The 144,179-nt window shown below is 44.7% G+C and overlaps 2 protein-coding genes and 1 long non-coding RNA gene across 3 annotated transcripts in view; 1 reads left to right on the top strand and 2 right to left on the bottom strand.

Moving 5' to 3' along the window:
- The window catches only part of LOC115113283 (melanopsin-A-like), a 99,020-nt gene extending 87,511 nt beyond the window's left edge, over positions 1-11,509 (bottom strand). The window contains 1 exon segment of the mRNA XM_065012834.1: positions 11,237-11,509. Within this exon segment, the coding sequence (XP_064868906.1) occupies positions 11,237-11,425 (189 nt within the window). The 5' untranslated portion in view covers positions 11,426-11,509.
- Positions 11,510-35,023: 23,514 nt separating this feature from the next.
- LOC115113282 (inactive ubiquitin carboxyl-terminal hydrolase 54-like) lies at positions 35,024-121,685 on the bottom strand. The gene is given in 25 exon segments (XM_065012832.1): positions 35,024-37,827; positions 37,830-38,315; positions 38,652-38,810; positions 38,813-38,888; positions 39,707-39,838; positions 47,526-47,647; positions 47,789-48,768; positions 49,613-49,808; positions 51,758-51,877; positions 52,511-52,672; positions 54,240-54,373; positions 54,517-55,111; positions 55,545-55,721; positions 57,507-57,692; positions 57,974-58,142; positions 60,227-60,376; positions 60,821-60,954; positions 60,957-60,966; positions 62,747-62,852; positions 69,424-69,506; positions 69,690-69,803; positions 71,086-71,220; positions 75,177-75,269; positions 98,642-99,284; positions 121,530-121,685. Coding segments are annotated over 24 exon segments (4,806 nt in total). The 5' UTR covers positions 98,789-99,284; positions 121,530-121,685; the 3' UTR covers positions 35,024-37,687.
- On the top strand, positions 97,591-104,273 carry LOC135565570 (uncharacterized). Its single transcript, XR_010461694.1, has 2 exons — positions 97,591-97,697; positions 103,357-104,273. It is a non-coding gene; the product is annotated as an uncharacterized LOC135565570 (long non-coding RNA).
- Positions 121,686-144,179: the final 22,494 nt, after the last annotated feature.

Genomic DNA, 144,179 nt, shown 5'->3' with positions numbered 1-144,179 from the left:
AGGCTGAAAAAAGATAAAAGATAATAATAATTATTATTAAGTGATTATCCAGCCTTAAAACACTAAGCAGACTAACTCTGCATATAATCATCTGGATTCGTTTTCCTCCACTGTGAATAATTACTGTCACATTCACTGGCCATCTGAGAAATGAACTTCGCTGAGCTTCAATACGAATGAAGAGCCGTTTGGATTCAAAAACTTGAAGGACGGTTTCCTTATTCACTCTCACAAATTAAAATCAATACGCAAACATCACCGTTTTTTAATCCTTCTCCATCTGGAGTGTCTCCGGAATGGTTTTAATGAAGAGAGCATTTGGTTGAGTTTGTAGCGCAGGGTACGCAGGGTCAACTTCCTGCTCGACTGCTCTGAAGCCGCCGCGAGAGGACACAAATCAACAGGGATAAATGTCCCCACCAACACAGGCGTGATGGAATAAATAAGACCAGGCGAAATCTCCCTGTCATTTCAAGTCTCAGTCACTTCAGACTGAGTGGAATGCACGCATATGTATGGTGGTCTCACACTGCCCCACTCTCACAGAGTCTAACAGGTAAGAACATTGTGAAATAAAATGATGAGGAGGAGAAAGAGAAAGAGGAAGAGGAAGGGGAAGAACAGGAGGAGAAGGGGAGGAGGGGTAGCAGAGGAAATGGAGGTCAATTATGAGGAGGAATGGGAGGAGATGGAAGAAGAGGAAGAGGACAATCATTATGACGAGGAGGAGTAGGACAATTATGAGGACAACAATGATGATAATGGCCCACACACAAATACACCCGAACAAATAGTCCAAGGCCACTAGCTCTGTAGACAAAGACCTTGAATTCCTTTGATAACTTCAGATGAACCACACCCGTCTGCGATGCATCCCCCAGGTGGCAGTGTTTGACAACCACTAAGAGAAGTGTTTGAACTGGGTTTAGATAAAAAGCCCCCAAACTTTGCCTGTCCACAGATCAAACAGGAAGAAGAGTCAGAGGTGCTACATCAGACAGTCAGACAGGGTGGTATAATGGAAAAGATATGTCCTGGACAGAATACCAGCATATGTCAGGGGTTATAAGGGAGACATGTCTGGGATAGTGTGGGCTTCTCCAGCGAACTTACACAACTTGCAAAGAAAACAATGGGTTCCACATTGAACTCTCAGAGCCAATGTTAAGCTGAAGATCTCAACTTTTATGGCAGTCAATAATCTTACTTACTCTGTCATCATCACACCACTATTTTGATCCACTGACACCTTGGATATGTCCACTGGAATGATTTTACCAGGAGTGATTACTAGGGGTATTACAACATGTTTTCTATTGTGACTATGCACTGTAAAAAACTAATAGCTGTTTCAACTAAATATTATTAAGCAATTGGTTTCACAGACTTTTTTTTGTTTATTCAACTTTTTGGTCAAAGTGTTACCTGAAGTTAGAATGTTTAGTTCTCCCAAACTTAGCTCCAACATGAGAAAACTTGTGCAAAAATTATCTCAACTTAAAATGATGTGTTTTCTCAAATTGTCTCATATGTTCATTCAACAAAACATTTTTATTTGGGCATCTTACCTATAACTAGTTACACAGTGAGTGCTTTTAACATACAATGTTTTCAACTTACATATTTGACACACTTGATGAATGTTCATTTATACAGTAATTAATCTTCAACATCCTCCCCTAGGGATTGGAACTCCAAACCTGTAAGTTCACAACACTTCAATCTTCCTGCTGCGCCACCATGTCTGTGTTGAAATTGAGTTAATCTGTATTGCCACACCTTGCACTTCAACGTAAACCTCAACTCTGTTAACAGTACACTCAAGAAAAACTATTTTATTTATCATAGTGATTAAGGAGTAACATTAAAATAGAGTAATATGCCCCACTAACATTAGAAAATAAAATAAACAAAAAAATGCTTAAATAAGTAAATCAAATCAATTATGAGAGAATATTCAAATTAACTGATAACTGACATAGACATGGTGGCGTAGCAAGAATATCAGAATGCCATGCGTCAAGAGGTAGAGTTAAAATCACAGGTGAGGACATGTTGAATAATAATTACTGTATAAATGAATATAAACAATGTGTTGAAAACATTGTATGTGAAAAACACTGTGTGTGTAACCAGTTGCACACATGAAAACCAGGTGTGTGGGAAAACAAGACAAAACAAATGGAAAATGAAAAATGGATCGACGATGGCTAGAAGACCGGTGACGTCGACTGCCGAAGACCGCCCGAACAAGGAGAGGAACCGACATCGGCAGAAGTCGTGACAGTACCCCCCCCCACCCCCCCTTGATGCACGGCTCCAGCAGCGCGCCGTCACCAGCCTCGGGGACGACCCGGAGGGTGAGGCGCAGGGCGATCCGGACGGAGACGGTGGAACTCCCACAGTATTGAAAGGTCCAATACATCCTCCACCGGAACACAGCATCTGTCCTCCGTACCATACCTCTCCCAGTCCAGGAGGTACTGAAGGCCTCTCGCCCGACGCCTCGAATCCAGTATGGAACGAACGGAGCCCGCCGGGGCCCCTCGATGTCCAGAGGGGGTGAAGGAACCTCCCGCACCTCAGACTCATGGAGCGGGCCAGCAACCACCGGCCTGAGGAGAGACACATGGAACGAGGGGTTAATACGGTAATCGGGGGGAAGCTGTAACCTGTAACTTACCTCGTTCAGTCTCCTCAGGACTTTAAATGGCCCCACAAACCGCGGACCCAGCTTTCAGCAGGGCAGGCGGATGGGCAGGTTTCGGGTCGAGAGCCAGACCCGGTCCCCCGGTGTGAACACCGGGTCCTCAGTACAGTGACGGTCTGCGCCGGCTTTCTGGCGCAGCATGGCGCGCTGAAGATGAACATGTTTCCTCCACGCGCCGGAACCAGTTGTCCACCGCAGGAGCCTCGGTCTGACTCTGATGCCAAGGAGACAGAACTGGCTGATACAGTACGCACTGGAAGGGGGAGTGGTTAGTGGAGGAGTGGCGGAGCGAGTTCTGGGCCATCTCTGCCCAGGGCACGAACACTGCCCACTCCCCCCGGCCGGTCCTGGCAATAAGACCTCGAAAACCTACCCACATCCTGGTTTACTCTCTCCACCTGCCCATTACTCAGGTGAAAACCCGAGGTAAGGCTGATCGAGACCCCCAGACGTTCCATGAACGCCCTCCAGACCCTCGAAGTGAACTGGGGACCCAGAACAGACACTATGTCCTCAGGCACCCCGTAGTGCCGGAAGACGTGAGTAAACAAGGCCTCCACAGTCTGTAGGGCCGTAGGGAGACTGGGCAGAGGGAGGAGACGGCAGGACTTAGAGAAACTATCCACAACAGCCAAGATTGTGGTGTTTCCCTGTGATGGCAGGAGATCGGTCAGGAAATCGATCGACAAGTGTGACCATGGCCACTGTGGATCGGGTAAGGGGTGTAGCTTACCTCTGGGCAGGTGCCTAGGAGCCTTACACTGGGCGCACACAGAGCAGGAGGAAACATAAACCCTCACTTAGCCAAAGTGGGCCACCAGTACTTCCCGCTCAGACAGCGCACCATCCGAACGATGCCTGGATGACCAGAGGAGGGTGAAGTGTGGGCCCAATAGATCAGCCGGTCTCGGACAGCAGATGGAACATACAGACGCCCAGCCGGACACTGGAGGGGAGCGGGCTCTGCACGCAACGCCTGCTCAATGTCCGCGTCCAGCTCCCACACTACCGGCACCACCAGGCAGGAGGCCCGGGAGTGTGGGGGTAGGATCCATGAGCCGCTCCTCTGTGTCATGCAGCCGGGACAGTGCGTCTGCCTTCACGTTCTGGGAACCTGGTCTGTAAGAAAGGGTGAAAACACAACGGGTGAAAAACATGGCACACCTTGCCTGGCGAGGGTTCAGTCTCCTCGCTGCCCGGATGTGGTCAGTCCAGATGAGAAAAGGGTGTTTAGCCCCCTCAAGCCAATGTCTCCACGCCTTCAAAGCCTTGACGACAGCCAACAGCTCCCGGTCCCCCACGTCATAGTTTTGCTCCGCCGGGCTGAGTCATAGTTTTGCTCCGAGCGCTGAGAGAGCACGGCTGAGCTTCCCTCGAGAGGGAGAAGGCACACGGGGGTAAACAGAGCCCTCAGGGAGCCCTGTCCATCTCAGGAGTCGGGAGCGGAGTCGGGAGTCCGAGTGCTGAGAGTGCAGCCAATAAGATACTCCCAAAAATATATTTCAACCCAGCCTCAAAAGCAGCTCAAACATAGAACGTCCACCTCCACTATTATTAATCGTTATGCCCCAGCTGTTTCAACAATGCCATGGTATAAATAGGAAATATATATATTTTTAAATGCATATCTGTCTCTGATTGGGTACCATATTTAGGTAGCCATTTTGTCTAGGTTATTTGTGGGTTCTTATTCTATGTTTAGTTACCTGTCTGCACTACTCATATTTGCGTCACGGTTTGTTTGTTTGTTTGTTTGTTTGTTTGTTTGTTTGTTTGTTTGTTTGTTTGTTCAGTATTCTTTCTTTATTAAAGAAGAATGTACGCTTAACACGCTGCACCTTGGTCTCCTCCATACAACGAACGTGACAATTATATGCGACAGATGACTCATGATATTAACTGTCTCTGGCTACACATGTCTTCTGTGGAAGACAACCTGATTCAACAAAAAATGTATTTGGGCCAGCCAGGAGGTTCAGTCAATGTGGGTATTCTTCCGCATGATCTCAAAGTGCGCTGGATCACAGGAAGGGCTGAACAAAAAAACATAAAAGCTTTGCCCTTTCAATGAACAGATAAGCAGTGATGCATCAAGGGTGAAAAAAATAAACTTTGAAGAAAATACCCAACATGGTTTTTGAAAAGGCACCTGTTTAGATCTTTGCTTTCTGAGCTGTAAAATTCTCTCTGCCCATATTTAGGTGCATGCAGGTCAGCTATGAGACCATTAGGTACTAATAAACAGTGCAATACTGATCATAATCTGATGCTAATGGTTTGAAAAGAGATCCTGAGCACTGGTCATTATCCCCAACACCGGGCTGCCATTTCCGAACAAAAAGGTACAGCACTCAAATGACAGTAAGACATCTCAAAAGCTTTTTAAATGTTCTGGCTAATGAACATGCTTCAGATTGCTTGCTTACTACATATAGCCCAGGAGGAGGACTTCTGTCATAGTGCCACTAAAGACCAACTGAGATCTGTCTGGCTGACTTCCTGGCACCACTATTCTGCAGAGGTTCATTAAAATGTTTTGTTGAGTTTGATCATATCTGAATAGTTTTGCTTATTAAAAAGCATCCCTCTATAAGGGGATGAAAATACTCCTGTTGTAACGTTGAGATCCTCGGGGATTCTTTTCTCTTTTCATTAGTGAAGCAGCAGCCGTGGTTTCTTCCCACACGAGATCAGACTACACTGCTGCCTCACACACAGAGTAACGGGAGTTTTTGTTGTGTGATTGTGTGTGCCTGCGTGCGCACGCGCGTGTGTGTGTGCGTGCTAAAGGCAGTCAACCCTTGAGTCTTACAAAATACATCAGGGTATACAGTATTTAGGTCATTGTGTCTCTAGTTGAATCTTTTCTAACAGCATCAATTACATCATGGAATCATTCTCGTTTCATCCTTTAATGCACCTGTACAGTCTAATTGTCAGTTCTAATGTGCAATACTGTCATCAAGGCAAAGGGTGGCTACTTTGAAGAATCTAAAATCTAAAATATATTTTGATTTGTTTAACCCTTTTTTTCTACAATGTCATAGTCATAATAAATAAAAAAACATTGAATGAGTAGGTGTGTCCAAACTCTCTTTCTGTCTAGCTTGTGGGGGATATAGTTGTGCTCTTGTGCTCTCTGACTTAATAATTGTCCCTGAGGGAAATAATAAAGCATTATCGATTTTAACTGATTCAGCACTGACTCTAATGCTACGTTCGAAAACCTGCTGATGCCAACAATATCTGATGACCATTTGCATGAATTGACAGCTTGAACGCTACTGAAGCCCTGCCATCCTCATACACGAGGTCAATTCATTTAATTCGGCATGAATTAGGAGCAGAGACAGTTCGGGTCTCCCTCTTTAGAATAGTAATTACAAGTTGTGGCTATCAGAGCCAGCGGTCAGTGCCGTGGTGGGTGGTAATGAGTGGGAGAGGCATGTGAGAGTCAGTGGGAGGCCACCTATTCCAGAAAGGAAACAGATTGTTTAATAGCGGTCCAATCTTCCCCCAACTCCTCCTCCTCCACTCGTGAATTCCAAGTCTTACTACAGTAGTCAGCTCAAAATCATGAGGGAGGTATGGGAACAATTCTCTATCACATCTCTCTTCTTGTTTTTCTGAAGACCTAATTATTATCAACGTAAATCAAGTGAGTGATTTGTAATGACCAAGGCATGGCAGTAATTGTTTTCTCTTTAGTTGAGTTTTGCCTCTTGCGTGATAAAACAGTGGCCCTAACCCATCAGACAGTCTAACCCAGTTCTTATTACACAGCTATTAAACAGTTATTACATCATCATTACACAGCTACCGTGGTACAGTCCCACTGAGAGGCACTCCGCACAGCGTGATTAGGATTTATATCAGCTTCAAAAAGCACCTTCAAAAAGCAATTTCTAAACACTGAGATACATACAGAAGGATGACCGTTGCTGTAGAGTCACGATGCATTTATGTGTGGACTCGTTTGCTTGTCTGCCTCACTGTCCGACCAGCATCTGAGCCTCTATCCTCTCTCCTCTTTCAGTGCTGTACAAACACACTCTGATAGAGATAAGACATACAGGTATACAATTTCATTTGGAAGTTTACATACACTTAGGTTGGTGTCATTAAAACTCATTTTTCAACCACTCCACAAATTTCTTGTTAACAAACTATAGTTTTGGCAAGTTGGTTAGGACATCTACTTTGTGCATGACACAAGTCATTTTTCCAACAATTGTTTACAGACAGATTATTTCACTTAAAATTCACTGTATCACATTTCCAGTGGGTCAGAAGTTCACATACACTAAGTTGACTGTGCCTTTAAACAGCTTAGAAAATTCCAGAAAATTATGTCATGCCTTTAGAAGCTTCTGATAGGCTAATTGACATCATTTGAGTCAAATGGAGGTTTACCTGTGGATGTACTTCAAGGCCTACCTTCAAACCCAGTGCCTCTTTGCTTGACATCATGGTGGGAAAATAAAAATAAATTAGCTAAGACCTCAGAAAAAAAGATAGACCTCCACAAGTCTGGTTCATCCTTGGGAGCTATTTACAAACACCTGAAAGTACCATGTTCGTCTGTACAAACAATAGTATGCAAGTATAAACACCATGGGACCACGCAGCCATCATACCACTCAGGAAGGAGACGCGTTCAGTCTCCTAGAGATGAACGTACTTTGGTGCGAAAAGTGCAAATCAATCCCAGAACAACAGCAAAGGACCTTGTGAAGATGCTGGAGGAAACATGTACAAAAGTATCTATATCCACAGTAAAACGAGTCCTATATCGCTCTGCAAGGAAGAAGCCACTGCTCCAAACAAGCCATAAAAAAGACAGACTATGGTTTGCAACTGCACATGGGGACAAAGATTCATACTTTTTGGAGAAATGTCTGATGAAACAGGAAATGTCTGGTCTGATGAAACAGAAATAGAACAGTTTGGCCATAATGACCATCATTATGTTTGGAGGAAAAAGGGGGAGACTTGCAAGCCGAAGAACACCATCCCAACCGTGAAGCACAGGGGTGGTAGCATCATGTTGTGGGGTGCTTTGCTGCGGGAGGGACTGGTGCACTTCACAAAATAGATGGCATCATGAGGGAAGGAAAATTATGTGCATATATTGAAGCAACATCTCAAGACATCAGTCAGGAAGTTAAAGGTTGGTTGCAAATGGGTTTTCCAAATGGACAATGACCCCAAGCATAATTCCAAAGTTGTGGCAAAATGGCTTAAGGACAACAAAGTCAAGGTTTTGGAGTGGCCATCACAAAGCCCTGACCTCAATCCTATAGAAAATGTGTGGGCAGAAGCTTGTGGAAGGCTATCAGAAACATTTGACCCAAGTTAAACAATTTAAAGGCAAAGCTACCAAATGCTAATTGAGTGTATGTATACTTCTGACCCACTAGGAATATGATGAAAGAAATGAAAGCTTAAATAAATAATTCTCTCTACTATTATTCTGACATTTCACATTCTGACAGGCTAATCATCTGTTATAGGAGGAGGATACTTTGTGGACACCGTGTCCGTATATAGAGCTCCACAATCCCATTTCTCGATGGATCTCCATGCTTCTAATCAGGGAGATTTGAATTGGAAAGCCACCATTTGAAGTGGTTTTGCGTGGTGTAGAAATAAGAATCTCAGTGAGCCAGAGCCTGTCTAGCTTTGCTTGCCAGGCTTATAGTATAACAGGCTACAACATGGCTGTGGATGAGATGAACATTACTTTTGTGAACTTTTTTCCCTTTGTTTCTGAATTGATCTTTCACCTCCGATACATATTTCATGATTGATGGTTCAACGTGGGGTTTTCTGAATTGATCTCTTTCCCCCCCACCACCCTCTGTTGTGTTGAAGGACCCTGGTTGGATTACCTGGGCAATTGGTTTTTCTGTCATGTGCGTGTACAGCTCAGTGGAGGAGAATCGATTGAGACAGTTTGCCTGCATGTAAACACAACGCCCCCGCCCCCCGAGTTATTGATGTGCTGGAGACAGTCACGGTGTCTCCTCTGTGGGAACATCTGTTGATATGGGGATTTAATTAAGGCCGTTTTTTGGACCGCTCCTCGCGTCATCATGGTCTTTCAAATGTAAAGGCTTAAATACCACACAACAACCGGGCGGGGTTTTGGGTCATGCTTCAATTAATTACTAAATGGAACAGATAACTGAGTATTTAGAGTGTGAAGAAGGCACGTGAGGCTGATATTAAGAGCCAATACCGGTATAGCGTTACAAGGACAATGTCGGCCGATAATATCGGTAAACCAATATATCGGTTGGGTATAGTAATCACCTGTCAACTCTTCAGATAGATATGATATTGGGGATTAAGAGAGGAGTTTTGGGGAAAGGCCACAGGACTACATGTCAAGTGGCGCAGCGGTCTAAGGCACTTCTTGGCTGTGATCGGGAGTCCCATAGGGCGGCTCGCAATTGTCCTAGCATCGTCCAGGTTTGGCCGGGGTATAAATGAGAATTGGTTCATAACTGACTTGCCTAGTTAAATAAATAAAAAACATATCTGAAGGTCAGTGACCATCAGCCATTAGCAGGAGGCAGTGTGCCACCTGCTGCTCCAGCTGTGTCATTACAGCGCTGTAACACAAGGTGACTAAAAGGATTGGGGTGATTGCATTCCAGAGGTTGGCATTACACTGGCTTAATTTCATCTCTGGAAGGCCTGTTTTATGAATCAACAACCCTAGTCACTCTGGTGTAAGTGGATTCAGATTTTTTAAATTTATATGAATCACACACACAATAGACAGTGCCACTAACCCATTTTCCAACAGCCTTTGGCAATCTCATTATGTCTGGCTACAGATGCAGAAGTGCCACGAGAAATCAGACATGTCAAGTGCCTATGGGACATACGGAATGCATTTCTGTCTATTAATATACATTTCATGTTTTTTTGTACTGCATAAATTGTCAACCTTCTGCAGTGCCTCGTTTCCTTCAGGAATGAAGATGGATGGGTGCATTTTAATCACAAACTGACAGTCCTGCTATTGTTCCACAATATCAATGAAGTGCTCTTTCTATGCAAAAACCCAGCAACGTATTGCAATGCTCGAGCCACTCGGCGTCTGTCTGTGTATGCCGTGGAGACTTCTGTCTCGAAAGTTGACGGCGGTGGTTTGAGTGCGTGTGGAAAAACCCCAAAATTAACAGACCAACAAACAATATCTGGAAATGCAGGGGTGTGCATTTTTTTAAATTTTGTGAAGGGATTTGATGCAATTCTGTATGTTGAGCTAAGATAGGGATAGGGGAGGGAAAGCAGGAGGGAGCAGCTAAAATGAGTCAGCTATCACTGAATGAAAACATTCACATCAAAATCCAGCATGAAAGTAGAACAAAAATGCAGGATTTTTAAATTATTATTTTGAATTAGACTCCGTTTGTTTCAAACCTTTCTATACTGACAGGATGGTTGTGATTGAAGTTGTGCGGTCTAATTGTGATACTCAGACACCCCTTATCTGAATGCAATCCCTCACAGCTGTGTCAACTCATGGACAGACACAGACACAGGGAAATGCCATCAGAATGTACAGAAAGACATCTTGATATTTAATCAAAGGTGGCAGGTGATATTTACCCACCAAAAGGGCTCTGCACCTCATTCACCCGTTGATTAAAAAAAAGCTCAGCATTAGTATTTACACTGTGAGTAACATTCTTTAAGAACAATTTAGTAAGACAGACGAGAATGCAAGCTAGACAGTTACATTAAATACCTCACAAATAACTATGAAACACACAAACACAGAGACAGACCGACAGACAGAAAGAGAGAGAGCAAAAGCTAGGAACAGGGACATGGGCCATCAATAAAGGTTTTCAAATAGGTGACAAATCGATAGCCTTGGGGAGGCACGATACAGTACAGACAAAGAGTGAGGCTGAAGTATGCGAGTCCATTCTGAATCATTGCTGTAAGTTATTATTGATCGACAGTCTAACCAAACCATGAATGTTTGATGCACATGATCCTATTTGACTATACGTGTAATGAACATCTTGCTTACTTTTCATTCTCGAGTCAGATCTGCTCTGTAGAACATAACACTTAATTACAGTGTTGAATGGATAAGCATTTTTTTATGTCAAATCTGCACCCAGAGAAGAATGGTATTCATGCGTTTCATAACAGCTGTCAAGATAGCTTTTTTTTGCTGAGAGTAGATTTCTAGGCCTAATGTGCCTATCATGCAAAACATATCCGTTATTTTTTTTTTAAATCTATGTCCATCTGAATTGTTGATCTACTTAGATAAAGATTTCTGAACAAGACAAGGCAATAACATTCAGAAATTATAGCTGCATCAGTCATTTAAATAAATGATTTGACATGAGGAACATGTACAATCATAGCAAATTCTTACAACCATACTCAAAGCAAACCACTCTGCTCAAACCTATGTCCTGCATGAATGATCAGGCTACTTCGACTATTTATTCCATTTCCCCGGGACAGAATACACAGGAAAACACTTACAGAGGTGACAGAAGGCAGATCCACCAGCCGGTACTCATTGACCACGGTGTCATTCAAGGAGGAAAGCGTCTCCACGATGCGCGTGCAGTTTGGGTCCTGGAACCGACATGAGATGCCCTTCCGAACCGAGCGCAGGGTGCCGTTCATAGCTCCTCCCGTGCCCTCCAGGACAGACCGGTCACTCGACATGGGTTGTAGGTGGGAAAATAGAAAATAGCCCGGAGTACTGACACAATCCGACAGCTGTCCGGTCCGTGTTCCAGCAATAGGCAAATACACTCAGGAAATTAGAACTTCTCTTTGGCTCCACAGTGGGAATCTATTTTGGGAAGTTATCAATTCCGGGTGTGAGTGTGAATGTTGACTAACAGTTTAGGTTGGTTATGGTCTTGATATTGGTAGTCGTTGAGACACAGTGGTATAAAACAGTTTTGACAGTCGCAGAAGAGGATGGAGCGGCATACGCGGTTGCGCGCGAGTCACGCAAACCCAATAGCACATTTCTGTACATGGATATATTTACGTAAGTGAGAAAGCCGCACATGCTCTCTCTTTTATCCATGTGCTCGCTCTGAGTTGCCACTCTCCACCCCTGTACTGTAATGATGGCACGCGTTCTCATAATGTAGGGCAATAGAGCACTCTGCACTAACATTAGTCATTATGTTGAAAGCTGCTTTTAAAGCTAGTGATCGGTGTGCCAGACCAGTTGGGAGAGTTAATAGGCTACACATTGGAGAGTACATGTACAAAAGCTGAAGAACATATTCACATCTAGGTACTTTTTTTTGCAGGTGCTGGACACTGGCGAACTCCCGAAAAAGAAAAATGGAGCACACTGCTGTTCATGCTCCTAGGTGATTTTATTGATACATTTTGACCTTTTAGTCTTCGCTGCCTGACGAATCAAATCAAAAGTTTATTTGTCACGTGCGCCGAATACAACAACCTTACAGTGAAATGCTTACTTACAGGCTCTAACCAATAGTGCGAAAATAAGGTATGTGGGTGTGTGTGTAGGTAAGTAAATAAATAAAACAGTAAAAATTTGAAAGGTAAAAGCAACCCTCACCACCTGGCCAAGATACCCAAGCATAGCGGGTACAGAACACATGGGTTAGTCAGGCAATGTGTTATTGAGGTAGTAAATGTCAGATGATCAAGATATAGTTGAATTAAAAACTGTGGGGATGACGGTAGCAAGGCTATATAACAGACACCGATATACACAGAGAAAAGATCTAACTGATTTGAACACTGAACTCTGTTTGCAAAGTAATTGGTGAACCAAAACTACTGCCGACATAAGAATGATAAGCAGTGGGCAGCTGGGAGCAGAGAGTACTGCTCTTGTTGGCTCCATGGACTCAAATCACAGTGTCCCAGAACAAGTGTTTTTTGAGTCAGGGCTTAGTACAGGTATTGAGATACATGTATTACATAAGGATGTAGTTGCATTATATATGATTTTCCCAGACCAATTCCCAGGGCAAAGTGGCTGGAGTTGTCAGTGTCAATGACAGTGTGTTGGCCACCAGATATAGTTAAAGTGATGATCTTTAGACTGTAACATGCAGGTACAGATGCATATATCTGATAAGGACAGAGCCCGGGGGGCCAGGATGCTTGTTGTGCATCGAGGTAGAAGTTTGTGAGTAGCCAGGCAGCCTCCTGAGGTTGAGAACTGCAGTGGATGGAGTTTGTCAATGTCCTGTTCCAGGATTTGTTTCCATGGACTCCACAATCATCTCCAGTTTTGTCGATTTTGCACACCACCTGAAGAAGGCCCTCAAGGCCTGCGTTGTTGGTAATCTACCAGAGGTGTTTTAGGGAGCGTTTGAACAGTGATGATCCCTATGGTGGGGGGTTGGTCGGGGGAGGAGATGTTTGCCAGGATACCCTCACCACCTGGGGAAAGGCCTGCGAAGTACCCAGTTGCAGTGATGACGCATTGAGTTGTTCGATACAGGCACTGACGCTTATGAGGCAGTGGTCGCTGAGATCCTGGTTGAAGACAGCGGAGGTGTATTTGGAGGGCCAGTTGGTCAGGATGACTAGTCTCTCGTCTATGAGTTGGTGCCCTTGCTTACAGAGTTAGGGTTGTTGGTGGGTTCCTTGATGATTTGTGTGAGATTGAGGGCATCTAGCTTAGATTGTAGGACTGCGCAGTGGTGGGTAGGGTGTTAAGCATATCCCAGTTTAGGTCTCAGAAGCTAGATGGGGGCAAATGGTGTGGCACAGTGGGAGCTGAAAAACAGTGAGAGACTTATTTCTGAGAATTAGTAGCGAACTGTTTGGGTCATGGACCTGGAAAGTCCTTTGCAGGATCTCTGGCAGTAGACTGCAGATTGCTCCTCCCCCGCAGTTCTATCTTGAGGGTGTCTCCCCCTTTGGAAGATGTTATAGTTGGGTATGGAAATCTCTGAATTTTTGGTGGCCTTCGGGTCCGAGCCAGGATTCAGACACGGCAAGGACATCAGGGTTAGCAGAGTGTGCTAAAGCAGTGAGTAAAACAAACTTAGGGAGGAGGCTTCTAATGTTGACATGCATGAAACCAAGGCTTTTTGATCACAGAAGTCAACAAATGAGGGTGCCTGGGGACATGCAGGGCCCGGGTTTGGACTGCCGGGGTGGAACAGAGAGTAGTATGAGGGTGCGGCTAAGGGCTTTCAAAACTGGTCGCCTAGAGCGTTGGGGACAGAGAATAAGAGGAGCAGGTTTCTGGGCATGGTAGAATATATTCAGGGCATAATGCACAGACAGGGGTATGGTGGGGTGCGGGTTTGCCTCCACATCACCCGGCGGAGGTAAGCCCAGGCACTGGGTGATGATAAGAGGTTTCTGGAGAGGTTTTATCTCTGGACATGCTGGTTGTAATGGGTGAAGTCATCTCTGGACATATGTGGGAGGTGGGACAAAGGAGGTATCAGGGGGTGTGAGGAATAGGACTAGGGGCTCCATTGTGAACTAAAACAATGATAACTAACCTGAGCAATAGTATACAAGGCATATTGACATTTGAGAGAGACATACAGCGATGCATACAGTGAACACAGGTGTTGAATTGGGAAAGCTAGCTAAAACAGTGGGTGAGACAACAGCTAATCAGCTAGCATAACAACAGCAGGTGAGATGGCATTGACTAGGCAACTCGGCCGACAGATAAAACAAACAAGCAGAATGGAGTACCGTGATTTATGGACAGTCCAGCGTGCATCAGCTATGTAGCCAAGTGATCAGAGTCCAGGGGGCTGCGGTGGATGGGGCAGGGGGGCTGGGCTGGCGAGTGTTATCCAGGTTAAGAAAACTAACAATGACTAAATAGCTTGTAGCTAGCTAGCTGGTTAGCTTCTGGAGGTTCTTGAGTGTGTTCTAAAAATAAAGATAATAGCGATTCCGTATCACATTGGGTGAGGCAAGTTTCCGGAAGGTATAAACAAAAATTTTGTTTTAATCGGGAAGAGATAGAGTACATATGGGCCACTGCGTTTTTGGGACGCGGCGGGACGGTTAGCAGGCCTGTGCTAACAAGCTAATAGATTAGCAGGCCGGGGTAAACAAGGTAGTAGTTAGCGGACCTGGGCTAAACAAACTAGCAGTTAGCGTGCCGAACTAGCAAGCAAGGAGATAGCGAGGGCTAGAGAGTTAGCCTTTGGAGGACGTCGCGATGGGGTGAGTCTGTTTATTCCTCTTCATGCAGTGATATCGATAGACCGGTCGTAGTCAAGGTATTGTAGCCCAGGAGTATGCTAGGAGCTCTGGCCGGGCTAGCTTCAAGCTACGTGGGTGGAAACGCTAGCCAGGAGTAATCAACCAGGGTTGCTGTTTCGCTCGATAGCTAGTTGCGAGGATCCAGCTGAAGAATGTTCCGTTTGTGGTGGGAATCCGGGGGTAAAAAAATTAATTAGGTCCGTTATGCTCTGGTTAGTTGATGACCGCTAGCATAGCTGGTAGTTAGCTGGCTAGCTTCAGTTGAGAGGGTCCGGTTCCGAAGTAAATATAACTACTTTAGGAAAGTAGCTACATTGGCGGGTTGCAGAAGAGTATTTGGAAGCTTAGGTTTAGCAAAATGTTTTTAAGGATATGCGAAGAAAAAAACACCTAAAAAATATCTAAAACGAAAAAGAGACGATATTTACAGAGAGACGATACGACAGGACAACTACTGCTATGCCATCTTGGATTCTACAGACTATGCATATATGATAAACAGAGAGTAGCAGCAGCATAAAAGAGGGGTTGGGGAGGGAGGGGCACACAATGCAAATAGTCTGGGTAACCATTTGGTTACCTGTTCGGGAGTCTTATGGCTTGTGGGTAAAAACTGTTGAGAAGCCTTTTTGTCCTAGACTTGGCACTCCGGTACTGCTTGCCATGCCGAAGACCTAAGGGCCAACAGGTATCAATAAAATCACCTGGGAGCATGAACAGCAGAGTACAGAGAGTATTCACACCTGCAGTCTCTTCTCGCTGCCTGGGGAGAAAATTGGTCCTCACCTGGCCTGATCCTCTGATAGCTGCAGACCAGGAAAGTGGCCAGAGGCACTCAAACACACATCCCGTGTCAACAACTGTACCTGTCACACTGCAACAGCTAGGTTCTATCAGGTTTAAGTTAAGACCCAAGTACAGACTGTTGAAGTAACAATGTTTATTGCAACAGGAGCAGGTAAACGACAGGTCAGGGCAGGCAGGGGGTGGATAATCCAGAGTAGTAGCAAAGGCACAAGATGGCAGGCTCAGAGTCAGGACAGGCAAGGGTCAAAACCAGGAGGGCAAGAAAGAGACTGGGGAAAAGCAGGAGCTGAGAGAAAACTCGAATCGACTTGAACAAACAGGACGAACTGGCACAGTGTCAAATCAAATCAAATCAAATTTTATTTGTCACATACACATGGTTAGCAGATGTTAATGCGAGTGTAGCGAAATGCTTGTGCTTCTAGTTCCGACAATGCAGTGATAACCAACAAGTAATCTAACTAACAATTCTAAAACTACTGTCTTATACACAGTGTAAGGGGATAAAGAATATGTACATAAGGATATATGAGTGAGTGATGGTACAGAGCAGCATACAGTAGATGGTATCGAGTACAGTATATACATATGAGATGAGTATGTAGACAAAGTAAACAAAGTGGCATAGTTAAAGTGGCTAGTGATACATGTATTACATAAGGATGCAGTCGATGATGTAGAGTACAGTATATACGTATGCATATGAGATGAATAATGTAGGGTAAGTAACATTATATAAGGTAGCATTGTTTAAAGTGGCTAGTGATATATTTACATCATTTTCCCATCAATTCCCATTATTAAAGTGGCTGGAGTTGGGTCAGTGTCAATGACAGTGTGTTGGCAGCAGCCACTCAATGGTGGCTGTTTAACAGTCTGATAGCCTTGAGATAGAAGCTGTTTTTCAGTCTCTCAGTCCCAGCTTTGATGCACCTGTACTGACCTCGCCTTCTGGATGATAGCGGGGTGAACAGGCAGTGGCTCGGGTGGTTGATGTCCTTGATGATCTTTATGGCCTTCCTGTAACATCGGGTGGTGTAGGTGTCCTGGAGGGCAGGTAGTTTGCCCCCGGTGATGCGTTGTGCAGACCTCACTACCCTCTGAGAGCCTTACGGTTGAGGGCGGAGCAGTTGCCGTACCAGGCGGTGATACAGCCCGCCAGGATGCTCTCGATTGTGCATCTGTAGAAGTTTGTGAGTGCTTTTGGTGACAAAATTTCTTCAGCCTCCTGAGGTTGAAGAGGCGCTGCTGCGCCTTCTTCACGACGCTGTCAGTGTGAGTGGACAATTCAGTTTGTCTGTGATGTGTAACCCTCTCCACTACTGTTCTAGTGTCCACTAGTGTCAAGCCCTGACCATAGAGAGCCCTGGTGTGTTAGGTCAGGGCGTGACCCTGCGCAAGACGTGAAAAGTAGCATGGTTTGTTATCTTCCTGTATTGAACACAGACTCGTCTACAATATGATCAATTTATTAACATTTAAAAAATACCTAAAGTTGTATTACAAAAGTAGTTCGTTTTTTGGAAGCTCTTTATTTCTGGATCAAACGCATCAAATAAATGGACATTTGGATATATATGGACAGAATTAATCGAACAAAATTCTGATGTTTATGGGACATATTGGAGGGCCAACAAAAGAAGCTCGTCAAAGGTAATGCATGTTTTATACACTGCTCAAAAAAATAAAGGGAACACTTAAACAACACAATGTAACTCCAAGTCAATCACACTTCTGTGAAACCAAACTGTCCACTTGGGCAGCAACACTGATTGACAATAAATTTCACATGCTGTTGTGCAAATGGAATAGACAACAGGTGGAAATTATAGGCAATTAGCAAGACACCCCCAATAAAGGAGTGGTTCTGCAGGTGGTACCACAGACCACTTCTCAGTTCCTATGCTTCCTGGCTGATGTTTTGGTCACTTTTGAATGCTGGCGGTGCTTTCACTCTAGTGGCGGCATGAGACGGAGTCTACAACCCACACAAGTGGCTCAGGTAGTGCAGCTCATTCAGGATGGCACATCAATGCGAGATATGGCAAGAAGGTTTGCTGTGTCTGTCAGCGTAGTGTCCAGAGCATGGAGGCGCTACCAGGAGACAGGCCAGTACATCAGGAGACATGGAGGAGGCCGTAGGAGGGCAACAACCCAGCAGCAGGACCGCTACCTCCGACTTTGTGCAAGGAGGAGCATTGCCAGAGCCCTGCAAAATGACCTCCAGCAGGCCACAAATGCGCATGTGTCTGCTCAAACGGTCAGAAACAGACTCCATGAGGGTGGTATGAGGGCCTGACGTCCACAAGTGGGGGTTGTGCTTACAGCCCAACACCGTGCAGGACGTTTGGCATTTGCCAGAGAACACCAAGATTGGTAAATTTGCCACTGGTGCCCTGTGCTCTTCACAGATGAAAGCAGGTTCACACTGAGCACATGTGACAGACGTGACAGAGTCTGGAGACGCCGTGGAGAACGTTCTGCTGCTTGCAACATCCTCCAGCATGACCGGTTTGGCGGCGGGTCAGTCATGGTGTGGGGTGGCATTTCTTTGGGGGGCTGCACAGCCCTCCATGTGCTCGCCAGAGGTAGCCTGACTGCCATTAGGTACTAAGATGAGATTCTCAGACCCCTTGTGAGACCATATACTGGTGCGGTTGGCCCTGGGTTCCTCCTAATGCAAGACAATGCTAGACCTCATGTGGCTGGAGTGTGTCAGCAGTTCCTGCAAGAGGAAGGCATTGATGCTATGTACTGACCCGCCCGTTCTCCAGACCTGAATCCAATTGAGGACATCTGGGACATCATGTCTCGCTCCATCCACCAACGCCACGTTGCACCACAGACTGTCCAGGAGTTGGCGGATGCTTTAGTCCAGCTCTCAGGAGAAAATCTGCCACCTCATCAGGAGCATGCCCAGGCATTGTATGGAGGTCATACAGGCACGTGGAGGCCACACACACACACGACTGAGCCTCATTTTGACTTGTTGGATCAGCCTGTAGTGTGGTTTTCCACTTTAATTTTGAGTGTGACTACAAATCCAGACCTCCATGGGTTGATAAATTTGATTTCCATTGGTAATTTTTGTGATTTTGTTGTCAGCACATTCAACTATGTAAAGAAAAAAGTATTTAATAAGAATATTTCATTCATTCAGATCTAGGATGTGTTATTTTAGTGTTCCCTTTATTTTTCTGAGCAGTGTATTTTATTTCTGCATTTTGTGTAGCGCCTGCAGGGTTGAAATATGCTACCCTCTTTGTTTACTATTGGGCTATCATCAGATAATGGCTTCTTATGCTTTTGCCGAAAAGCCTTTTTAAAATCTGACATGTTGGCTGGATTCACAACGAGTGTAGCTTTAATTGAGTATCTTACATGTGTGATTTAATGAAAGTTTGATTTTTTTTGTAAATTTTCCATGCTGTATTTTCCGTTTTCTGCCCAAGTGGGACGCAACCGTCCCCTATACCATAAGAAGTTAATAAAAGGATGTGGAACTCAAATCACGCTGCGCCTTGGTCCGTCCATTATCACGACCGTGACAGAATATCCCACCAATCAAGAACCAAGCAGCGTGCTCGGGAGGATAAAGTGAGTTGGACCTGGGAGGAAATCCGGGGAGGATGCAAGACCCTTCCTTGGAGAGAATCGCAGAAAGATCAAGGACAGTGTCGACGTTGGGGTCCGCGGCAACAGAAACCCCAAGATTTTTTTGGGGGGGAGGCACATGGGGTGGTCGACTGAGCAGCAGGGACTGCCAGATCCTATTTGGAAGTTGGTGGAGGAATTCAATGAAAGATACCGGAGAGAGGTGGTAGCAAGGAGTATGCTGCAGTGCAGGCATGCTGAAGAGCGTGACGTCAGTCTGGTGCCATCTGTGCCTGCTCCACACACCAGGTCTCCAGTGCACCTCCCCAGTCCAGTGCCACCTGTGCCGGTTCCTCGCACTCACCCTGAAGAGCCAGAGACCGTCAGGGAGGAGATGGAGAAGTTGGGGGAGAGAGAGGAGAGAGGTTGGCCAGGTGTGTTCTGCACGGCATTCGTCCTGAAGAGCGTGTCATCAGTCCGGTGCAATCTGTGCCGGCTCAATGCACCAGGCCTCCACTTCGCTTCCCCAGTCCGGTACATCCTGTGCCGGCTCCTCGCACTTGCCCTGAAGAGCGTGTCATCAGTCCGGTGACATCTGTGCCAGCTCCATGCACCAGGCCTCCAGTGCGCCACCCCAGTCCGGTACGTCCTGTGCCGGTTCCTCGCATTCGCCCTAAAGAGCTTGTCATCAGTCTGGTGCCACCTGTGCCGGCTCCACGCACCAGGCCTCCAGTGCGCCTCCCCAGCCCGGTATGTCCTGTGCCGGTTCCACATGCTTCACCTCTAGTGGGCAATTTTGGGGCTTCACCATGTTTCATTGAAATGTACAGCTGTGTGTCATCCGCTTAGCAGTGAAAGTTAACATTATGTTTTCGAATGACATCCCCAAGAGGTAAAATATATAGTGAAAACAATAGTGGTCCTAAAACGGAACCTTGAGGAACACCGAAATTTACAGTTGATTTGTCAGAGGACAAACCATTCACAGAGACCAACTGATATCTTTCCGACAGATAAGATCTAAACCAGGCCAGAACTTGTCAGTTTCCAATCTCTCCAAAAGAATGTGGTGATCGATGGTATCAAAAGCAACACTAAGGTCTAGGAGCACGAGGACAGATGCAGAGCCTCTGTCTGATGCCATTAAAAGGTCATTTACCACCTTCACAAGTGCAGTCTCAGTGCTATGATGGGGTCTAAAACCAGACTGAAGCATTTTGTATAGATTTTTGTCTTCAGGAAGGCAGTGAGTTGCTGCGCAACAGCCTTTTCTAAAATTTGAGAGGAATGGAAGATAGTTTTTTATATTTTCTGGGTCAAGGTTTGGCTTTATTACTGCCACTTTTAGTGAGTTTGTTACACATCCGGTGGATAGAGCCGTTTTATTATGTTCAACATAGGCGGGCCAAGCACAGGAAGCAGCTCTTTCAGTAGTTTAGTTGGAATAGGGTCCAGTATGCAGCTTGAAGGTTTAGAGGCCATGATTATTTTCATCATTGTGTCAAGAGTTATAGTACTAAAACACTTGAGTGTCTCTCTTGGTCCTGGCAGAGTTGTGCAGACTCAGGACAACTGAGCTTTGAAGGAATACGCAGATTTAAAGAGGAGTCCGTAATTTGCTTTCTAATAATCATGATCTTTTCCTCAAAGAAGTTCATGAATTTATTACTGCTGAAGTGAAAGCCATCCTCTCTTTGGGAATGCTGCTTTTTATTTAGCTTTGCAACAGTATCAAAAAGGAATTTCGGATTGTTCTTATTTTCCTCAGTTAAGTTGGAAAAGTAGGATGATCGAGCAGCAGTGAGGGCTCTTCGATACTGTACGGTACTGTCTTTCCAAGCTAGTCAGAACACTTCCAGTTTGGTGTGGCGCCATTTCCGTTCCAATTTTCTGGAAGCTTGCTTCAGAGCTCGGGTATTTTCTGTATACCAGGGAGCTAGTTTCTTATGAGAAATGTTTTTAGGGGTGCAACTGCATTTAGGGTATTGCGCAAGGTTAAATTGAGTTCCTCAGTTAGGTGGTTAACTGATTTTTGTCCTCTGGTGTCCTTGGGTAGACAGAGGGAGTCTGGAAGGACATCAAGGAATCTTTGTGTTGTCTGTGAATTTATAGCACGACTTTTGATGTTCCTTGGTTGCGGTCTGAGCAGATTATTTGTTGCAAATGTAATAAAATGGTGGTCCGATAGTCCAGGATTATGAGGAAAAATCTCCTTCCAGAGGTAGGAGCTGGAGTTCCGCCTGGTGTCCAAGCAAACTATCGATGCCCAAGCCCAATGGGCTTTTGGAGGAGAGACTCTCCATTGGCAGCAGGTGATGCAGAGACTCATGGCCCTGATACACGTAATGGCCACCCAGAACATTGTGGGACTACTGACAGGCTGAATGACCCAAATAATGGGAACTTTCTCACGTTTGTGGAAATGCTGGGTATCTTTGCTTTGATTTCACGACCATAGACAGCTACTGAGAGAACATCGCTGACTGCAATGCAGCGCCAAAGCAGAGGAAAGAGGCCACTCTAGGCCTCTAGCCACAAAATGAAGAAATGCTGTAACTGATGGACAATCAAATTCGATATGTAAATTAACAACATTCGTTAAGACTGCGTCATTGACAGAAAGTCTATTTTACACTGCTCCAGCAAAACAAGGCCCGCCATGCATTTATGAAAGCACTTGTTTCCAAAGCTCAAATGATCTCACTCTTTTTACAGTTCTACGGGAATATTAAATGATATGTTAAATAAACGTGTATTTTTATTCTAATTGTAACAATTGTGGGGCCGTGTGTGATAACAGGTGGCATATTATTAGCAAAACTCGGTTTTCTACTATAGGCTGTTGGTTGCATAGTGATTGCGACATTGTAACTCGCTGGTGTTAAAGTGAAATTCATTTCTGCCCGGTAAGGGACCTTCTATATGTGCACGCATGCACCAACATTTATGGGCCTACTCATAGGCTCCAATTATTATATATGTAATTCTAGTTAATCTTGTTCAAAAACGTGGTAGGCCTACCTGTTTGACAAACACAATTATGCTATCCATAGATGTCGGTATAGCCAAATCCTCCAATACTGTCACATGCGCTTCTTAAATACCTCTGTCTGAGAAGGGCTTGGTGTGTTTGGGTGTTTGGGCTCAAATCGAGTGAGGGTATGCCATGCCCTTTGTTAAATAAAAGGGCAAAAAGGATATCTATTGTTAGCTTTATATTTAGAAATAAATACATAAAAAGTATCCAGATTATATATCCAGGTCGTATAACAATGCTTAACTCTGATGCCTTATGGTAGAAACACGCATTAAAATGCCTGCGAAAGACATGACTCCTTGGCATATGGGGATATATTGATACCTCCCTATGCCATTCTGAAGCTGAGCTGCGGCCTATAATATTCAAGGAGACCCATTGACAATGCTATTCTGTCCCTATTGAGCTTTTCACTGTCTGAAAAGAGATGTTTGTAATTCCCAAGCAGCTTTTAGGGAAGCACTTCTGTTTTTGGATTATGCAATGGACGAGTTGTTACATCTGCTCCTGCCTTGTCCTCTACTTCTCATCCTGCCACTCCCCCAGTACTCTCTCCCTCTTCCTCTCTGTGGGTGGAGACAGGTGTGCTGGAGGCAGAGCAGATCCCCACCAGCTGCAACCTGTTCCATAATCAAACCTCTACAAATACTCAGCCCTGCCACTTCCACACTGCCAGATCGTAACCTCTGCTCAGTCAGTCTGCATTTTTTAACAGTTTGTTCTGGCTTAGATCCTGTTTTCATGTTATGCCTGGTTTCCCTTGCCTGACACTGTTTTCCTCTCCGGCACAGTTCTGCTCGCTCTGACTTTGTCCCCTGTCTCCAGTTCCACGTTTCATCTGTCCTGGACCCCCCACTCCACTGCGTTCTTGGATTCCTCTCCGGACCTGCTTACCCAGTCCCAACTCCCCTCGCTCCAGCCTCAACCTCAGCACTGGGCTTCCTGTAACCCACCCAAGCTTCCCCTGGCCTGCACCCCATCCTCCACCTGTGTTTCAATAAATACCTTGGTTACCTCATCCCAGTCTCATTGTCTGCATCTGCTCTTGGGTTTACCTGTTCCACTCCGCATAACATGAGTAGCCAGCAGTTGAAGCTTACATTTTTCTGCATCGGTAGAGCATCTATCTGGGTGGAAAGGTAACTTTTGAAAGTGCCATGCTTAGATAAGGATGTCTAAGATTGCAAATAATTAAAACTGTGGTTTGACATTGAAGAAATAGGGTAAGAATGCCTATTTCTCTATACATTCTTCCCTGAAACTTCTATTTTCATTATCCTCCTTTTTCAGCCCAACAATTTATTTTGATTGCAAAATTTCTTTCCCCAATCAAAGCACACAGAAATATAAAATGAATTTAATAGAGACATTAATGATTTTAGCAATGTAATCATATTAGGCTATGTTATTGACATTGAACTGATTATATAGCCTACTAACCAGATGTGTTTCATTTGTAGTGTAGGCCTATGAATTGGACTGCTATTATGTCCTGTTCTTCTGACTTTCAGGGGATAATTATTTTTTGCCCAAGGCCAAACCTATTGCGACCCCTGCTGTACATAGTTTAGGAGGGGGGGGGGGGGGAGCATATACAGTGTGGATAGGCTCTGCGGGTAGGTTAGTTTACATGAAGATAATTAAAATCGTTAAGAGTGAGAATACTTTTATTTGTCAAGCATCAGTCGGTCACCAGAATAAGACCCTTAACATTTATTGGGACCTCCCGAGTGGCACAGCGTTCTAAGGCACTGCATCGCAGTGCTTGAAGCGTCACTACAGACCTGGGTTGGATCCCAGGCTGTGTCACAGCCGGCCGTGACCGGGAGATCCATGAGGCGGCGCACCATTGGCCCGGCGTCGCCTGGATTAGGGCAGGGTTTGGCCGGCAGGGATTTCCTTGTCCCATTGTGCTCTAGCGACTCCTTGTGGCAGGCTGGGCACCTCCAAGCTGACTTTGGTCGCCAGCTGGTCGGTGTTTCCTCCAACACATTGGTGCAGCTGCGTGCGGCTGGGTTAAGTGAGCAGTGTGTCAAGAAGCAGTGTGGCTTGGCAGTGTTTTTTTTTTCCTGAGGACGCATGGCTCTCGACCGTCACCTCTCCCGAGTCCGTAGGGGAGTTGCATCGATGGGACAAGACCTAACAATTGGATATCATGAAATTGGGGATAAAAAAGGGGTAAAAAAAATAACACAAATAAAAAAGATATTGGAAAGGAGCATCAAGCTCATACTGTGCACTTTCACCACCGTGAAGTTGATCATAACTTATTTCATCTGTAGCCTATTAAACTGCATGGTTTCCCAAGTCGTAGTGGGAGGAGCAAATCAAATCCAAGTTTATTTGTCATGTGCGCCGAATACAACAGGTGTAGTAGACCTTACAGTGAAATGCTTACTTACAGGCTCTAACCAATAGTGCGTGAAAAAGGTGTGTGTGTGTGTAGGTAAGTAAAGAAATAAAACAGTAGCAAGGCTATATGCAGACACCGGTTAGTCAGGCTGATTGAGGTAGTATGTACATGTAGGTATGGTTAAAGTGACTATGCATATATGCTGAACAGAGAGTAGCAGTAGCGTAAAAAGAGGGGTTGGTGGGTGGTGGGACACAATGCAGATAGCCCGGTTAGCCAATGTGCGGGAGCACTGGTTGTTTGGGCCAATTGAGGTAGTATGTACATGAATGTATAGTTAAAGTGATTATGCATATATGATAAACAGAGAGTAGCAGCATAAAAGAGGGGTATTGTATTAAACTGAAACGTGTTCTTCTACTTGTTTGTAAGTGTTTATTTTTAATAAACCTTGTTTGATTGATATGTATCAAGTCTGGTAAGACTTTTACCATTACTCATAAGTTTTGTTATTATTTTATTGGTACAATTTAAGTTTTAAGATATCCTAATTCTGTTTATTTTGATATGCAAGACAAACATTTGACTACTTGTATTCCATATTTTAGCAATATCAGAGCTTGCAATTTTGGATTACATGAGTTTATGGCCCACCCCCCATCCAGTCATGCATTATTCTGAACTATTTGAGTTAATTAACAGTTTATTGATGTGTCAAATCAAAGTAATAAAACACAAAATCCCCCCAAAATGTGTTGTTTAAGCTAGAGATATATATATTTTTTTACATGTCTCAATCAACCACCTTACAGACATGGCTATGCGTTGTTATACCTCGGGTAGGGGTATCCCAAAAACGAAAGCACTTTTACGCAAACCAGATGGGATTGCGCATCACTGCATAATGCTGTGATAGTCATGCTGGTTAAGTGTGCCTTAATAAATCAAATAAATGAATTGGACTGCTATTATGTCCTGTTCCAAATAAATCACTGACAGTGTCACCAGCAAAGCACCCCACACCATCACACCTCCTCCTCCTCCATGCTTCACGGTGGGAACCACTCATGAAGAAATCCTCCGTTCACCTACTCTGCGTCTCACAAAGACACGGCGATTGGAACCAAAAATCTTACATTTGGATTCATCAGACCAAAGGACAATGTCCATTGCTCGTGTTTCTTGGCCCAAGCAAGTCTCTTCTTATTATTGGTGTCCTTTAGAAGTGGTTTCTTTGCAGGAATTTGATCATGAACGTCTAATTCACGCAGTCTCCTCTGAACTGTTGATGTTGAGATGTGTCTGTTACTTGAACTCTGTGAAGCATTTATTTGGGCTGCAATTTTTGAGGCTGGCAACTCTAATGAACTTATCCTCTGCAGCAGAGGTAACTCTGGGTCTTCCTTTCCTGTGGTGGGCCTCATGAGAGCCAGTTTCATCATAGCGCTTAATGGTTTTTGCAACTGCACTTGAGGAAACTAAACGTTCCTGAAATGTTCTGGCTTTAGATGCTTCTGATAGGCTAATTGACATCATTTGAGTCAATCGGAGGTGTACCTGTGGATGTATTTCAAGGCCTACCTTCAAACTCACTGCCTCTTTGCTTGACATCATGGGAAAATCAAAAGAAATCAGCCAGGACCTCATAAAAAAATAGTGGACCTCCACAAGTCTGGTTCATCCTTGGGAGCCATTTCCAAACGCCTGAAGGTACCATGTTCAGCTGTACAAACAATAGTACGCAAGCATAAACACCATGGGATCATGCAGCCGTCATATCGCTTAGGAAGGAGACTTGTTTTGTCTCCTAGAGATGAACGTACTTTGGTGCAAATAGTGCAAATCAATCCCAGGACAACAGCAAAGGACCTTGTGAAGATGCTGGAGGAAACAGGAACAAAAGTATCTATATCCACAGTAAAACGAGTCCTATATCGACATAACCTGAAAGGCCGCTCAGCAAGGAAGAAGCCACTGCTCCAAACCCGCCATAAAAAAGCCAGACTACGGTTTGCAACTGCACATGGGAACAAAGATTGTACTTTTTGGAGAAATGTCCCTGGTCTGATGAAACAAAAATAGAACTGTTTGACCATCGTTATGTTTGGAGGAAAAAGGGGGATGGATGTTTGCAAGCCGAAGGACACCATCCCAACCGTGAAGTACGGGGGTGGCAGCATCATGTTGTGAGGGTGCTTTGCTGCAGGAGGGACTGGTGCACTTCACAAAATAGATGGCTTCATGAGGAAGGAATATAATGTGTATATATTGAAGCATCATCTGAAGACATCAGTCAGGAAGTTAAAGCTTGGTCGCAAATGGGTCTTCCAAATGGACAATGACCCCAAGCATACTTCCAAAATTGTGGCAAAATGGCTTAAGGACAACAAAGTCAAAGTATTGGAGTGGCCATCACAAAGCCCTGACCTCATTCCTATAGAAAATGTGTGGGCTGTCACGTCCATTGTTTGGAGACCAAAGTGCAGCATGGTAGGCGCACATTTTCCTTTATTAAATGAACACCGAACAAAAACAACAAAATACCAAATGAACCGTGAAGCTAAATGATAGTGCTGACATGCAACTATCCATAGACAAGATCCACAAATCACAATGGGGAAATGGCTACCTGAATATGATCGCCAATCAGAGACAACGATAAACAGCTGCCTCTGATTGTGAACCAGATCAGGCCACCATAGAAATACAATTCACCTAGATGACCCACCCAAGTCACTTTCAAGCCCCAACCAACATAGATAATTAACAGCTGACTATGGTCAGGGCTTGACATGGGCAGAACATGAAATTTCTTTTGTGAGCATGGAGGGTAATCCACCTGACTGTTCACTAGCTCTGTCAGGAGGAATGGGCCAAAATTCACCCAACTTATTGTGGGAAGCTTGTGAAAGGCTACACGAAACGTTTGACCAAGTTAAACAATTGAAAGGCAATGCTACCAAATACTAATTGAGTGTATGTAAACTTCTGACCCACTGGGAATGTGATGAAAGAAATAAAAGCTGAAATAAATCACTCTCTCTACTATTATCTGACATTTCACATTCTTAAAATAAAGTGGTGATCCTAACTGACCTAAAACAGTTTTTTTTTTACTAGGATTAAATGTCAGAAATTGTGAAAAACTGAGTTTAAATGTATTTGGCTAAGGTGTATGTAAACTTCCGACTTCAACTCTCTATATATATTCAACTATATATATTAGAATATATATATATACAGTTGAAGTCGTTTACATACATATATATACAGTTGAAGTCGGAAGTTTAAATACACCTTAGCCAAATACATTTAAACTATATATATATTTGCTGAAATAAAAAATCCCGGAAATGTCCCAGAAAACATCCCATCTAGTTTCTCTCAAATTTTGTGCTCAATTTTGTTTACATCCCTGTTAGTGAGCGATTTTCCTTTGCCAAGATATTCCATCCACCTGACAGGTGTGGCATATCAAGAAGCTGATTAAACTGCATGATCATCACAAAGGTGCACCTTGTGCTGGGGACAATAAAAGGCCTCCTTAAAATGTGCAGTTTTGTCACACAACACAATGCCACAGATGTCTCAAGTTTTGAGGGAGCATGCAATTGGCATGCTGACTGCAGGATTGTCCACCAGAGCTGTTGCCAGAGCATTGAATGTTCATTTCTCTACCATAACTGCCTCCAATGTCGTTTTAGAACATTTGGCAGTACGCCCAACCAGCCTCACAACTGCAGACCACATGTTACCACGCCAGCCTGGCGCCTGGCTCCCCAGTGGGTGCGCCTGGCTGCTAAGTCGGTGGGCCTATTCCCTCCAAGGCCCACCCATGACTGCACCCCTGCCCAGTCATGTGAAATCCGTAGATTAAAGCCTCATTTATTTATTTATGTCGACTGATTTCCCTATATGGACTGGAACTCAGTAAAATCTTTGAAAATGTTGCATGTTGCATTTACATTTTTGCAGTTCAGTATAAAAAAAACAAGACCAAACATGACTACACAATTTTAATTAAAGCCACTGAACAACTGCTGATTACCTTGGATTAGTTATATTTACCTTTGAAGAGGAGTGTGCAGGCTTACAGTCCCTGGGGCCACAGGCAGGATGTGCTTACCATAAGATATTTCATTATGTGATGTAACAGTGGTGTAATAGGGTGAGGTTAGAAAGAGGTGTAGCCACAATTATTGTCAGCACATCAAATAATAAGTGCTGTACATCACTAATGACAGCATCATAATCATGCATTAATAACAGCATCATCATCATCATGCACTAATAACAGCATCATCATCATGCATTAATAACAGCAGCAGCCTCCAACCCTGGACTCAGCAAAAAGGATGCAGTCTATCACAGTGCCATCCGTTGTGTCACCAAAGCCCCATATACCACCCACCACTGCGACCTGTATGCTCTCATCAGTTGGCCCTCGCTACATATTCATCGCCAGGCCCACTGGCTCCAGGTCATCTATAAGTCTTTGCTAGGTAAAGCTCTGCTTTATCTCAGCTCACTGGTCACCATAACAACACCCACCCGTAGCACACGCTCCAGCAGGTATATCTCACTGGTCATCCCCAAAGCAAACACCTCGTTTGGCCACCTTTCCTTCCAGTTCTCTGCTGCCAGTGACCGCAACAAATTGCAAAAATCGCTGAAGTTGGAGACTTATATATCCCTCACTAACTTTAAGCATCAGCTATCTGAGCAGCTCACTGATTGCTGCCCATCCAACTACCTACCTCGTCCCCATATTGTTTTTATTTTCTTTTTTGCTCTTTTGCACACCAGTATTTCTACTTGCACATCATCCTCTGCACATCTATCACTCCAGTGTTAATTTGCTAAATTCTAATTACTTTGCTACTTTGGCCTATTTATTGCCTTACCTCCTTACTCCATTTGCAAACACTGAATATAGATTTTTCTGTTGTTATTGACTGTACTTTTGTTTATCACATGTGTAACTCTGTGATGTTGTTTTGTGGTCGCACTGCTTTGCTTTATCTTGGCCAGGTCGCAGTTGTAAATGAGAACTTGTTCTCAACTATTTTTATTTCACTTTGCACATTCTTGTTCCGGTGTTTGCAATCACTGATCCATTTGTCATTTTCCGTTGGTTTTGTCTTGTCTTCCTTCACACCTGGTTCCAATCCCATCAATTACATGTTGTGTATTTAACCCTCTGTTTCCTATCATGTCCTTGTCAGAGATTGTTTTTTAAAAATGTTTTTTTATGTATTATTGACTGTATGTTTGTTTTATTTATTATGTAACTTTGGTTTTGGAGTTTTGTTAAGTCTATTGAACTACTCCATGTATACTAAGTTTGATTCTCCTGCGCCTGACTTCCCTGCCACCTACACACACGACATTACATACCTGGTTAAATTAAGGCTGAAAAAATCATTAAAATATAATAAAAATCATCATCATGCATTAATAACATCATCATCATCATCATGCACTAATAACAGCATCATCATCATCATCATCATGCATTAATAACAGCAGCAGCATCATCATGCACTAATAAAATCATCATCATCATCATGCACTAATAACAGCATCATCATCATCATCATGCACAAATAACAGCATAATCATCATCAAGCACTAATAACAGCATCATCATCATGCACTAATAACAGCACCATTATCATCATCATGCACTAATAACAGCATAATCATCATTATCACTATTTTCTCTAACTTTATATCAGCTGATCTGAGCAGCTCACTGATTGCTGCCCATCCAACTACCAGACGTCCCCATATTGTTTTATTTTCTTTTGACACTTTTGCAAACCTCCAAACAAGCTTCAATCATACAACACTCACATCTATCACTCCAACTGCTCTTAAACGCTAGTAAAACTAAACGCATGCTCTTCAACCGATCGCTTTGCCTTACCCAACTCTCATCACTGGACGGTTCTGACTTAGAATTTGCATGTCATCATGCACTAATAACATCATCATCATCATCATAATCATGCACTAATAACAGCGGCAGCATCATCAGCATGCACTTAACAGCATTCATCATGCACTAATAACAGCAGCATCATCATCATCATGCACTAATAACAGAGGCAACATCATGCATGATAATTCATCATCATCATCATCATGCACTAATAACTTTGCATAATCATCATTGGCCAATAACAGCATCATTGTAAATGAGAACTTGCACCATCATCATCATCATGCACTAATAACAGCATCATCATCATTATCACTATTTTTCAGATCATATCCATTTGTCATTTTCCGTTGGTTTTGTCTTGATCCACCACTATGCACCTGGTTCCATTCTGTATACATCTGGCCCTTATTTAACACTCTGTTTAACAAACCTCAAACAAGCTTCAATGCCATAGATCCTTTTTACCCCAACTGCTTTGTGTAGTAAAACTAAACGCATACTCTTCAACCGACGGGCTCCTGCACCCGCCCACCCAACTCTCATCACTTTGGTTTTGGAGTTTTGACTTAGAATATTGAACATGTCATCATGCACTAATAACATCATCATCATCATAATCATGCACTAATAACCTGCCACATCATCAGCATGCACTAATAACAGCATCATCCTGGTTAAATAACAGAAAGCATCATTAATCATATAATAAAATCATCATCAGCATGCACTAATAACAGCATCATCATCATGCACTAATAACAGCAGGATCATCATCATCATGCACTAATAACAGAGGCAGCATCATCAGCATGCACTAATAACATCATCATCATCATCATCATGCACTAATAACAGCATAATCATCATCAAGCACTAATAACAGCATCATCATCATGCACTAATAACAGCACCATCATCATCATCATGCACTAATAACAGCATCATCATCATTATCACTATTTTCTCTGTATATATAAATGATGTCGCTCTTGCTGCGGGTGATTCCTTGATCCACCACTATGCAGACGACACCATTCTGTATACATCTGGCCCTTCTTTGGACACTGTGTTAACAAACCTCCAAACAAGCTTCAATGCCATACAACACTCCTTCCGTGGACCCCAACTGCTCTTAAACGCTAGTAAAACTAAACACATGCTCTTCAACCGATCGCTGCCTGCACCCGCCCACCCAACTCTCATCACTGGATGGTTCTGACTTAGAATATGTGCATGTCATCATGCACTAATAATCATCATCATCATAATCATGCACTAATAACAGCAGCAGCATCATCAGCATGCACTAATAACAGCATCATCATCATGCACTAATAACAGCAGCATCATCATCATCATGCACTAATAACAGAGGCAGCATCATCAGCATGCACTAATAACATCATCATCATCATGCACTAATAACAGCATCATCATCAGCATGCACTAATAACAGCATCATCATCATCATCATCATGCACTGATAGATAACAGCATCATCATCATCATCATGCACTGATAACGGCATCATCATCATCATGCACTAATAACAACATCATCATCATGCACTAATAACAGCAGCATCATCATCATCATCATGCACTAATAACAACATCATCATCATGCACTAATAACAGCATCATCATCATGCACTAATAACAGCATCATCAGCATGCACTAATAACATCATAATCATCATCATGCACTAATAACAGCAGCATCATCATTATCATGTACTAATAACAGCAGCATCATCATGCACTAATAACATCATAATCATCATCATGCACTAATAACAGCGGCAGCATCATCATTATCATGTACTAATAACAGCAGCATCATCATGCACTAATAACATCATCATCATCATCATCATCATCATGCACTGATAGATAACAGCATCATCATCATCATCATGCACTAATAACAACACCATCATCATGCACTAATAACAGCAGCATCATCATCATCATCATCATGCAGTAATAACAACATCATCATCATGCACTAATAACAGCATCATCATCATGCACTGATAACAGCATAATCATCATCATGCACTAATAACAGCATCATCAGCATGCACTAATAACATCATAATCATCATCATGCACTAATAACAGCAGAATCATCATTATCATGCACTAATAACAGCAGCATCATCATGCACTAATAACAACATCATCATCATCATGCACTAATAACATCATCATCATCATCATCATGCATTAATAACAGCATCATCATCATGCACTGATAACAGCATCATCATCATCATGCACTAATAACAACATCATCATTCACTAATAAGAGTATCATCATCATGCAGTAATAACAGCAGCATAATCATGCACTAATAATAGCATCATCAGGTGGTACTGATCCTCCTTCTCAATGGGACCCCCTCCACCCCAGTGGACTCAGGGCTTCAGCATGACTGGTATCTGACACAAACACCACGAGGGAGGCTGACTGTATCCTGACCCACTTGCCCCAGAACTGTTGGTGCACAGCTCTATTGGCCAATAAGCCTCACTGGGAGAGGGGAACATACTGTATCCCTAGAGTAACCTGCTTTTGCACATCTTCAAAAGCAAAATGGGAGAGATGAAAGGGCGATTCGGCATTTGGAAAAGCAACAAAGTGGTCACCCCACTCCACCAGCGAAGAAATGGCTCTGGAGAAATAAAACCCTCTCAAATTCATAGACAGAGCTGTGAAGATTGATGTACCAATGGAGGTACCAATCCTGATTTGACGACTGTTTTTGACTGGGTGTCACACCCTGACCTTAGTATTCTTTGTTTTCTTTGTTATTTTGGTTAGGTCAGGGTGTGACATGGGTGATGTATGTGCTTTTTGTCTTCTCTAGGGGTTTTTGTATTTATGGGGCTGTTTCCTTTCTAGGTATATTGTATGTCTATGGTTGCCTAGATTGGTTCTCAATTAGAGGCAGCTGTCTATCATTGTCTCTGATTGGGAACCATATTTAGGCAGCCATATTCTGTGGGTACTTTGTGGGTGATTGTTTCCGTGTCTGTTTCACCACACGGTACTGTTTCGGTTATTCAAGGTCCGTTTATTGTTTTGTAGTGTTTCGGTTTATTCATTAAAAACAACTATGGACACTTACCACGCTGCATTTTGGTCCGATCCCTGCTACACATCCTCTTCAGACGAAGAGGAGGAAATCAGCCGTGCCACTGGGCTACTACAGATGACCTCTCTTTAACCTTTTTTATTTTACATGTGAACTTGCATTTCTAGGGTTATTATTTACAATGAAAATAAACTTTATGATTGAGGGTCATTCTTTCGTCTAACACCCTGCTTCATCTGCCACCTTGCCTCAACTTAGACCATGGCTGATTAGCTGTGGAGGAGAACTTCTCTTAAATAGGTATGAAGAACTGATTTCAAGGAAATAGTGTTACCCGTATAGACAAGGTAAAAGGACAGGGTCACCATGGAGTCGAGCAAGAGAAGAAGGGCCCAGAGTGCAATCTGCAATGGCTCCCAAACGCCAATGTGGACCAACTAGTATTTACCAGGTGACCCTGGCATTTCAGGAGAGAAATGGCCTCCTTCAAGAAGATTACAGTTCAGCCTGAAAACCAACCCTCTCTATCATCCAGCTGACCCTAAATGAGTTATTCAAGGACACACTGAGTTTTTCCGCCATAAAGTAGCTCACTCACACTTCTACACGAGAGTATGGTGGAGCAAATTCTTAATGAAGAGGGAGGTCCTCTTCACGTATCTAAACACGTTTCTAGATGTCTAGCCACAAGCTTGAGGACTATGGTAGGACTACGGTATTATGAGGACTATGGTAGGACTACGGTATTATGAGGACTATGGTAGGACTACGGTATTATGAGGACTACGGCAGGAGCTTTAGTGCATCAGATGTGCTCAAGACTATGCTGCCGATGCACCTGGAGGAAGGAGGAGAGCAGAGGTGTGAGGACAAGGAACTGCCAAAGCTCTCCGAGCCAAATGTTTGCAGTCATACAAAAACTGCCATTCACACACGGACTGTTGTCCGAGGTACCAGTCAGCTAGCGCTCAGTTAGTTTTTCCTCCTATTGACCTTTTCCAAAATTCTCAAATTGGGGGTGCTTTAGTGGTTTTTACAAAGGGAGGAAGCAGGATGTTGTTGTACATTCCTTATCACACTTACTGGCCACAAGCAGAAGCTGAAAATCATGACGTATGGTCAGTGAGTGTCTGGGAAGAACTCTTGGGTTTAGTTGTAACGTACAGCTGCCTTTAAATTAAAATGTTTAGTGCAAGGGATTAGAGCAGCATAGCAAAGTCACAGATAAACAGACGATCTTCATACTGTGCTCCTGTTTGGAGCAATTTATAACAACTTTATTGCAAAAATACAAGTTCCATCTGCTAGCACAGCATTTACAAACAAAGTCCAAAAATGGAAATCTGTCAACCCTTCCTTTATACTACTAAGAAAACCCATCGTCTTAAAATTTAAGGTCGAAGCCTATCATTATCTGTACACACAGTTACACTGTTCGGCTTTTGCAGTCTCTGTTGATTAGCATGTTAAAAAAATAAAATGGACACATCAGTTACCTTCTGTTCTACTGACAATCCACGAGGGGGAAGTGTTGCTTAATGTACACAAACGAAGGATTCATTCCTTTTCATTCAAACGAGTCTCACTAAAGTGGCACTCTTTGGTTAAGTGTGTAACATTTCCGTTTCAGAGACTTGTTTGCCCTAAAGAAGAACAACACCACTCACACCTGATGAATTGCACAGCAGTTGTGCATCCTAAATTCTGCATTAACTATATGATTTCAGCAGTTGTTTTTTTTATCTTAAGACACTCAAAACCTTTCTTCCATAAGCTCCATTCTCTTCATATTCCCTCAGTCATATCTACAGTGTAGAAAAATAAGTGTAAAAATATTCCAAAACAAATCAGCAATATCTTAGAGAGCAACAAAACATAATTTTGTCATTTCCTTCATTTCAGATTGTAGATAACCTAGGTGTATTTTCTAAGGCTGTAGCTTTCTTTTCCTCACAAGTCAAAAAAAGCAACTTCACTCTAATTGGGACTCTAATGATCCGCAAGTTTACATCATCAGATTTAAAAATCTGCCTCAAAAAACGAGGCAAAGTTGGCTTTTGTTGTATTCCGGAGCTATAAATCAGCATCTTAGTAATGTCTGGGTTGAGATTTGAATTAGGAACATGAAACTAACCATCTCCAGCCATCGTGCATCACAAAAATAAAAGATCAAGAAAAATGGCTCTAGCATCAAGATTCAACTCGTAAGATTTGTTAAAAGCCATTGAATTGACCGTTTTATAATCAGTTCCTATTTTGTTCTCTGCAAAGTATCCTAAAATACAGATGTGTACACTGTCATTACGTTTTCTCTAAGAGCGTAAACCTCTGTACTGTACCTCCTTAGCACTCAGGATCCCCATCGAACTTACACAAGTACAAAAATAGGCTAACATTGAGAGTCTCCGGTAACAACGGGAGAAATGGCAATAGAATTAAAACAGCAACCGATACAATTATCTTAACACTTCTGAAGTGCACTAAACGTGTGTTAAACGCAGTTAAGTAAATTCACTGCACTAAATCTCATATATACTTCATATATTGTACACTAAGCTCCGGGGTGACTCCCTCAGTCATAGATCAAATCAAATCAAATCAGTCATAGATCTGCTGAACAACCATGCATATCTGCAGGGCTGTGAAAAGCCTCAAGAGAAACGTCTAGCGTCTTTAGCCCACACACAGGCCCATTCTGCAAGAGGGCTCTAGTCACCAGACAGTGCTAGCTAGTTGAGAGAATGCAAAGTACAGCAGGTCTATGGCAGAGCATATACAGGCTAGGCCTGTAGATTAGTTTGATAATCTAGACACTACTTACCCAGAGCGCGCTAAAAATGATAAATAGAGTAATACAGTAAGTAAATAGCGTCAGTATCCATTGAGGAGAGGGTGTCGTCTCTTTCTGTGCAGACAGAGATGGGTTGGTGTGAGAAAGCAGCCTTGTGACACATCCATTTCACTCTCACACCTGTTAAAGGAGTTTTCATGACTGACAATAAAATGTGTACAACTTCCAACTGTACCTCTCACTCCGCCTTGGCCCTCATCCCCACCATGTAACTCAACTTCCATCTTCATTCTCCCGTCTGTAACAGACTTCCTCAAACAATGGGTTCATTTGTGACCCCGGGGAACATCAGTGTAACCCTAAACTCCAGCTGTGTTGGGTGCCGATGTGTTTATGGGGTGTCCTAACCTCCCAGAAGCACAGTGCCTTAATGGCCATGTACTCTTATAATCTTCACTGGCACAGCCAGAAGAGGATTGGCCACCCCTCAGAGCCTGGTTCCACTTAAGTTTTCTTCCTAGGTTCCTACCTCTCTAGGGAGTTTTTCTTTCTTTCTCACAACGTGCTTCTACATCTGCATTGCTTGCTCTTTGGGGTATTAGGCTGGGTTTCTGTATAAGCACTTTGTGACACTCTGCTGATGTAAAAAGGGCTTTATAAATACACTTGATTGACTGATTGAGTGCCTCTTGCCATCCACCTCAGTGGACACTACACAGCCCCACTTCTACCCAGCCTGGACTCTGTGACCTTCCAATGCTGGATCACATCATCTTTAAATAACCTTAGATGACGAGCAGCCATAAAGACTAAATATAAACTCTATAGAAATATACCAGGTTAAGGACCAGACATCGTGGTTGGACTGTCTGGTTAAAGAGGGTTGGGGTGGGATGGGGGCTGGGGTTATACTATAGACATCAATTGATGGTAAACTAAAGGGCCACAATCTGCTAGAACAATGTGTCCCAAGATTGCTGTGAGCCTCCTTAACTGCATTCTACAACAGCAGAGTCTGACATCTAGGGCCCAATGGGGAACAGAGAGAGAAAGAGGGTGTGTGTGTGTTGGGAGTAAACTGGGTCCATTTGCAAGGTGACGGTGAGCTGGATCAGCTGGCAGGCCGGAAACGGGCCATGTAAACCCCGCAGGACTGGCAGTAGTGACGGGATGGCTCGGTGGGCAGCTGTTGGCACAGGGAACAGAGCTGGGCACTACCGGGGCCACGGGACGATGCCATCATACGGGGTGGTCATGCCTCTGGGTGGGCTGATGGAGGGGGTGGGCATGCCGCATGGGCATGGACAGCGGTACAATCCTGTAGTCGGGGGTCCTCCAGTCATCATCCGGGGGTATGTCCAGGCGGAGGGGTTGGTTGGAGGTCTCGCTGGAAAGCCGGTGGTGGGCTGGGTGGTGTTGTGGTTGTAGACGGGAAGGTAGGGTTCCATTGGTCCTGCTGGATTGAGGAGGCTGCCTGTAGCCATTGATGGCGCCACTAGGGGGGGCAGAGCGGCGGGGGTGGGAGAGGGTGGCATAGCCCATGTCTGGGCGGCTGTAGTACCCAGGTCCCGGGTTGGGTCCTTCCCTGGGCCGGGGGAGAGAGGAGGACCAGGAAGGAGGTGTCCTGGGAGGTGCCCGCGGCAGCGTGCCGTAGCTCAGTGCAACACTGTAGTTTTCACGGGAGAAAGCTTCACCCCGGTCAAACACAGCCAGAAACTGGTTTCCCTTCTGGTGATCTCCTGTGGGGGCAGAAAATCGTTAGAAGAGGACGACCACAGTAGAGGCACACCGAGAAACTCACTGGACAATCAAAGTTCTGTTAATGTGTTCTTATCCCCCGTCGCATTGTTTTGTGCCATGTTCTACTGTTCTACCCCTACAAAACAAATATACTTCATTATTGTTAATGGCACATAAACCCCGTAGTATGACCAGACATACAGAGACAACGGGAGGTAGAACAGTCAAAGTGAGTGTTATGTGATCCACTTCCCATGGCTGGTAGGGCCAGCATGGTGCTGTGTTTAATGGTCTGATGACTGGAGGTGGTGGAGGTCAAGGAGGCTGATGGTTACCTGAGCGTCCCAGATAGGGCCCCGCGGAGGGGGGCCGTGCTGCCTGCTGAGGGGGGTGCTGGGGCAGTGCTGGGGGGCTGTAGTGGTGGTGGTTGTTGTGGAGGTATTGGTGTTGGGGTTGGGGTTCGGGTGGAGAGAGGTGGGTGGAGGAGGGAGGGGGTGCAGGGAGGACGTGCTAGGATGATGTGCGGGGACTCGGGAGTCCGCATGCTTTGGCATCCTGGTAACTGGGGGCTCCTTTTTATTTTGTAAAAGTCCAGGGTGAGAGAGAGAGAGAGAGAGAGAGAGAGAGAGAGAGAGAGAGAGATCCACCACAAGGTGAGAATACCCAGCAGTTGTGAGGCAGGAGGGAGATGGGGATAAGAGGAAGACAGATGAGTTAAAATTTGTAAGTCGCTCTGGATAAGAGCGTCTGCTAAATGACTTAAATGTAAATGTAAATGTTAAAACAGGTTGACAAGGGACCGCTGACCCACACTTCAGTGAAAACAACAAAAAAACAACAGTCAGGAGTTCAATGGCAGTACAACCCTCACCATCTATTCATATAATGCAACAGTGCCATGTCTAGTGATGTTTTTTGTTCTTCAGCCAAAGAATGTAAGCTGAACACAAGGTTAAAAGCTTATTGGATTAACTAAATTAACAAAATCAGCTTCGAGCATTTTGCAGAGTGAAGATCACGCCACTAGGGGCTCTATCACAGCACAACATGGCAGTTGCATTATGTGAACACCAGATGGCATTATGACATTATGAAACCATCACATTCACTGGGAGGGAGGTGTGATGATGATGATGAGGTACATTGATGGTACATGACATGATGATGTAATGATGTGCTCACCCAAGGTAACACAGACAGCACTGAGTGGGATTGACAGCTGTGGCCTTTCCCAGTCAGGAACTGAGGCTCACGTGTGAGGCTCTGTGTTTGTGTGTATGACATATGCACACTGTGTGTGTGTGTGTGTGTGTGTGTGTGTGTGTGTGTGTATGAGAGAGAGAGAGAGAGAGAGAGAGAGAGAGAGAGAGAGAGAGAGAGTGTGACTCACAAAGCTGCGAGAGGGGGTGAGGAGTTCGGGTCGGCCCCCTATGACGGTGCCACTCAGACTGCGGGCAATGCGGCGGAGGTTCTCAGCACTGTAGTTCTTGTCATCTCCCAGTGGTCGCTCACATGACCCAGGCTACAGGGACACAATAAACACATTGTGTCCAACACACTCCTACACACACACATGCACAACAGGGCTCAACATTCAGGGCTGCCCGCTGGCCTGGCATGTTCTGCCGAGCTCACCGGGCCAGTTAATCAAGCTTTCATATGGCTCGCTTGGGCCAGTACAGTTTCAAACTACAAAACAGACAAATAATATTGTATATTTCATCCTTGACAATCTTCCCGACGTCAGACACTCCACACTTGCTTTCAATCAGCATTCGGTTTCCAAGCATGAATGTCAAACTCTCCCTCTCCGTCTCGAGTGACCTAGGCTACGTCCAGGCTACTCGAGCCAGACCAATTTCAGCAGAGGCAGGAAGCCCGTCATCTCAGTCCTTAACCTGCTTTTCAGTCTTTGCTAATATAAGGCATCCTACACAGCGATGTCACTATTAGCAAAGAAAGGTTTGCGTTGGCCTAGGACTACACTATGGCATGACAATTATTTACACAGCTCACTTGTTGGCTAGATACAGGAAGAAATAACAGTGTATTAGGCATAAATAAATAAAATATAGGTGTGGGTTCAAAACATTCAAATTTGTGTCAAATAGCCTACGTATCCGATAAATAGCACATTAAGAAATGGATGTGGGATTCAGTCCAGTCAGGATCTGAATCAGAGCGTGCCAATCATGGTCCGTGCTATATGGGATCCTGCCCCAGTGGTGATGGAAAGGGTTAAAGTTAGGGCTATGATTTGGGTCATGGTTAGGGTAAGGGGTAAGGGTTAAGGGTTTGTCAGCTTGTCAGATGACATTGGGAAAAAATGTAAGCGCACAAACTAGGCTACGAGTGAAAGGGCGAACATGAAATAATTATCATAGTAATTATCATAGTAGAAAATAGAGAGGGAAAAAGTAGAAAAAGTATCATAGTAGAAAATAGAGAGGGAGAGGGAGAACGAATAGAGAGACCGAAACAATGTTTCTTATCCGTGACAAGTGCCTGGTAAAAAAAGAGAAGCAGGACGATGTAGGATGAGCAAAAAGGAAAATGACAGGGATAAAAAAAAGAGTGAGGAAATTTCAGCCTCTAACCACGTTTCCATCCACAGTTTTTATGGGTGTAAAGTCATACCATATTTACGGCAGCTGTAATGGAAACGGGAAGTTTCGGTATGATTTCATGAATGCCTAATGATAATTTGTTTGTTCGACATGACGGGGACCTATTTTTTTGTGCAGTAAAAATAATCCATGCGAAAAATGGCAATGGGAATGCCTTTATGTGTAAATATTTATATAATAGGCCTAACCATCTTATTGACATAAGCTTGGATGATATGGGGTGTGGTCCTTCCACTATGACTCGGGAAACCATGCACTTTATTAGGCTACAGATTAAATAAATTATGATGAACCTCACATGGTGCTCCTTTCCGATAACTACCGAGGGTCTTATTCTGGAAACATGATGACTGATGCTTGGTAGAGTTGAAAATGCGATGGAAACAATACATTTTTGATTTTTATTTGGTTCATGAAAAAGTGCGCGAAAAAGTCAAATTTGTGTGCACGATCACGCACTGATTTTTGTCCATTTGTTGGAAACACACCACTAGCTAGGTTTCCATACAATTTGAGACAGATTTTCACCTGCTTAAAACAATATCCACATTTTCCCACCAGAGATGTTTTCATCAAACTGACTTATTGTGGATAAAACTCTGTGCGTAATGATGTAGTGCACGTCAAAATAACTTTTGCAGGTAAATTTCTATGTTCTGAATGAAAAACACAACTTAAAATGGGTTTCCATCACATTTTCTACGCTACTGATGGTTTGTCACAAAAACTGCTGTGTTATCGGTGGCATGTATTCATGGATACCAAAAAGTTGACCAATAAAAAAATACATAACTGATATTTTGTCTCAGATTCTGAATGTATCTCACCGGAGAAAGCATCCAAGCCAGTGAAACAGCGTCCCTCTGTCTTTCTATGTGTAGGCCATCTATCTGATGTTGTCTGGTCCAAACGAGTATGACATTGTTGTCGCCCGTAGCATCGAATGGAATGCAAGGGGAACCGGCGAGCATTTGGACTCCCTTGATAAAAAAGTATACCAAATTTGCCAATCAGCGTTGAGCTAAACTGAGCGAGCTCAACTAAATGATCCTGACGCACCAAAAAAAAGTGTCAAGGGAAGCCAGCTTGGATTTTGACGTCACTCCTATAATATCACATTGAGAGCATACAGTGGGGCAAAAAAGTACTTAGTCAGCCACCAATTGTGCAAGTGTAATTTTGTAATTGTGTAATTTTCATCATAGGTACACAAAAAAAATCCAGAAAATCACATTGTAGGATTTTTTATGAATTTATTTGCAAATTATGGTGGAAAATAAGTATTTGGTCAATAACAAAAGTTTTTCTCAATACTTTGTTATATACCCTTTGTTGCCAATGACAGAGGTCAAACGTTTTCTGTAAGTCTTCACAAGGTTTTCACACACTGTTGCTGGTATTTTGGCCCATTCCTCCATGCAGATCTCCTCTAGAGCAGTGATGTTTTGGGGCTGTTGCTGGGCAACACAGACTTTCAACTCCCTCCAAAGATTTTCTAAGGGGTTGAGATCTGGAGACTGGCTAGGCCACTCCAGGACCTTGAAATGCTTCTTACGAAGCCACTCCTTCGTTGCCTGGGTGGTGTGTTTGGGATCATTGTCATGCTGAAAGACCCAGCCACGTTTCATCTTCAATGCCCTTGCTGATGGAAGGAGGTTTTCATTCAAAATCTCACGATACACGGCCCCATTCATTCTTTCCTTTACACGGATCAATCGTCCTGGTCCCTTTGCAAAAAAACAGCCCCAAAGCATGTTTCCACCCCCATGCTTCACAGTAGGTATGGTGTTCTTTGGATGCAACTCAGCATTCTTTGTCCTCCAAACACGACGAGTTGAGTTTTTACCAAAAAGTTGTACACTGCTCAGAAAATAAAGGAAAATAAAGCCCCCCAAAGAAATGCCACCCCACACCATGACTGACCCACCGCCAAACCGGTCATGCTGGAGGATGTTGCAGGCAGCAGAACGTTTTCCACGGCGTCTCCAGACTCTGTCACGTCTGTCACATGTGGTCAGTGTGAACCTGCTTTCATCTGTGAAGAGCACAGGGCGCCAGTGGCGAATTTGCCAATCTTGGTGTTCTCTGGCAAATGCCAAACGTCCTGCACGGTGTTGGGCTGTAAGCACAACCCCCACCTGTGGACATCGGGCCCTCATACCACCCTCATGGAGTCTGTTTCTGACCGTTTGAGCAGACACATGCACATTTGTGGCCTGCTGGAGGTCATTTTGCAGGGCTCTGGCAGTGCTCCTCCTGCTCCTCCTTGCACAAAGGCGGAGGTAGCGGTCCTGCTGCTGGGTTGTTGCCCTCCTACGGCCTCCTCCACGTCTCCTGATGTACTGGCCTGTCTCCTGGTAGCGCCTCCATGCTCTGGACACTACGCTGACAGACACAGCAAACCTTCTTGCCACAGCTCGCATTGATGTGCCATCCTGGATGAGATGCTCTTTTGTTTACGGAGGTGCTATCCTCAGATAATAGCATTGTTTGCTTTCGCTGAAAAGCCTTTTTGAAATCTGACATGTTGGCTGGATTCACAATACGTGTAGCTTTAATTTGGTATCTTGTGATTTCATGAAAGTTAGATTTTTATAGGAATTTATTTGAATTTGGCGCGCTGCATTTTCTCTGGCTTCTGGCTAAGTGGGACGCTACTGTCCCACATATCCCAGAGAGGTTAATTCTCTGTAATACATTATTTCTCCATTAATTAATACATTGCTGTGCCCCTGGTCTGAGAGGATGGAAGTTCAATATGTAGAATGCTAACGTTAACTAGCTAACGTTGCCCATGAATGGAAGTTAGGCTAGCGAGCAAGTATTTTAGCCAGTTAGCCTAGGACAACAAAAAATAAAACGTGTACTGTATGACAGAGTGATAGACTGTTTCGTCAACATGAAAGAGAGGAGGATGGCATTGGCGTTTCTCTACATGTAGGGTGAGTCAACATAATTTTCTACTTGCACAAACGTGCACACACACACACACACAAATCAGAAGCATGGACAGCCACATCATATTTAGCTTACGTTGATTGGGCTAAATTGTTTTTGGTATCTTTTAGTTGTCCGTGTAATAGACTAAGCAGAGGTGATTTGATGATGTTGAAATGTTGAAGTTGAAATGGTGCTGGAATAGTTGAGGCAGACCATTATTTATTGGGGATCCTGTCACTGTTAACATGCCCAATTGTGACCACAATGTACCGAAATCATGAATTTCTCCAAATTCATACCGAGAATCAGTGTATATTGTTACATTCTCCCCTTCCGTCAACCTACAAGCCTCGGCCAATGCATGTAACTCCGCCCCCTGGGCTGACACCGAGGCTGACAGTGGGCCAGCCTTCACTATTCCTCTGTCATCACACACAGCGTACCCCATTACATTACTCTCTTCCCTTCTGTGGTTATGTAACTAGAGCCATCTGTATACAATACTTTTCCCGATTTCAATGCTGTCTCTTGCAAATCAGGCCTAGGTTTTGGAGTAATCTGATCTGGGTTACATGTGTGCGATTCACCCTCCACAGGCAACGGCATTAACGACGCAGGATTCAAAGCACCAATCTTATGAAATTGTAGATTTTCCCCAGTTAACGTTAACTCCCATTTTGTCCATCTGTGGTTCTAAATAAATAGTTGTTGCAAAACAAATCCTGTTTTTGCTTTGTCATTATGCGGTATTGTGTGAAGATTGATGAGGGGAAAAAAACGATTTAATCAATTTTAGAATAATGCTGGAACGTAACAAAATGTGGAAAAAGTCAAGGGGTCTGAATACTTTCTGAAGGCACTGTACACTATTTATGATGGTGTATATCAACATCATCATCCCGGACACCCTAGACCCACTCCAATTCGTATACCGCCCCAACAGATCCACAGATGACGCAATCTCAATCGCACTCCACACTGCCCCTTCCCACCTGGACGAAAGGAGCACCTATGTGAGAATGCTGTTCATTGACTACAGCTCAGCGTTCAACACCATAGTGCCCATTAAGTTCATCACTAAGCTAAGGACCCTTGGACTAAACACCTCTCTCTGCAACTGAATCCTGGAATTCCTGACGGGCCGCCCACAGATGGTTAGGGTAGGCAACAACACATCTGCCATGCTGATCCTCAACACGGGGGCTCCTCAAGGGTGCGTGCTTATTCCCCGCCTTTACTCCCTGTTCACCCACAGCTGCTTGGCCAAGCACGACTCCATAAAGTTTGCTGACGACACAACGGTGGTAGGCCTGATCACCGACAACGATGAGACAGCCTATAGGGAGGAGGTCAGAGACCTGGCAGTGTGGTGCCAGGACAATAACCTATCCCTCAACATGAGCAAGACAAAGGAGATGATTGTGGACTACAGGAAAAGGAGGGCCAAACATGCCCCCATTCATATCGATGTGGCTGTAGTGGAGTGGGTCGAGAGTTTCAAGTTCCTTGGTATTTTTTAAATATTTATTTATTACCTTTATTTAACTAGGCAAGTCAGTTAAGAACAAATTCTTATTTTCAATGACGGCCTAGGAACAGTGGATTAACTGCCTGTTCAGGGGCAGAATGACAGATTTGTACCTTGTCAGCTCGGGGATTTGCAACCTTTCGGTTACTAGTCCAATGCTCTAACCACTAGGCTACCCTCCTGCCCCAGGTATCCACATCACAACAAACTATCATGGTCCAAACACACCAAGAAAGTCGTTTAGAGGGCACGCCAATGCCTTTTCCCCCTCAGGACACTGAAAAGATTTGTCATGGGTCCCCAGATGGAGAGCATCCTGACCGATTGCATCACCGCCTGGTATAACTGCTCGGCATCCGACCCTAAGGCACTACAGAGGGTAGTGCGTACAGCCCAGTAAATCACTATGGCCAAGCTTCCTGCCATTCAGGACCTATATACTAGTCTCAGAGGAAGGACCCCAAAATTGTCAAAGACTCCAGTCATAGAATGTTTTCTCTGCTACCATGCGGCAAGCGGTACCAAAGCACCAAATCTAGGTCCAAAAGGCTCCTCAACAGCTTCTACCCCCAAGCCATAAGACTGCTGAACAATTAATCAAATTGCTACCCACACTATTTACATTGACCCCATCCCCAGTGTTTTTACACCGCTGCTACTAGCTGTTAATTATCTATGCATAGTCCCTTTACCCCTACCTACATGTACAAATGACCTTGACTAACCTGTACCCCCGCACATTGACTCGGTATCGGTAACCCCTGTATATAGCCTCGTTATTGTTATTTTATTGTGTAACATTTTATTATATTTTTTACTTATGTTTATTTTGTAAATATTTTCTTGAACTATATTTCTTGAACTGCATTGTTGGTTAAGGGCTTGTAAGTAAGCATTTTACGGTCATTCCTGTTGTATAATTCCACATGTGACAAATAAAATATGATTTGATTTGATAAAAGTCACCTAGTCGGGCCTCCCGAGTGGCGTAGTTGTCTAAGCCACTGCATCGCAGTGCTAGCTGTGCCACTAGAGATTCTGGGTTCGAGGCTCTGTCGCAGCTAGCCATGACCGGGAGACCCATGGGGCGGCGCACAATTGGCCCAGCGTCGTCCGGGTTTGGCCGGCAGGGATGTCCTAGTCCATTCGCGCACTAGCGACTCCAATTGGACACCACAAAATTGGAGAGAAAGAGGTAAAAAAAAATGTATATATATATAAATATATTTTTTAAAGTCACCAGTTTCCCCATTAGCTCAGTAATCTCACAATGGCCATCAGCACAGCTGTCTGCGAAAAGGGATTGTCCTGCGTGTCAAGTATCACAACCAACTGGAGTTCCTCACTGGCGACAACTCAGCTCAGCCGCATCATCACAATTGAGGGACCAGACCTTGATGAATTCAACGCAGAGCAAGTTGTTCTGAGGTGGTGGGGGTCTGGGTCTGCCAGCTAGATGCCCAGGGTTCACAGCTTGGGGAGGAAGACAGAACTAGCCAACAGAAGAGGCTCTGGAGAGAGAGCTTGAGGAGTTTGAGACGAATGGGGGGATGAAATTAAGCATGGGGGGGGTGCTATCAAATTCACACAATGACATGCTTTTCACGAAAATATTCCTTTTAACAAAATGTTATTAGTGTCTTTTTGTCAGTTATCACAGGGCATCATGTTGAGTCCGGGTTATCCTCTGACAAAACAAGACTGCAGTCTGACCTCCATTCAATGATAATCAGAGCCCAGCATCCAATCAAAACAGTTATGAATATGCATTTTTGTTATGCTGCATCACCACACCAATACAATATGGGCCAGTGGTTACAATGTTGGAGCCAGTAACCTTGAAAAGCCACTGACCCGGTGTGCCACTGGCAAATTTACCTGAATGTCAAGCCCTGCAAAAAAACATGCATGTACAGACACAAGGACTGACGCAAACACACGCCAGTCCGCCCACACACGTCACTCAGATACAACCTTCACACATCAGCACCAAATCACCAAGCAGCCTCAACACACACAGCTTGGAACATGCATCACCACACACAGCCCTGAAACTCACAATCAGCCACATGTAGGACAATGAACACACACACACACACCCTGTGGATGCCAACCTTGTTGTGTTGTGTGGGGCTGCTGGTGTAGCCTGGCGTTCTGTAAGCATATCTCTCTAACTCGGCTGTGGGAGTCTTGGAGCGGCCAGGTGCAGTCAGCCCAGACAACAGCTTTCTAGCCGCTGCAGATACAACACAGAGATACAGTATTAGTCATGGACAGCTCTCACCCACTTATATTTTTATCCCTCATCATATCGAGCTTGTTTTTATTTGTATTTTTACAGTTGTACCATACATCACTGGTCAGTGAGTATACTTACGTTGCTTGTTGGCAGTGGGCTGGGGGCTAACTGCGCTTGGGGCCCGGGGCAGGCTGGTGGCCTGAAGGCTCGCCTGGTACAGAGAGTCTAGCTCCGACAGCTCCTCACAGGGTGACCCAACCACCGCCTGGGAGTTGTAGTAGCGGGTCACATTCTCTGCCCAGCGCTCCACTGGCATGGCGGCACCTGGCCTGTAGTTCCCAGACGCTGGGGAAGCGGTCCACCCTGGTCTGATGGGGGTGGAAGGTGGGCAGTGGGAGTCTGTAGGAGGGGCGTAGAAGGGGGAGTCGAAGGTGACTGGCTGGTCCAGGCTCCAGCCGGACCAGTTACGGGTGGGAGGGGGAGGAGGAGGGCCGAGCCTAGAGGTGTTGGAGGAGATGGGGACAGGGGAGCTGTGGTTCTGATGGGCTGGAGGAGCCTGAGAGGGGCCCAGGGCTGGCCGTCTGGAATAGGCATCCTCCATGTTGGTGTCGCTCCTTTCCTCTGAGGTGTGGCTGACTGGAGAGGGTGTCCTGGAGTGCGGGCGTGGGGTGGGCAGAGTCTGGGTTGGGGGGTTACTGTTCCAGTGTGAGGGTGCAGCTGGCTGGTGGTTGGGCAGGGCTGGAGTCTGGTCATGGCCTCCCTCAGTAAAGCTCTCGTCCCGGCCATTCACACACAGGGCAGGCAGGGACACGGTAGTGTGCATGTGGAGGGGTCTCACATGAGTACAAGAGTTATCTAGCATGCCTGTCATCTCCAGTCCTTCCCGGCGCCCCCACGCCTCCGCCATGAACCCCCCCGTGGGTGACCCTGTGTGAGAGCTCGGGGCCATAGCGACAGGGGGGTGGCTCAGGGGCTCAGGGAGCGAGTTTGTGCTGGATGGGAGGGGCTTAACGTAGAGAGGAGAAGGCGTGTTTCTGGTGGCTTCCGGGACTGCTTGTGGTTGGTCCTCCTGGGCGTCTGTCAACAGTATTTGGATTGGGACAGGCTGTTCACTAGGAAGGAGGAGGAAAGAGGCTCATGTTATGGGCTGGTTAGTGATTGATGGCGAGGCATCTCTCCCATGTCTTTGCTCTGAAACAGAGGAGGATTTTGTATTGTTTACAATACATTACTAAATACTACTTTTTATACTATACACATGTTCTAGGTCTAAAATGTTAGTTGGTGTGTGTGTGTGCGCGCATGTCAGTGTGTCCATGGGAGTCCGTGTGTGCGGGTATGTGAGTTGATTGTGCATGCGTGCGAGTTAGTGTGTGTGTGAGTGTGTGTGATGTTCCTGTAACAGATGGACATTTGAGCTTTGGCACAGGTGAGCCACGGGGGTGGCTCAGAACCGGACCCCTGGAAGAGGCACTCGTGTCTGTGGACCCCCTAGGACCAGGACTCACAGCAACCTCCACAATAACTAAAGAGTAAACACCCGCACACACAACTCTCCAAACAACACAGCAGCACGAGCTACACTGAATAAGAGACGGCATTAGCAAATATTTGAAAACCTTAAAACACAAGGGTAAAATTGTGTGTTTGGAAAAAATGATGCTGTATTAATGGTTAGATGTAGGAATCAGATTAGCACACATAGACCTACTGTAAAGAATCTAGGTTAAAGAAAACAAAACAGCATTTCTCCCTTTGTCTGTATGCACATTGAACACATACTTACAAATCAATGGTGTCTTTCCTAAACTACCTGCAAAGCATGTTGCATGTTAAAGAATAAACCAGGACTGTGTGATCCCTTGTTCCACTCCTTCCAGAGTCACATGAGGAGCTCAGCCACAGGTGAGGTCAGGTGGGGGATGGGAGTCACAGGACACAGGAGACAATGCTGGTACCTGGGGGCCCTGGGGAGAGGGACAGGGCTGATCCTGCTTCTCTGTCTGCTCCTGATCCTGTTGCTGGGGTCTGTCTTCCTGCTGCTGCATGCGCTGCTGCAGGCCCCGCGCTCTCCTCATGCACTTTTGCAGCCGGGCCTCAGCCACTGTCCTGCTATGGGTGTTAGCGCCACCCTCATGCATGGGAAGCCTGAGTTTAGCTACAGGGTGAAAAAAGGGAAGGAAAGCAGAAAAGAAAAAAATATAGAAAAATGCAGAAAATAAAGAGCTGCGTTATGGGGATGCATGCAAAAACACTTGGCACAAAATCAAATCATAGGATTAGACTGTTGAAATAATGACGTGGGTTTGGGAGGGGTGGGTGGGTGGATGGGTTTTGGGGTGGGGGAGAACACAAACAGGCACCACGCTTGGTGAGTAAAATGGATGTGTGTGTGTTGTAAATTAAAATGGACACAGGCTGATGATACACACGGGGGAAATTAAGATCCACAGTGACTCCTTACAAAATATTCTGTTCATTCGGCAAATGGTTAAATCATATAGAATAACGTTAAATTAATCAAATCAAAGTGAACTGTGTTAAGGAAAAACAATTCAATTGATAGTTTTAAGCTGAGCCCTTCCCTAGGCGCAATATATCCAAGAAGACTGAGAATAAAATAATGGCTGTTCCTCGGTATTTCGACTCATATCACGGCGGCTGAACTGAGAAATATAGCGGCTATTTTTAAAACACTTTGTCTTGGTTAGCGGGCAAAATATCTTTAGTTCAGACGTTTTTAGTAATCGACTTGACTTGCTGTAGATCTTAAAGGGAGAAATGGAGGAATGGGCTTTGTGAGACGAGGGGGTAGTGGGGTGCCAGACAAGGGTAATTGTGTGTGTGTGTGGGTGTGTGTGTGTGTGTGTTTGTGTGGGTGTGAGCATTCCTCAGTGGACGAGTCAGGAGATTCAAACACACATTCAAGACGCTCACGACAGAGACAGTGAAACTGTGAAAGTCACATCAAAACACAGAGACATTAGGAAACGAGGACAAACACAGACAGAGAGACCACACTAACAACAGACTCACTGCCATGTTGACCTAACAGACCCAGGCCACATTGTCCTAAATGAGCCCTGGGAAGACTTGGTTGTCATAGAGCTGGGTTCCCCACCCTGACCCCTCCCACTCTGTGCTACCAGGCAGGATAATAACCACGGTGATGGGTAAACATCCCTTGTTTCATTATCATCAGACAGGGATGGTTGGTAGGCAGAGGGCTGCTGACCTTATCAGCCGTCCCAAACTTGTGTTTAGACAGACTAAATTGTCTCTTCCCCTAGTCATTACTCATTCAAGACTGCTCCTGCTCATGTTTGCGGGGGGGGGGGGGGGGGGGTTATTTTAGGTTCAGGACTCTAGTTGTAAGTCTGACTGGACAGAAAGCACAAATGTCAAGATATTTGGATAAAACAGGAGCTATAGTTGCGGGCACTAAAAGGGTTTTGCTAGGAGACGATAGAGCACCGTGTTGCTCGTGCATTGCAGCCAATACCATAAAGTGGCATAAAGTGGCACTCCAGTCTCATTTTCACCTCATTTACTTAACAAAAGGCACACCTCAACAGGTGGTCCAGGTAGGTTATGACACAGCACAAGTGGTGGGGTGGTCCTTCCCTCTTTTGTTCTCTATTGCTCCTCAAGCAAAGGGCGAGGCCGGTGAAATCACAACTTCCCATCAGACCAACTCCTTGAATGCCCTACTCCTTGAACTTTGCAGTCGTGTCTACCCTTTAGAGTGTGTACTTCACTGTATTTATACTTGGGATATCGCTTTTAAACAGTAAAAAATATTTGTGTAATCGCTGGAGGTCATCTTTAGTCTTTTGGGTATAGATAGTCAGATGACTGGTTCAAACCAAGTGACTATGTGGCCTGAAAGTGGGTCTTTGTCATATATAGGACCCTCCAGTCCACACCAAAGGTCAAATGACCACACCCTTCTTGCAGCATAGCTGTCTTATGCACAATAGTGGTAAGGACTACAGGTGAAACCAACAGAGACACACATGGACAGACACACAGGTAGGTAGGTGGTGGTATGGTGTCCTAGCTGGTCGGCTGCCAGCAGGCACAGGGAGGCAGGTCAGGGCTACTTACATACAGCTTCATTAACCACAGACAGAGCGGCGGCCACCTCGCCAGCCTGCTCCAGTCGCAGGGACTGGTCTAGCAGTAGCTCAGCGTCCGACACGCAGCGTTCATAGCCGTCCCCTTTGCCTAAGAAACACAGATGTGCACACACACCAAAAGCAAAGCTTTTTAAAACAAAAAGGATATTTAAAACAAAAAAGGCACACCGCGGGGGGGGGGGGGGGGGGGGGGGGTCGAGTTAATGATATGTCTTTGCAACCCTTTGAAGATGGAGGACTTATTGTTCACTTATTGTTCACTTCAGAATCGCAGCAGGATCGCCTGACCTAAATCCGTGTACAAGCCCCACTAGTTCAATCCGATTTCTCTCCACTACAAAACGCAGTGAACATTCAAACTCACTTTTTAACCCTTCTACGCTGTGACTGGGCCACTGGCCAGTCACACATTCTAACCATCTGAATGAGGAAACTTCCAATTGTGTGGGTGGGGGAACAATGCTCTTTTTTGTTAGACAACAGCAGTCCCATTAGTCAGCCCACTCAGGGTGCTTTCAACATGGAGCACTCAGACACCTGCTACATAAAGAGACACACACCCAAACCCAGGCTGCCTCCGGAGAACAACTGATACAGCTCCCTGTTCTCTTCTGATTTTCACATGCTGTACTACAGTGGTCACCAACCCTGTTACTCATGGGCTTCAGAGTGGAACTGCTCTAGCTGAGCAACCAAGCTGGGGTTGGTTCTGGGGCCTTACCCTGGTTCTGTAGCTCGTCCAGGTCCATGAACTTGCTGGGTCTGGGGTTGAACCCCAAGGCGGCCTCCTTTTCCTTCTCCTTCCTCCTCTGTAACTCCTGCTCCCTCGCTCGCCTGGCCACCTCCTCCTGCAGCTCGTCCAGTTCGCTGCGGCCTTCTCCCGCTGTGTGACACAAACACACACGTTAATATCGTAGCTTTCTATAATGGTCCCAGTTCAATAGCCTGACAAGACAAGGCAGGGGGAAGAGGTGTGAGGAGTGAGAGTGTGTACACGTCATCACACTTTGAGCACACAAGAGATACAGAGATGAATTAACATAAACCATCTGCTCAGAGTTCATAATGAATATACAGTGCATTCGGAAAATATTCAGACCCCTTGACATTTTCCACATTTTGTTACGTTACAGCCTTATTCTAAAATGGATTAAATGTTTCTTTCCCCCTCATCAATCAACACACAATACCCCATAATGACAAAGCAAAAACAGGTTTTTAGAAATGGACAAATTGAATAAAAAACACAGAAATCTTACATATTACAATTACTCAGTACTTTGTTGAAGCACCTTTGGCAGCGATTACAGCCTCGAGTCTTCTTGGGTACAACGATACAAGCTTGGCACACCTGTATTTGGGGAGTTTCTCTCCTTTAATCTCTGCAGATCCTCTCAAGCTCTGTCAGGTTGGATGGGGAGCGTCTCTGCACAGCTATTGTCAGGTCTCTCCAGAGATATTCGACCGGGTTCAATTCCAGGCTCTAGCTGAGCCACTCAAGGACATTCAGAGACTTGTCCCGAAGCCACTCCGGCGTTGTCTTGGCTGTGTGCTTAGGGTCGTTGTCCTGTTGGAAGATGAACCTTCGCCCCAGTCTGAGGTCCTGAGCGCTCTGGAGCAGGTTTTCATCAAAGATCTCTCTGTACTTTACTCTGTTCATCTTTCCCTTGATCCTGACTAGTCTCCCAGTACCTGTAGCTGAAAAAAAATCCCCACAGCATGATGCTTCACTGTAGGGATGGTGCCAGGTTTCCTCCAGATGTGACGCTTGGCATCAGACCAGAGAATCTTGTTTCTCATGGTCTGAGTCCTTTAGGTGCCTTTTGGCAAACTCCAAGTGGGCTGTCATGTGCCTTTTACTGAGGAATGGCTTTCGTCTGGCCACTCTACCATAAAGGACTGATTGGTGGAGTACTGCAAGGATGGTTGTTCTTCTGGAAGGTTCTCCCATCTCCACAGAGAAACTCTGGAACTCTGTCAGAGCTCATGGCTTGGATTTTCCTCTGCAATGGACTGTCAACTGTGGGACATTGTCTATACAGACAGGTGTGTGCCTTTCCAAATCATGTCCAATCAATTGAATTTACCACAGGTGGACTCCAATCAAGATGTAGAAACATCTCAAGGATGATCAATGGAAACAGGATGCACCTGAGCTCAATTTCATAGCAAAAGGTCTGAAAACTTATGTAAATAAGGAATTTCTGTTTTATATTTGTAATAAATGAGCAAACATTTCTAAAAATCTGTTTCGCTTTGTCATTATGAAGTATTGTGTAGATTGATGAGGGAAAAAAATAATTTAATCCATTTTAGAACGAGGCTGTATCAAACGTGGAAAAAGAGAAGTGCGAATGCACTGTATACACCCCAAAACAGACACAACACCTAAAAAGACACTTTCCCACACACATTGTGGGAAACTCACTCACACACGGACTCAGACCTACCCAGGCTTATGTGGCTGTTGCCCCTGCATGAAGCCTTGACGTCCTGCAGGAGAGCACTGCTGCTCTTAGACTTGGGCACAGTGCGCCATGATGGACCTGAGCTGGAGCTGGAAGGCTTCTTCAGACCGGTGTCCCTGAGAGAAACAGACAGAGAAGTCAGTCATACAATACACAGTTCATCATGTAGCTGTCCGTATTTGTGAGTCTAGCCTTTTCGGATATGTGAGTTACTATCATTTAGAATCTTTCCTAGCAGTTTGTATATACTCTACTGTACCTATGTGTATTAGCAGCATTGGGTCCCTCGCTGAGAGGCATGTCCAGGCTAACAGGACTGTTACTGTTCCTCTCGCTGCTCTCATAGCCACTCTCCATCCTCTGGATGAGCCTGGGGGGCTGCTGCTCCATGTTATGGCCCCTGGGGGTCGGCAGGGTCCAGGAGGAGGCCATATTACCAAAGGGCCCCTGTCCTTGTCCAGTGGCTGACCCTGTGGGGCCCTCAGCTGGGGCCCCACTGTCTTCAGGCAGAGTGGCCCCTAGGGGACTATACCCAGCCTGTCTACGTCTCTCCCTACTGAAGATAGTGTCTATATTGAGGGTCTCTCTCCGGGGCCTCCAAGCCGGTCTGTATCGTCCGCCGGAGGAGCTGGACTTGGACTCACTGCTGGTGCTGTCGGCCTCCCAGTCTCTGGCCTTGGTGGTGGTCCCTGACTCAGCCCCTAGACCCCCAAGGGCCCCGGAGCCCGAAGAGGAGGCGGAGAGGGGGCGACTGTGGATGATGTTACTCATGGTCTCCTTGAAATCCCTCAGTCGACTGGAGGAGGAGGACTTGGGTGCGGTGCGAGGTGCTTGTTGCTCCTTCAGAGTCTCCCCTATAGAAGCCAGGGAGACAGGAGAGAGGAGGGAGATGGAGGGAGGGAGACAGATAGAGAGTGGGAGATAAATACATTAGTGGTGTGATGTCATGTGTTGATGGGGAGGGGTGGAAAAAGCAAAAAAATAATAGGATGAAAGTGCAACGCGAGTGACAACATTGGTGATAACGGCTAACTGGACAGGACAAGAGAAAAATGGTAAGATACAAGATACCCTACTACCTGTACCTGATCTTCTGTAAAACCCAAATACTATGAACTACACCTGCGAAAGACTAGAGGCACTGATTCTGATGAGCTCTAAGCTGCTAGATACAGTATAGTCTCCTGAGTCATCATGCTCTTCTGTCATAGGTCACTTGTTCCCTGGCTCTGCCGTGTGATTGGTCCCTAGTCTTTTGGCTCTGCCGTGTGATTGGTTCCTTCATACCCTCGCTGTGGTAACCTGCCGACGAGGCTTCGTCAGTCTTAGAGCCCCGGCTCTTCTCCTCAAGTCGCCTCGGACGACTAGAGCTCCGCTTCCTGTCACTGGCCCCGCCCTTCCTGTCCACTGTTCCGCCTTTCCTCAGAGAGTGGCACTGCACTGGCCCACTGTCCGTCACTTGGCCTTAGGGAGGAGATTTCTTTTATGACCGTTTACATGGTTACGACATGTGAAAAATGATGACACATAATTCATGATGAACATGATTGGGTAATGGCTGTGGCTTTAACCCTCTGTACAGTACATACAAATCTGTCTAGAGTATGTTTGGGTGAGCAATACATGCTTAAACCTAAGTAGTTACACGTGTGCATACATGCAAGGTAAAAGCATTAATTAATACACAGTTTAGTCTGTGTATTTAAGAGGAGGCTGGTGGGAGGAGCTATAGGAGGACGGGCTCATTGTAATGGCTGGAATGGATTCAATGGAACGTGGTTTCCATGTGTTTGATACCGTTCCAATCTACCACTCCAGTCTTTACAATGAGCCCATCCTCCTACAGCTCCTCCCACCTGCCTCTTTTGGTGCATAGGCTTGGGAGTATACTCTGTGTGTGTGTGTGTCAGTGTGTGTGTATGCGTGCAAGCATGCGCCTGCGTGCATGTATGTGACTGTGTGTGTCTGTGCATACTTATGTGTTTGAGTGAGCTACAGACCATATTCATGTTTGTTTGTGCATATATATCTACCCTGTCTGTGTGTGTGCATATATATCTACCCTGTCTGTGTGTGTGCATATATATCTACCCTGTCTGTGTGTGTGTGCATTATATCTACCCTGTCAGTGTGTGTGCATATATATCTACCCTGTCTGTGTGTGTGTGTGCATTATATCTACCCTGTCTGTGTGTGTGCATATATATCTACCCTGTCTGTGTGTGTGTGCATTATATCTACCCTGTCTGTGTGTGTGCATATATATATACCCTGTCTCTGTGTGCATTATATCTACCCCGTCTGTGTGTGTGCATATATATACCCCGTCTGTGTGTGTGCATTATATCTACCCTGTCTGTGTGTGTGCATATATATCTACCCCGACTGTGTGTGTGCATATATATCTACCCTGTATGTGTGTGTGCATATATATCTACCCTGTCTGTGTGTGTGCATATATATCTACCCTGTCTGTGTGTGTGTGCATTATATCTACCCTGTCTGTGTGTGTGCATATATATCTACCCTGTCAGTGTGTGTGCATATATATCTACCATGTCTGTGTGTGTGTGCATATATATCTACCCTGTCTGTGTGTGTGCATATATATCTACCCTGTCTGTGTGTGTGTGAATTATATCTACCCTGTCAGTGTGTGTGCATATATATCTACCCTGTCTGTGTGTGTGCCTTATATCTACCCTGTCTGTGTGTGTTTGCATTATATCTACCCTGTCTGTGTGTGTGCATATATATCTACCCTGTCAGAGTGTGTGCATATATATCTACCCTGTCTTTGTGTGTGTGCATATATATCTACCCTGTCTGTGTGTGTGCATATATATCTACCCTGTCTGTGTGTGTGTGCATTATATCTACCCTGTCAGTGTGTGTGCATATATATCTACCCTCTGTGTGTGTGTGTGCATTATATCTACCCTGTCTGTGTGTGTGCACATATATCTACCCTGTCTGTGTGTGTGCATATATATCTACCCTGTCAGAGTGTGTGCATATATATCTACCCTGTCTGTGTGTGTGCATATCTATCTACCCTGTCTGTGTGTGTGTGCATTATATCTACCCTGTCAGTGTGTGTGCATATATATCTACCCTCTCTGTGTGTGTGTGCATTATATCTACGCTGTCTGTGTGTGTGCACATATATCTACCCTGTCTGTGTGTGTGCATATATATCTACCCTGTCTGTGTGTGTGCATGCTATTCCTGAACTCCTCCTCCTACTACCTGTGGTCTCCAGGCTGCTGCGGGAGGCTGTGTCGTTGTCTGGGTTACAGATGACGGTTCCCTGGGAATCGGAGGAGAAGTGGCTGGCCATGGACTCATGGTGAGAGTGGGAGTGGGAATGCTTGTAGGAGTAACTGTCTGTCGACGAGTCGGTGCGCGTGTCACTGGAGATGGACGGCTCGCGGCCTGAAGACAACAGCATGACAGCGGAACAGATGCAGACAGCCATCAGAGATAACAACGGGAACACACAAGCCAGGACTTAATCAGAACAGTACAGAGAGCAGGAAACAACCGCTTCAAGAAGGAGAAACACGTGGTGTATAAATGGCATTTGTTTTACTTTAACTACTAGTTCCATTTGAAAGAAGAAGGAAAAAAAATACTATTTGAACACAGGTGTGGTAATGCAACAGCCATTCTGTGCGTGTAGCAAGTGATCTTGTGTGACGCGAGGCGTCTCGTACCCGAGTCCTCGCTGTCGTAGTAGGACCTGTTGAAGTGGTGCAGGTCCAGGCGGGAGGGCAGGTCCTGCACTGACACGGGCGTCCCCCGGGGGTCAGCGTAGAGCAGTAGCAGGGGCTGGTAGTGGCCCTTGATGCACCGAGACACCACGTCCTTCCACTTGGGCCCGATCTGCCGGGAAGAGAGGAAACTATGTCACGACTTTCCAGGAAACTCAAAAAAAGGGGTTAGACCTGCGCATTCAGGCCCATCCCTGAAGTGAAATCTCAAACTGTTCAGGAAGAGTCAAACAGACACCCAGAAAAGTACACACAGAGCGAAGCGAGTGAGCTCACAAAAGAATGCGAGTTAGTCAAGACCACAGTTACAGTACAATAGCTACGGCTAACATTAACACGACTCTGTAAGCGCCAGAGGGGCCATTTTCCAACCCCTCTTACCCCAACCTGGTTTTCCCGAATGCACAATGAACGCTCTGCCCTCGCTCAGCACAGGAATCTGTGACAGGAAGTCCCGATAGCCCTATCATATCAGAAAAGTGTGTGTGTGTGTATGCGTATGAGCCTATGTGTGTGTGTTTGAAAGCGCAAATGTGTGCGTGGGTCTACAGAGGTGGCCGCTTTGCTCTAGCTCTCTATTGGCCACGCCCTCCTGTCCAGCTGGCCAGATAAACAATAGAGGGATATCCTTGTTTTCAGGCCACTTTTGTCCAAACCCTCACTGGCTCACGTGCTGGCTTTACACACACACAGACAGAGAGAGACAGAGAGAGAGACAGAGAGACAGAGAGAGACAGAGAGAGAGACAGAGAGACAGAGAGAGAGAGAGAGAGAGAGAGAGAGAGAGAGAGAGAGAGAGAGAGAGAGAGAGAGAGAGAGAGAGAGAGAGAGAGAGAGAGAAAGAGAGAGAAAAGCTGCTTTGTATGCCACTGCCCAGGAGTGAACGTACAGCACAGACATTTATGTGACTAAAGCCATGATAGGAGAGAGGGGAAATGAGCGAGAGAGGAGAGAGAGAGAAAGAAAAGGGGAGAAAAGGGAGAGAAGAAAAGGATAGAGGAGTGGGAAGAGGAAAGAGGGGAGACATTTTTGAAAGAAAGTGGATGGACAGAAGGTGAAAGAGCCATGCCACTGGGGGGGGACTAGGTAGAGAGATAGAGAGGAAAAGAGAGAGATGGGAGAAAGGATAGGTGCGAGCCAGAGCAGTGAGAGAAGGCCCGGTGCCCACAGAGCTGTGTGTCATTTCCTTCCCTCCGCCCGCTCCCAGGAGAGGTGGCGAGAGACACACACCACAGTTGGGCCAGCAGGCCAGGCATGTGGAACTAACTAACTAACGCCTCTGCTCAATGCTCCCACACCTCGTCACACAGAGAGGGGGACCTGACCTGGAACTAAAGGAGAAGCCAATCAGAACTCGCACCCATGACTGGCCACAACACTGCCGCAGTGTGAACCACCAATCAGAGTTCATCCAGATGACCTCATGTGACAGGCTTTGGGTTCCTCAGCAACTCTGCAGACCTCTCATTGTCCATGATAAGGACTGTGGCAGGTTACATGTGTCTCTCCATGAATTTTTGCACATACATGTTGATTGTTGTTTTTGATGTAAATTTGTCTGGCCTAAATATCCCCAGTAGGATAATAAAGTAAAGTAAACTATTCCTATGACAACTATTCCTCCTTGGGCTGTGATGACAACGCAGTCTGTGTCATTGATAAAAAATTTAGCAAAAACAACCCCAGCTCGCCAGTGAGTCAACGAGCGGGTGAATAATGTAAACTAATGGCGCCGGGGTGAAATTAGCGACAAACAGAGAGAGAGAGGGCTTTGAATAGAGCCCGACGGGCCACGCTTTTGTTTAGCAATGAAAGAAAACATCAGGTAATTAGTTGTTAAAAGATGAATGTCCTCTCCCACTTGGCACAGCAACGGGAGAGAGACGGAGACATAGACAATAAGCTGTAAAAGTGGAGGACTCTCAACTGAGAGGATTCCACAAACACGTGTATGGCTCAATGGTCTTTCTCACAGTAACATCACCCAAGTGAGGAGCAATGTATAGCCAAACATGGCCTGTGTGATTTTCAACTGCAAAATACCGTAGGAAGAATAAAACACAGCAACTACACAGTAAAAACAAATGGTTCATGTTCATGGTCAGGATTAGGGGTAAAGGAATCCCATCCTACATTAGTGAATAAGGGCAACTTCTCTGACTTCTCTGATTTATTTAGTTTTTTTTTTAAAATTACCTCTTTGACATGTGCGTCGTCAAAGTACATCCACTTGCGTATCTTGGTCTGGAAGAAGAAGGTGGAGTAGTGCTTGCCGTAGTAACACACCATGCCCACCAGGTAGAGCTCTGCCTGCTTGGCCTTATCATCTGTTACTCTGTAGAAGAGCTGAGGGGGACAGGGGAGAGGACTCATGTTCAGCCCCATAGGTAAACAAAGAATACACTGTCCTGCAATACTGTATAGCTAAATCATCCCCCCCCAGGGTACCCAAACAGACATCGGGAATATTGATATCAGATCATAACACAACTCGCAGAAGTACCACTTCAGAAACGCTCCAGAGGTTCTCAAAGGTTAGCTCTCTTTTACAGCAGGTAAACACCTTGAAAAATTCATTAGCGAGGGAGATGGTGCCTGACTGTGTGTGTTGTGTCAGAGTATAGAGACATCAGACTGCTTTCTATCCACTCTGGTAGTCGGTGGCTAGAAACATTACAGCACACACAACCCAGTATGGCATAACTTAGTGGCATCTTCTGAAAAAAACTGTAAGAGTGGGTGTGTGTCTCCGTGTGTGTGTGTGTGTGTGTGTGCGTGTGTGCGTCTTACATCCCCCAGGCGCAGGCAAGTGCCCAGGCTGTGGATGACGTCCTCTGCCAGGTCTGAGTGGTCAGAGTCCCACACCAGACCTATGGTGATGATCTCTGGAGAGTTCATAAGTACCCGACGAATACGCAGCTTCTCCCACAGTTACTCTGAGGTAGGGAGAGAGAGAGAGAAAGAGAGAGCGAGCAGGAAGAAAGAGGAGAGCGTGTGAAGAGGAGGGGGAGAAGAAAGGTAGGGGGCAAGAGATGGAGTGGGAGAGAGAGAAGGGGGAAGTGAAAGAGGGGGACAAAAAGGAGACGCAAATTGAGTGTAATAAATCACAAATATAAACCCAAATTCCTCAAACAAACTAAAAAAAACTAAAACAAAGTCTACCATGACTCATTACGTTCCGAGTTGACAGTGATCTTCATCCATTTAGCTTTTTCAGTGTTGACTACGGTTCAATTCAGAGCACCCCTCATAGTGAGCTGTGTCTGGAAAGGTCAGCTGGCTGTAGGCCAATGACAACCCCCAATTCAAGTGTCACTTCTATGCCCATCACAGAGAGACAGCCTTCCTTTAGACAGAAACTCTACCCACACACTGGGCCCAGCAGCATGTGGGGTTCCTTCATAGAAGGTTACCACAGGACTCCTTTCTCAGAGCTGATTTGGGCCAGAGCGGTACAGCGTGTGTGTTTTTGTTTGTTTGTATGTGTGTGTTTGCGAGGGAGAAGGACGCATGTCACCACATGCACCTGCCATCTTGACCTCCTTTGCCGGAGAGGGGCAAAATTCCCTCTTCTTTTGTGCGTTTCCCAGAAGTGAGGCTGGAAACAAGCGGGCGGCAGGCCCCCGGAAGGGCAACGATTGTGCACGCTCCAAATTTGACATAAACAGAGGAGACTTTCTCACAGCACAGGCGAGCACTGGGGTTTCTCACACACAGACCAGCGGGAGAAGCATCAAAGTCAGCCTATACTTAGCGAATAAAAACATATTTCTGAAAAAGGCCTGTAATTGTACAATACTGGGGCAGCTCGTTATGATTATGTCGACTCTGGAGTTGACCGTTAGAATGACCAGAGGCTTTAATGTTTGATAAAGATAAAGCTGGGAGGGAGTATCAGAATTATAAGAGTCATGTTTGACTGGGAGATTTCACATTTTAAAACGCTAATACTTTGAGCTGCTCATGTTGATCCATCCTGGTCCTTTCAGTTCCGTTTCGAACCCAGAGATATTACAGTCGAAGCACAGAGGGTGAGTTTGGCTGACCTCAGAATGGTGTTTACTGCCCATGTGACGCCATCAAGTTCCTCTGAACCAGTCCGTCCGCCCACACTCAACACAAGCCTCGGAGTTAGATTGTGTGTGTGTGTGTGTGTGTGTGTGTGTGTGTGTGTGTGTGTGTGCGCGTACGCAAGCGTGAGAGTCATAATATATTTCTTGACTAAAGAATCCTACAGGACATGAATATTTAACTTTTTTTTCACCATCATAAGTAAGAATATTTCTGGTGGGAGTGTAATATCTATTGTGGCTGTAATATAGTGTAATATAGTGGCTATCACAGTTGTCGTAGAGTCCATGGTGTGGAACAAGCTTTCCCCTAACAGCATGACAGCGGAGTCCCTGTTCATCGTCCAAAAAACGCCAGAAACCTCTTCAAAGAGTATCTTAAATAAACCCCACGGCACCCCCACGCAAAAATACTTTTTTTTACCTGCACTTGTCTTTTCCTACTAGTACTGACTTTGTTGATAACTACTTTATTGTAGGGAAAATGTCCTTACTAGGACGGTGCTATCTGGTTGTCCCACCAAGCTATCTTAAGATGACTGCCTTAATTGTAAGTCGCTCTGGATAAGAACGCCGGCTAAATGAGAAAGATGTAAATGTACATTAATGGTACGGTGTGGTAAAGGGTTCTTGTAGACCAACTCACCGGACAGTTGCGTAGGTCTCCCATAGTGCTGGCGTTGCGGAGCAGCTCTCCAAACATGTCTGGTGTGGGCTTGTCTTTACACTCCAGCATCCTCACCGCCTGGTTACTGTAACACGGGGTATACACAGAACACACACACCTCAGACATCTACAGTGTGAGACAACACACACTCAGACATCTACAGTGTGAGACAACACACACTCAGACATCTACAGTGTGAGACAACACACACTCAGACATCTTCAGTGTGAGACAACACACACTCAGACATCTACAGTGTGAGACAACACACACTCAGACATCTACAGTGTGAGACAACACACACTCAGACATCTACAGTGTGAGACAACACACAACTCAGACATCTACAGTGTGAGACAACACACAACTCAGACATCTACAGTGTGAGACAACACACACTCAGACATCTACAGTGTGAGACAACACACACTCAGACATCTACAGTGTGAGACAACACACAACTCAGACATCTACAGTGTGAGACAACACACACTCAGACATCTACAGTGTGAGACAACACACACTCAGACATCTACAGTGTGAGACAACACACAACTCAGACATCTACAGTGTGAGACAACACACACTCAGACATCTACAGTGTGAGACAACACACAACTCAGACATCTACAGTGTGAGACAACACACACTCAGACATCTACAGTGTGAGACAACACACACTCAGACATCTACAGTGTGAGACAACACACACTCAGACATCTACAGTGTGAGACAACACACACTCAGACATCTACAGTGTGAGACAACACACAACTCAGACATCTACAGTGTGAGACAACACACAACTCAGACATCTACAGTGTGAGACAACACACAACTCAGACATCTACAGTGTGAGACAACACACAACTCAGACATCTACAGTGTGAGACAACACACAACTCAGACATCTACAGTGTGAGACAACACACAACTCAGACATCTACAGTGTGAGACAACACACAACTCAGACATCTACAGTGTGAGACAACACACACTCAGACATCTACAGTGTGAGACAACACACACTCAGACATCTACAGTGTGAGACAACACACACTCAGACATCTACAGTGTGAGACAACACACACTCAGACATCTACAGTGTGAGACAACACACAACTCAGACATCTACAGTGTGAGACAACACACAACTCAGACATCTACAGTGTGAGACAACACACACACATGTGAGACAACACACACTCAGACATCTACAGTGTGAGACAACACACAACTCAGACATCTACAGTGTGAGACAACACACAACTCAGACATCTACAGTGTGAGACAACACACAACTCAGACATCTACAGTGTGAGACAACACACAACTCAGACATCTACAGTGTGAGACAACACACAACTCAGACATCTACAGTGTGAGACAACACACAACTCAGACATCTACAGTGTGAGACAACACACAACTCAGACATCTACAGTGTGAGACAACACACACACTCAGACATCTACAGTGTGAGACAACACACACTCAGACATCTACAGTGTGAGACAACACACAACTCAGACATCTACAGTGTGAGACAACACACAACTCAGACATCTACAGTGTGAGACAACACACACTCAGACATCTACAGTGTGAGACAACACACACTCAGACATCTACAGTGTGAGACAACACACAACTCAGACATCTACAGTGTGAGACAACACACACTCAGACATCTACAGTGTGAGACAACACACACTCAGACATCTACAGTGTGAGACAACACACACTCAGACATCTACAGTGTGAGACAACACACAACTCAGACATCTACAGTGTGAGACAACACACAACTCAGACATCTACAGTGTGAGACAACACACAACTCAGTGTGAGACAACACACACTCAGACATCTACAGTGTGAGACAACACACACTCAGACATCTACAGTGTGAGACAACACACACTCAGACATCTACAGTGTGAGACAACACACACTCAGACATCTACAGTGTGAGACAACACACACTCAGACATCTACAGTGTGAGACAACACACACTCAGACATCTACAGTGTGAGACAACACACACTCAGACATCTACAGTGTGAGACAACACACACTCAGACATCTACAGTGTGAGACAACACACACTCAGACATCTACAGTGTGAGACAACACACACTCAGACATCTACAGTGTGAGACAACACACACTCAGACATCTACAGTGTGAGACAACACACACTCAGACATCTACAGTGTGAGACAACACACAACTCAGACATCTACAGTGTGAGACAACACACAACTCAGACATCTACAGTGTGAGACAACACACACTCAGACATCTAGTCCTTGCAACACCAGGGTTGTGGGTATGATCTGTGGGCCACATATATTGTAGGGGAGAGTGGGGTAAGTTGAGCCAAAGGTTTAGTTGAGCCACCTTTGTAACTAGGAAACCATGCACAAAATGAATCATGTGACCAAATATTTAGGAAGAGGTCATCATTTCATGTGAAGGAAAAAAACACATGGAAAAAAGTGTCAAGCATGTTAGGTCCAAAAACCGGATTTTCACAAAGTCAAATTAATGCATTGTGTTATATCTAAACCAAAGTAGTGTTTTAATATTGTTTTATACATCAGTTGGGGTCTCTATAAGCTACAATATGCGGTTCTAAAAATAGCACAGAAAGTGCATCCTTGTAGCTGTGTGAGCTAATATAGTCTAAATGTTTGCCTTGGGGTAAGTTGAGCGAATGGCCATGGGGTAAGTTGAGCCAATGGCCATGGGGTAAGTTGAGCCAATGGCCATGGGGTAAGTTGAGCCAATGGCCATGGGGTAAGTTGAGCCAATGGCCATGGGGTAAGTTGAGCCAATGGCCATGGGGTAAGTTGAGCCAATGGCCATGGGGTAAGTTGCGAATGGCCGAATGGCCATGGGGTAAGTTGAGCCAATGGCCATGGGGTAAGTTGAGCCAATGGCCATGGGGTAAGTTGAGCCAATGGCCATGGGGTAAGTTGAGCCAATGGCCATGGGGTAAGTTGAGCCAATGGCCATGGGGTAAGTTGAGCCAATGGCCATGGGGTAAGTTGAGCCAATGGCCATGGGGTAAGTCGAGCCAATGGCCATGGGGTAAGTTGAGCCAATGGCCGCCATTCCACGTACAAATGATGATTACATATTTTTGCAATGTGTCTTGAACTCAAGATAGTGCATTTTTATTGTTACAGAGCAGACATCATCATGTATACAAATGTAAAACAAGCAGGGGTCTTCCCCCCTTGAAGTTCTTGAGAGAGCAGCCAAGGAAGTGAGAGAAGGGAAGAATTCCATTCAAGCAGCAGCAAGGGATGAAAAAATTGACTGAATGACACTGAAGAGGTACAGTGCATTCTGGAAGTATTCAGACCCCTTGACTTTTTCCACATTTTGTTACGTTACAGCCTTATTCTAAAATAGATTTTTTTTCCCTTCTTTTTTTCTTTTCTTTTTAAATCTCATCAATCTATACACAATACCCCATAATGACAAATCAAAAACTATTTAATAGAAATTCTTGCAAATGTACTCAGTACTTTGTTGAAGCACCATTGGCAGCGATTACAGCCTCGAGTCTTCTTGGGTATGACGCTACAAGCTTGGCACACCTGTATTTGGAGAGTTTCTCCCATTCTCCTTTGTAGATCCTCTCAAGCTCTGTCAGGTTGGATGGGGAGCGTCGCTACACAGCTATTTTCAGGTCTCTCCAGAGATGTTCGGTCGGGTTCAAGTCCGGGCTCTGATTGGGCCTCTCAAGGACATTCAGAGACTTGTCCTAAAGTCACTCTTGATTAGGGTCATTGTCCTATTGGGAGGTGAACCTTCACCCCAGTCTGAGGTCTTGACCTCTCTGGAGCAGGTTTTCATCAAGGAACTCTCTATACTTTCCTCTGTTTATCTTTCCCTCGATCCTGACTAGTTGCCCAATCCCTGCCGCTGAAAAACATTCCCACAGCATGATGCTACCACCACCATGCTTCACCATAGGGATGGTACCAGGTCTCCTCCAGACGTGACGCTTGGCATTCAGGCCAAAGAGTTCAATCAGGAGGTGAAAGAAACGCACACCTGTTTACGCTAGGTGCTGGCTAGTGGAGTAGAACAATTGAAAAATTAAAGGAGAGCCGCACACTCTAGGAGCTCAGATGCAATAATTGAATAACCTAATATCCAACATTTCGACAGACAAGTTGTCCCTGATGAAGACAGCTTGTCTGTCGAAACGTTGGATATTAGGTTATTAAATTATTGCATCTGAGATCCTAGAGTGTGCGCTCTCCTTTAATTTGTAAAGAGTTCAATCAGACCAGAGAATCACTCAGAGAGTCCTTTAGGTGCCTTTTGGCAAACTCCAAGCAGGATGTCATGTTCCTTTTACTGAGGAGTGGCTCCCGTCTGATCACTACCATAAAGGCCTGATGGGTGAAGTGCTGCAGAGACGGTTGTCCTTATGGAATGTTCTCCCATCTCCACAGAGGAACTCTGGAGCTCTGTCCGAGTGACCATCGGGTTCTTGTTCACCTCCCTGACCAAGGCCCTTCTCCCCCGACTGCTCAGTTTGGCGGGGCAGCCAACTAGAGGAAGAGTCTTGGTGGTTCCAAACTTCTTCCATTTAAGAATGATGGAGGCCACTGTGTTCTTGGGGACCTTCAATGCCACAGACATTTTTTGGTACCCTTCCCCAGACCTGTGCCTTGACACAATCCTGTCTCGGCGCTCTATTCAACCTTATGGCTTGGTTTTTGCTCTGACATGCACTGTCAACTGTGGGACCTTATATAGACAGGTGTGTGCCTTTCTGAATCATGTCCAATCAATTGAATTTACCACAGGTGGACTCCAATCAAGTTGTAGAAACATCTCAAGGATGATGAATGGAAACAGGATGCACCTGAGTTTAGTTTTGAGACTCATAGGGTTTGAATACTTATGTAAATAAGGTATCTTTTATATATATATATATTATTAGCTAAATGTATAAAACATTGTTTTCACTTTGTCATTATGGGGTATTACGTGTAGATTGATGAGGATTTTATTTATTTAATATATTTCAGAATAAGTCTGTAAAGTAACAAAGTGTGTAAAAAGTCAGGGGTTCTGAATACTTTCCGAATGCATTGTATATTGACAACAACAAAAATGATGAACAAGAACCTGTGCGAAAGAGAGGCTATGATATTGTAGCAGAGGCACACAATGTCTTATGACATGGAGTCTGAGCTTGCTAAACATATCCAGAATTTTGCGGCAGATCGACATGTATATCTGAATGTAGACATACATTTAAGATATACAATATACCACACCTCCCAGTCCATGAATTCAACTTTGACCTACCAGCACCACCAACCCCTGTCACAGGACACTATCACCCACTTACCCCAAGATGGCTCAAATGTAGATATCTTTTGTTAGAAATAACACTATATTTCCCTTGACGTAGTGATGCTGAATGTAAAAAATGGCTCAACTTACCCCACTCCACCCTACAGACTGTGTTAAATGTAAGCATCTTTCAGATAAAAACATCCTTCTAAAATAGAGAGCATTACAGCTACAGCCTTAACACTGGTGCTACTGATCATGTGACTGCAGGACCTTAGACCAGTCCTTTGTCTACAAGGTGACTCTTTGTTCCGTTCCCATTCTCTCCAGGTCTCTCTGGGGCTCTGTCAAAGACACTCCAGGGTTATACTGTAACTCTGTGCTCTGGTGCAGGAGAGAGGCCTGTTATTGGCATATAAACCGTTGTCAGGATACAACATACTCCTCTGAGGGTTGTGTGTGGGGGGGGGGTGCGTGTGTCTGTGTGTGTGTGTGTGTGTCTCTAACAGATAGAGAGGGGCTGGTGTTGGGGATGTTGGGCTCATATCAGGGCCAAATAGCGTTGAGGAATTAGACAGAGCCCACACAGTACACCTAACAGACTAATCACATGGAATATTATTGTAGACACTTCATCACTTTTGCATAAGACGTTTGCTCATAACATAACAAGCACTCTGGGCTGACTGGCTGGCTGCTACAGCATTCGAAGAGACTGAGACTGGTGTTGGGCTCTCCTGAGGGCTTCGCTGCAGACATCGCCACAGCTGGAGAGGCAGGCAGGCAGCCCCTGGCTCACTACAGCTAGTCCGCAGCCTAACGGAGGGAATGCAGGTGATTCATCCCTCCTTCCTCCTCCCACAGCCCAGAGAGGTTTGGTGGACAGCTCATACTGCCACAATGAAGAAAGCTATTACCCGTTCCTAGGCGACCTGATATCTAACCTAGCGGGTTACTTCTCTTTAGAGGAGGAGAGAGAAAGCACATTCGGTCACCATTGTGTCTCTAGGCCGAGAGAGCGTTGATTTCTTTTGTTGCTCTGCTCCGTGGAAAAGAGACCGGAAAAGCTTTTCATTCTATCATCTGTTTGTGGAGTGAATGGAGCAAAATTCAATTGGAGAGCAGTGCCCATCAATTTTCACTTTTGTATAAAATGTGCGCCTATGTATGGTGTTAGTCAACTAGTCCGAACTGGTCAGAACTGGTCAGAAGGAACCCCCTCGGAACTAGTCTGAACCAGTCAGAACATCAGTCAGATCTAGGCAGAACCAGCTAGGCAGAGTCAGCTCAATGCTGTTTTCCCAAGTCAAAGGATTTACTCACCAGAGGGATGTGGTGGAGATGTAGTGCACCATCTGAATGAATGGCAGTGGGTCAGAGGAGGCCCCACAGCTGCTACACACACACTGCAAACATACAAAGAGTTACACCACTAAGATAAGCACAGCTGGCTTGACTTCAATTAATGACATAGAAATGGATGGGGGGGGGTGAAAAGAAAATGGATTGACTGATCATCTAAATAAGTTACTGAGGCTTGTGTTTGTGCTGAGGCTTGTGTTTGTACTGAGGCTTGTGTTTGTGCTGACCTGTTCGAAAAGCGTCATGGCAAACTTCTGGTGTGGGATGCAGTGCTTGGCTGTGCAGATGTCCTCTTTGGTCTCGTCTGAGATGTGGAAATGAATCCGCATTAGGATGTTCTCCTGTGGGGGCAACAGTTAGAGACAGTCATGTTGGCTTTATTCCTGTTTGTGTTTGTGTGTGTAAGCAAGTGTGTATGCGCTTGCCCACATGTGTTGTTAACCGAATCACATTACTACGTCATGACAAAACCAACACACAAAGAAAATATCCTCGAGGAAATCTTTGAGAAAACTTATATTGCTTAAAGGAATAATCCACTTAAAAACTATCTTTTGATATATATCTGTTGATTCAGTCTCAAATGTTTTGCACGTCAGCAATCATGTCTTCAAGACATAGGACTTTCAAAATGCAAATTGTAACTTTTTGATTTTTGAAAGTCCTATATCTTGAAAACTTGATCACTGACATGGAAAACATTTTGGGACTGCATCAACAGTGGACTAATAAACAAAAATATAGTTTTTGAGTGGATTACTGTTTTAAACTCAGTGAAGCAGCAAGGTGCTGCACTGCAAAACACACAGAGGCTCTGGTTGGCCATCCTGAGCTAATTTACTGGGTGATTTATCACTCTAACTGCAGGCAGGAGCCCTCGGCGCAGTGGGAGTTCTGTAGCACTGCAGAGAGAGGGTCACCACGGGGAGGTTCCAATGTACACTTAGCATCTGCCTCAGCCCACCATCCCACCGCCTCCAGAATGCATCCGCAGCCAAATACCCAGAATAATACTAATAAAAAAAACAACCCAAGTTGCAGTTTCCGTATGTTCTCGCTTGTCAGCAGAACATAAAGAGAAGTGGAGAGAGAGGTTGAGAGGAGAGAATAGGCCCAGAGAGGGTACAGGGTATGGAACAATCCTCTTGCTGGCTGCCTAGCTGCGTTGCTTATAAAATGAGCTAGTCAGGGGGGAAAAATGGCAAAGTTTCTTTCTTTGTGGTAGTGTGGTAGAGGCTGGGTGGACTGCTTACTGTCACTGGGATCAGGGTAAAAGCCTTGTAGAGAGCTCTGCACTGCAACATCCCAGAGACAAAAACACTTCCCACACTTTTCCTTTGTTAAGTAAATAGTGTCCCCAGCCATTGTTTTCTAAATGTTACGGCACTTCAAAAGTCTGATTTTTAAACATGGAACATTTTGTTATGAGATCACTTTTAGCTGAACTCTTAGCTCTGTTCTGTTCTGTTTGCTAAGCGTGTAGGTGTATTAGAAGAGAGAGAGAGAAGAAGTGGAAGAATGAAGGGTAATGGACGTGGGGAAGTGAGGGATGAGGTACGTAATGGAGGAATAAGTGAGCTGAGATAGTAATAGTGAGGGGGCAAAGGGAGGGTTGTCTCTTACGAAGCACTCTGCAGCGTCGTCCATGATGCCCAGCTGGAAGCGCTGTTCGTCCTGGAAGGTCTTGGCCAGGGCGCTGCGGAGCGCGTCAGATGGCAGCACCTTCTCACTGCTGAACTGGAACTGAGCAAAGATACTCTAGAAACAACAAGAGACACAGTAACACAGCGGGGTCAACAACAGCGTAACACTCTGGAATAACAGGAATGGACTCAACAGAAAATATTCACGGATTGTACAAAGAAATGATGGAAGGGACTGGAAGGGGGTCAATATCCTTTATATCAAGTTAACACTAATTTCACCTCTTCAATGTTGACGTCGAGACTGGTGTTTTGCAGATACTGTTTAATGAACCTGCCAGTTGAGGACGTGAGGCGTCTGTTTCTCAAACTAGACACTCTAATGTACTTGTCCTCTTGCTCAGTTGTGCACTGGGGCCTCTCACTCCTCATTCTATTCTGGTTAGAGCCAGTTTGCACTGTACTGTGAAGGGAGTAGTACACAGTGTTGTAAGAGATCTTCAGTTTCTTGGCAATTTCTCACATGGAATAGCCGTAATTTCTCAGAACAAGAACAGACTGATGAGTTTCAGAAGAAAGTTCTTTGTTTCTGGCCATTTTGAGCCTGTAATCGAACCCACAAATGCTGATGCTCCAGATACTCAACTAGTTTAAAGACTGCCAGTTTTATTGCTTCTTTAATCAGACAGCAGTTTTCAGCTGTGCTAACATAATTGTAAAAGGTTTTTTTAATGATCAATTAGCCTTTTAAAGTGATAAACTTGGATTAGCTAACACAATGTGCCATTGGAACATAGGAGTGATGGTTGTTGATAATGGGCCTATGTAGATATACCATAAAAAATCTGCTGTTTCCAGCTACAATAGTCATTTACAACATTAACAATGTCTACACTGTATTTCTGATCAATTTGATGTTATTTTAATGGACAAAAATGTTGCTTTTCTTTCAAAAACAAGGACATTTCTAAGTGACACCAAACTTTTCAACGGTGGTAGGCCTCCTTGCTCGCACACACTTTTTCAGTTCTGCCCACACATTTTCTATGGGATTGAGGTCAGGGCTTTGTGATGGCCACTCCAGTACCTTGAATTTGTTGTCCTTAAGCCATTTTGCCACAACTTTGGAAGTATGCTTGGGGTCATTGTCCATTTGGAAGACCCATTTGCGACCAAGCTTTAACTTCCTGACTGATGTCTTGAGATGTTGCTTCAATATTTTCCATCCTCATGATGCCATCTATTTTGTGAAGTGCACCAGTCCCTCCTGCAGCAAAGCACCCCCACAACATGATTCTGCCACCCCTGTGCTTCACGGTTGGGATGGTGTTCTTCGGCTAGCAAGTCTCCTCCTTTTCCCTCCAAACATAACAATGGTTATTATGGCCAAACGGTTCTATTTTTGTTTCATCAGACCAGAGGACATTTCTCCAAAAATAACAATCTTTGTCCCCATGTGCAGTAGCAAACTGTAATCTGTCTTTTTTATGGCGGTTTTGGAGCAGTGGCTTCTTACTTTCTGAGCGGCCTTTCAGGTTATGTTGATATAGGATATATAGGATACTTTTGTGCCTGTTTCCTCCAGCATCTTCACAAGGTCCTTTGCTGTTGTTCTGGGATTGATTTGCACTTTTTGAACCAAAATACGTTCATCTCTAGGAAACAGAACACGTCTCCTACCTGTGCGGTCCCATGGGGTTTACATGTCCTACCGGCTTGCCAAAACTATAGTGTGTTAACAAGAAATTTGTGGAGTAGTTGAGAAATGAGTTTGAATGACTCCAACCTAAGTGTATGAAAACTTCTGACTTCAACTGTATACACGCACGCAAGCACGCACGCACGCACGCACGCACGCACGCACGCACGCACGCACGCACGCACACACACACACACACACTCTTTGGGTATAATGTCTATATTTATGTTGCAGGCCGCATTTGAAAAAGAGACCTAGGTCTCAATATGTCTTCCCTGTTTTAAATCATGTATTTCCATTTTCTCAGACAAGAACACCCTGAACAAGGTGAGTGTTTATTGGGCAAGCGGACATAAACACACATAAAGGCACACAAACATGCGCACCCACAAACACAAACATGTGCGCACACACACACACACATACACACACATACACACACACACACACAAACACACATCTGCCCTGCCGCTGCACCTCAACCTATCTTGCGTACAGAAGAGAGAGAGAGAGAGAGAGAGAGAGAGAGAGAGAGAGAGAGAGAGAGAGAGAGAGAGAGAGAGAGAGAGAGAGAAGAGGTGGGTGAAGTGAGCTGAGGGAGAGAGAACAGGAGAGGCAGAAAAGGAGGTGGGGAGAGGATAAATTATCATAGCCTTATAATTCTGCTCAAATTAAATGCCTGGCCGAAATGCCCTGTAATCGACCTTTCAAATGAGCCCTGGTGAATTCTGATAAGGCTGAGACATCAAGGGAGAGAGGGAGAGAAAGAGAGAAGGAGAGAGAAAGACCAGAAGCAGGAAGGGACGGAGGGAGAGGAAGACGGAGGCAAGGGGAAAGAGCACAGGGAGAGATGGAGAGAGCAGAGGGGAGAGTGAATGGGAGGGAGAGAGAGATGGAGGGAGAGAATGAAAGAGCAGAGAGAGGGAGAGAGATGGAGTGCAAGAGTGAAAGAGAGAGAGCAAGTGCAGAGGGAGCAACAGAAGTACACTTAAGCCTACATTTCTGACCATGACTGAGGTAGACACTGGTGTGAAATCAAAATAACCTGTCACAGTCAAAAGGACCAGACCTAGTCAGTCGGTAGCTAAAAGGATGGCCTCGTTAAATTCACAGGGCTCTGTCGCTCTCCAAGTCCAGCCTGCTAGCCAGATCCAGCTGCTCTTAGCTATGCCTGCCACGCAGACCGTGTGTGAAACAGAGGAACCAGACATGCCTTCAAATATCACCATCGAACCCCTCCGATGAGCCATGCAGCCCTAAGCATCGCAGATCATCAAACCACTCAGTTTCACAAGAGCCCATTTAAATCTGCATTTGGGTGTGAAAATTGCACACGGCTGAGTGTGTGGAGTGCCATCCTACAGCCACTCAAAAGGCATTTCCGCACCCTCGACTGTCTCCTCTGGTACGTATGAGCGTGTGAAACTTGCCTCTTCATTAAGATGGAATCACTGACTCAAACCAGGAAAAACAATGGAAGTAAGCTTAGTGGCAAAGCTAGTCTGGTTCTGCCAGCTAGGCAAAGAGACAGACAATCAGAAATGGATTTGGATGTTTTTTTTAAAATAAATTATTTCACCTTTATTTAACCAGATAGGCAAGTTGAGAACAAGTTCTCATTTACAATTGCGACCTGGCCAAGATAAAGCAAAGCAGGAATGAATAACAGAGAGTCAGTTACAGAGTAAGACTAGTTAGAGAGACCACCCTCACACAGACAGACAGACAGACAGACAGACAGACAGATGGACGCGGTGAGACATATAGAGATGGTCATTGGTCACTAGGGGTGGCCCGGTTTTGCTATTTGAACGATCATTACGATGACCGCAGTCATTTGGCAAATAACAGAGAGAGAGAGCGAGAGTGGGAAGGGGGGTGGCTAAAGCCAATGATCTACATTCAGCGGCCTGTCCAGATCAAATCAAATGTATTCAAATCCAATTTGATTGGTCACATAGCAGATGTTATTGCAAAATGCTTGATCAGAGAGAGATCAATGGTCCATAATAATCCATAACCACTGGCCAGACATCCAACCACTGTCTGTCCACGCCAGGGGAGATGGCTTAACTACTGACATGTTAAGACACAAATATTCACATCCCAGAACTCCCATTCAAAATCATGGTCATCTCTCAGGGGGCACAACTATGCTTAAGAACTAAATTCACAGAAGTAACTTGAAAAAAATGACGTATTTGATCAATTTACTGTTGAAAATAAAATACAATAGTCCAATACCAAAAGAACCATCCTCTATCTGCATTCTTTGGTAGGCATTACATGGAAATGATTCATTAATAAGTAAAGCACCTGTTCTCCACCCCCAGGCCTCCCTCTCATCTCCACTCACAGGTCTAGCCTCTTACCTTCAGGGCACAGAATATACACGAGTCCTCCATGCACTTGTGTGTGGTCAGCTGCCGGAAGCTCCGCCGAAAGATGTCCAGGTGCCACAGGACCTGTGGAAAAGGAGAGAAGAAAGAGTGAGACAGAATGACATACAAATGCTCCTCAAGTCGGACCTCACAACTCCGGATCACCTGATTTCTAAATGGAATCTCCTGAGCAAACAACAGAAAGCTGCTGTAAAGGAAACGCTACGGGAGCGCGTGACAAGCATTTGCTTCTCTGCGTCGCCTGCTGTTGACTTTCCCACCCTCCATAAGTGCCAACGCTTTGCTCCAAAAGTCTAAGCTTTTCACAGATTCAAAACCCTTAGAGAGAGCACGGCATGTCTATCTGTGGAAATCTAAAGTTCTCTAAAGCCAGTGGAATTCCCTCGCTAACTCGTACCTGATGCTAAAGGATGTCCCTCCCTGAATTTGAGGTTTGTTACACAACCACAGTGGAGCCCACTGCTGTCCTGTCCAATCCCCTGTTGGCTCTGAGAGCCCACCACTGCTGCACTAGCCCAAGCCCGTCCAATAGGAACAAGAGCAGGTCCTGTCCAATCAGATCCCTGATGCCTCCCAGACTCTTAATCCCCTCAGCAGGGGAGGAATCCTGCACGCCTCACCAGGGGTTACGGGAAGAAGATGAAGAAAGAAAGAGAGAGGGGGAAGTGAGACGGACAGAGAGGGAGCCAGAGAAAGAGAGTATGTGATAGACCGCGGGATAAAGGAGAGAAGGTGGGATAGAGACAGAGAGCGACAGAGAGAGAGAGAGAGAGAGAGATAGAAAGAAAGAGAGAGTGTGTGTGTGAGAGAGCACCAGGCCCATCACTTTGAGGAATGTACGCTTGCCCAGGTCGGGCTGAGATGCTGGGTGTCAGCGGAACAAACGTGGCCCTTGCAGTTTCCCGTCGGGAGGCTCCCTGGCATACCATCTTCCATCTGGCACCCTGCCTGAGCAGCCCAAGGGGAACGGAGGTCCAGGGCCCAACCCCACCTGTTCAGTGTCTAACTCGGCCTCACAGCGCCCACGCCATGGTCCTGCTGCCACGTCCACACAACACCGAGCTGAATTATAGACAGGCCTGTCAGTCTCTGTTAACCTGAACTTCCATCTTCTCTCTCTGTTCCCCCTGTCCCAGACACTACCTATGTGCAGTACCTCTCTACCTAAAAATGCCTCTCATCGACTCGCCTATCATTCCACCAAACAATGCTTGACTATCTTCCCACCAATCACAATCCACCCAAAATAGTCACCCTATACCTTACAGTACTTCATTAGTTTCTACAGTCGTGGAAAAGCTATTTAAACTTTTCCATAAGAATTTCAAACTAAAACACGGTTTCAATCAATTGAAACATCAATCACGATCCACCCAATTGTCACCCTATACTGTGCACCGATACATTTCTTCAGCGATAGAAACAGCTATCCAAACTTTCCCATGGGTATTGAAACTAAAACATGGCTTCAATTTAAACTCAAACAATATTAGTAGAGATATAGTGAGCGTGGTCAGGCATGTGTCATGTCTCAGCGAGCAGCAAGTCTGGAGCATCTGTCTCAGCACTAGTACGCAGCGAAAAATGTTATGGAATATCTACAGTGGGGCAAAAAAAAGTATTTAGTCAGCCACCAATTGTGCAAGTTCTCCAACTTAAAAAGATGAGAGAGGCCTGTAATTTTCATCATTGGTACACTTCAACTATGACAGACAAATTGAAAAAAAAAATCCAGAAAATCACATTGTAGGATTTTTTATGAATTTATTTGCAAATTATGGTGGAAAATAAAAAAAATATTTGCAACTCTGCCTAGTAGGCCATGATCCCGGAGTCGCCTCTTCACTATTGACGTTGAGACTGGTGTTTTGCGGGTACTATTTAATGAAGCTGCCAGTTGAGGACTTGTGAGGCGTCTGAAGTCAAATCTAGCTCTGTATCACATCGGAATGCACCTCCCAAATTTTTTAACAATGCTGAGGGCTTTGTATAGCTCCGCATTGACATGATTGTTTGACGGTACGTGGGGGCGGTACATCCTGTATAAACATAAACTCACTTCCTTGACAACATCTATGCATTGCTCCGTGAAGTGCAAGAAGTATGAATGCCCTCACTTCTGCTGAGGCCATATCACCGTAAATGCTGCAAGGCCAATGCAGATGTCAGATTGACTAGATGCACAATGCACTTCTCTCTCCCACCAATATGTGCACATACATTGTTTCATAACTTCATTGTGTGAATGGTTTGCCTTTGAATGTTAGTGTCTATCCAATTCCCCATTACATATATCACCAGTAGTACATTTTCTGTTAATTCCTGTATTTTCTAATCTACAATGTTTGTTACATTGGTTACGGTCATTTTTTTTAATGCATTCAATATTATTCCAGTCTTCTTCTTCTCATTGTCAGAGTGGACACATTGTTTGCAGAATGCAGAACCTGTGCTACACTTGTGAGAAACAAGTTTTGGTTTATTTCATTCCATTTACGAGTTGTGTCAATTTATTCATTGTCTTTTGTTTGGAGCGCTCCTTTCAATGTTGAGTCTATAGGCTACCTGGCCTGCACGCAAATGTAGGCATATAAATGTGCCCATTTGGGGGCCTGATAGTATTTCTGATTGCCTTAACACACCACCTGTGGAGCTTCTCAAAGTAATCTTTTCTTCATCTATAACAGCAAGCCAACAGTATATTTTTTACATCCATTGAGAATTACGATAGTTCCTCAATGTATAAGAGGAACAAGAGCACAAGCAGTAGAAAATTTGAGGTGCCGGTACTCAACTCCAGTGAGCTCCAGCCCAAGTTAAGCACGGCTTCTTATCCCTTGCGCAAATAGCCTACAGCTGTGTCTGCATTAAGCTCACTGGTGCTGGAAACTGAGGGCTCAGAATATTTTATACGTTACAAGTTCGCAAGCTTTGGGCCGGATCCAAGTTAATAGTTGCAGACAGATGTGTAGCCAATGTCATTTATAGCATATCTACTTAGTACCAGTAACATCAGGACAGTAATGGCAGAATATGCGAAAGCCAGCAGGAGTGGGAGGAGAATAGTTGGGTCAGGTCAAGTTTATTTTCTTCTGGTTATCTATATCTCTGGCACCCTCTTGAGGCATCAAACCGTAAGCTTAAAGCATCAGACAAACTCAATGCACAAAGTTGATTTTATTAAAACACATGTCTTTATATGTGGAAAAATACACGTTAAATAATTTCCAGCAATCGATTGGTTGAAAGAACAGATGACTTGCAATCAACCAAGATTTTAATTTATTTGGGGACAGCCCTAAAAATGATATGTGTCGTGCCCGCCATCGGTTGAGTCACAACATGCTCCTGAATACAGGGTGGGGTTCATGTTTTGGCTGATGAATGTACTAAAATGGGAATATCTGTTTTAAAAATACTGTCAATCCTCCATAGGAAACCTATTGAAATCATAGAAATACAGGAAATAGAATATACACATCTTTGTGGAAGTAATTAGAAAAAGTTCAAATGTCAATTCAATTTAAATGGCGTACCAGCTAAACTGCAGTGGTCTGAAGGGATAGATCCATTTTATGATTTCAATTTCTAGCCACTCTGTAAAAAAAAATGTCGTGTTTCAACCGATGACGGACACAACACAACACGTTTGAAGATAATTGACGCTAAAGGTTGAAAATATATATTTCAAGAAATTATTAAATAGGTTGTCAACCCTGTTTGTAAGCTTTTAAATGATATTAAACTCAACTGTTTATCTTTTCCAGTGATGAAGACATGGATGTCTCATAGTATGGTGGGTTATGCAAAATGGGTCAACTTTGAGCACCTCTGTCTCATGAATAATTTGCTATTCAGGTCCACCTAGACTAAAAGAGCTGTGAGTTGGGGTTCAATGTCCGTCAGATAGAAAAAAAAGTACTACCCATAATTCTATATGCCAGAACATTCTAGCGTTGCACAAAACATTCCAAACATCAGCAACGTAAAAACTAGAAATGGTACTGTGTGTGTGAAATACCCCGGACCTTCAGTTATTTTTCCAGAATTGTTGGAATGTATGATCAGTTCATTTATAAGCCCTCCCTGCTGTGTTGCCACTCTGTGTGAACCTGTCCCTGATAAGGCCTTCAATCTGTCAATCATACCAGCCATCACTTGTGATAAAAAATGGTTCCAAGGAACTGATCCAAGAGCGAGAGGCAGGAAAGCGTGATGAAAGGCAGAGATAAGCTGGCTGGAAGAGGAGGGAATCGATGATATAACAAAATGAGCACAATTCCAGCCTTAACGCTGCCATGATGACAGCACTCAAGGCAGGATTAGGGAAATTCCACGATAACGGAATTATGCCGAGACTCCGATTTTTCACTTTAAAATATATACGCCAAACAAAAAAACATTGATTTCTAAGTTTAACAAACCATAAACACCTTGAGTTTGAACAAAAATCTATTTTGGTTATCGAACTACAGTGAGTGAAGTGGACTTACACCCAATAACAGAATTACGGTAACAGAATTACATCAAGGGTCCCTTATCTGTACTACATCATCATTATGGATATGAATGTCATTTTCTTCATGGTGATGTATCCTGAATTGGTCCACAAAGGTAGAACTGCGCAATATCATTATTTGCACGTATGGGTATTATACACTGGCTAATATTGTAATGAACTTCACCCCAAAACAAGGCCAAATCTGAACCAATCGTCGACGTCTATGTTTCACAAGTTTGGACATCACAGTACAGAACAGTAGAGCACAGCACATCACAGAAGAGTACAGTATAGTACATTATACTGTACTCTACTCTAGTGTGCTCTACTGTACTGAACTCTAATTTACTCTAAATGTACTGAACTATACTCTACTTTTCTTTACTGTACTGTACTCTATGTGCTTCACTGTACTATGTACTATGCTGTCCAAACTTGTGAAACATAGACAAGGATTGGTTCAGATTTTGTCCAAGGCCGGTCCGAACTTGCTCAAAAATCAACCTCTGTGGACATTGAAATCAAGGCCAGGGCGGACTGACCAAATTTCAACTACTTTTCAACCTCCATAGACGTCCGGTGTTGGTCAGTGCTCAGTGTGTGCGGATGCTGGTTACAGTAAATGGAAAGAGAGGGGGCTCATGGGTAGGTGTCGGTAAAAGCCGAGAGAGGTAACACTAACTGGAGAGAGAGAGGCAGAGAGAGGGGGGGGGGGGGGCTGGGGTTGTCCAGACTGTTTTCACACTCCCGCTTTGACCACCAGATGACAGAAAGAAAACAGCTATGAGCTGAACATAACAGTATGCCAGTGGAAGGGAGGACAATAGCAGGTGACCCAACTGTGGCCTGTGACTACTATGATTTTCCATTGCAGCCAATTCAATTGAAGTCATTCCGTTACTGATTTTTTTTTCTGTTAACGATTTGGAACCTGGAAGCAAAAAGGATTCTTCAAAGGGACCTCCTATGGGGAAGTGGAAGAACCCTTTTGGATTCCATACTGAACAAAAATATAAATGCATCATGCAACAATTTCAACGATTTCAACGATTTTACTGAGTTACAGTTCATATAAGGAAATCAGTCAATTGAAATAAATTCATTAGGCCCTAATCTATGGATTCCACATGACTGGGCAGGGGTGCAGCTATGGGTGGGCCTGGAGGGCATAGGCCCACCCACTGGGGAGCCAGGCGCAGCCAAGCAGAATAATTTTTGATTACAGACAGAAATACTCCTCAGTTTCATCAGCTGTCTGGGTGGCTGGTCTCAGTCGATCCCGCAGGCGCAGAAGCCGGATGTGGAGGTCCTGGGCTGGAGTGGTTACACGTGGTCTGCGGTTATGAGGCCGGTTGGACGCACTGTCAAATTCTCTAAAACGACGTTGGAGATGGCTTATGGTAGAGAATTTAACATTCAATTCTCTGGCAGCAACTTTGGTAGACATTCCTGCAGTCAGCATGTCATTTAAAAAAATCAAAGAATATTTCACCTTTATTTAACCAGGTAGGCAAGTTGAGAACAAGTTCTCATTTACAATTGCGACCTGGCCAAGATAAAGCAAAGCAATTCGACACATACAACAACACAGAGTTACACATGGAGTAAAACAAACATAGAGTCAGTAATACAGTAGAAAAATAAGTCTATATACAATGTGAGCAAATGAGGTGAGATAAGGGAGGTAAAGGCAAAACAAAGGCCATGGTGGTGAAGTACATACAATATAGCAAGTAAAACACTGGAATGGTAGATTTGCAGTGGAAGAATGTGCAAAGTAGAGATAGAAATAGTGCAAAGGAGCAAAATAAATAAATAAATACAGGTAGGTGGGTGTTTAGGCTAAATTATAGATGGGCTATGTACAGGTGCAGTAATCTGTGAGCTGCTCTGACAGCTGGTGCTTAAAGCTAGTGAGGGAGATAAGTATTTCCAGTTTCAGAGATTTTTGTAGTTCGTTCCAGTCATTGGCAGCAGACAACTGGAAGGAGAGGCGGCCAAAGGAAGAATTGATTTTGGGGGAGCGCGTGCTACAGGTGGGTGCTGCTATGGTGACCAGCGAGCTGAGATAAGGGGGGACTTTACCTAGCAGGGTCTTGTAGATGACCTGGAGCCAGTGGGTTTGGCGACGAGTATGAAGCGAGGGCCAGCCAACGAGAGCGTACAGGTCGCAGTGGTGGGTAGTATATGGGGCATTGGTGACAAAACAGATGGCACTGTGATAGACTGCATCCAATTTATTGAGTAGGGTATTGGAGGCTATTTTGTAAATGACATCGCCGAAGTCAAGGATCGGTAAGATAGTCAGTTTTACAAGGGTATGTTTGGCAGAATGAGTGAAGGATGCTTTGTTGCAAAATAGGAAGCCAATTCGAGATTTAACTTTGTATTGGAGATGTTTGATGTGAGTCTGGAAGGAGAGTTTACAGTCTAACCAGACACCTAGGTATTTGTAGTTGTTCACATATTCTAAGTCAGAACCGTCCAGAGTAGTGATGTTGGACGGGAGGGCAGGTGCAAGCAGCGATCGGTTGAAGAGCATGCATTTAGTTTTACTTGTATTTAAGAGCAATTGGAGGCCACTGAAGGAGAGTTGTATGGCATTGAAGCTCGTCTGGAGGGTTGTTAACACAGTGTCCAAAGAAGGACCAGAAGTTTACAGAATGGTGTCGTCTGCGTAGAGGTGGATCAGAGACTCACCAGCAGCAAGAGCGACATCATTGATGTATACAGAGAAGAGAGTCAGTCCAAGAATTGAACCCTGTGGCACCCCCATAGAGACTGCCAGAGGCACGGACAACAGGCCCTCCAATTTGACACACTGAACTCTATCTGAGAAGTAGTTGGTGAACCAGGCGAGGCAATCATTTGAGAAACCAAGGCTATCGAGTCTGCCGATGAGGATGTGGTGATTGACAGAGTCGAAAGCCTTGGCAAGGTCAATGAATACGGCTGCACAGTATTGTTTCTTATCGATGGCGGTTAAGATATCGTTTAGGACCATGAGCGTGGCTGAGGTGCACCCATGACCAGCTCTGAAACCAGATTGCATAGCGGAGAAGGTATGGTGGGATTCGAAATGGTCGGTAATTTATTTGTTGACTTGGCTTTCGAATACCTTAGAAAGGTAGGGTAGGATAGATATAGGTCTGTAGCAGTTTGGGTTAAGAGTGTCCCCCCCTTTGAAGAGGGGGATGACCGCAGCTGCTTTCCAATCTTTGGGAATCTCAGACGACACGAAAGAGAGGTTGAACAGGCTAGTATAGGGGTTGCAATAACTAATTTTTAGAAAGAAAGGGTCCAGATTGTCTAGCCCGGCTGATTTGTAGGGGTCTAGATTTTACAGCTCTTTCAGAACATCAGCTGACTGGATTTGGGAGAAGGAGAAATGGGGAAGAATTGGGCGAGTTGCTGTGGGGGGTGCCGTGCTTTTGACCGGGGTAGGGGTAAGGCAGGTGGAAAGCATGGCCAGCCGTAGAAAAATGCTTATTTAAATTTTTATTGGTGGTGACAGTGTTTCCTATCCTCAGTGCAGTGGGCAGCTGGGAGGAGGTGTTCTTATTCTCCATGGACTTTACAGTGTCCCAGAACTTTTTTGAGTTTGTGTTGCAGGAAGCAAATTTCTGCTTGAAAAAGCTAGCCTTGGCTTTTCTAACTGCCTGTGTATATTGGTTCCTAGCTTCCCTGAAAATTTGCATATCACGGGGGCTGTTCGATGCTAATGCAGAACGCCATAGGATGTTTTTGTGTTGGTTAAGGGCAGTCAGGTCTGGAGAGAACCAAGGGCTATATCTGTTCCTGGTTCTAAATTTCTTGAATGGGGCATGCTTATTTAAGATGGTGAGGAAGGCATTTAAATAAAATACCCAGGCATCCTCTACTGACGGGATGAGATCAATATCCTTCCAGGATACCCCGGCCAGGTCTATTAGACATCTGTGGCACTGTATTGTGTGACAAAACTGCACATTTTAGAGTGGCTTTTTATTGTCCCCAGCACAAGGTGCACCATTGTAATGATCATGCTGTTTAATCAGCTTCTTGATATGCAATACCTGTCAGATAGATGGATTATCATGGAGAAATACTCACTAACAGGGATGTAAACAAATTTGTGCACAAAATATGAGAGAAATAAGGATATTTTATTTCAGCTCGTGTCACATGGGTCCAACACTTTACATGTTGGGTTTACATTTTGGACAACACCTTTTTTTTAAAGTGTGTGAGTGTACCTTTACTTATTACTTCTGTGGACTTTCATTATCCTGAGGGAGATAAATGAGAAAATATCTTAAAGATTGTCACATTGTCACGGATCCCTCTGGAACTTTCATTGCGCACACCTGGCCCCTATTCCCACTGATTGTATTTGTATATATGTTCCCTTTGTGCACCGTATTGCGGTCGATTATTGTTACAATGTCCGCTGGTGCGTGTGAGTACCTGTGCTGTGTGTTTTGGGCTTTCGTGCCATTGTGGATTGCGCAGATGTTTACGGGTCTCGTCCCGTGGGTTAATCATTGTGCGCGTGTGTATTTATTCGAGGTGCTCCTCGCTCTTTTGTTTGGGTTTCAACCCTGTGTTTTGTTACGTGTTTGTTTGGTCTTCGTCCCCGTGCCTTTACACGGCACACCGTCATTTGGGGTGTAATAAAATAAACCTATTCGCATCCCTGCGCCTGTCTCCCGAATCATTGTTACCAACGTGACAAAGATATGTGGGTCTTTGGTAATGGAATTACAAGGCACAAGGCAATGTTTTGTAAACTTACAGAAGGCAAATCATTTATCCAAAACTAAATATAAGTGTTGATATTAGTTAGTGGTCTTTACTTCAACATGATAGTGTTTTGATATATTTCTAATACCTTTTAAGACTTATTCTGGTAGATGTTTTCTATCTGTTTGACCAGAAATCAAAGCCATTAACCTATGCTTAAAATTGAGATTTTTTTTTTTTTAAATGGTTGAAAAATGTATCTACGCCTTCATTTCCCCAAAAGATAATCTTTGTTTTCATTTGATACCCAATTTGTCCTTTTACATGAAAATGACCATTAACAGATTACACTGAAGCAGAGAAAGGGAGGTGGCAGGGGAGGGGGAAAACAGACTTCTAAACCTATCTAGCCTGCCTCTATGCAGCATACAACACTCTGCAATCAATCACACCCCAGAGACCCAAAAGCACTGACAGTTGGAGAAGGGTGAGCGCCACAACATCCAGGGAACCAACTCATTCCAGGCCTACCCCTCAGCCAAGATTTAGTACCAAACATGTGGCATGGCAGATTTTATACCGAGGGTGGAGGTTTGACTGCACAACTTTTTTAGCCCATAACGGATAGGTGCCTGCCTTACTGGTTTGGTATGGTGTCTGTGTCTGTGTGCAAGTAGTATGTATTACTGCAGTTATTTTTAGAGGGCTAAGTTAAGAATAACAGAAAATATAGCTTTTGAGTGTATTTTGCCTAAAGAGAGAATGGGATCATATGTGCATCTTAAGCAATCAGGTAGCCTAGCAGAGCCGACTAAGTGAAAAATCTGTCGACGTACCCTTGAGCAAAGCACTTAACCCGTAATTGCTCCTGTAAGTCACTCTGGATAAGAGAATCTGCTAAATGACTAAACTGTAAAATAGGCAATTAGTACAATTCCTGGTTAGCGTTTTCCTTCTTGTCCTTTGCCCCAGGTCCAATAAGTTGCTTGTTCTCCCACTGCAGAGTGCAAAGCAAGACCATGGCATTTTCACCGACGCACACAGACACATCCTTCCCAGGTATGTGAACCCTTCTCACTTGGTGGTGGTCTTTTTGTTTAACAGGCCACTGGCCAGGATGGAAATAGTGTCCAGTCCACAGCTGTCCTGCACAATGCAGAGTGCCGATAATGAAGATATAGTACCTAACCTCTCCACATGGGATTGATAAGAGGGCCAAAGGAAGACAGGTGTCTGTCTGTATGATAACAAGGGGCAGAGCTGCTTGTTGCTGCAATGTTTCAGGCCGCTGAGCATCTGAGCACAGGTCCAACAACTACAATTCACAAACGTGCCATTTCTTTTGGCCCTGAGGTATTCCAAGCATACATCGTCTTGATCACTTTTGGTCACAATTATACAACATTTGCATGCCATTGTAAACAGGGCCAGTGAAGCTCAACACATTCGTTCGCAGGTTTGCATGTCCTTGTTGGACTGTGGACCGGGTTGATAGGGAGGCACACGGCACAGATGCTGCTCTCCTATTGGCCTCTCCGGGCCTGGTTCTGTACATTCTATGGAAATGAGAGAGGCAGGAGAGCATGACAAAGTCATCCCAACTGGACAGCTCTGGAGAAAAGTGATATCCCAGCAGAAAAAAAGAGCCGCTGTCATTTCTGAATTGTCATGACGTGCATGAGAAAAAGAGATGGCAGAAAGAAGAGAGGGACTGATGGAAGGAAAGCGGGACGGAAGACGGAGAGAGGCAGAAGGGCTCTGTTGAACCCCAGGACATCTGTTTCCTGAGATGGGATGTCAGGTGATATATTACTCATGTTTGGTAACACTTTATTTGCTCTATAGACCATCTACAGACTATCAGTAACATTTCAACTTACTATCTACCTAACTCTAGCTCTAACCATGACCTACCCTTATCCTAACCCTAAACGTAACCCTTACGCTAACCCTTATTCTAAACCTAAGCCTAACTGTAACCTTAGCAAGCAGTTGCTTATCAACAGATTGTTTGCTGAAAGTACGACCATCTGTAGAGAAACTACAGATGGAAAATCCAGACCATCCAAATAAAGTGTGACCCTCGTGTTTTCCCAACACTTAATCAGAACTACAGACAGTCTATCGTTCAGAATAAGCTGTGCTGCTCAAAGCAACTTTAAGCTGGAAACATGGCGAAATCAGAAAGAGACATATTGTGCAAGTAATTACTGTAATCAAAACAAGCACCACGAGGCAATTGTGAACAGCAGACAAATGCTCAACTCAAGGGATGATTAGGTCACAGGAAGTACTGAGCTGCCACCAGGAAGTAGGCATGCTTTGCTTGGTTTGCTTCAGTCGTGAATCGTGACGGGAAATGGGTTAAGTAATAGTTTTTTTCCCTTCCATCTCAAGCCCTAGAACCCATGAAAGACAGATGGCCAAATACCCAACACACAGGACCATTAGATTGGACAGATTTCCATCTGATGGGGTTTTCAATTTTGAAAAACAATCACAGAGAGAGGGAAGGCATGGGCTACTTCTTTTCCGATATGGAATATCAGAGAGTATTGTGGAGCTGTCTTTTGGCAAATGGAATTTCCTATTTCAAAAGGAACTGGGTCCTTCAGTGCTAAATTTGGACAGCTTATGATGTGACATGATTTACCCCTGGGATTTATGGGATATTCAATGAGCCGTTCAACGCAGTGTGACTTACATGCTCCCATGTCCCTTTCTTTTCCCAACATTGCTTTAATAGGAGCTACTCAATTCATTTCTCACAACCAATTATTTGTGCAGACAGTCACAGAGCAAACCATTTACTGTGATAGTCAGCCAACGCATGTGATCAGTCTGGATGGGAGCGAGGGAGAAATGAACACAGAAAACTGAGTGGCAAATCTTTTTTGTAGAACACATTAACATATTCAAATGAATGAATAAATCCTTGCAAACTGCGGTCTCAACTGTACATAATAGGTTGTGAATTAAATACAGTGCCTTCAAAAACCATTCATATTACTTATTCCACATTTTGTTGTGTTACAGCCTGAATTCAAAATGGATTCAATATTTTTTTTATCTCACCCATCTACACACAATAACCCAGAATGACAAAGTGAAAACATGTTTTTAGACATTTTTTGCAAATGTATAGAAAATTAAATACAGCAAATATATCTGCCCATTATTCTTTTCAAAATTCTTCAATCTCTGTCAAATTGGTTGTTGGTCAGGTCTTTCAGGTCTTGCGGTCTTGCGTGCCTTGTTGCAAACAGGATGCATGTTTTGGAATATTTGTTATTCTGTACTGACTTCCTTCTTTTCCCTCTGTCAATTAGGTTAATATTGTGGAGTAACTACAATGTTGTTGATCCATCCTCAGGTTTTTTCCTATCACAACCATTAAATACTGTAACCGTTTTAAAGTCACCATTGGCCTCATGGTGAAATCCCTGAGTGGTTTCCTTCCTCTCCGGCAACTGAGTTAGGAAGGATGCCTGTATCTTTGTCGTGACTGGGATTATTGCCACACCATCCAAAATGTAATTAATAACTTCACCACGCTCAAAGGGATATTTAATGTTTATTTTTTAATATATATTTTTTACCCATCTACCAATGGGTGCCCTTCTTTTTGAGGCATTGGAAAACCTCCCGGGTCTTTGCGGTTGAATCTGTGTTTGACTGGGGGACCTTTCAGATGATTGTATGTGTGGGGTACAGAGATGAGAGAGTCATTTAAAAATCATGTTAAACACTTGTGTTGAACACTGAGTGAGTTCATGCAACTTATTATGTGACTTGTTAAGCACATTTGTACTCCTGAACCTATTTAGACTTGCCATAACAAAGGGGTTGCATGCGTATTGACTCAAGACATTTCAGCTTTTCAATTTTTTATTGATTTGGAAAAATGTGTAAAAACATAATTCCACTGACATTACGGGGTACTGTGTGTAGGCTATATTTAACCCATTTTAAATTCAGGCTATAACACAACAACATGTGGAAGACATCAAGGGGTGTCATTACTTTCTGAAGGCACTGTAGATGTTCAATGCAGGGTGTTCGGAAACGAGACACTAGAAGGCTGCAACCAATCTAAAGATACTTTAGACATGTTTCCATTATATTCTGTTTAAAGAGTACATATCAGTCTTGACATTCGTTTTGGATTCCATTCGCATGATAGGAAGCTAATACTTAAAAAGTCCAGAAGGTCCGTCCGTAGTCTTAAACTGGGTCATGGGTGTGAGTTACACTCAAATAGGTGTTTACAAACACAGGGGGTCAGTCTCTAGACGCTACATTTCTCCTCCTCTAATGTTTTTTCCTGTCTCCCATTTCGTACAACTTGACTGGTTCTTATTATGTGCCTTGGTATGCAGGTTTCACTTTCAAACATTTGAGCGAGATATGGGCTCCCTGGGGGAATCGGGCTTTCAGCTTGACCCCCCCCAGCCTCTGGAATGCACTCCCGGACCACCTGAAGGCACCACAGGCTTTGGGCTACTTTAAAATGAGCCTAAAGACCTTTCTCTTTAGGAAGGCTTTCTGTTGATAGCTGTGTTCTTTGGTGTCCACGCCACATGCAGTGTCAGCGGGGATCTTTGTGTCAGTTGCCCTGTCTAGTTGTGTACATTTTCTTTCTTCTATTTGTGTTTTTAATTTTATTTGTTATTTTATGCACTTTAAGATGATTCTGTATAATAAAAAGCTCTTTACAAATGTAATAAATCATTCATTATTATTATCATCTGTGGGGACTGATGGAAAAGGTGAACTCAAAGGCAATGGCCATTTGTGTGTCCCTGCATTGCATGCCTCAAAAACCCAAAAGACCATGATGAGATAAAACTGTAACAGTGATGTTAGAGGTGTAAAGCTAAAGATATTTGTTCGGTCAGGCAGGTATTCACACTGTAGTGCTGAGCGATTAGGTTCGGTTTCTGTTCGATTTGAAAAAAACTTTTTTTTTCTACAAACATTAAATGCACTATACATTATGTGGGTTGAATGCTGTGGCAACACAGACTAAAACAATTAATACAAGTCCCATGATGGTAGTGACTGGCCATTACTGCTTATCACTTATCATTATTTATTCACATGAATTTACTTGAATAAAATATTTCAATTGTGTATATTACATTTGTTTTATTTGATGACTTATTATTTACTCATTCCAAGTCATTGCATCTCTATAGAGCTGCTGGCTATGCTGTCTGACAAAATCACAATTGTAGTAGTTCTTCAAAGTAAATAAGGCATACTTTTACGACTGCCGAATACCAACTATCATTCACTTAGATCATGTATTTTCAGGTAGAAATACCTCGCAAAGCAACTGCTTTCTATCCCTCACGATTGCACATTCTTATGCCTCTTTTACGTCGCAGGCGGATTATGGTCAGGGTAGTTAATTACCAAGTTTTCTGAGCTAAACTATGTTGAATATTGGCCTGTTAGAAACTTCATCTCCCTACCAGATTGCACTGATTTATCTCTAGAGAAACTGTGCATTGTGTGAATTGAGCTCACAGAAAAAAAGAAAGAAATGGAATTCAAATAATTGAACTGATGTTGGTAAAAAAAAAATATTTTTAAATGATCTACATTTTGGTTTATCGCTCAGCATTATCACACTGCCAACCAGGGTGGGGTAATAGCTGATAACATGTAATCGTTACATGTAATCTGATAATTTAAAGGACGTTTAGCTGTAAGCAGTTATGTAACCAGCAAAATGATTGTAATCAGATTACAGATTCATTTGAAAAACTAAATGACTACTTCTTGGATTACTTTTAAGTTCAGAAAGGATATTGGATACTCTTTGTTTGACTTGAACGAATCTGACCACAACTCAGAGACCACTAGGATGACAGACCAAATGTGTTTGATGGATCCATTTTGTCTTCTTCAAGAGGTGTGTGTGTGTGTGTGTGTGTGTGTGTGTGTGTGTGTGTGTGTGTGTGTGTGTGTGTGTGTGTGTGTGTGTGAGAAAGAGAGAGAGAGAGGCGAGAGATACAGAGATAGAGGAAGAGACCTTGTATCACCCCTTCCTCTATCCAAAGCTTGTGTCAAATTCTATCTGCCAGTGTGTGGGGAGCACGGAGCTTCTAACAGGAGGGCAGGAAGCACTCCTCTCCTCCTCCTGAAAGGCACCATGGCAGACCCTCTTATCTAAGGCAACATGGCAGACCCTCTTATCTAAGGCAACATGGCAGACCCTCTTATCTAAGGCAACATGGCAGACCCTCTTATCTAAGGCAACATGGCAGACCCTCTTATCTAAGGCATCATGGCAGACCCTCTTATCTAAGGCAACATGGTAGACCCTCTTATCTAAGGCAGTATGGTAGACCCTCTTATCTAAGGCAGTATGGTAGACCCTCTTATCTAAGGCAACATGGTAGACCCTCTTATCTAAGGCAACATGGCAGACCCTCTTATCTAAGGCAACATGGTAGACCCTCTTATCTAAGGCAACATGGTAGACCCTCTTATCTAAGGCAACATGGCAGACCCTCTTATCTAAGGCAACATGGTAGACCCTCTTATCTAAGGCAGTATGGTAGACCCTCTTATCTAAGGCAATATGGTAGACCCTCTTATCTAAGGCAATATGGTAGACCCTCTTATCTAAGGCAACATGGTAGACCCTCTTATCTAAGGCAGTATGGTAGACCCTCTTATCTAAGGCAACATGGTAGACCCTCTTATCTAAGACAGTATGGCAGGTAGGTCGGTACTTCAGCTTTCAATAAACCCTTCCTCCCAGGGACGGTGATTTAGGGCTTTTAAATTAAACCCAGAGTACCACAGCTACCAGAAGTGGTTTCTGGGCTGAACTTTAAATGTTAAGATGGTGGGTAAGTGTTTTGAGCTGCATCAAATTAACATTACAATACAGTACAATAGGCTAAATGATACTTAACAAGTATAAATAGACTGAAATCAAACCATTCTAATACCATACAGCCATATGCACATTTCTAGATAGCCCATTTAAATGCACAGTGGGTTGCAAACCTTCTGACATACAATAGGCTTGCGCCCAACTCGGAATTTAACTTATTTCCTAGAATCCTTTCTATATACCCATATTCAAACTTTATTGAAAAAAGTATTACTTTTTCAACAAAGTTATGCCTGTTAAGCCGTGTGTAGGCGAAAAAAAGAGACAATACTAGAGAAGAACTTAATGAAGCCTAGTTAACGCACAACATTTAATTTCAGACAAAAAAAAGAATGTTTTCACCCCCGGGCTCTCGATGTGCTGTCTCTGCATATTGTTATGGCTTCCAGCAGCAGACAATACAATATCAGCTCCCCCCCATCTGTCTCCTGACTCATAACTGACACTAATATGTAGCTTTGGAGGTATTATCAGTCAGCTAAGCCACATTATTTCTATATGGTTGATTATATTGTAATCCAAAAATAGAGTGAAAACTAATGACAGGTTGTTTGGCTGGGTAATTATGGTGTGAGGAAGCATCTGTTTGACAGTTGTTTATGAGGTCTAAAAGCTTGGCTTAAGTCACAGGCGAGTGAGGCGACTGACTGCCTGGCAGGCACCATATTAAACTGAGGAAATGCCTTTCCCATTTTCTCAGAAGTACGGTGTGAGTGGGTCCTCCCAGTCAAGCTGTCAATGACTGGGCAGCAGTTGCCATGGAAGGCAATGGTAAGCATTTTCTCAAGCCACTTGTGTGCTTGTTCAAATTGAATCCTTCTGGATGAGAGAGTGGACGAGAGCCTCCCACTCACTATGTCAAGTAAAGGGTCTATGAGTACACTAATGAGAAGCTGGTTAACCAGGCATTTCATAAGACTCTAGCCTACTTCGCCAGTCATTTACTTAACGTCCTTGTTGGTGTGGTGAATTTTAAGACAACTAAATAATGGATAGTTTTACTGTAGAACTAATTCATTGTTGTTATTGTTGTATGGGACTTAGGGATGAAACGGTTACCGGTTTCATGATAAACCTCTGTAAAATTCCCGACGATTAGTTTTACCAATTCAAATTTGAAATATCATTAACGATTACCACGGTTTGAAAAACACGGTAAATTACTGTCCAGCATCAACCAAAGTTAGCAACTGTCTGACGCAGGTGCAGCGTTCAACGTGGGTTTTTGTTTTGTGTGAAAACATGGCGGAAGGCAGTGGCAGCGCTCGGGAGATTTTTCAGCCTTCTAAGAGGACTAAATCTGAAGTGTGGTCGTATTTTGGGTTTTACCAGAGTGCTGAGGGAAACTTAATCGAAGACAGTCACCCTGTCTGCAGAACAGGCACACAAAAAAAATTGCTGCGAAAGGGGGCAACATTTCAAATCTCTTGAGTCACCTTCATGACCACCACCCACTACTTTATAGCGAATGCAAGGTAAGTTAACCTTTAGCTCAATGCATGATGTGGGGACTTCGGAAAGGGGGAAAATGTCATGTTTTGTCTGTCTAACTGGCTAATAGCTTGCCAATAATGTAAACTGAAGCTTTCAGTGTCACCTACTGTTGTAAAAACACTACACGTTTGTCACGAATCCCGCTTCCTGAGTCTGTATTTGCCTGTGTTTCTGTCCTGGAGTGTGTTTCCGGTGTCCTGGAACGCACCCTGTCTGGTTGCCGGGCGAATTAGCTTGTTGGGAGATCGATGTTCACCCGCACCTGTATCCCATCAGTAATCTGCACACCTGTCCTGATCATCACCTCTCCCCTTCAAAAGCTCTGACCTGACATCCATTCCCTGCCGGATCGTTAGCCATGAACAGTATGTTGTGCCCACGAACCAGCCTCCAGTTTATAGAGTTTGTTTTGTTTTATTGTTTTGTACGTCTTGCTTGCCTTTAACTTACCGCCGTTTGTTTTGTCTACAGCCATTCACCCGGAACCCATACCCCATCCCTGTCTGCTCGTCGCCAGTGTGTTGTTATCCATTGGATCTGCCTATCCACTCCCATCAACCCACCTCCGCTGCCCGCTCCTCCACCCGGAACTATCTACCTCCATGTTCTCATTGATTAATAAATACTCACCATCTTTATACTCACCTTGTCCTGGTCTGCTTCTGGGTCCAATTCTGGTAAACCCTGACAGAACGATCCGGCCAGTGATGAACCCAGCGGACCTGGACTCCGTTTGCCATACAATTACCCAGCAGGAGAAGATGTTGGGACAACACAACACGGCGCTACACGAGATAGCGGGTTCAATCCGGAACTTATCGGATAGATTAACGAGTATCCAGGATCAGCTCAGGTTACCGGCGGATCATCCACCACCTGTTTCACCCATATCACCTGCCGATTCGGGAGCGGGTTCCTTCCGTGAGCCCAAGGTTCCGACACCGGAGAAGTACGAGGGAGATCTGGGAGGATGCCGTTCATTTCTTTTACAGTGTGGGTTAGTTTTTGATCTGCAGCCCTACTCTTACGCCACAGATAAGGCTAGGATAGCTTTTGTTATTGAGCTGCTGCGTGGTAGAGCTCTGGAATGGGCTTCAGCTGTTTGGGAACGACGGTACACATGCATGACGTCATACCAGGGTTTCACGGCAGAGATGAGAACGCTTTTTGACCATCCAGTCCGAGGTAAGGACGCAGCTAAACGTTTGTTCTCTCTTCGCCAAGGAGCTCGCAGTGTGGCAGACTTTGTGATAGAATTCAGGACATTGGCTGTGGAGAGTGGTTGACTGGATTCAATACACCTATGGGTATGGGACATTTCGAGTACCAGGTGATGCCGTTTGGACTTTCCAACGCTCCAGCAGTGTTCCAAAGTTTGGTGAATGACGTGCTGAGGGATATGATCGGTCTGTTTGTGTTCGTTTACCTGGATGACATCCTGATTTTCTCCAAGGAGCTTTCCAGCCACATCCAGCATGTTAAGCAGGTCCTGCAGCGGTTATTGGAGAACCGCCTGTTTGTGAAGGCAGAGAAGTGTGATTTTCACGCCCACACTACATCCTTCCTCGGGTACATCATCTCCAGGGGTGAGATCAAGTTGGACCAAGAGAAGGTTCGGGCGGTTTGGGATTGGGCCCGGCCCGGTACGAGATTGCAGCTCCAGAGATTCCTGGGATTTGCGAACTTCGATCGGAGGTTTATCTGTGATTACAGCCGGGTGGCCGCCCCTTTAACTGCTCTGACGTCTTGCACCAGAATTTTCTGTTGGACTCCTGAGGCAGACCGAGCATTTCTGAACTTGAAGAGCCGATTCACCAACGCGCCGATTCTCTCTCAACCTGACACTTCCCGTCAGTTTGTTGTTGAGGTGGATGCGTCTGATGTGGGGGTGGGCGCCATCCTGTCCCAGCGTAGCTCCACTGACGGTAAACTCCATCCCTGCGCCTTCTACTCTTGTCGTCTTTCACCAGCTGAGAGAAACTACGATGTGGCTAACCGGGAGCTTCTCGCTGTGAAGCTTGCCTTGGAGGAGTGGCGTCACTGGTTGGAGGGAGAGGAGCAACCGTTTGTGGTCTGGACTGACCACAAGAATCTGGCTTACGTGCAATCGGCTAAACGTCTCAACTCCCGTCAGGCCAGGTGGGCTTTGTTTTTTGGACGCTTCAATGTTTCCCTGACGTTCCGACCTGGGTCGAAGAACTGCAAAGCGGACGCCTTGTCCCGGATGTTCTCCAAGACAGATGAGAGTGTGGCCAAGACTGAGACGATTCTTCCCCAGAACCTTGTTGTGGGAGCCGTTACATGGAGGATTGAGGAGGATGTGATGGCGGCCCTTCGGACGCAGCCCGGCCCCGGTAACGGTCCACCCGGTCGGTTGTTCGTGCCTGAGTCGGTCCGTTCTGCTGTTCTTCAGTGGTCCCACGCCAGCAAGATAGCTTGTCACCCTGCCGTTGCTCGGACTATGGCGCTACTGCGCAGACGATTTTGGTGGCCTGCCATGGGAGAAGATACCCGGAGGTTTGTTGCCGCATGTCCTGTTTGTGCTCAGAACAAAAGTACCAATCGGCCCAGCTCTGGGCTTCTTCACCCCCTACCTATTCCTCGGCGACCTTGGTCGCATCTGGCCCTGGATTTTGTCACGGGATTGCCCCCTTCTGTTGGGAACATGGTCATTCTGACCATTGTGGACAGATTCAGCAAGTTTGCTCATTTTGTCCCTCTCTCCAAGCTTCCATCTGCCACGGAGATGTCCGAGATCCTGGTTAGGGATGTTTTCAGGGTCCACGGATTGCCCAGTGACATTGTTTCTGACTGTGGTCCTCAGTTTACCTCTGCTGTCTGGAGATCCTTCTGTTTGGCCATTGGAGCTACAGTCAGTCTCACTTCTGGATTTCACCCACAATCAAATGGTCAGGCGGAGAGAGCCAACCAGAAGATGGAGTCCACGCTGCGTGTCTCCTCTGATCCCACCTCTTGGTCATCTCAATTACCCTGGGTCGAGTATGCCCATAATACCCTTCCTTCATCTGCCACTGGGATGTCCCCCTTCCAATGCCTGTACGGATACCAACCTCCCTTGTTTCCTTCTCAGGAGAGGGATCTTTTTGTTCCTTCTGTCCAGGCCCACATTCGTCGTTGCCACCGGACCTGGCATCGGGCCAGGAAGGTCCTCCTTAGAGTTTCTGACCGGTATCAGATCCAGGCGAATCGTCGCCGTATTCCTGCTCCCGCTTATACCATCGGAGATAAGGTTTGGTTGGCTACACGGGATCTTCCTCTACGGACTGAGTCGAGGAAACTGTCACCAAAGGTCATTGGTCCGTTTGTGGTGGAGAGAATCATTAACCCTGTTGTGGCCCGACTCAAATTGCCGGCAACGCTTCGAGTACACCCCACCTTTCATGTCTCCTGCCTCAAGCCGGTTCTCCTCAGTCCTCTGTTGCCCCCTCCTCCTCGTCCTCCTCCTCCTCGGATGATCGGAGGTGGTCCTGCCTACACGGTGTGCCGCATAATGGATTCCAGACGGCGCGGTCGAGGTTTCCAATATCTCGTGGATTGGGAAGGATATGGTCCAGAGGAGAGGAGTTGGATTCCTCGGCGTCAGATCCTTGATGACGACCTGCTTCGTGACTTCTACCGCCTCCACCCTGGCGCTCCAGGTAGTCTGCCCGGTGGCGTTCGTCGGAGGGGGGGGGGTACTGTCATGAATCCCGCTTCCTGAGTCTGTATTTGCCTGTGTTTCTGTCCTGGAGTGTGTTTCCGGTGTCCTGGAACGCACCCTGTCTGGTTGCCGGGCGAATTAGCTTGTTGGGAGATCGATGTTCACCCGCACCTGTATCCCATCAGTAATCTGCACACCTGTCCTGATCATCACCTCTCCCCTTCAAAAGCTCTGACCTGACATCCATTCCCTGCCGGATCGTTAGCCATGAACAGTATGTTGTGCCCACGAACAAGCCTCCAGTTTATAGAGTTTGTTTTGTACGTCTTGCTTGCCTTTAACTTACCGCCGTTTGTTTTGTCTACAGCCATTCACCCGGAACCCATACCCCATCCCTGTCTGCTCGTCGCCAGGGTGTTATCCATTGGATCTGCCTATCCACTCCCATCAACCCACCTCCGCTGCCCGCTCCTCCAGCCGGAACTATCTACCTCCACGTTCTCATTGATTAATAAATACTCACCATCGTTATACTCACCTTGTCCTGGTCTGCTTCTGGGTCCAATTCTGGTAAACCCTGACAACGTTGTTCTGCTGATGTATGTGTCGTGTGTCTGCAGACTCTATTCATCCATTGCACAGGATAACACGTTATGTAGTTTAATCACCAACCAACATATTTTGTTCATTTAAAATCCGGCAGAAGTCGACTTGTTTGTAAAAGTGAGAAATACTATAGACTCCTATACAAGACTCCTGTATTTATGTCAATTGTTGGGCTCATTGCAATTACTATCACTGTCTTCTTAAGACTAATTTATATTTACGTCAATTGTGCATGGGGTCATTGCATATACTCAAATTCAACACAGACGATTGTGTGTGTAAGTGAATATTAATAATAATAATTATTATAATGTAACAACACCAATAATAATAATAATACATGTGTTATTCCCTTGTTGACAGAGTGGGCGTGCAGCAGACAAACTCAGCGATGCTACTGGTCGCTCATCTACAGTTGTGACACTCGATCCAAGCATTTAAAAAGGCAGGCTGCGTATGCACACACATCAAAAAAATGCTCAAGACCTCACTGCAGCCCTTTCATATTACATTGCAAAGGACATGATGCCATTTCAAATGGTTGAGAGGCCTGTCTTTCTGTGGCTGATGGAGGTTGCTGTCCCTCACTACAATGTGAGTGCTGATAATTGTATTATTTTTTTTATTTGATTTGCTTACTTAAGGTTGTGTTCATTTGAACCTGCACTAGGGAAACGTTTACCTCTCATGGCCACATGGTGCCATCTTTAATGTTCTTATTTGAATGTATATGCACACAAAGTGCATAGTGCTGCTCATTTTATTTGTTTGTTGGTTTTCAATATAAAACTCGATGATATGATTTCAGTGCACGTATCAAAACCTTTTGAACATTTAACCGTGATCATTTTGGTCACTATAGTCGTGATGTGACATTGTCATACCGTTTCATCTCTAAATTGGGTCTAAATGAACATTTATAATTACGGTATTGCATCAGTAGAGGGATTAGTCTAGAACAAAGGCTGATTATAATGAGATCTATCAAATAGTTTTATATCGCTGACAGCTTGGAAATTGGACTATAACCCTGTGAAAATGACCCTGAGAATGTGGGTATGAGAAGACAAAAATATGGGAAGCAGACTGAGTGGAAAACATTACCACACTGAAATATTTAAAGATACACTTAGAGCATGAAGTTCTGGGGACATACTCTGTGTGTATATCATGCTACATTAAAGTTATTGCTTCCCCCTCTGTCATGTCAAGTGAGGATAGTGAGAGAGCGAGAGAGAGAGGGCGAGAGGAAGTTGTGTTGCACTATAGTTTCCTTAGGGTGCCACACAGGACTTGTCTATTACTGTCAATTGATGTCGGTAATCGCTGCTCCTCCCCTGAAAACTCACAGCAGTCTGTGACTCTATGCAGAGTGATGAGATCAACCTCCACTCTACCACACTGAATACCTGTTGTCAACAGACACATCCCACCCTGCAGCCCACACATAACAAGACCAACACAAACACTTCAGACCTAAGCGGAAAAAAACGAATAAGAAAAAACATACATTTTTGTGTGTACGTGTGTGCCCCTACCTGCAGTGCGCTGTTGAGGAAGCAGCTGTTCTGGCCCGGCTCGTTGCTGAGTCCTTTACTGGGGGCGATGGACGTCATAGTGCGTGGGGTAAATATCCCCTGCAGCCCGCCGCTTCCGGACGCAAAGTAGTTCCTCTTCCAAGACATGGTCCTGGCTGTGAGTCACCTCTCCCACCGGATCAACACTCAACAGTCCGCCCCCGTGACAAAACACACAGGGCCATCTTTGCAGAGTGGCAGAACAAAAAACGGAGAGTGAAAACCAGTGGGTGTGTAAAAAGGGGTAGTGGGACAGTTTTCAAATGGTTTGCTTTGTCTGATGGAGTCCAGAGACTCTAATGTCCCTATCGTAATATCAGGCAGCTTGTGTCCAGTCTTCAACACTCCTCCTCTGCCTTTCACACTCCCAGACGTTTGACAATAGGGGGCCCTGGTGACAGTAGTAGTTGTTGTTTCTGCTGCATGTGTGTCGACCTTCACTGGTGTGTCCTGCACAGCCAAGTACAGCCGGGTCCTAGCTCCTCAACGACAGAAGCTCTCTACAGATGGGGGAGAGAAGTGAAAGGTCAGGGGTCAGGGTTATCTTCCCTCCCGCTCTCCTGAATGACTGAATGGAGCGGAGCTTCCCAGTTCTGCAGAAAATCTGAAGGGGGACAAGAAAAGAGAAGTTTATGAGTGGGCTCCCCCCATCGCCTCTTCCAACCACCTCCCCTCACTGGCTTTGTCACCCTTCTGCACTAAAGTCACAATATAATGAGATACAGTCAGGTCCAAAATGATTGTCACCCTTGATAAAGATGAGCAAAAAATACTCTATAAAGTATATATTTTTAAAAACGGGTCAAAATGATTGGCATCCCTGTTTTTAATACTCTAGCACCCTCCCCTTGAGAGGATAAAAACACAGAGCCTTTTTCTCAAATGTTTTATGAGATTGGAGAACACTTTGGGAAGGACAGAATCTTTCCAGATCCTTTTATCTTTCGTCTGCGCTCATGGACTGCCCTTTTCAATTCAAACCACAGGTTTTCAATGGGGTTCAAGTCCAGAGACTGAGATGGCCATTGCAAAGTGTAGATTTTGTGGTCAACTACCAATTTCATTGTGGATTTTGATGTGACCTTGGGGTTATTGTCTTGCTGGAAGATCCACCTGCGGCCAGGTTTCAGCTTCCTGGCAGAGGCAACCGGGTTTTTTGTCCTGGTACTTAGTAAAACTCACGATGCTGATGACCTTAACAAGGGCCCCTGGACCAGTGGAAGCCAAACAGCCCCATAACATCAAAGATCCACCATTATATTTTACAGTGGGTATGAGGTATCTGTTTTCCGACACCAAACTCACCACTTACGTTGTATCACTTGTTAAACAGAATGTCTTTATATGTGTGATTGTATCAGTAGAAAATAATATAATTCAACTTTTTTTTTGTTGCATACAATACAGCTCAGTGTTTGTATTATTTAGTTCATACAGTATGCTCATCTTTATCAACGGTGCCAATAATTTTGGACCTGGTTGTATATTTACGATCAAGTCCCTCTCTCCAAGTCAGAGACCCATTTTTCCTCCAGTGCTGTCCTTGCCCTGCCTCTGTATTCACCCCCTCAATGTCCACTGGCCGTATGCAGATGTCTCCCCTGTCCCCATGGTGGAAGGGTAGTAGATTTCCAGACAGTCATCCCATTTGCGGAGGGTTAAAGTGGGAGAATAGGAACGGCTCAGTCAAAGCCCACTGGGGATCCGCACGCTTTCTGCACATGTGCCTGGGACACCCATCCCCTTTTCACTCCAGCACACACACACACACACACCCGTACGGCTAATGCCTTGCGGAGACCTGGTAGTGTGACGTCAATCTGCACTCTAATCAGACTTCCACAGACAGGCTAAAGACAGCTGTGCGCCGTCTGCGCGGTGGAAGGCCACACGCGTGAAAGTGATGATGAGGATGACAACGTAGAGAGAGTGGTAATTCCACAGTGGTTGCAAAAAAAAGCCTTGTTATCATTGTCATACAGGTGAATATGATACATCTCAGCTTAAGTCCCATTGTCCTTGATGAGACGGAAGACAAGTTAGGGGGCTTTACATTAGGTGATCTTATTCAGCCATCCATTCAAATGCAATCAATCACTTCAGTAACACTGTATGAAAACACCCACACTCTGAGCAGCCACATAAAAGGTGATGATAATATAGGATTTTAGCACGCTGCATAAGATATTGCTGTTATGAAACCCTAATGCCCATGGTAACATTTATGATACTATGCAACATTTATGAGGTTTGGTGGCTGAAAATCTGAGCTCTTGGTGGTTTCATTTCATCACCCTGTTGTTGCAGAAAATGTCCGGCACAGTAGGAAACACAAACTAGTAGTGTATTCCAGGTTAAAAAAAGACTTCCAAAGTTTTTAATTTCCACTTTAAAATGTCTCTTGATTTGCCAAAAAATTGACCAACCCCTACAAAAATCTCCATTAATTATAATCCACAAAATAATTAACATTCCCTGTTACTGCAGGATTATTGTCCGGGTGTGTGAAACTGGTCAAATTAACATCCTATATCTGTAATTAGGCTCTTTCTCACAAGTCCTTCCATATCCACCATCATCACAATGTGCTTTTAATGCTCCGACTTGAGGGCAGAGCATTGAGTGAGATAAATGGGAGAGGGATAAAGAAGGAGTGAGAGAACAATGAAAGAGGTAATAAGGCTGAGGTACAGAGGAGTGCAAGAGTCAGTACATTCCTTTCCAATCACTTTGTCTTTGTTGCTGTGATGAACCGAGCCTCCTCTTCCGCTCCTCTTCCTCTCTTCTCTCTTCCGGGTGTGTTTACACAGCACTCAGTCACAGGCTGACCTGTACTCATGATGTCACCAGACCACAGTCTGTCTGTGTTTGCTCTTTACAGCCCGGACCCGAGGCACTGACTGGCAGGATCAACCAACCTGTAGTGTACAGACTATCTGACTCTCGCAGACAAAGTTTAGAGTTTTGTGTTTACAGAGAAACATCAATATTCACGAATGAGTCATTCATAAACTATTACTGTTAAATGTGGGAGGAAATGTCCGCCTTCCACACACTAAATGAATATGCTTTACCGACACATTTTTTTTGTGTGACTGTGTCAGCAAGTAAAGATAAAATCACCATTGCTTATTGAAAAGGATAGACTTGGTGATCTTAAAGAAATTCTGAGAGCAAGACTAAGGCATGTGTATGTGTCTCACAGGAGATTGGTGGCACCTTAATTGGGGAGGACGGGCTCGTGGTAATGGCTGGAGCGGAATCAGTGGAATGGTATCAAACGCATCAAACACTTGCCATTCCCTTTACTCTGTTCCAGCCATTATTATGGTGTGTTTCTACTCTGCACATCCATGTCTGCGTAAGAAGTGCTTGTTTACTACAAGGAGGAGTATCAACAGCCCATACACCCCTCCTGTCCTCTCTATCCCACAAGCCAAGTAAATGCTGCTGAAAGAGTCCAAAACAGTTCCTCTGCCAGACAAAAACAACACTTTCAGCGCTTGTGGTGGGAGTAAGTGTAGGCCAGAGCTGAAGGTCAGACAGACACACAGACTGTCTGGCTGGGCTGAGGGCTTGTGTAGGCGTTTCCCAATAGGTGGGCGGTTGTACAGCAGCCTAATCACCAGCGCAGGGAGGAGAGGGTTCAAAGGGAGGCTTAGCCATTTCCTGTAATGAGGTGGCTTGTTATCAGCAATGCTGGGTGCGAGTGTGTAGGACGGCTGGGGGTGCTCTAATAGGTGGAGTGTTGTGTCGTTATCGTCCCAGCTGGGTGTTCCCCACCAAGGGAGAGGTTAAGGGGGTTCGTAGCATGCTATACAGCTAACTACCGTTTTGTCTGCGGGGTGGGCGAGAGAGTTCAGTTAAGAGGCAGGTCATGCGGGTGGATTAGCCTGATCAGACAATGCGTAGGATTAGTCTGTCCCGTTGTTCAGGGATCTGTCTGGTCCTGGGAGGGAAGAAGACCTGACTAGCCTAGCCGCTACGCTGACATGAAGCCCATATTAGCTTCACCACAGACACATGTCTGCTGGGCTGTAGGAGGCTCACTCAGCATGGCCCATGGCCACTGTGTTTCTGCAGTGGTACACAACACCTCATGGCCAGGGACAGCCCCAGGGAGCCAGTAAACATGCAGCTAGTCTCAGATACTCATGGAATAAGATCAGATTCCCTCCGTCCACGCTGCCTGCACATGAGCTCATTACAGACCTCTCAGATAAAATGTTCTCAAAAAGCCATCATTGTCACAGAAGTGACCACAAGAGCTAAATGATTCCTAACCAGTAGGCTAATTGGGACACTATTTTGGGATATGTAGTGTATATTGTGAAACTACACTGCAAGCATAGCCCTAGCAGTCCATAGGTGTGATTCCTCATGAAACCAGGGGGTGAAATACCATTATTTGGGGGGATTTTCACAACATTTAACCCATAGAATGGTCCTTTGGATAAAGGATTGTTGACAGATATTTGACATTTGTAGGTACTGAATACAAATATAAAAGCAGAATGTAAAGTGTTGGTTCCATGTTTCATGAGCTGAAATAAAAGATCCCAGAAATGTTCCAAACGCACAAAAAGCTTATTTCTCAAAAATGTTGTGCACAAATTTGTTTCCATCCCTGTTAGTGAGCATTTCTCCTTTGACAAGATAATCCGTTCCCCTGACAGGTGTGGCATATCAAGAAGCTGATTAAACAGCATGACCAACTGGCCTCACAACCGCAGACCACGTGTAACCACGCCAGCCCAGGACCTCCACATCCGGCTTCTTCACCTGCAGGATCGACTGAGACCAGCCACCCAGACAGCTGATGAAACTGAGGAGTATTTCTGTCTGTAATAAAGCCCATTTGTGGGGGGAAAATCATTCTGATTGGCTGGGCCTAGCTCCCCAGTGGGTGAGGTGAGACTGGCTCCCAAGTGGGTTGGCCTATGCCTTCCAAGGCCCACCCATGGCTGCTCCCCTGCCCAGTCATGTGAAATCCATAGATTATCGCCTAATTTATTTATTTCAACTGACTGATTTCCTTATATGAACTGTAACTCAGTAAAATTGTTGAAATTGTTTCATGTTGCGTTTATATTTTTGTTCAGTATAAAGCATAATTGAGAAATAATTCATTAAAATGAGCATATTTATGATATTTTGGCCTTACCCATGCCTCATTTAAGACTCCATAATGTTTCATATGTAGGTGCTACTGTCACACCCTGGTCTAAGTATTTTGTGTTTTCTTCATGTATTGGGTCAGGCCAGGGTGTGGCATAGAGTTTTTGTATTGTGGTGTGTTTTGTCTTGGGATTTTGGGAAGTGTGTATAGTGGGATTGTAGCTTAGTGGGGTGTTCTAGGAGAGTCTATGGCTGTCTGAAGTGGTTCTCAATCAGAGGCAGGTGTTTACCGTTGTCTCTGATTGGGAACCATATTTAGGCAGCCATATTCTTTGGTTGTATTGTGGGTGATTGTCCTGTGTGTCTTGATGTCCTGGTTAGAGGTTAGTAGACACTTGTATAGGCTGTTTTCGGTTTGTAGTGTTAGTGTTTTGTTGTGTGTTACGTTTGTTTATTAAAGATGAATCACAATAGACACGCTGCAGTTTGGTCCGACTCTCCTTCACCATTAGAAAGCCGTTACAGAATCACCCACCACAGGACCAAGCAGCGTGTCAACAGGCAGGAGCCACAGGAGAAGCAACAGGAGCAGCAGCAGCTACAGTGGGAGAGATTGCACTACCTGGAGAAATGGACATGGGAGGAGGTACTGGACGGTAAAGGACCCTGGGATCAGCCTGAAGATTATTGTCGCCCCAAAGCCGAGCTGGAGGCAGCAAAAGCAGAGAGGCGGCATTATGAGGAGCTAGCACGGCAGAGCGGATGGAAGCCTGAGAGTCAGCCCCAAAAATTTCTTGGGGGGGGCTCACAGGGAGTATGGCTACGCTAGGTAGGAGACCTACGCTAACTTCCTGTGGTTACCGGGGGGCTAGAGAGACCGGGCAGGCACCTTGTTATGCAGTGGTGCGCACGGTGTCCCCAGTGCGGGTGCATAGCCCGGTGCGGTATATTCCAGCTCCTCGTATCGGCCGGGCTAGAGTGGGCATCGAGCCAGGTAAGGTTGGGCAGGCTCGGTGCTCAAGAGCTCCAGTGCGCCTGCACGGTCCGGTCTATCCAGTACCACCTCCACACCCCAGCCCTCCGGTAGCAGCTCCCCGCACCAGGCTTCCTGTGCGTGTCCTCGGTTCATTACCTCCAGTGCCAGCACCACGCATCAGGCCTACAGTGTGTCCCGCCTGTCCAGCGCTGCCGGAGCGTCCCGCCTGTCCGGCGCCGCTGCCGCTGCCGGAGCCTCCCGCCTGTCCGGCGCCGCTGCCGGAGCCTCCCGCCTGTCCGCCGCTGCCGGAGCCTCCCGCCTGTCCGGCGCCGCTGCCGGAGCCTCCCGCCTGTCCGGCGCCGCTGCCGGAGCTTCCCGCCTGTTCGGCGCTGTCAGAGCTACCGCCCCTCATGCCAGAGGCGCCAGAGCCCCTCATTCCAGAGGCACCAGTACTCCTCTGTTCAGCGCAGCCAGAGCTGTCAGCCTGCATGAAGCATCCAGAGCTGTCAGTCTGCCCAGCGCCGTCTGAGCTACCCGTCTGCCCAGCGCCGTCTGAGCTACCCGTCTGCCCAGCGCCGTCTGAGCCACCCGTCTGCCCAGCGCCGCCAGTGCCGCCAGTCTGCCCAGGAGTGCCGCCAGTCTGCCCAGCGCCGCCAGTGCCCCCAGTCTGCCCAGCGCCGCCAGTCTGCCAGATCTGCCCAGCGTCCGCCAGTCTGCCCATCGTCTGAGCCAGTCTGCCCAGGATGCCGCCAGTCTGCCCAGCGCCGCCTGAGCTACCAGTCTGCCCAGCGCCGCCCAGCGCCACCAGTGCCGCCAGTCTGCCAGGATCAGTTAGATCCGCCATTCAGCCAGCCAGGATCCGCCAGTCAGCCAGGATCTGCCAGATCAGAAGTGCCAGTCAGCCAGGATCTGCCAGATCCGCTAGTCAGCCAGGATCCGCCAGTCAGCCAGGATCTGCCAGATCCGCTAGTCAGCCAGGATCCGCCAGTCGGCCAGGATCCGCCAGATCCGCCAGTCAGCCAGGATCCGCCAGATCCGCCAGTCAGCCAGGATCTGCCAGATCCGCTAGTCAGCCAGGATCCGCCAGTCAGCCAGGATCCGCCAGTCAGCCAGGATCCGCCAGAACCGCTAGTCAGCCAGGATCTGCTAGTCAGCCAGGATCCGCCAGTCAGCCAGGATCTGCCAGTCAGCCAGGATCTGTCGGAACCACCAGCCAGCCAGGATCTGGTAGATCCATCAACCTGCCTGAGCTTCCTCTCACTCCCGAGCTTCCTCTCACTCCCGAGCTGCCTCTCACTCCCGAGCTTTCTCTCACTCCCGAGCTTTCTCTCACTCCCGAGCTGCCTCTCACTCCCGAGCTTCCTCAGTCCCGAGCTGCCCCTCAATCCAGTGGGTTTCTGGGTGAGGACTACTAGGCCATGGTCGGCGGCGAGGGTGGACTATCCAGGGACGCGAGGAGAGGGGACTAAGACATTAATTGAGTGGGGTCCACGTCCCGCGCCGGAACCGCCACCATGGACAGACGCCCACCCGGACCGTCCCTATTTGTTTTGAGGTGCGTTCGGGAGTCCGCACCTTAGGGGGGGGGGTTCTGTCACGCCCTGGTCTAAGTATTTTGTGGTTTCTTCATGTATTGGGTCAGGCCAGGGTGTGGCATAGAGTTTTTGTATTGTGGTGTGTTTTGTCTTGGGATTTTGGAATGTGTGTATAGTGGGATTGTAGCTTAGTGGGGTGTTCTAGGAGAGTCTATGGCTGTCTGAAGTGGTTCTCAATCAGAGGCAGGTGTTTACCGTTGTCTCTGATTGGGAACCATATTTAGGCAGCCATATTCTTTGGTTGTATTGTGGGTGATTGTCCTGTGTCTTGATGTCCTGGTTAGAGGTTAGTAGACACTTGTATAGGCTGTTTTCGTTTTGTAGTGTTAGTGTTTTGTTGTGTGTTACGTTTGTTTATTAAAGATGAATCACAATAGACACGCTGCAGTTTGGTCCGACTCTCCTTCACCATTAGAAAGCCGTTACAGCTACAATGGAAAAATTGGTGTCATATGAAGCGTTTACCGCTTCCTCCGAAATATGAGTGGTATTTTGATTTCCCCTCCCCCAAAGAAATATTTGGGAAATGTTTCAATATTTTGTTGAACATAATATACTCTGGCAAATCAAAGTCCCAGAGTGGGATCTCTGTAGTCAGAGTAAGATTAGCCTACATGCCTTTGAGTAGGCCTACATACGAACGATTAGGAGAATCAAAAGTAGAAAAGGGAATCAATACCCATAAATCTGCATAAAAATTCATCATGGTCCTTCATAAGAAAGATCCATTCTAATGCAAACCACACAGGGTGAAGCTGGACATTTGTGGCAGTGTGACACTGACTTGGCAGTGCACACAGTGTGACCCGCCAATTTTGATTAATTTAAATGAACTCCGTGAGGCAAAATGACTGAGCTGAGTGCTAGAGAGACAGAATACCACCTGAAGACATTAATGGGCCATTCAACAGTCATTTCACCCATTCTGTCTACCATATATCACACACATAAAGCGGGAAAATACTTCAAAGATTCCCCATGAAATGAAAACAGCTTTATGTCCCAGGGAAAGTATCAACAAGAGTGAAAAGCTGGTTAAAGCTTAAAGAGCGTTACACTTCCTCGAACCCTATACTGCCTAGGATTAAGAAAATGAAGCCTGAGGAGACTCTTTGTTGCAATTCAAGCTTAAAAGGGCAGTGCAGTCAAACACGTAATTTTACTGATTTTAAAATGATATTTCCACACTATGAGGTCAAAATAACACTAAGAAATTGTGAACATTATGATAATACCCTTTTAGTGCAAGAGCTTAAAATATATAAACTCAGCAAAAAAAAGAAACGTCCTCTCACTGTCAACTGCGTTGATTTTCATGTGCAAATATTTGTATGAACCTAACAAGATTCAACAACTGAGACGTAACCTGAACAAGTTTCACAGACGTGACAAACAGAAATGGAATAATGTGTCCCTGAACAAAGGAGGGGGTCAAAATCAAAAGTAACAGTCAGTATCTGGAGTGGCCACCAGCTGCATTAAGTACCGCAGTGCATCTCCTCCTCATGGACTGCACCAATTTGCCAGTTCTTAATGTGAGATGTTACCCCACTCTTCCACCAAGGCACCTGGAAGTTCCTGGACATTTCTGGGGGGAAATGGCCCTAGCCCTCACCCTCCGATACAACAGGTCCCAGACGTGCTCAATGGGATTGAGATCCGGGCTCTTCGCTGGCCATGGCAGAACACTGACATTCCTGTCTTGCAGGAAATCATGCACAGAACGAGCTGTATGGCTGATGGCATTGTCATGCTGGAGGGTCATGTCAGGATGAGCTTGCAGGAAGGGTACCACATGAGGGAGGAGGATGTCTTCCCTCTAACGCACAGCGTTGAGATTGCCTGCAATGACAACAAGCTCAGTCCGATGATGCTGTGACACACTGCCACAGACCATGACGGACCCTCCACCTCCAAATCGATCCCGCTCCAGAGTACAGGCCTCGGTGTAACGCTGATTTCTTTGAGGATAAATGTGAATCTGTCCATCACCCCTGGTGAGACAAAACCACGACTAGTCAGTGAAGAGCACTTTTTGCTAGTCCTGTCTGGTCCACGTTGTTGCCGGCGATGTCTGGTGAGGACCTGCCTTACAACAGGCTTACATAATCCATCAGTCCAGCCTCTCTCAGCCTATTGCGGACAATCAGAGCACTGATGGAGGGATTGTGCCTTCCTGGTGTAACTCGGGCAGTTGTTGCTATCCTGCACCTGTCCCATAGGGGTGATGTTCAGATGTACTGATCCTGTGCAGGTGTTGCTACACGTGGTCTGCCACTGCAAGGACGATCAGCTGTCCGTCCTGTCTCCCTGTAGCGCTGTCTTAGGCGTCTCACAGTATGGACATTGCAATTTATTGCTCTGGCCACATCTGCAGTCCTCATGCCTCCTCCCAGCATGCCTAAGGCACGTTCACGCAGATGAGCAGGGACCCTGGGCATCTTTCTTTTGGTGTTTTTCAGAGTCAGTAGAAAGGCTTCTTTAGTGTCCTAAGTTTCCATAACTGTAACTTTAATTGCCTACCGTCTGTAAGCTGTTAGTGTCTTAACGACCATTCCATAGGTACATGTTCATTATTTCTTTATGGTTCATTAAACAAGCATGGGAAACGGTGTTTAAACCCTTCACAATGAAGATCTGTGAAGTTATTTGGATTTTTACGAATTATCTTTGAAAGACAGGGTCCTAAAAAAGGGACGTTTCTTTTTTGCTGAGTTTATATACAAAACACCTGGAATTTCAGCCTGTTCAGGTGGGATGGAGTGTTTGGCCCACAGCATGACATCACAATTTTATCTGATTATTCTGACCAATGACCAGTCATGTTTTATGTATATATGAATCCTCCTACTTCGATGGGGTAAGGCTCTAGAGTCCAGACCAGAGTTCCCCAACTGTGTATATATATACACACATATATATACACACACACACACATATACACATATATATATATATATATATATATATATATACTGAACAAAAATATAAGCGCAACATGTACAGTGTTGGCCCCATGTTTCATGAGCAGGAATAAAAGATCCCAGAAATATTCCTTACACACAAAATCGTATTTCTCTCAAATGTTGTGCAAAAACTTGTCTACATCCCTGTTAGTGAGTATGTCTCCTTTCCCAAGATAATCCATCCACCTACCTGACAGGTGTGGCATATCAAGAAGCTGATTAAACAGCATGATCATTACACAGGTGCACCACTCTAAAATGTGCAGTTTTGTCACACAACCCAATGCCACAGAAGTCTCAAGTTTTGAGGGAGCGTGCAATTGGTATGCTGACTGCAGGAATGTCCACTAGAGCTGTTGCCAGATAATTTAATGTTAATTTCTCTACCATAAGCCAATGTCGTTTTAGAGAATTTGGCAGTACTTACAAAAAGCCTCATAACTCCGTAAAATCAATGAAATTGTTGCGTTTATATTGATGTTCAGTAAATATATATACAGCACCGGTAAAAGGTTTGGACACACCTACTCATTCAAGGGTTTTTCTCTATTTTTACTATTTTCTACATTGTAGAATAATAGTGAATACATCAAAACTATAAAACAACACATGGAATCATGTAGTAACCATAACACCTTTTGCCTTGATGACAGCTTTGCACACTCTTGACATTCTCCCAACCATCTTCATGAGGTAGTCACCTGGAATGCTTTTCCAACAGTCTTGAAGGAGTTCCCACATATGCTGAGCACTTGTTGTCTGCTTTTCCTTCACTCTGCGGTCCAACTCATCCCAAACCATCTCAATTGGGTTGAAGTTGAGTGATTGTGGAGGCCAGGTCATCTGATGCAGCACTCCATCACGCTCCTTCTTGGTCAAATAGCCCGTACACAGCCTGGAGGTGTGTTTTGGGTCATTGTCCTGTTGAAAAAAAAAATGATAGTGGGACTAAGTGCAAGCCAGATGGGACTGCGTATCACTGCAGAATGCTGTGGTAGCCATGCTGGTTAAGTGTGCCTTGAATTCTAAATAAATCACTGGTAGTGTCACCAGAAAAGCACCCCACACACCATCACACCTCCTCCTCCATGCTTCATGGGAACCACACATGCAGAGATCATCCGTTAACCCACTCTGCGTCTCACAGATACGGCAGTTGGAACCAAATATCTCAAATTTGGACTCATCAGACTAAAGGACAGATTTCCACCAGTCTAATGTCCACTACTCAGGTTTCTTGGCCCAATCAAGTCTCTTCTTATTATTGGTGTCCTTTAGTAGTGGTTTCTTTGCAGCAAATCAACCATGAAGGCCTGATTCACGCAGTCCCCTCTGAACAGCTGATGTTGAGATGTATCTGTTACTGTGAAGCATTTATTTGGGCTGCAATCTGAGGTGCAGTTAACTATAATGACCTTATCCTCTGCAGCAGAGGTAACTCTGCGTCTTCCTTTCCTGCGGCAGCCCTCATGAGAGCCAGTTTCATCATAGGCTTGATGGTTTTTGCAACTGCACTTGAAGAAATTTTAAAAGTTCCTGAAATGTTCTGGATTGACTGACCTTCATGTATTAAAGTAATGATGGACTGTCATTTCTCTTTGCTTATTTGAGCTATTCTTGCTATAATATGGACTTGGTCTTTTACCAAATAGGGCTATCTTCTGTATACCACCCCTACCTCGTCACAACACAACTGATTGGCTCAAATTTCACAAATGAACTTTTAACAAGGTACACCTGTTAATTGAAATGCATTCCAGGTGACTACCTCATGAAGCTGGTTGAATGAATGCCAGGAGTGTGCAAAGCTGTCATCAAGGCAAAGGGTGGCTACTTTGAATAATATAAATTATAAATATATTTTGATTTGTTTAAAACTTTTTTGGTTACTACATGATTCCATATGTGTTATTTCATGGTGTTGATGTCTTCACTATTATTCAATAATGTATGAAATAGTAAAAATAAAGAAAAACCCTGGAATAAGTTGGTGTGTCCAAACTTTTGAAAGGTACTGTATATATATGTCTTATTGTTATAATTAAAAAAATACATAAAGGGCTGTAAAAACACAACTCCAAGTGATTTTAATTTTGGAAATAGAGAGATACAGTACCAGTCAAAAGTTTGGACACACCTACTCATTCAAGGGTTTTTGAGGCATATATATATTTAAAAAAATGTTCCATCCTAAAAATGAGGAATAAGTAAAGGCTTTGATTTCTGGTCAAACAGATGGAAAAGGGGTCTTAGACAACATCTATTAGCAAAAGGATGAACATTTATTAGAAATACATCAAAACCAATATTGTTGAAGTAAAGAACCCTGCCAACTAATATCCAACACGTATATTTAGTTTGATACATTATCTGCCTTCTGTAAGTTTAAGAAACATTGACTTGTGCCTTGTAATTACGTAACCAAAAACTCACATATTTTCAAGGTATTTTCAAATGTATCTCCTTCATGAGGAGGGAGGATAATGAAGGTTCACAGAAGTAACAAGTAAAGGTAGCCCTACCAATGTTTTTACTGATTTCAAGTTTGTTTATGAATTATTAAAAATAATAACGCTGTTACTAAATTGGCAACAGAATTACTGCAACTGAATTGGTTACAATGGAAAATCATAGTTGTCACAAACCACAGTTGGGTCACCTGCTACTGTCCTCCCTTCCACCGGTATACTGTTATGTTCAGCTCATAACTGTATTCTCACCCCCCTTAAAAGATTTAGATGCACTATTGTAAAGTGGCTGTTCCACTGGATGTCTTAAGGTGAACGCACCAATTTGTAAGTCGCTCTGGATAAGAGCGTCTGCTAAATGACTTAAATGTAATGTAAATGTATTCTTTCTCTTTCTGTCGTCTGCACAACCCCTCCCTCTCTCCTTTCTCTGTCTCTATCCAGTCAATGTCACCTCTCCAGGCTCTTACTGACACCTACCATGACAACTTCCACCTACCCTCTTCCCATTTACTGTAACAAGCATCCTCACCCACCGAGCTGACATCGGACGTTCCATGGACGTTGAAAAGTAGTTGAAATTTGGTCAGTCCGCCCTTGCCGGACCAAAGCTGGATCAATCAGACGTCTATGTTTCACAAGTTTGGACAGCCCAGTACAGTACAGTAGAGTAGAGCACAGTACAGTAAAGTAAAGTAGAATACACTAGAGTACCAAAAAAAAAAAGTGTACTGTATTGTACTCTACTGTACTGAACTCTACTGTGCTGTACTGTGATGCCCAAACTTGTGAAACATAGACGTCTATGATTGGTTCAGATTTGGTCTGGCCGGAACAACCGAATGTGGTCTTGTTACGGGGCGGAGCGCATTCAAATAATAGCCCGTGTGTAGAATAATACCCAAATATGTGAAATAAGGATATTGCTACCTTCGTATACCTATTCAGGATACATCACCATGAAGAGTATGAAATGCAGCCTTACAATGTATTAAAAATCCAAACATATAGCCCAACGTTTGTAGAACAACTAAAGTTAGATTAATAACTCTAAATTAAGCATATTGGAATACATATTTCTTTGTTAACCACTCAACACAGAATAGACGCATGTGCGCACTCCCTCAAATCGTTTGGTGAAAATATCCTTTCTATTTTGTTCAGCTTTGTTCAATTGTATTCTTTATATTATAAAATAATGCCACGAAATTCTAAGCAAATCTTGTCTGCTAAATGAACTGGTGTAGCCCACAGCCATATGGCATAGCCAGATCAGGACCTAACATAAGGACAACTCATATATGCTATTCTGTTCTTCTGAAACAGACTACATTTTCTTCCTATTGGGCTTCTTAGACCTGTCTAAAATAAATAATGGATTTATGGTGAAGGTGTAGGCTATATTACATGGATTTATTAGACTTTTTAAAGCGTATATGTTCCAACGGCCTGCATCATGTGTGGAAGCCAGGAGATGCTAAATGTGTTTATATTAATTAACGGTCAATCAGCATGAGACTGACAGCTATTTCCTTGACAATCACTGGCTGACAACATTTCATGACCGCAACAGTCCTAGTCTGAACACCAGAAACGGTTTATGCCTTAGGAAACTCTTCCAATGTGAAATTGCTATTGGCATGCCATGATGTTGTTTCACTTTCATTAGAGACAAGTGAGGAGGACAGTTTGGCCATGCTGGCGTTGACATTCTATCCTTAATGAAGACCGTAAGCAGTCTCACCGTCGAGCAAACTCGCACCCTAGTCTGACAGTAACACCATCAGCTACTGGTGATTTTATCACAGCCTACTACTGCCAAGCAGTCCTCTTTAGGAACGAACAGTGTGACACGTGAGCCCTGCTGGTGAGAATCAAACCACCATTAAACCAAGAGCCAAGGCTCTGGAAGATTCTGGCTTTGACTACTGAGAATCAGTCAAAAGGAAAGTCAATGCATGAACAGTTCGAGGGGACTCAATGTGGGATAGTATGCCAATGAAACGTTGGTTGCCCAATGAAGAAAAGGGTCACTTGAAGTAGAGAAAAACTATTCCAGCAGCCTAACCTGAATAACTGGCCTCTGACCTGCCAAATGATAAAACATCTGTCCCCGGCTCTCATTGCCGGTAAATCTGGGCTGTTTGGTCATTTAATCTGCCCTCATAAATGTTTTAACGTGGAATTACTGTATTTATGTAATCAGCCACAGTCAGTGCTTCATTTGTAAATCGAGAGGTGCCGGAACAAAAAGTGAGGGGTGACCTGGGGAGTTGAGGTATTGTAACGCATGAAAAAAAAAGAAGCTTTCTAATGAAACATATCACATTTGCGTAGTGGCATAGAGCAGTATGTAGAGGCACTTCTAGAAGTTGCACACATGGGAGAAAAGAAATTGTAGCCTAGGGTCCGGTAAAATGTTGGCCTTTTATAAACGCTGTCATGCAATTCTTACGTCATTTGACATGACTGGAGACTTTGGCAGAACCTTTATTTAATACCGCACAAATGATGGAAATGGCAGGCTTCTTTGACACGGACAAACTGAGAATCTGAGATCAATAAAAACCTGTCTTGAATCTATCAATAGCCTAGGCCTAGGTGTGTGGAGATATATTGTAGGCTACAATATGAGGAGGAAATTATAGTCCTAAAAATGTTTTCCAGTGTCACTGACTCACCCAATCACTCGCTGGTGATGGCCGAGGCGCACGTACCAAAAGCCTCTCTCTCTCTCTCTCTCTTTTGTAAAACAATATAAGGAAGTTGATCAAATATTTTGGTAGTCTACAGCATAGTCTGCTTTCCAACCTGCGTTTTCCCTCGATTGTATTTGAAATATTGCAAAAAGCCTGTTTTGTCTGTGCTGTTTTTTCACTGACATATTTGCCCCACATTCCCGACTGTAGGTTGTTGCTTGTTATTGGGCTTCAATCCACAACTATTGGGCCTCTGTCGCTAAATTATAGGCATTCTCGTGGTGTAGTAGGCTATTCAGAATGATTTCATTTCTTTTCTGAACAGACAGCAGTAATTCTATAACTTTGGCTAATGTATTTCAATTAATCAGGGCTGCTGCAGTTCGTGCAGAACCCTTCGCGTGGCTATGATTCTATAAAGAAATAAATGATGAAGTGCAACGCTGGAGAGATGAGAGTTGCATGTCTATCAGAGTAGAGAGATCATAGAAAGTGCATCTCATTCTAGTTATGTGAGAGATGCTGGCATGCTTCTCACACAGCCACCGCCACCCGTTGGTCTCAAACATTGGTTACAATGTTGCGCAAACCATAAACTCGGCCGGCCCAACCCAAATAAACTTTTAGAATATTAGGCTGAAAATGAACTTTTTCACATGTATTTTTTCGTGGGGGCAGGAGAAATACTACCTAAGAGGCAACTCGAATGAACTTTGATTCCTTTTATTGGAATTTTTAGGTAGAGGTACCTGATCCGGCCAAATAGGTAACAAAAACAAAAAACAGTCCAAAACGGAGAGGTGCAGGATCCGTCTCAAATTAAGCACTGGCCACAGAACCATTTCAAATTACCTGGCCTGGAAGATAGTTCTAACATGGGAGGAGAGGGGGAGAACGAGACATGCAAAATGTATCTTGAAATAATCTTGCATAATTAATGGGTCTGGTTTATTGTTAAAATCTTAAAGGGGAATTTCACCCTGGCTCTGCCACGGCATATAGTCATTACTATATTAACTACATTGAGTTTTTATCATAAACATCACAATTGTCCAAACCACAAGCTACAACTGCTCATAGTGAACCACAAAGTCCGACATTCATAGCGGAAGCTGATACCGCCCACTAGGTAAAAGGGGCGTGCCCACAAATGTGAATAATATCGTTGTTTACTTTCGAACGACCAACAAGGTATTCTAAGAACTTCTCGAGGCAAGTTATTTCTTTGAACGTTTGTTTTTCATTGTTTGTCATCATGCCGGTGCGGTGTTCTGTGCCTGGCTGTGCTAAGGGGCGGCAGGGGAGCCTAGTGGTTCGAGCGGTGGACTAGTAACAGGAAGGTTGCAAGTTCAAATCCCCGAGCTGACAAGGTACAAATCTGTCATTCTGCCCCTGAACAGGCAGTTAACCCACTGTTCCTAACACCATAGTACCCTCCAAGCTCATCATCAAGCTGAAGGCCCTGGGTCTCAACACCACCCTGTGCAATTGGGTCTTGGATTTCCTGACAGGCCGCCCCCAGGTGGTGAAGGAAGCAACATCTCCACTTCGCTGAACCTCAACACTGGGGCCCCACAAGGGTACGTGCTCAGCCCTCTCCTGTACTCTCTGTTCATCCACGACTGCATGGCCATGCCTGCTAACAACTCAACCATCAAGTTTGCAGACGACACAACAGTAGTGTGCTTGATCACCAATAACGACGAGACGGCCTGCAGGGAGGAGGTGAGGGCACTCGGAGTGTGATGTCAGGAAAACGATTATCAAGTACAACAACCACCTGAGCCACTGCCTGTTCATACTGCCTGCCTATCATCCAGAAGGCGAGGTCAGTACAGGTGCATCAAAGCTGGGACCGAGAGACTGAAAAACAGCTTCTATCTCAAGGCCATCAGACTGTTAAATAGCAATAACTAACTCCGAGAGGCCGCTGCCTACATTGAGACCCAATCACTAGCCACTTTAATAAATGGATCACTAGTCACTTTAAACAATGCCACTTTAAATAATGCCACTTTAATCATGTTTACATATCTTACATTACTCATATCACATGTATACATTGTATTTTATACCATCTAGTGTATCTTTCCTATGTCACTCGACCATCGCTCATCCATATACTTATATGTACATATTCTCATGCACCCGTTTAGATTTGTGTGTATTAGGTAGTTGTTGGGGAATTGTTAGATATTACTGCACTGTCGGAACTAGAAGCACAAGCACTGCTACACTCGCATTACCATGTGTATGTAACCAATAAAATTTGATTTGATTTTGAAGACATGCCTACAAAATTCCCCTGCAAAGGGCTACTACTGACAAGAATGATCTGTTAAAGACAATTGGCTGGGGGAGATTTACAGACAGTACTTTGAGATGAGGAAGGGGGTTTTGATGTGCAGGGTTCTGCTTAGACAGAAAATGTATTGTTGTGTGTGTGAGAGCAATTGAGTTGCCATTTCTCCCATACAGAACACTTCATACTGTGTAAGAACCGCCTTCCTACTTCTCACACCTTCTTTAACCCCCTAGCCCATTCACTTTGTTGGCTGAATTTTCCTCTCAAAAGCAACTCCCAATGTCCCCTTATTGTCCCTAAACAATACACTAGCCAGTCCCATTCGGTTGATACAGTACCTTTACCAATGTGTTACCCTTACCAGCGTTTTGCCCTACGTTGCTCCTAAATCTTCTGGAAGAGGACCAAACAGTTGGTGGTTAAGAAGCCCTACACCATTTTCAGCAGAGTCTTATCCGGTTGGCCATTTACCGCAGACAGGACAAGCCCATCGCCATAAGCATAAACAGTCTCAGCTTCCCCAGCCCACCATGTTGAACATAATTGCTAGTGTACCGAAGTTGGGTAAAGGACTATGGCTGCGTTTACACAGGCAGCCCAATTTTGACCAGTTCTGAAAAAATATCAGAATTGGGCTGCCTGTGTAAACGCAGCCAGTGTGGCTCAGTATAAGACAATGTCGAACACACAGGAGGCTGCTGAGGGGAGGATGACTCATAATAATGACCGGAGTGAATGGAATGGCATCAAACACATAGAAATCATGTTTGATACCATTCTACTATTTCCGCTCCAGCCATTACCACGAGCCTGTCCTCCCCAATTAAGGTGCCACCAACCTCCTGTGGTAGAACAGTGGTCTCCAACCCTGTTCCTGGAGAACTCCTCTCCTGTAGGTTTTTCGCATCAACCTCAGTTGTAACTAACTTGGTTCAGCTGATCAACCAGCTAATTATTAGAATCAGGTGTGCTAGATTTAGGTTGGAGTGAAGGTCGACAGAATGGTAGCTCTGCATGAACAGGGTTGGAGAGTCCTGATGTAAAACCACCATAAAATAAATATGGATATTTTCTATCAATCTTTGAAATATGTCTGCCCTGGTGGATTTACAGGAGCTGTATAGGGCTCTGTAGCATCAAACAGATGCTAGACATTCAGATATCCAAAGAATGTTTGTTTATTTGTCAAATTCTAAAATACAGGGGAGAATACACTCTTTAATGCTAACTCAAGAGAACTAGGTATTACAACAAGAATGTTATAACCTGTAAGCCTTTGCAAAATGCCACAAAGCAGGACTATATTCATTTTTAGACCCCCCCCCCACCGGAAGCCATCATAGAGTGTATCATTCAGTGCTCAAAGCACTGACCTGCCTTCCTCCTGGGCAATTATGTGTGAAACACATTTCACTGTCCTAGAAATGCCTTAGACTATGAAAACAAGACCTGAGGACCCCAGAGGGAAATTCCCCCTTTTATGGCTGACACCTGATTCTCTCAGTCATTCACACACACTTGTGATTTAGAATTGAGATGACTTGCTAGATGGGTACAGGTGGGGAGACGCTGGAGAAATTATAAGCATCCTGTGGGGTGATGTGAGGACACACAACACAAGTGTGCAGTGTGCACATTGAAACACCCCCCCCCCTTCCTGGCTGCTTTTCTGCACACTAGCAGAGCTCTGGCAGACAGCAGGGGGTAGGGGTAGCCTGCGAACGTAGGAAAAGGGGTGATTCAGTACATTTCTGCGCCCAAAGAAAACAGGGCAGATAAAGATGTAGTCCATTGCCATGGAAACAGGCTGAGTTATTTTTTGGTGATGAGGGAGAGGGTGTGGATATGTGGGGTGGATGGTCAAACACACAAGACATGATGACACATGCCATGGGGACACACTGGTCAGTACCAACATCCCTTTCCCTCTGTCCCTTCCAACCTCTGTCTACCTCTTTATCAATATTTCCAAGAAAATAAATGTGTGAGAGGAGAGCAGTGGGAAACAGTGAGAGAACACTCAATAGTTTCAAGTGACAGTAAGAGAGAGGTAGGTGACATAGGCCTAGCTATGTAGCAAGAAGAGATGAGATACAAGATATAAGAGAGAGAGAGAGAGAGAGAGAGAGAGAGAGAGAGAGAGAGAGAGAGAGAGAAAGCAGGGCAGTGATGAGAGGGATGAGCAGAGGGAATGGCAGCAATCACTCTGGCCAGATCAGTGGAGACGAGTTGGGCTGCAACCAGAGAGAGGGGTTCTGCCTCTCACTCTCTCTCTCCAGCAGGCATCCAGCACTCCACGTCACTTTGTCCTGGCTCCCAGGCCTGTTTATTCATCCTACCATCTGCATGATAAAGGGTCACCTGAACCCGGGCCAAGCAGCCATGTGAACTAAACTCTCAGCACAGCAGGGGGTAGGATGGATTGATGGGACAACACAACATTGGATCAGCTCAATAAAACAACAGTGGTATGGTCAACAGAAACACAACAGCACAAACACAGGGGCTAACACACACTTCCAAGGCAGCCCTACAGCACTTTTTCCATTGGGAGCTACACTTCAAAAGGAGTTTAATGATGATGAATGTGTGAATACATTGTTTTTGTAGTTTTTTTTTATACCTTTTTATTTGTATATAGGCCTAAGTGATGGATTCACAGTTGTAATTCTTTTACATTTGCTTCGCTACCCTAAACCATTTCTGAACCCGCATAGGGCATATAAAATGCAGTGGAGGATAACATAAATTAAGGTGAAAATTGGCGTCTTCTGTGTTTACAGCTAGCCCCTGTTTTTAGCTAGCCCCTGTTTTTAGCTAGCCCCTGTTTACAGCTAGCCCCTGTTTACAGCTAGCCCCTGTTTACAGCTAGCCCCTGTTTACAGCTAGCCCCTGTTTTTAGCTAGCCCCTGTTTACAGCTAGCCCCTGTTTACAGCTAGCCCGTTTTTTCGCCTGGATTAACAAACACAACATAAGAAATACCAAAAAAATGGTCATTGCTTGCATCACGAAAAGCAACAAATACTTTGTGTGGAAGTAATCTTCCCGTTGTGACCAATAGGATGGCTATTAGCCTATACAGTGCAATAAAAGGTTCCTATAAACCACCAATAACACTAATCCTTGGGAAATCCCACATGAACCATGTCAGTCATAAAATGGTAGGCCTATATTATGTCTTTCAAATGATCAGCATTATATAAAAGGGGGGTGAAAACTGGGTGAGGAATAGAATAGTTGAGATAGAGAGATGCCGTGATGTTGGCACCCAGAACTCTAACTGCTTTGGTCATGAAAAGGCCAAAACCCACAGACACGTCTTGCCTCAGGGAAAAATTCTTAATTCTTGAGCAATATGGCAGAAATTCTACCCAGCCTTTCAGATGACCTGGTGACGTCATCATATGGGTCAACCAAATGCCTTCTATCATCCTGAGACAATAATCCAGACACTTGATGCAACAGCTGCACTGACAGATGATAAAGTTGAGTTGAGCGGGTTTAAAGTTTATGAAACCTTATGGAAAAAAAAGTCAGCCTAGAGTTCATCAAAGGGAACTCTGTACACACCATGACTATGTAATTACATCACTATTCTACTCAGACACACAGACCATCACCCCACTACAACGGAGGGGTGGGCCAGAGTGCAGCGAGTCCTGTCATGGGCACCAAAGCCTGTTAAATCCACACATTTAGGTCTGGCGTGATGAAGAACGATCTTGTGATGGTGAAATCAGTTCATGTAACTGATGTGCTGATGTTGAGGTGACAGCTTTAAGAACATCTCACCCACTGATAGTGACCCTCAATCTGTATCTATGAACAGTATTTGTAAAGAGATGACTGGTCAACATGTATAGCAATAGCCTAATAAAATAATAATCATGGTTCAAGATCACACTGTTATCTACAGGATCCTAATAATCGCACTATTATCACACTATTTTGAATTAACTTCGCAAACATTTCTATCAAATGTTACGTGAGTACATTTGATAGAAATGCAGCATCCAGGGAGTCGGTATAATATCAAATAAAATGAATGAAAATAAACAAAATAAATGTTGTCCTCATTCCGATCACTAAATATAATTGAAGTAAAGAGCAGGTGCATGAAAACATGAGGATGGCGAACTCAATTCAGTCACGTCTACTATTCTGTTATTTCGAAGGTAAACGTTTACATTACCAGTATAATAACTGTGTAAGAGGCAAAATCAAGTGTAGCCTACCAGAAGTCTCCACTCATTCAGAGCGAATAACTTACTTCAACGTTATCTTTTTGTGAATCGCACCGATATATTGTAACATTTCGCGATGTGCACATGGATGGATTCATGAACGGATACATGTAATAGTTCTGCGAAACATTCTTCGCGAGTGGTTTAAAGCGGCTTGACTGTCAACTCATCTCCAAGAGAACAATGAACAGACTCCGAGCAATGCAGAATCCCGGGCCTCACTTCCAAAGCTCTATTAGCGTACCGTTATTCAGAAGCAATGCAAGGGCTAAAACTTATATCCAGTGTTTCCGCTTCCTCTCATTGGAGCTCCACCGATAAAAACCGGAGATAATTATTCATAGAAACGTCAAAGAATGTAACGTTGCATGAAAGTAACGGTCATGTGTAATAACAACTCGCCCAAATGTATTTCAATTCCTTTTGAAAACAACAAATCAAACACAGTCCTCTAAAATAGTAGCACGAACAATTTACCTTTTCATTCAAAGGGAAATTTTATCCGGATAGCCTACGGTATTTCCCAAGTTAGACCCGATGCTAACCTTAGCTTCAGCTGCAGGATTTTCAACCCTCTAAAATTCCGCATACCAATTTCAGCAGGCATTGAACTAATAATGTGCTCTGAGTCTCTGCTGAGTTGGAAGCTGTGCGGGGTGGGAGGATGGCGCCATTACCTGCAGTCTGAAACAATGACAGGCAGCCCCCCTAAAATCAGAGTGGAGGGGGCGAGTCTACACTATTTTTGCATGTTTGATGGCACTCGACCTCGCAGACCGCAGTGCAAGATATGTACTGAACAAATATTACTCAGTTTAGCAGTGTTCTGCTATATGTTGGTACTTTGTAGCCTAATAATGAATATGCGATTTTGATAGTTGGAGGAAGGCGTAACGATACAGTTTGTAGCCTTATCGACCTTGAAATAGGCTATTGAAGAATTTTATATGAAAAAATATTAGTAAACCTGAAATAGAGTAACTAAAATAAAAACATTTGAACATGGTTGATCACTCAAATGAGTCTCACCATACCCATCTGAATTTGTCTGGATAGTGACATTAACCAGCCACAGGCCTAATGTGTATTCAGTGGAGAGTATGGAGGGAACTCTATCGATTTATTTAATGATTAGAGGCAGCACATGTTAAAATCAATAGATGGCAACCAACTGGCCCCTGATTCATTCCATGAAAAGAGTGCCTTTTGTGTCCCTTTGATATTGTAAGTATAGAAATTGTGCACCAATACTGAACTCTAAAAGCCTGTTATATTAAAATTAAGTGCCCTTCAATATAGACTACATGTATGGAGAATTCAATACATCTGTTTCATTTGATATGAATAATGACTTGCTATTCAGCATTTTTGACATGTCCCTCTGTGCACCCTCTGTGACTTCTAGGACTAGCTCTTAGAAAACTTTGCTTACAAGCATTTCACTACACCCGCAATAGCATCTGCTAAACACGTGTATGTGACCAATACAATTTGATTACAATGATGTTAACCCGCGTAATCCCAAAATTTCACAATCCTTGTAAAGCCCTAGATATTTTGTTGCTTAGACAAAGTCATTTCTGAAGATTATTATTGATTTACCGTGACTAGTGATTAATTTACGTCTGCCCATTGAAAATGGTAGATTTGGGAACTAATAAGCACCTAAATTTGAACATAGTTACTGGACAGTAGTCAGAGCTCTGTCTCTGTGCTTCACAGCGCTGTATGGGTTTTGACTGACAGCCATTCTGAACTTGAGCACTGCGCGACAACAAGTGGCCCCCATCTCCCCCTCTGAGCGAAATGCTGTAGATTAAGATGACTCAATATATTCTGAAAGATGAGACGTTGAGGATTATAATAAATACCGCTTTGATATCATACAAGCAAGCCAAACACCCGTGAGTCCAAACGTGCACTTCACACTTCCAAATCATAAAATTCATGTAATATACTGTGTCAATGTTTATGATCACTATCTTTGATGTACAGTTACAAGATGAAATGGTATAATACCCTGGGTTGTTTTGAACAGAAGAAAATTTGCTGTGGCACACGCACTTGAATGGACTCATGACTCCTTTCTATGTGCAATAGAACAAGCTTTCAAATTATGCCCACCTGACCCAGATCGCGATTTATAATGGACCGTTTTTGTGTGATGGTGGGGATGCAGCATTGTGTCCCAAACAAGTGTGCTTGCTCTAGTTACTCAACAGCACAGCAAGGAGAGCTGAGTCATAAATGTGCATTGAAATAGCTTAGGAACTGTGCACACTTTGGAGAGGTGTGTGTGGCCACTTGGAGACACCAGTTAGTCCTCTCACTCAAACCCATGTACAGTGGGGCAAAAAAGTATTTAGTCAGCCACCAATTGTGCAAGTTCTCCCACTTAAAAAGATGAGAGAGGCCTGTAATTGTCATCATATCTACACTTCAACTATGACAGACAAAATGAGGAAAAGAAATCCAGAAAATCACATTGTAGGATTTTTAATGAATTTATTTCAAGTTACCTTGGTAGGTAGTTACCTGGTTAATAAAAACAAGGGCTTTCTACAAAATAGCAACATCAGCCCGGCTAGCTTGGAATTTAGACCATAAGCAACACACACAGACATGCATTGCCAAACAACAGCCCCTTCCCACAATGACATCCAGGAAGTGGGTGGGGAAACAATGGTGCAAAGCTAAATAAATATAAACACTCGGGTTTCATCTATTTTCCATGTTTAATGATGCTTGTCTATCTCACTCGGTTTCATCTATTTTCCATGTTTAATGATGCTAGTCTCGGTTTCATCTATTTTCCATGTTTAATGATGCTAGTCTAGCTCACTTGGTTTCATCTATTTTCCATGTTTAATGATGCTAGTCTAGCTCACTCGGTTTAATCTATTGTCCATGTTTAATGATGTTAGTCTAGCTCACTCATACATTTCCAGCATTTTAGGCACAATTATAGAGAAAATGAATATATAAAAAAAAATGTAAATACATTTCATGTAAAGGTTAAAATGATCTTCAAGTGTTTACCATTATACTAGCTTAATCTCAAACACCCACAGAAAATTTAGGCTCCAAATTTTGACCCTGTTAGCTCCCAACCTGTTAGGATTATGCAATGACTGTATGGGATTATGAACCTAACGGGGATTTAAGTGCCCGAGTTTAACCAATATGTTTTTCTGAAAGTCACACCTGTCCTTTTTCTGATAAAAAATAAAATAAATAAAAATAATAATTTCTCCCCAAAAGTTACGAGGTCCCAAAAGGCACCAGATAATAGGAATGACCCTAGGCGTCTATGCACCACATAGCCCTCCTCCACCCATAGATGATTAACAGGGCTATGTTACAGCTTAAGCGGGAGTGCTGCCAGACAGGGAACTCTGAAAAAAAGGTGGCTGCGCCATATGAGTACTCTACACTCTTGGAAACAAAAGTAAGGTTAGGATACAGTATTGTTCCCTGGGGTACAAAAATATACAAATATACATAAGGTACCTTCAGAGGTACACATAATGATCTCACATGGTGTTGTTCAGTACCTTTTAGGGTACTGATAAAGAGTATAATTGTAAAAAAAGAAAATCTAAATATTTTGAATACAAGAAGGTACAATAATCTCACTCTCACTTTCAAAAAAAGAGGTACGGTGTGAAGGTACATTTCTGTTTTTCTGTGTATAAACTTATTTTTTGCCACCTTAAAGGAATTAACGGCTTTGGGGTGGTACCCTAAAAAGGCACATATATTCAGTATTCTATACTGGAGGTTGTGTTTTAAGAATTGTTTTTAATATCTGTATTTTTGCATGTACATTAATTGATTGATTGATTAATTCAACAACCATGTCTGTATTAACAAATACATTAGGGCTGGTAACTACAATTCACTCGAAAAGGCAAAGCACACTGGGACATTATATTGTAGGCATGGTTTAGTGGGGGTGTGGCTATCAGTTTGTTATTTTTGGCCACCCGTGAGTAGAAGTGTTGTACCAATTTATGTGGCCATGGTAGAGGTAAATTTTTGTCACTTACTAGAAACATATGGCTTTGTCAGTGTGGTGATTCCCTATGAAGACAAATTGTACCCTTTCTAAAAGCATGTTTTTTATTTACCTTAAAAAAAGGTACTATCTGAGGTAGGAACTGGGGTGCAATTATGTACCTATAACTGAAAGGTATAAAGGATGACCTTACAGGATACCACCCCAGTGACAAGCGGTTGTACACCTTTAAGAACAAATCTAAACCTTTATTTCTGAGAGTATGCCTTTCTCGATATAAATAGTATGAAGTGGTGCTCATTAGAAATGAATTAACACTGCAGTTTCTCTGTTTTGGATTAAAGCCATCACAGTGCCTGTGTGTCACTGATGCGATAACACAGTCACATTGCTCAATCGGAGTTTGAGCAATGTCCTTCGAAAGAAGGACGCCAAAGTGGTTGTTTTTAAAGGTGGTAAATGTCCAACCGAGAGAGAAACCATAACAAAATGTTGACCTTTGAGAGGAGTCAGTGATGAAAGCGTGAGTTGATTCACACAACATGACAGAAAACAAATTTCACCCGAAACTGTGCATGACTAAAAAGGTAGAGGATGATTTTCTGTAAATTCCACAGAGGAAGGAAGCGAGGAGAGAGACCGGCCAACATTAAACTTTAAATTGCCGGATTAATAGTTGTGGGAACCCTCAGGGTGTGAGGCTTTGCTTGAAACGTTTTAATAAAGGGATGAAAGTTCCACTGCACCGCAATTGAAACAGAAATCGCAAGGGACATTTGCAAAACTTCACAAAGAGACTTGAAAAGCTCTAATATTCTATGCTTTACACTTACAGAGACTTAGCTGACTGCCGCTATGGATATACAACTTATAGGTTCTTCCATGCAGCGTCACGATCGGACTGTCTGTCCTTGACCTTGTTTTGTACTGCCTATGCACACTCACAAGACTCTACACTGACTCTCACACAAACCCACACACACACACACCATTAGCTTTTTATACAGTTGAAGTCGGAAGATTACATACACTTAAGTTGGAGTCAATAAAACTCGTTTTTCAACCACTCCACAAATTTCTCGTTAACAAACTATACTTTTGGAAAGTCGGATGGACATCTACTTTGTGCATGACACAAGTAATTTTTCCAACAGTTGCTTACAGATAGATTATTTCACTGTATCACAATTCCAGTGGGTCAGAAGTTTACATACACTAAATTGACTGTGACTTTAAACAGCTTGGAAAATTCCAGAAAATGATGTTATGGCATAAAAAGCTTCTGATAAACTAAATTACATAATTTGAGTCAATTGGAGGTCTACCTGTGGATGTATTTCAAGGCCTACCTTCAAACTCAGTGCCTCTTTGCTTGACATCATGGGAAAATCAAAAGAAATCAGCCAAAATTGTAGACCTCCACAAGTCTGGTTCATCCTTGGGAGCAATTTACAAACGCCTGAAGATACCACATTCATCTGTACAAACAACAGTACGCAAGTATAAACACCATGGGACCACGCAGCCGTCATACTGCTCAGGGAGGAGACGCATTCTGTCTCCTAGAGATGAACGTACTTTGGTGCGAAAAGTGCAAATCAATCCCAGAACAACCAGCAAAGGACCTTGTGAAGATGCTGGAGGAAACAGATACAAAAGTATCTATATCCACAGTAAAACAAGTCCTAAATCAACATAACCTGAAAGGCCGCTCAGCAAGGAAAAAGCCACTGTTCCAAAACCACCATAAAAAAGCCAGACTACAGTTTGCAACTGCACATGGGGACAAAGATCATACTTTTTGGAGAAATGTCCTCTGGTCTGATGAAACAAAAACAGAACTGTTTGGTCATAATGACCATCATTATGTTTGGAGGAAAAAGGGGGAGGCTTGCAAGCCGAAGACCACCATCCCAACCGTGAAGCACAGGGGTGGCAGCATCATGTTGTGGGGGTGCATTGCTGCAGGGGGGACTGGTGCACTTCACAAAATAGATGGCATCATGAGGGAAGAAAAATTATGAGGATATATTGAAGCAATATCTCAAGACGTCAGTCAGGAAGTTAAAGCTTGGTCGCAAATGGGTCTTCCAAATGGACAATGACTCCAAGCATACTTCCAAGTTGTGGCAAAATGGCTTAAGGACAACAAAGTCAAGGTATTGGAGTGGCCATAACAAAGCCCTGACCTCAATCCTATAGAAAATGTGTGGACAGAACTGAAAAAGCGGGTGCGAGCAAGGAGGCCTACAAACCTGACTCAGTTAGACCAGCTCTGTCAGGAGGAATGGGCCAAAATTCACCCAACTTATTATGGGAAGCTTGTGGAAGGCTACCCGAAAAGTTTGAGCCAAGTTAAACAATTTAAAGGCAATGCTACCAAATACTAATTGAGTGTATGTAAACTTCTGACCCACAGGGAATGTGATGAAAGAAATACAAGCTGAAATAAATAATTCTCTCTACTATTATTCTGACATTTCACATTCTTAAAATAAAGTGGTAATCATAACTGACCTAAAACAGGGACTTTTTACTAGGATTAAATGTCAGAAATTGTGAAAAACTGAGTTTAAATGTATTTGGAAACTGAGTTTAAATGTATTTGGCTAAGGTGTATGTAAACTTCCGACTTCAACTGTATGTACATCAGCATTGATTGGGAAACTGTTCCATTATGAAAACTGTCTAACAAATCTCTTATGCTCCCGTAATTGGATTACAACAGCAGGGTGCTCCCACTGGTGAAATTTGGAAGACAAGACCATACGCACGCCTGAGCACACAAACACATCACACACACACACACAGACACACACACACAGTGCAGACTAAGTGACCTATATAAATTAACACAAATATACATTGGCACCAGTGGAGGCTGGTGGGAGGAGCTGTAGGAGGATGGGCTCATTGTAAAGGCTGGAATTTAATTAATGGAACGGTATCAAACACATCAAACATATGGAATCCATTCCATTTATTACATCCAAGCCATTACAATGAGCCTGTCCTCCTATAGCTCCTCCCACCAGCCTCCACTGATGTACATATCTACCACAATTACCTCCTACCTCTGCACATTGATATGGTACTGGTACTCCCTGTATATAGCTTCTTGTGTATTTTTATTCCTATTGTGTTATTTATTTTTCTGTTTTTTACTCTGCATCATTGGGAAAGGGCTTGTAAGTAAGCATTTCACTGTAAAGTCTACGCCTATTGTATTCGGCGCATGTGACAAATACAATTTGATTTGATTTTGATTGGTTAAAGGCAGTAATCTTGTTAAATCAACAAATACTACACTCTCCTTGCTACAATTCCCTAGCACCAGAGTATAGAAAGCGTTATATGTGGTGTGAAAGGAGGCCAAAATATTTCTAACTATTGAGAAAACACATGGAGTTAATGCTAGGAAGTCAGTGTTCGCACTAGGAACATGGTCACTATTCATCAACATAATCTGATCCATGATAAGTCACATTAGGCTACTTTGTGTGTAACATTTCTCATAGTTCTCTGAGAACAACAATAGTATGATTGAAAAAGACACACTTGTGTGAATCAATGTGATCATGAAAAAAATGCCTATTCGTCTCTGTTCTAAGCTTTCATCACAGACAGAACAATGATACAGATATTTCACAAGATGCATAAATGTGAAGCATCCGCAGTGGCCGGCAGTGGGAGAAGACAGAAAGAGATGGATTTTGGCCAACACTCTACACATTTTCTCATCGATGAAACATTTGATCTCAATACAGTTTTCTGTCCCAAAACTAAAATCGATTATGAACAGAGTGGACTAAGTTTTGTAGACATAGCCCTTTGGAGAAGTTTTTAAAAATTGCCTTGGTTAGAAGGAGTGCAAAGGCAAATTGAGTAATTGAACACGTGCACTCTACAGAGTAGGTGTTCCCCAACAGAAATATGCAAATCTGTGCTAAAACACACTAATAGGATCTTGCTAGCTAGTGCTTGGCTCTGCCCACCTCCTTGCTTATTCTGCCCACTCTGACTCATTTGTTCCCGTTTGAAACAACAGGCTGTGGTCCATCTTGGTTTAGTTTAAAAATCTTTGCTTTCATCCTTTGTTGGGGGCTTGTACTTTGAGAAGATTGGTCGACTTTTGATCCCTTTCCAGCTCATTTACAGAGCAACAGGTGCCTGCTCCAACTCTTTGTCTGCATCCATCACTAGGATCAAATATACACTTTTGAAGGCTGCAACACAGCCTCTAATCTGCACATTTATGAAATAAAGCCCAGAGAACCAGAAAACAACGTGTACCGTGTGAACACTACTATGTGTCCTGTGAGAACTGTTACAGAGAAGAGTCCCCTATTCCAAGAAAGGCATTGGTTACTTCAAATAAAGATTAAAAGGGACTCTGAAAGCAAGCTTTGATTTGGGAATTAGAACACTTTCCAACAACAGGCCATTCATTCAGAAGACAATAGCTGTTATTTGAAAACAAAGCATTATGCCCCGTAACAATGCACTGGCTTTCTGTACAAACATGAGCTTCCTCTTCACCAAAGGCCCCCACTCGGCCTGCTAACAAAGGGGGGGTCCACATCCAGACCATTGAATAAGAATTTTGTTTTGCTTTTTCAACTCGGCATTCAGGAAATTCCCTCAGGACAAATATGTGTTTGTGTGCGTGTGTATGTGTGTGGGAGAGAGGATGGATGTTGGTTGTTTTTATGCTGTACAAGTTTGTTCCAGTTAACTTAGAAAAGCATACTTGAAATGCCCATATGCCGCTATGTAATAACAGAAACACAGAACCTTTTGTGTCATAAAAATCCAATACTTGGACATTCAAAATTATTAATAGTAACAACAGTGTGAGGAAACAAAAATTAGGGTATTTTTACTACACAAAATTTGCAAGTAAGTGGACTGTAATTTCACAGTAAAATGTCATAAAAAATACTAACTAATCTCTGACTCATCCTAGTTCTGCTTTTGGAAAAATAAATGAGCAGGTTAACTTCTCTCAAGCGTTGCAAACAGAGATATGTGTCATATGACCTATGATACCGTAGACCTACAGTACAGTACCTTATTTTACTGTGTCCACAGACTCCACTTCCTGAATGACATCATGCGACCTAGCTCTTAGTCAGCCACCGTGGCTGAAACACTGTTAACTCCTCGTGTCATATGATGGTATCTAAACACACACACAGGTACCTTATCATTCAGAGCAAACACAGAAGACTATAGTGGAGTTTTCCTCTGACTCTTTTGCATAACAAATTTTCTCAGTCATTTGAGTTACACAGACATAGAGACTCTTTCAAGGTTTCCCATGAGGCACTTTTTCAAGGGGAAGTTGCCTAGTGTCCTAGTTTCCTCTCTGTATGTAAATGTAAGGAAACGATATTACCATATTCATCACAATAATGGAACAATAAACTCAGCAGGCGTCTCTCAACAAAGAGTTTTCAACATTGAGATTGGGGAAGAAATTCCTTGGCTTCCACGTTTTCATACATTTACTAATATGCAAATAATCCGATCTTGGATGAAGCCCAGTACAGTGAGCTGGGAGCATTGTGTGGGTACTGCAGCTGGCCCATGTACTGATCTACTTCAGGTTACTATTTTAAGGGGCATAAAGAACATTAAGTCTGAAAAAAATATTTTTGAATAAGGTTGAACACTCACATTTGCATTCAGTTACTTATTCAGGAGACAGCTGCAGTCATCCCACCTATTTTTTTAAATCTTTATTTTACTAGGCAAGTCAGTTAAGAACAAATTCTTATTTTCAATGACGGCCTAGGAACAGTGGGTTAACTGCCTGTTCAGGGGCAGAACAACAGATTTGTACCTTGTCAGCTCAGGGATTTGAACTTGCAACCTTTCGGTTACTAGTCCAACGCTCTAACCACTAGGCTACCCTACTTATGACTAAATTATGCTTTCCCCAAAAATATGTTATTCACACTCCACAAGCGATTACTGGAAGAGAAACATACTGTCAGGCTATCCCGGGTGTAAGACAACCCCTTACCTTGAAAAATGTGCAGTTTAAATTAACAGGCAACACTTTTTTTTACTTACTTATATCAACATGCTGCCTGGGAGGCATCTGCACTCTGGTCTCTCTACCAGCTGTGAGCTGTGATAATGGATCCGCTACAATGTAGGTCTTCCCAGGTGACACTGAAACAAGGACATCATCCCTGTCAGCACACACCTGTTTCCTCAGGAAGCCCCTCCCACCTCCCCTTCCCTCCCTACACTTATTAAAGAGACAGACACTCAGCGGGGCTCCCAGGAAAAAAGGAAACACACTGAACTTGACAGGGCTCGCCATACAATGAGTCTGTTTACATTGCCTCTACAAGCGCTGAGATACACAAAGCATTACGTAAGATGAAGAATTCACTCTGTGCTTCAGTATAAAGGGAACTGTGGAAAACATAAACTTCTAAGACCCAGTTTTAACATTAACATGTATGTTTCAAACCTAAATCAAATGAAACTTTATTTGTCACACGCACCAAATACAACAACTGTAGACTTTACCGTGAAATGCTTACTTACAAACCCTTCACCAAAAGTGCAGTTCAAGAAGTGTTAAGAAAATATTTACCATGTAGACTAAAATAAAAAGTAATAATAAAAAGTAACACAATAGGAATAACAATAACAAGGCTATGAACAGGGAGCACCGGTACCGAGTCAGTGTGCGGGGTTGCAGGTTAGTTGATGTAATTTGTACATGTAGGTGGGGGTGAAGTGACTATGCATAGATATTAAACAGCGAGCAGCAGCAGTGTAAAAAGGGAGGTGAGGTCAATGTAAATTGTCCAGTGGAGATATTACTAATTGTTCAGCAGTCTTATGGCTTGGGGGTAGAAGCTGTTGAGGAGCCTTTTGGTTCTAGACTTGGCGCTCCGGTACCGCTTGCCGTGCAGTAGCAGAGAAAACAGTCTATAACTTGGGTGACTCCAGTCACTCCAATCTCTGACAATTTTATGGGCTTTCCTCTGACACCGCCTATTGTATGGGTCCTGGATGGGTCCAGCTTGGCCCCAAGCTGTACTGGGCCGTTCGCACTACCCTCTATAACACCTTACGGTCAGATGCCGAGCAGTTGCCATACCAGGCGGTGATGCAACCAGTCAGGATGCTCTCGATGGTGCAGCTGTAAAACCAATTGAGGATCTGGGGACCCATGCCAAATCTTTTCAGTCTCCTGAGGGGGAAAAGGTTTTGTCGTGCCCTCTTCATGACTGTCTTGCTATGTTTGGACCATGATAGTTCGTTGGTGATGTGGACACAAAATAACTTGAAACTCTCGACCCGATCCACTATAGCCCTGTCGATGTTAATGGGGACCTGTTCGGCCCGCCTTTTCCTGTAGTCCACGATCAGCTCCTTTGTCTTGCTCACATTGAGGGAGAGGTTGTTGTCCTGGCACCACACTGTCAGTTCTCTGACCTCCTCCCTATAGGCAGTCTCATTGTTGTCGGTGATCAGGCCTACCACTGTTGTGTCGTCAGCAAACTTAATGATGATGTTGGAGTCGTGTTTGGTCCCGGAGTCATGGGTGAACAGGGAATACAGGAGGGGACCAAGTACATACCCCTGAGGGCCCCAGTGTTAAGGATCAGCGTGGAAGATGTGTTGTTGCGTACTCTCACCAACTGGGGGCGGCCCATCAAGATGTCCAGAATCCAGTTACAGAGGGAGGTGTTTAGTCCCAGAGTCCTTAGTATAGTGATGAGCTTCGTGGGCACTATGGTGTTGAACGCTGATCTTTAGTCAGTGAACAGCATTCTCACATAGATGTTCCTTTTGTCCAGGTGAGAAAGGGCAGTGTGGAGTGCGACTGAGATTGCTTCATCTGTGGATCTGTTGGGGTGGTATGCGAATTGGAGTGGGTCTAGAGTGTCCGGGAGGATGCTGTTTATGTGAGCCATGGCCAGCCTTTCAAAGCACTTCATGGCTACCGACGTGAGTGCCACGGGGCGGTAATCATTTAGGCAGCTTACCTTCGCTTCCTTGGGCACAGGGACTATGGTGGTCTGCTTGAAACATGTAGATATTACAGACTCGGTCAGGAAGAGGTTGAAAATGTCAGTGAAGACACTTGACAGTTGGTCCGCGTATGCTTTGAGTACACGTCCTGGTAATCTGTCTGACCCAGCGGCTTTGTGAATGTCGACCTGTTTAAAGGTTTTGTTCACATTGGCTACCGAGAGCGTTATCACACAGTCATCCAGAACAGCTGGTGCTCTCGTGCATGCTTCATTGCTGCTTGCCTCGAAGCGAGCATAAAAGGCATTTAGCTCGTCTGATAGGCTCGCGTCACTGGGTAGCTCGCGTCTGGGTTTCCCTTTGTAGTCTGTAATAGTTTTCAAGCCCTGCCACATTCAAAGAGCGTCAGAGCCGGTGTAGTAGGATACAATATTAATCCTGTATTGACGCTTTGCTGTTTTGATGGTTCGTCTGAAGGCATAGTGGGATTTCTTATAAGCGTCCGGATTAGTCTCCTGCTCCTTGAAAGCGGCAGACAACCACCCACAAAACCCAACACAAAACAGGCTACCTAAATATGGTTCCCAATCAGAGACAATGACAAACACCTGCCTCTGATTGAGAACCATATCAGGCCAAACAACAAACCCAACATAGAAACACAAAACATAGTATGCCCACTCAGCTCACGTCCTGACCAACACTAAAACAAAGAAAACACAAAAGAACTATGGTTCCAAGGTGCGGACTCCGGCCGCAAAACCTGAACCTATAGGGGAGGGTCTGGGTGGGCATCTGTCCGCGGTGGCGGCTCTAGCGCAGGACGTGGACCCCACTGCACCATAGTCTTTGTCCGCTTTAGTCTCCTCCTAGGAACGGCGACCCTCGCTGCCGACCTAGGATTGGCAACCCAACTAAAGGGCCCTACTGGACTAAACAAACTCCTTCGGACTGAGGTGCAGCTCAGGACTGAGGGGTAGCTCAGGACCGAGGGGTAGCTCAGGACCGAGGGGTAGCTCAGGACCGAGAGGTAGCTCAGGACTGAGAGGTAGCTCAGGACTGAGAGATAGCTCAGGCTGGTTGATGGCTCTGGCAGCTTCTGGCTGACTGACGGCTCTGGCAGATCCTGGCTGAATGGCGGCTCTGGCAGATCCTGGCTGACTGGTGGCTCTGGCAGATCCTGGCTGACTGGCGGCTCTGGCGGCTCCATGCCGACTGGCGGCTCTGGCGGCTCCATGCCGACTCGCGGCTCTGGCGGCTCCATGCTGACTGGCGGCTCTGGCGGCTCATGACAGACTGGCGGCTCATGACAGGCGGGAGACTCTAGCAGCTCTGGACAGACGGGAGACTCTAGCAGCTCTGGACAGACGGGAGACTTTAGCAGCTCTGGACAGGCGGGAGACTAGCAGCTCTGGACAGGCGGGAGACTCTATCAGCTCTGGACAGGTGGGAGACTCTAGCAGCTCTGGACAGGCGGGAGACTCTATCAGCTCTGGACAGGTGGGAGACTCTAGCAGCTCTGGACAGGCGGGAGACGGAAAGACAGCTGCTGCCACCGGAAGGCCGGTGCGTGGATGTGGCACTGGATGGACCGGACCGCGAAGGCGTACTGGAGATCTTGAGAGCAGGGCTGGCACCATCCGCCCTGGCTGGATCTTCACCCTAGCCCGGCAGATGTGGGGAGCTGGGATGTAGCGCACCGGGCTAAGCACGCGTACTGGGGACACCGTGTATTCCACCGCATAACACGGTGCCTGACCAGTACAAAGCCCGCCACGGTTAGCAAGGCTAGGAGCACTGTAGCGCTGAGCTGGCACAGGACGTGCAGGGCTAGGGAGGTGCACAAGAGGCCTGGAACGTAAGGCTGGCACAGTCTTAACCAGACTGCTAGCCCGCAACTCAGGACGAGTGCCGTGCATACTGCGCCAAACCGACAGCTCTCTCTCCTCACTCTCCTCCAATTTCATCAACACCTCCTCGAATGTCTCATAATCTCCCCTCCGTTCACTCTCCACCAATTTGTCCAATAACTCCTCCACATTCTCAGACGCACACCTCAACTTCGCCGACTGCTCTGATTCCATCCTTGGCTCTTCACGGTAAACAGGGGGAGTTGACTCAGGTCTGACTCCTTACTCTGCCACACTCTCCCTGTGCCTCCCTCCAATACATTTTTGAGGCTGTCTCTCGGGCTTCCAGCCGCTCTGCCGTGCTAGCTCCTCATAATGCAGCCTTTCTGATTTCGCTGCCTCCAGCTCTGCTTTGGGACGGCGATATTCCCCTGGCTGTGCTCAGGGACCTTTTCTGTCCAACTCGTCCTTCCATGTCCATTCCTCCTTCTTGCGCTGCTCCTGATGCCGCTGCCTGTTACCCAGCTGCTTGGTCCTGTTGTGGTGGGTGGTTCTGTAACGGTTTTCTTCCGTTGAAGGAGAGGAGGACCAAAATGCAGCGTGGTTAGTGTTCAACATGTTTAATACTAATCCAAACTGAACACTTCAAATTACAAAACAACAAATGTGAAAACCGAAAACAGTCCTATCTGGTGCATAGAAACAAAGACAGAAGACAACCCCCCACAAAACCCAACACAAAATAGGCTACCTAAATATGGTTCCCAATCAGAGACAATGACAAACACCTGCTTCTGATTGAGAACCATATCAGGCCAAACAACAAACCCAACATAGAAACACAAAACATAGAATGCCCACTCAGCTCACGTCCTGACCAACACTAAAACAAAGAAAACACAAAAGAACTATGGTCAGAACGTGACATTGTTCCCCTTGCTCTGCATGGGTAACGCTGCTTCGAGGGTGGCTGTTGTCGTTGTGTTCCTGGTTCGAGCCCAGGGAGGAGCGAGGAGAGGGACGGAAGCTATACTGTTACACTGGCAATACTAAAGTGCCTATAAGAACATCCAATAGTCAAAGGATACTGAAATACAAATGGTATAGAGGGAAATAGTCCTATAATTCCTATAATAACTACAACCTAAAACTTCCTACCTGGGAATATTGAAGACTCATGTTAAAAGGAAACCACCAGCTTTCATATGTTCTCATATTCTGAGCAAGGAACTTAAACATTAGCTTTCTTACATGGCACATATTGCACTTTTACTTTCTTCTCCAACATTATTTTTTACTGAATTTCTTTAAAAATGTTACCCCCCCCCCCTTTCCCCCCAATTTCGTGGTATCCAAATGTTAATAGCTACTATCTTGTCTCATCGCTACAATTCCCGTACGGGCTCGGGAGAGACGAAGGTCGAAAGTCATGCGTCCTCCGATACCCAACCCAACCAAGCCGCATTGCATCTTAACACAGCGCGCATCTAACCCGGAAGCCAGGCGCACCAATGTATTAGAGGAAACACCGTGCACCTGGCAACCTTGGTTAGCGTGCACTGCGCCCGGCCCGCCACAGGAGTCGCTGGTGCGTGATGAGACAAGGATATCCCTACCGGCCAAACCCTCCCTAACCCGGGCGACGCTAGGCCAATTGTGCGTCGCCCCACGGACCTCCCGGTCGCGGCCGGTTGCGACAGAGCCTGGGCGCGAACCCAGAGTCGGTATCGGCTTTTTTGGTCCTCCAATAATCGGTATCGGTATTGAAAAATCATAATCGGCCGACTTCTAGTATGGTGAGGGCATAGGCACACACAACAGTTATTGATGATGGATCTCTGCCATTAATTGTACTTTCTAGCAGTTAAATAATAAGTCTATAAACAGTCAAGGGTCTGTGAGTGGCTAATAAATATCAATATTTCATAGCCTACTTGTTGCTTAGATGCATTGAGTAGCAATAAGTCATTTTAACACTCAATGTTTTAAGTGGACTCCTAATACTGTCACTCAAATACTACAAATAGCAATAATATGATTTCCCATTAGCAGGAGGGTTATCAGACATGTTCTGTATGCTAAACATCAATGAACCATTTGATAGTTTCAAGCTAAATTCTACTTGATCTCAGTCTAAATCACCAGAAACTGTCATTTGGATAATAAAAATGTTTAGAAATTCCTGTGATAGGTCTTTGACTGAACACAAATTTACTATACATCTCACATTGTATGACTAAATTCAGAGCTGCTAGAAAGGCCAATGTCATGATTGATTTGTCATGTGAACTTGTGACTCATTATAAAGCTAAATCCGGCCCGCACCATTTTCCTTTCATTAGCCTACAGTCTCATAAAAATTTGGGATCTGGACACATAGTGGATGTCACTCATCTGTCACCGGCCAAGCGTTTTCAGAGCAGTGGAAGGTGATGATAATTTTGATATAATTCTTAATCTGTTAAATCCTTTAATCCTGCAGTGTGAAACAGGGGGACATCCTGATCCTGTGACTAGGGAACGGTATGGTAAACTACATCAGCCACTGAGGCACATATTGTAATAACAGTGTAATAGCAATACAGAGACTAATAGAAAATGAATACAAAAAGTACTGATTCATTTATAGACTGTTTGCTTCAATATTAAGCCCAGCTAGATGTAGGCCAGTGTTATTCTCCCCAGAAACAGCCTGGTTTCCATGCTCCCCACAATGGCAATGCAAAGGGAAATGGAAACAAGGTCCTAAAAGCTTGATAAAGGCATCCAATCAGAGAGCTCCCCTAAACGAAATAGAAGAAAACACAAGCAATGCAAAAGAAGCGATAGAGAGCCTTGAGGAAGAAATAGGATCTCTGGAAAGATAACAAAAATACGCAGTGGAACAATTAGCATAAATAGACTGTGGGATAAAATACTGGAGTGCCATGTGTCATATTCTGGCAAGCCTTTTTCTCTCTGCTCATGCTGTTGAAGTTCACTCTGTTTTAGTTGGGAATTTTTGGCAAAAATTATCCAATTCAACGCTTAGTAACAACAGGCAGTAAATAATCTGTCCAGATATGAGAGGCTACTGTTACTGTTGTTGTTTCCCCTTCAGGAGATTTCACAGGCACATCTATAGTGCTACTACCCAATTAATCCCAATGAGTCACAGTCTATCCAGGGGGAAAACACAATCTCAGTGTGCTCTGCTGATTATTCAACATACTTTATCAATCTGCTCTCTGCCAACAGTGTAATAGGCTAAACCAGCGCAGGTCCTCAAGCACAATAAACTATCAGTGCATTATCATAAAACCCTACGAGGCAATTTACTAGTTTAGCTCCCTTACACAAGATGAACACAATCAATTATTAAAATATGCACATTTGGAAAATGAAGGATTATGTGTGGTTTTCTTTGAGATTCGACTCATCTCAATGTGTGGCTAACGGGGGAAGTGAAATCAACACAGCTTCACTACTGTCATCTAATTAGGCTATTCAACAAAAACAGCAAACTATCTTACTTCCCCTACAGTTTTCAGGACTTTCTCTCTTTCTAACTAATGTTTTATTCGTCTGGAACTCAAGTAGTGAGTGTTGCAAGCAAGGACAGATCATTTTTACGTGCTTAAGCGCTTCAGCAGTCGCCGGTCCCGTTCTGTGAGCTTGTGTGGTCTACCAATTCGCGGCTTAGCTGTTGTTGCTCCTAGACGTTTCCAAGTCACAATAACAGTAACAGCATTCCTATCAACAAAACTAAGGGGCAGATTGTGGACTTCAGAAACCAGCAGAAGGAGCATGCCCCTATCCACATTGATGGGATTGCAGTGGAGAAGGTGGAAAGTGTCTGGAAAGTGCCTCGGCGTACACATCACGGACAATCTGAATTGGTCCACCTACACAGACAGTGTGGTGAAGAAGGTGCAACAGCGCCTCTTCAACCTCAGGAGGCTGAAGACATTTGGCTTGGCCCCTAAGACCCTCAGAAACGTTTACAGATGCACAATTGAGAGCATCCTGTCGGGCTATATCACCGCCTGGTACGGCAGCTGCACGGCCCGCAACTGCAGGGCTCTCCAGAGGGTGGTACAGTCTGCCCAACGCATCACCAGGGGCACACTGCCTGCCCTCCAGAACACCTACAGCCCCCAATGTCACAGGAAGGCCAAAAATATCATCAAGCACATCAACCACCCGAGCCACAGCCTGTTCACCCCGCTATCATCCAGGAGGCAGAAGTTGAGGTCAGTACAGGTGCATCAAAGCTGGGACCAAGAGACTGAAAAACAGCTTCTATCTCAAGGCCCTCAGACTGTTAAATAGCCATCACTAGCCGGCTACCACCCGGCTACTCAACCCTGCACCTTAGAGGCTGCTGACCTATATATAGTACATAGACATGGAATCACTGGCCACTTTAAAAATGGAACACTAGTCACTTTAATAATGTTTACATACTGTTTTTTTCATCTCATATTTATATGCTGAATTCTATTCTACTGTATTTAGTCAATGCTACTCCGACATTGATCATCCTAATATTTGTATATTTCTTAATTCCATTCTTTTACTTTTAGATTTGTGTATTGTTGTGAATTGTTAGATACTACTGCACTGTTGGAGCTAGGAACACAAGCATTTCGCTACACCCGCAATAACATCTGCTAAATATGTGTATGTGACCAATACATTTGATTTGACTTACAGTTGACCCGCTCTAGCAGGGCAGAAATTTGACCAACTGACTTGTTGGAAAGGTGGCATCCTATGACGGTGCCAAGTTGAAATTCGCAAGGCTCTTCATTAAGAACATTCTACTGCCGGTGTTTGTCTATGGAGATTGCGTGGCTGTGTGCACAATTTTATACACCTTTCAGCAACGGGTGTAACTGAAATAGCCGAATCTACTCATTTGAAGGGGATGTCCACTTATTTTTGTACATATAGTGTATCTCAACTTTTGCCACACATGGTTAGAGGCTCTATGACTGTAGCCTATTGCTGCTTTGATGTCTGGCCAACATCAAGCTACACACGCTACATTCCACTTTTGTGAAAAGTAAGAGCAGCAGCATAAATTATAAAATGTCTCTCCCTCTCTCTACTGCAGCAGTCGTGTTTGGATCTGTACGGGCCCTTCAGGACAAGTCAGTTAAAATAATACATACCCGAGACCCGTGACAATAATATCAGTTCCGACGAGACCCATGACATTATTACCTGCTCGAGTCCCGTCTTCCTTTTTCTCCAAGTTCTGTTTCCTAGTTTTCCAGGTTCTGACTATTCTGCCTGCCCTGAACCCCACCCTGCCCGTCGTCCTGTACCTGCCTGACTCTGACCTAATTACAAACCTCTGCCTGCCCTGACCCGAGCCTGCCTTCCATGTACCTGCCTGACTCAGACTTGATCACGAACCCCGGCTTGTCCTCGACCTCCCCTTTGCCTGCCCTGTGTTTACAATAAATCATCTGAGAATTGTACTATCTGCCTCCTGTGTCTGCATCTGGGTCATATCCCGAGTCGTGATAGTACGAACTGGCCATGACTGACCCAGCAGACTCAGTCCAGCCCCACAATGCTGTCTCCCAGCAAGGAGCAACCATTGGAAGACACAAGGAATTTCAGCAATGCCTTATGGAGGGACCATACCCTGGCAGAATGCCATAACCAGATGTTCGATACATTGCTGGAGCAATTCCCTACTAGGCAGCAGGCCACACCAGTAATCCCCCAGATTCTCAGCAAACCCTCCACCAGCGGCGTTTCTTCCCAGCCTACCCTAGTGTCCCGAGAACCCCGCTTACCTCCTCCGGAGCACTACGCTGGAGATTCTGGAACCTGCCAGGGCTTTCTCTGCAGCCTTCTTTGTTCCCCTCCGACCACTCGAGGATAGCGTACCTCATAACACTGATGTCCGGGAGGGCACTCGCCTGGGCTACAGCGGTGTGGGAGCAACAGTTCGTGGCGAAAGTACGGAAGGTGTTTGATTCTCCGTTGTCCGGGAGAGAGGCTGCTCGTAAGCTGCTCCAGCTTCGTCAAGACTCTCGTAGTGTGGCAGACTACACCATGGATTTTCGCACATTGGCGGCTGAGAGTGCCTGGAACTCAGAAGCATTGTTCGACATGTTCCTTCACGGATTCTCTACGGAATATTTCTTAGCTACCTGCCCTTAAAAACCCAGGCTCATCAAGTAGGTATGAGTATTCTGTTGAGCCGTACGGGGAGTTTCCTATCCTCCATTGCTCGTATCCCTCTCCATGTTACCCTGTTGGGGGTGACCGGTCAAAATCTCTTCGGGTGCTCATTGACTCTGGGGCCAACGAGAGCTTTATGGACACTACCCTGGTGTCGGAGCTGGGAATCCCCACACAACCCCTCTCCATTCCCATGGACATCAGAGTGTTGGATGGGTGCTCTATTGGCAGAGTCACCCACACTTCGTTTCCCATTAACCTGAAAGTGTCGGGCAATCACAGTGAGAGTATGCAGTTCCTGCCCATTGAATCCCCTCGTGCACCCGTGGTTTTGGGGTTCTCCTGGCTCCAGAGACACAATCCTCTGATCGACTGGGATACTGGTTCTATCCTGGGTTGGAGACCGTTTTGCCATGAGTATTGCCTGAAGTCGGCACTGCCTGCCCTGGGACTTCTTCCTGTGGACTTGGGAGAAGCCCTGAACATCTCTGCCGTTCCGCGGAATACCTGGACCTCCGGGAGTTTATCAGCAAGGCCCGTGCCACCTCGCTTCCTCCGCATCGGCCCTATGACTGCACCATCAACCTTCACCCGGGTACTACACCTCCTCGGGGATGACTTTATTTCCAGTTGGGTCCGGAGACCAAAGCGATAGAAGGGTATATTGAGGACTCTCTCACTGCTGGGTTTATGCATCCCTCTTCCTTCCCTGCCAGCACAGGGTTGTTCTTTGTGGAGAAGAAGGACAAGACCCTGCGTCCGTGTATCGACTATCGGGTTCTCAATGACATTACAGTTAAAAAATGTTACCCGCTACAACTCATCTTCTCAGCTTCGAGCCTCTCCAGGGGGCAATCATCTTCTCCAAGTTGGACCTTCAGGAAACGCCTAACATCTGGTTCGGATACGGGAAGGGGATGAGTGGAAAACTGCCTTTAACACGACTAGCAGTTAACACGACTAGTGGGCACTACGAGTACCTGGTGATTCTGTTCAGACTGACCAACGCTCCTGCAGTGTTCCAGGCCTGGGTCAATGACTTGCTCAGAGACATGTTGAACCGATTTTTGTTTGTCTATCTTGACGACATCCCCATCTATGCCCATTCAGCTCAAGAGCATGTCCTCCAGCATCTCCTGGAGAACCAGCTGTTCATGAAGGCAAAGAAGTGCAAGTTCCATCGCACCACCATCTCCTTCCTAGGATGCTACATCGCTGCGGGGAGTGTTCAGAAGGACCGTGACAAGGTGAGGGCAGTGTTGGATTGGCCTCAACCCACGTCCAGAGTGTACCTGCAGCGTTTGCTGGGGTTTGCCAATTTCTACCGTCATTTCATCTGAGGTTACAGCACCCTTGATTCCCCCCTCTCTGCACTCTCCTCTCCCAAGGTGCCGTTCATATGGTCTCCAGCAGCTGTCCAGGCATTCTCTGACCTCAAGCAGCTATTCACTACAGCCTCCATCTTAATCCATCCGGACCCATCCAGTCAGTTCGTGGTGGAGGTTGACGCCTCGGACGTCGAAGTGGGGCTGTCCTGTCCCAACGCTCTGCATCCCTACGCCTTCCTTTCCCATCGCCTTAACCCTGCTGAGAGGAACTACGATGTGGGAGTACGACACCCAGCTAACCGGATTTTGTCCCAGACTCTGCCCTTGCTTCTGTTCTGGAATGGGCCCATTTCTCAAGACTCACCTGTCATCCTGGCCACGGACCTTGGATTCGGACCTTGAATTTCATCCGACAACGGTTTTGGTGGCCCATCATGGTTCCTGATGTCTCACTCGTTGCCACCTGTACTGTGTGTGCGCAGAACAAGACTCTGCGGCAAGCTACTGCTGGCCTCCTTCAACCAATTCCTGTCCCTCACCGCCCCTGGTCCCATATATCCTAGGACTGTGTCACGGGTGTCCCACCGTCGGACCAATTTTCCAAAGCTGCCCATTTTATTCCCCTTACTAAATTGCCCCCAGCTAAGGAGACGGTCCAGCTCATGGTGCAGCATGTCTTACGGATCCATGGACTGCCAGTCGACATGGTCTCTGATCGCAGTCCCCAGTTCTCGTGTTCCCTAGGTTGTCGGCCCCAAATCTTCCCGGAGCAAGAAGCAGAGGTCAGCACACCTTCTTCCCAGGTGTTTATCCATTGCTGTCGCCGTACCTGGAAGAGAGCCCGGGCCGCTCTTCTCAAGACCACCTCCAGGTACCGACGAAAGGCAGACCACCACCGGATCCCTGCTCCCCGCTACCGTCTTGGGAAGAGGGTATAGCTGTCCATTCGGGATCTGCCCCTCCGGGTAGAGTCCCGCAAACTGTCCCCCCCATTTTATCGGCCCTTTCCCCATCTCCAAGATCCTTAGCCCTTCTGCTGTTTGTCTTCTGTTGCCCATTATCCTCCATATACATTCCACTTTTCATGTGTCCAGAATTAAACCTATGTCTCACAGCCATTTGTATCCTTCTCTACACAGACCAGTGTAGCATAACCAATCAGAGCTGCAGTAGGCCTACAGCCATATGCAAATAGACCATTGCCATAAGGATCTGTGCCATTCACTTTGATGTGGACCATGCTTACAGCATGAGCAGTCGTGAGTAGATGTGCTTGTTTTGAGAAAGCGAGAGCTGCATGTAGCCATGTGTGCAGATTTGTTCATATCCTTTGCTAGTTACTGAGTTATTATCCCAGATATAGATCATTTGTAGTCACCAATGGGGGAGTGTTATTTTATTGTGTTCATTTTTATTATTTTTTACTTTGAACTATTATTAGTTTATTTGGTGAACATTTTGTTAACTCTTCTTGAACTGCACTGTTGGTTAACGGCTTGCAAGTAAGCATTTCACGGTAAGGACTACAGTTGTATTCGGCGCAGGTGACAAATAAAGTTTGATTTGATTGCTTCCTACAAGAAGAGCACACATGAAAAGCGAGTGGGGTAAAAAAAAAAAAAAAAAAGTCTTAAATTTTGCCTGTCATTTTGTAAATCTCAAACCTGTAATGTGTTGTGCTGTAGCCTTAATCCATTCTGCCTGTTCTAACACTGAGAGGACAGCTGACATTAGTACATGTTTA

The sequence above is a fragment of the Oncorhynchus nerka genome, linkage group LG28 (assembly GCF_034236695.1).
Source record: "Oncorhynchus nerka isolate Pitt River linkage group LG28, Oner_Uvic_2.0, whole genome shotgun sequence".
NCBI lineage: Eukaryota > Metazoa > Chordata > Actinopteri > Salmoniformes > Salmonidae > Oncorhynchus > Oncorhynchus nerka.
The sequence above is the reverse complement of the archived record's forward strand: the minus strand, read 5'-3'. Positions and strand labels throughout refer to the sequence as shown.